Source organism: Bubalus bubalis, chromosome 8, assembly GCF_019923935.1.
Source record: "Bubalus bubalis isolate 160015118507 breed Murrah chromosome 8, NDDB_SH_1, whole genome shotgun sequence".
Taxonomy (NCBI): Eukaryota; Metazoa; Chordata; class Mammalia; order Artiodactyla; family Bovidae; genus Bubalus; species Bubalus bubalis.
The window spans coordinates 68,465,867-68,604,164 of NC_059164.1; the positions used below are offsets into that span (position 1 = coordinate 68,465,867).

At 48.4% G+C, this 138,298-nt stretch overlaps 10 protein-coding genes and 2 long non-coding RNA genes across 19 annotated transcripts; 10 read left to right on the plus strand and 2 right to left on the minus strand.

Annotated features, from left to right (window-relative positions):
* Positions 1-4,355: 4,355 nt before the first annotated feature.
* HOXA11 (homeobox A11) lies at positions 4,356-7,961 on the plus strand. Its single transcript, XM_025291263.3, has 2 exons — positions 4,356-5,073; positions 6,489-7,961. The coding sequence occupies exons 1-2, from the start codon at positions 4,356-4,358 to the stop codon at positions 6,719-6,721; spliced, it is 951 nt and encodes a 316-aa protein (XP_025147048.1). The 3' UTR covers positions 6,722-7,961.
* A 6,301-nt stretch (positions 7,962-14,262) lies between these two features.
* Positions 14,263-18,990, plus strand: HOXA10 (homeobox A10). The gene is made up of 2 exons (XM_025291264.3): positions 14,263-16,251; positions 17,464-18,990. The coding sequence occupies exons 1-2, from the start codon at positions 15,285-15,287 to the stop codon at positions 17,736-17,738; spliced, it is 1,242 nt and encodes a 413-aa protein (XP_025147049.1). The 5' UTR covers positions 14,263-15,284; the 3' UTR covers positions 17,739-18,990.
* A 4,393-nt stretch (positions 18,991-23,383) lies between these two features.
* Positions 23,384-27,186, plus strand: HOXA9 (homeobox A9). Of its 2 annotated transcripts, none has more exons than XM_006066074.3 (2): positions 23,384-24,704; positions 25,780-27,186. In XM_006066074.3, exons 1-2 carry the CDS (start codon positions 24,125-24,127, stop codon positions 26,016-26,018), a joined length of 819 nt encoding a protein of 272 aa, XP_006066136.1. In that variant the 5' UTR covers positions 23,384-24,124; the 3' UTR covers positions 26,019-27,186. The 2 variants fall into 2 exon arrangements, 1 of the variants encoding a protein (XP_006066136.1); XR_006552845.2 differs by having other exon boundaries at positions 23,384-25,364; positions 25,780-25,974.
* Positions 27,187-28,742: 1,556 nt separating this feature from the next.
* HOXA7 (homeobox A7) lies at positions 28,743-35,883 on the plus strand. The gene is made up of 4 exons (XM_006066065.4): positions 28,743-29,112; positions 32,242-32,533; positions 32,779-33,366; positions 34,336-35,883. The coding sequence occupies exons 3-4, from the start codon at positions 32,988-32,990 to the stop codon at positions 34,671-34,673; spliced, it is 717 nt and encodes a 238-aa protein (XP_006066127.1). The 5' UTR covers positions 28,743-29,112; positions 32,242-32,533; positions 32,779-32,987; the 3' UTR covers positions 34,674-35,883.
* A 1,354-nt stretch (positions 35,884-37,237) lies between these two features.
* HOXA3 (homeobox A3) lies at positions 37,238-81,854 on the plus strand. Of its 5 annotated transcripts, XM_044946714.2 has the most exons (5): positions 37,238-37,268; positions 49,420-49,523; positions 66,937-67,019; positions 78,080-78,725; positions 80,154-81,854. In XM_044946714.2, the coding sequence occupies exons 4-5, from the start codon at positions 78,200-78,202 to the stop codon at positions 80,957-80,959; spliced, it is 1,332 nt and encodes a 443-aa protein (XP_044802649.1). In that variant the 5' UTR covers positions 37,238-37,268; positions 49,420-49,523; positions 66,937-67,019; positions 78,080-78,199; the 3' UTR covers positions 80,960-81,854. The 5 variants fall into 5 exon arrangements, with proteins under 5 accessions (XP_044802649.1, XP_044802648.1, XP_044802651.1 ...); XM_044946713.2 differs by lacking the exons at positions 37,238-37,268; positions 49,420-49,523 and adding an exon at positions 64,219-64,269; XM_044946716.2 differs by lacking the exons at positions 37,238-37,268; positions 49,420-49,523; positions 66,937-67,019 and adding an exon at positions 67,661-70,255.
* Positions 39,410-44,107, plus strand: HOXA6 (homeobox A6). Its single transcript, XM_006066068.4, has 2 exons — positions 39,410-42,301; positions 43,658-44,107. The coding sequence occupies exons 1-2, from the start codon at positions 41,863-41,865 to the stop codon at positions 43,915-43,917; spliced, it is 699 nt and encodes a 232-aa protein (XP_006066130.1). The 5' UTR covers positions 39,410-41,862; the 3' UTR covers positions 43,918-44,107.
* HOXA5 (homeobox A5) lies at positions 43,931-48,834 on the plus strand. The gene is made up of 2 exons (XM_025291266.3): positions 43,931-46,511; positions 47,525-48,834. The coding sequence occupies exons 1-2, from the start codon at positions 45,617-45,619 to the stop codon at positions 47,773-47,775; spliced, it is 1,146 nt and encodes a 381-aa protein (XP_025147051.1). The 5' UTR covers positions 43,931-45,616; the 3' UTR covers positions 47,776-48,834.
* On the plus strand, positions 58,774-61,071 carry HOXA4 (homeobox A4). The gene is made up of 2 exons (XM_025291268.2): positions 58,774-59,483; positions 60,036-61,071. The coding sequence occupies exons 1-2, from the start codon at positions 58,871-58,873 to the stop codon at positions 60,380-60,382; spliced, it is 960 nt and encodes a 319-aa protein (XP_025147053.1). The 5' UTR covers positions 58,774-58,870; the 3' UTR covers positions 60,383-61,071.
* LOC112586509 lies at positions 66,692-75,060 on the minus strand. Its single transcript, XR_003110988.3, has 2 exons — positions 74,925-75,060; positions 66,692-67,666 (listed from the first exon to the last, which is right to left on the minus strand). It is a non-coding gene; the product is annotated as an uncharacterized LOC112586509 (long non-coding RNA).
* A 3,649-nt stretch (positions 81,855-85,503) lies between the features above and the next one.
* Positions 85,504-89,400, plus strand: HOXA2 (homeobox A2). The gene is made up of 2 exons (XM_006066064.4): positions 85,504-86,766; positions 87,402-89,400. Exons 1-2 carry the CDS (start codon positions 86,388-86,390, stop codon positions 88,139-88,141), a joined length of 1,119 nt encoding a protein of 372 aa, XP_006066126.1. The 5' UTR covers positions 85,504-86,387; the 3' UTR covers positions 88,142-89,400.
* On the minus strand, positions 88,952-94,205 carry LOC102406736. Of its 2 annotated transcripts, none has more exons than XR_006552846.1 (3): positions 94,073-94,205; positions 92,413-92,636; positions 88,952-89,088 (listed from the first exon to the last, which is right to left on the minus strand). It is a non-coding gene; the product is annotated as an uncharacterized LOC102406736 (long non-coding RNA). The 2 variants fall into 2 exon arrangements; XR_328204.3 differs by having other exon boundaries at positions 94,002-94,099.
* Positions 92,636-95,551, plus strand: HOXA1 (homeobox A1). Of its 2 annotated transcripts, XM_006066063.3 has the most exons (3): positions 92,636-93,235; positions 93,439-93,533; positions 94,024-94,159. In XM_006066063.3, the coding sequence occupies exons 1-2, from the start codon at positions 92,888-92,890 to the stop codon at positions 93,496-93,498; spliced, it is 408 nt and encodes a 135-aa protein (XP_006066125.1). In that variant the 5' UTR covers positions 92,636-92,887; the 3' UTR covers positions 93,499-93,533; positions 94,024-94,159. The 2 variants fall into 2 exon arrangements, with proteins under 2 accessions (XP_006066125.1, XP_006066124.1); XM_006066062.4 differs by having other exon boundaries at positions 92,636-93,533; positions 94,024-95,551.
* Positions 95,552-138,298: the final 42,747 nt, after the last annotated feature.

The window sequence follows — 138,298 nt, forward strand, 5'->3', positions numbered from 1 at the left end:
CAGTTCTATCCTCCCTTGGAGTGAACAGTTAGGCTGCCTATCAAGTGATGGTCCTTTCTGCTCATCTCCCTTGAATGACTATGCTGGAAATGACTCTCTGCCCACCCCGCCAACACACATGCACACACAGGATAACTCCGGTGAAAAGGCTCACTTTGCCCTGGTGCGCACTGACCATGCCAAGGCTACCCAGCCTGGGCACTGCCAGCAGGCACCCTCCGGCTGCTTCCCAGGCCCCTCGGCTGAAAGAAGAAGGGGAGGCGGCAGTGCTGGGTAGATGCACCTGGACACATTTTATTCCCATATCCCGCCTGGGAAGAGGCGTGGAGTGGAGTGCAGAGCTCAAGAATCCCTGGCAAGGCGCGCACTCAGCCCGCCTGCTGAGGAAGGTCTGGGAGGCGTTGCAGAATCCCCCAATCCTTGACTTTTAGGGCCAAATCAAATGAAGTTTGGAAAGACTTGGTCTGCTCTGCTGAGCAAAGCGCCTCGTTAGCCGTTTCCGCCTGACGAGGCAGGCTTGGGCGCCAGCCTTCTCCTGTCCGGGTGGCCATCTCCAAACGCTGCACTGGGAGCGACGGGCCGGCCCTGCTAGGGCTGCCTAGACCTTGAAGTTTGGAAAAACAAGAAGAGATTGAAATGGCTCCCTCCCTTCTCCGCAGACACACACGCACCGTCAGGCCGCCGCCACTTCCTGCCTTTGTTTTTCTTCCTCCAAAACATTTTTGGCCTCTCACATTAGCTGCCATGGGGCTCCGGGTTGACGATAAAAGGAAATACACGCTGAAGAGTGTCCTGCACTGTGGAGCTTCTGAGAAAGAACAGCTTGTGGGATATCAGTCTCCAGGGCCAATGTCACAGCCGTGCCCATCTTGGACTCCTCAAAAAAAAAAAACAACAAACAAACAAAAAAACAACTCGCACTTGGCCTTCCAGGGCGGACTTATACTCATCGGGTGTTCTCTCGAGCCGGGTGGGCTCAACTTGGCTGTTGGGCCTCCTGCAAAGTAGAAGAGTCAATTAGGCTCAGAGCAAAGTTAAAACCAAGGACCCAAAGCTCTGCCTCCCCAAGGTTTGGTCTGATCCTCAGAGCTGTGCCCACCTCCAAACACCTCCCCCCCAAAAAACATTCACAGCATGAGTATATTCCAGGGCAGAGGGGCAGAAGCAGGCAAAGCTGGGAACCGTGGACAGCATTGGGGTTCTGAGCACCCCCTCCTGTCCCTGCTGCAGAACTAAAAAGCATTCACTGCTCCAGGCAATTTCTCTTCTTCTGGCATCAAAAGCTTTAATTCTCAACTATCTTCACAGCAGCGCCCCCACTTGCCCCCGACCAGGCTGCAAGACCCTACCTGCACCCCGTTTCAGTTCTGCCAGCGGCTCCCAGAGCACCTTCCCTACCCCCTGCTTCTCCTCGGGAATTCGCCTTTGTCTCCTGCAGACACCCATGGGATCCAGACTGACCAGCACCCTCTCAGCTCGGCTCTCAAGAAAGTGGGAGGCACTGGTTCTGTGGAAGAGAAGGTCCCTATACCGACTTTTCTGCGGTGACCGCCCCCCCCCCCCTCCCTGGCATCAAGGGGAAAACTGATCTAATTGGGAGAGGGGCTGTGTGCAGCCAGGGTTGATAGCCTGGCGTCCCCCGCTGGCGGGCCACCGCAGCCGGTCTGCTCAGGCACAAGCTGAAGTTGACTGCCAACACTGCTATAAAACCCCAGGTCTGTCTAGAACTGTTTTCGGTTCTCCTAGACGCCCCCGGGCTCAATTATAGTCTTAAAAGCCCTAATACAAGTGCAAGAATTTGTTTGCCTTCACCCAGGGGCGGGGCAAGCCCCTAAGTGGTGGCGCCTTTGTTATGGCAAAGTCACTGCAACCCCTCAAGCATTCCTTTTGTTCGAGGGTCGGGGTGGCGGGGACTGGGTGGGCTGCTGGGAGAGAGTTGGAAAGAGCCAAAATCAGCCTGGGAATGACTTAAATACTGCTGTTTGAAAACCTCTCCTTCTCCCTTTTATATTCAGTCTTCAAGAAAGAAATGCTGTAGAGAAATAAATATTTTGCCTTGTTGGTCGCCGATGGAAATAGAAGTTTTGTTTTTTTTTTTTTTTTTTGCTGCAGGGCAATCCTGCAACTGTGATTCCCGGCTTTAGGAGGTCTCAAGCTACCCTTCCCAAACGACCTTCTTTTCCACCAGACCTTCTCACTCACACCGATACTGCCCTCTGCACAAGCCACTGTGGACAAATATGTCAAGCTGAAGATGCACAAATAATTTTAAGTTCAGCTCTCAGGGATTCAAGGGGCATGGAAGTTCTTGCAGCAAATCCTGAATAAAGAGTTCATTAAACCAATGTGTCCCAGTAGTTTGATTTGTGATACGCAACCCCTGTAAAGAAGAGGGGTAGGAGCCACATAAACATGAATGCTAATAAATTAGTTTACTCCACTACAGAGTAATTACCTGATATTATTGATATTTACAGCGGGTATTCAAATGCAATGGTGGCCATCATTTGAAGAAAATACATAATGAGAAATTTCTTTTCCAGTGCAATACATGATTAGATTTGTTATTGAGTCAGTTACAGTCAGCTCAGCAATAAATAAATAAATCGATGTTGACACTTAAATACCAAAGATCTTAGAATTTATACTCTAAATCTCCCCAAGATATATAAATACCTTCAGCTATTTCCTGGATGGGGAAAGGGAAAAGGTTATCCTTTTTCATTTTTCAACTTTCCTTCAGTGGCATCCAGTTCCTTCCAAGAAGATAGGTGTGGGGAGGCCTCAGAGCTGGGCCCCTCCCAGCTCTTGGCCCTGCCTGGCTGCTCTATGCCCTCCTCTTCTGCTTCTCCCGAATATTGTTCATTCAGTCCTGAAGAATGGCAAGCAGTTTTCACCATCTCAAGTTTCTGTCTTTCCTCTTCCCAAGAAACCTAGACTCATCCTAGCCGCCATGACCTCTGTATCTTTAGTTCAGACCTAGCCTTTTCAAAGCGTTCTTTTCATCCAAGGTGCTGGGAGTTTCGGAAGGACATCTCTTTTCTTTGGCATTGTGTCCCTTCCGTGGGATGAGTTGCAGGAAAGGCCTCGGTCCTTTTGAGTTTCTGCCCTGCACATCCCTGGCCCTCAAGCTTTGCAGAGGAAAGGAGGCCAGTTACCTCTTTCTCAGCCACGGCTCCTGGGCCCTCGCCCCCTGCTCATTGCCCCCCACTCTCCCTGCAGCTCTGGAGCTCAGATGTGGGCTCCGGAAAGGTGCAGCATACCCAGGAGTAGTCTCCTCGGATGTCAGCGCCTGTGAAGCCGCCCAAGGCTCGCCTCAACCGCATGGTTTCCCGAGTCCTCAGCTCCGGAAGACCCGGCGGGCGGATCAGTGCGCAGCGGCGCAGCCCCCGCGTCTCTGGCTCTGTTGAGTCCCTCCGAACCCCGGCAGTCAGCGAGAAGGAGCGGGTTTCTTCAAGGGCAGGCCGTGGGGGTGAGGAGGCCGGCAGGGAGAATGAAAGGGAGGTGGATCCCGGGTGAGACGAAGGCCCTTCCGGGACCTGCGGATCCCTGACAAACCGCGGGGGAAGCCGCCCTGGTTGTTGGCGGTTTAGGGACGGAAGGCACTAAAGCGCTTCGGAAGTGACCATGAATGCGAGCGTGTAATCAAGTCACCGTGCAAATCGGGCAAGCCACGAGGCAGTCACATCCACGGCTGCGAACCCTGGCCCCGAAGGGGGTCCAGCCAGGATCGGAGGCAGAGGTGGTTTCCAGAGCAAGCCTGTGGGAGGGGGACAGCACAGAAGGAGGTGCGAACGCGAGCCTCCTGGCGGATAGATTCCAAGACCACGCACGGGCCACGCAGCGAAGAGCTCCCACCCGGCCACCCCCAGCCTGTGGCATCCCTCACCCGGGGAGAGGTGGGTGGCAGTTGAGCTCTCTCACCGCCCTCGGCGCACTCAAGGGCCAGCACCGTGCAGCTGAGCACAAGCAATTGGCACGGGGTAGCACCCAGCCTCGCCGCGCGCCGGGAGGCCCCCCAGCCAACATGAGTTACACCGGCGATTACGTGCTTTCGGTGAGAACACCGAGTGACGATCTGTTGCTTCCCCTGAGGTGGCTACAAAGAAAGGAAGCCGGGGAGGGAGGGGGGGAAAAAAGGAAAGGGGAAAAAAAAAAAAAAAAACCGGACTCGCTCGCAGCTTGTCAATTTCAACATCGGGTCACATGACCAGCACCTCCCTGCTAAGGATGGGGATAGATTTCCACGTCAGCTTACGTCTCCAAATTTCTACTTCACGGATCCGCTTCAAAGAGGCAGCTGCAGTGGAGAATCATGTTAAGCTCGGCTACTGCGGAGAGCCCAAGGTAGCCCAATGATGGATTTTGATGAGCGTGGTCCCTGCTCCTCTAACATGTATTTGCCAAGTTGTACTTACTACGTCTCGGGTCCAGATTTCTCCAGCCTCCCTTCTTTTCTACCCCAGACCCCGTCTTCGCGCCCAATGACATACTCCTACTCTTCCAACCTGCCCCAGGTCCAACCCGTGCGCGAAGTGACCTTCAGAGAATACGCCATTGAGCCCGCCACTAAATGGCACCCCCGCGGCAATCTGGCCCACTGCTACTCCGCGGAGGAGCTCGTGCACAGAGACTGCCTGCAGGCGCCCAGCGCGGCCGGCGTGCCTGGCGACGTGCTGGCCAAGAGCTCGGCCAACGTCTACCACCACCCCACCCCCGCCGTCTCGTCCAATTTCTATAGCACCGTGGGCAGGAACGGCGTCCTGCCGCAGGCTTTCGACCAGTTTTTCGAGACGGCCTACGGCACCCCGGAAAACCTCGCCTCCTCCGACTACCCCGGGGACAAGAGCGCCGAGAAGGGGCCCCCGGCGGCCGCGGCGACCTCCGCGGCGGCGGCGGCGGCGGCGGCAGCGGCCACGGGCACGCCGGCAACTTCAAGTTCGGACAGCGGCGCCGGCGGCTGCCGGGAGGCGGCGGCGGCGGCGGAGGAAAAGGAGCGGCGGCGGCGCCCCGAGAGCAGCAGCAGCCCCGAGTCGTCTTCCGGCCACACTGAGGACAAGGCCGGCGGCTCCAGTACGTATAAAAGGCAGCGCGCCCTGCGCTTTATGAAAGGGGAGTTGGAAATCTAGCGCAGCACCGCTGTTAAATTTTTATATGCTGTTTTATAAGCATATAAGGTTTATGAAGGGCCTTTAGGTTTCCCCCCAACAAAACTTTGTTATAAAAGGCGGGATCACGTGGCGAGTGCTGAAATTGGCCGTGAAATACCCACCGGCCAAGGCATGCCTGCAAAAAAAACCCAAAAAAACAAAAAACCTCCCTTTTCCCCTTTTTTCCCCTTCTCGGCTCCCAAGCCCAGCAGCTCGACCCCGCTCGGGGCCAGCTCGGGGCTGGGGAGCCGGAGGTGGGCGCCTGTAAATTCTCCCTGCAAGGGTTCGGGAGCCTTTGATAGCGAGGTAATCCGGAGATTTTTATAAAAGCCATGTGTTGCACCGGGACTCCAGTCCCGGCCGGGATTCAAAGGCATTGCTGTTTAACGATGGCTCTAGGAGCATGTTTAACAGATAAAATAGCCCGCTTAGCTCGAGCAATATATTAAAAGAAACAAATTAACCCAAAGTTGGCCTTTTTGTCCAAAGGAAGCCATTTTCCTTGGGAGCAGTGGCAATTACGTGTGCTGCCTTCTGTCCGACTGCATGTTACAATTGTTATTCAATCTGTCAAAAGCGGGTTTTTTCTTTATTTCTGGTGGCGTTTTATTGAAAGGGGTGCAAATCAAGCCTGCCCGCAGCTCTGGGAAACCCCTCTGTCCTCCAGCCTATCGGGGACAGCACCCCAGCCCTGCCAGAGCACCAGGATGGCTGGGTGGCCTTGGTCCTTAGGGAAGGCCCGGGGTAGGGGGCTTCCGCTACCCGCTCCCCACCCCGCGGAAGCCAGGGGGCTGGCTGGGGAGGCAGGAGCTGATGGCCAGGACTTAGGCTGACAAAGACCCGGCAGCTGCCCCCAGATGTTAACGAGGGCCGAGTCCCGCCGAAGCCGGTAAAGTCTGGGGCTGGGGCCGCCTTTACTGCCTCGGGACTCGGCCGCCCAGGTGCTGGAAGGTGAAATGGTCGAGGGCGGCTGTTTGTTTAGTCTGGCCGGGCTGGAGGCAGCCGGCACCCCCCACTCGCTGCTTTGAAAGCGGTTTCCGCGGCACTAACTCGCCTGCTGCAGTGAGGAACCCTCCTTTCTGCTCCGGAGCAGAGTAAGCAGCTTCCCTGGGGGCCTATCTAGGGAGCTGGCTTTTATCTGGAGCTGAGCCTCCTCCCGCAGCCTCTCCCCCAGCCGGCAGTAAGAGCCTGAAGGCAGGGACCTAGTCGGGGGACCTTGCTTGGGCTTGAGGCAGGGCTTCCATTCCCTGAGGCCAGCCCTTTGCCTTCACTTGGAGCTCTGGGATGGATTGCAACCGTCACACCTGGCTTACTCCCTGCCTCTTTCGGCCTTTACAGGTGGCCAACGAACCCGAAAGAAGCGCTGCCCCTACACCAAGTACCAGATCCGGGAGCTAGAGCGCGAGTTCTTCTTCAGTGTGTACATCAACAAAGAGAAACGCCTGCAACTATCCCGCATGCTCAACCTCACCGACCGTCAGGTCAAAATCTGGTTTCAGAACAGAAGAATGAAGGAAAAAAAAATTAACAGAGACCGTTTACAGTACTACTCGGCCAATCCGCTTCTCTAAAGGCTCCAGCCAGCTGGACCTGGGTGGGGGGCTTCATACAAAGGAGATTATATGCAGATTTTGCCCTTGACAAGGTCAAGGCACATGGTGACTTTTCAAGAAAGGAGATGTGCAAGAAAGGAAAGGCAATACACGGAGACAGCCTGGAAGGAGGCCGCCCGGTGGTGGTTAAGATTTCTAATGATTCAGAGTTGTGCATCAACGAGAATGAATGGTTTGGGGCCTCTGGTGGTTCACCTTTGGAGACTGCTAGAGCTATGGGCTGGGTGTGGTCTCCATCAGGGACTGGCCCCCTTCCTGGCCCCCCAGGGAAAATGATCCCAACCCAGGACCCTCCACATGGAGCCTGGTCACCTCTAGGACCCCTGTGTCAACATCACCAAACCCAATTCAGTTTGGGAAAAGGAGCAGAAGGAAAGGGGAGGATTCCTAGATGTCTGGATTGGGGCTGCTTTCCAAAGCTAATGTGAAAAATGACTGGATTAAGAGGTCGATGCAAGGTGGGAGAGAGCTGTTGATCCTTGAGGGGAAAACTAATCTACCATCCCAGGTGGCATCACTGGCTCGCCACTCTTCCTAGCCACTCACCGAACTGTCCTAGGCCCGAGCTTCTAGCAGTCGACTGCCTTCTGCAACCCACCTAGTTTTTCCTACCGACGAGGGTCTTCGTCTGGCCTGCCACTTTGGGCCTAAAGCCTGGTGGCAGAGCAGACCATTCCCTGAGGTGGAAGACATCAAAAAGCCCAGAGGTTGCACCCAGGCCGCTGGCCCCCGGATCCCTGCAGGAAATGCCTGTGGAGTGCGGCAATTTGGCAAAGTCTATGCCACACTTAATTCAAGCTTGGATTTGCTCAGTGAAGCGGTGGGCCTGGCCAGCAGTCCCCAGCTATGAGGGGCTTGAGTCCCCCAAACACCCAGTTTCCACGCCGCACTCTGCCCTTCGCCACCCCAGAACTGAGCTTGGAAGCTTTCGGTGACCTTCCAAGAGCTCAAGAGTGATTTGGAATTATTTTAAAAGATAAATATTATATTATATATATATATTTCCCTGCAAGAACCAAAGTGAATTTTAAAAGATGCAATGTAGAGGGGGGAAAAAAGATGATGAAGAGAATATTTAAAGGCTCTATCTGTTTACAGTGTTCCATGGTTAAACTCACTCACTGCTAAAAATATTTGAATGTACGCTTCATACAGGGATGGTGTTCAAAAGACTTGTAAATAAAGGAACCATAACCTATTTTGTGTGATTTTTTTTTTTTTTTTTTTTTTTTTTTGCCATTAGTTGATTGCCTTTGGGGTATTGGAGGGGATGGGACAGGTGTTGGGAATCGTCCTTTTAATTTTTTTTACAATATTTGAAAAGCATTAGGGAGATACTCTGAGGTAGTTCAGCCAGTCAGGGTCTGGGGACCTCAGCTGAGAAAGGTAGACACCCTCCCATTAAATCTCCTCTGCCTCCCCATGTGAAGAAGCATCTGGTGGCTCTGCGTGTAAAGGGAGTAATGCCCTGTCCTCCGTTTTAGCCCACCGCGTAAGTTGCAGCATGTATATAGGCGACAGGGCACAAGGAAAATAAAAGACTGGAAATTTGAGTATTGGGTCCTGGTGTGACATTCCTCTTCCTACTCGCCTTTTACTGCCAAATGTCACCCCCACCCCCAGCACCACTACCCCCCTTAGGAAAGAGGCAAGTTACTAGGCCCCTGAGGAGGTGGGGAGGTGGCTTATTCAGGGTTTAACTCCATTAGAAGCCAGGCTTAGGAAGTCAAGGTGAATGGCCAGGTCCTTTGGGGAAGTGGGGTCTCCGGAATGGGGTATCCCAGGGCCTGGAATATGGGGCTTCATCCCCTCAGACTGACCCAGCCCTGGGAGAAAGTCTTGGGACTTGAGGTGGCCAATGGGTCTGATCCCAGGCTGGGCTCACTCATCTCCAGACTAGAAGGCCTGAAGTGGAAACACTCTAGGGTGCCCTGGGGAGCCCTTCAGCAAGGGGGGGACTGGTCTGGGTACAAAGAGCAGACTCACAGGAGTATCTAAGGGCACTTTCTCCCCAGCTCCCAGCTGAGGCTGCCTTTTCCCTTTGGGAAAAGAAAGATGTGGTTTTCTTTGTTTCCTGCCTTTGAACTTCTGCCTTAAATTTGGACATCACCCATAACCTTGAGGGGCAGGGTGAAAGGCCAGTGCCTTTTGTTTGTCCACCCCACCCCCACCCCACCCACCCCCACTACCCCCCACCCAACCCCACCCCACCCCATCCCATCCCACCCCACCCCATCCCATTCTCTCTCCCTAGCCACCCAGGCAGGATCAGAGAGAGCAGCAGAGGGGATGGAATTTGGAGAGAGGCCCCATACCCCAGACCCCTACTTTGTTTATTTGTTTGTGTGTTTGTCTAACTGGCGCGACTGGGGAAATCAAGCTCAAAGGGGAATGGGACAGACCCCGAGATGAATGTCTAGGTTGATAGACAGACACACAGAGGTGAACAAGGACTCTCCTGCGGGGCAGGGAGGGAGCGGACAGGGAAGCCCAGGATTTAAGGAAAGACTTCCTTTGGGACGGTTAACGATTAACCAAAGTCTCACAAGTTGCTAGGGAGAGTCTAGCCAGGAGGACTGTTCGAGGGCGGGCGGCGGCGAGCGGGCGCGGGTTTGATTTCTGAGCCCTATAAAAGCCCATCCTCCGATGGCTATGACAATGTGGTCGTAAACCCGTCCGGGGCCGGCCAATTTGCATATTTGGAATGCGCCGCTATAAACCCGGCTGGGGTTTTGCAGCAATTTCTTAGATGTAAAAATGAGATCTCTTTAGCAGCAGGCTGGGCACATTCTCTCCTTCTTGTCTCTGCCTTGAGACTACTCTCCTCTCCCGGCTGCGGGCCGGAGTTCGGGCCGGGTCTAGGCGCTCGGCCGCCACGAGATGGCGCACTTCCGATCAATGTCAAAGCCGCCGGGGAGCGGGGAACCCCAGCGCGATTCTTGGCCTTTGTTCGCTTCTGATACTAAGAGCAGCACGTTACTTTATTTCACTTGTCCCGCTCTCCTCCGTATCAAAAAAAAGGGGGGCTCACCTTCAAGAAGGGGTTGGTGTTGTAATTTAAAGCAACGCGCCTTCTCTAGGCCTCGCAGGCGTCGCGGCGCGGAGAAGCCAGCTGTCCCTTGGCAGTGATTTCGGAAATGTGTCAAGGTAAGAGGCCACAAGTTTAGCAATTTCAATCTGGCTGTGGCGGGAGCGGGGCCAGGCATCTGAGCAAGGCTGGGAAAAGTGGCTGAGTGTGTGAGCTCGGGGGTGACGCTATAGGCGCTCAACTCACCCCACCCCCCTTCTCCCATCGCTCCCTAAGGTTGGAAAGCAGGCGAGGCCCCAGTGGAGAAGTTGACGGTTTTAACTCCCTGCGCCAGCATTTCACTTGATGCGATCTTTAGATTTTGTAGAAATACTCACAACGGGATGAACCAGGGATGGGGAGCATCCTCCTGGCTGTGCTGGCATACCGGCTTATGGTGGTTAAAAAAAGGGGGGGGGGAGGAGATGGCGGGACTAGGGGAAACAGAGTTTCTCCTTCAAACAATGAAGTGGTCAGCGACTGTGGTCACTGGGGCAGGCTTATTCCCTGGGGCAGAAGTCAGGGAAGTAGCTGATTTCCTACTAGGTGCGTTCTCTAGGTTTGCCGAACAGACTGGAGGCAATCTTTGTTTCGAAAAAGGCCAATTCGGAGAAGTCGCATTATATTTTTGAGGCTGCCAGAGAAACCTGTGTTGCTTATTTGGACTGTACTGCTATAAACCTGGCTGGAGGTTTGCAGCAATTTCTTAGATGTAAAAATGAGATATTTTGCATATTCTGCAAATGTGCAAAAATTGTATTGGTAAATACCTATACATTTCCCCAAGGCTGGCAGTGAGGATAAACTCTGATCAAACAATCTCTCCATCAGAATTGTCATAAAACAAGTTTAAAATAATCACGTCACTTACATTTTGGAAGCCAAACTCAAATTCCCTCTTTTTCTATATTTAAAATTTTCATTCCAGTGTGTTTTCATTAGTTTCTTGAAATGGTTATTTTCTTTTTACAAATATACCGTGCATGCGTGAGTGGGGTGGGGAGAATCTCAGAGAAAGTAGATGCTACTGTGTATGAGTGTATAATTTTGCCGATCACAGTCACCAGTCTTTGTTGAGTATGGTCTCTCAAACTCTGCCAGAGTAAAGCAAGGAGTGGGCGCCCAGACAGTGCTCTTTGCAGCCTGAGCCTTTCCTAATATCGTTTCCAGGCCAGAGGCAGTTTATGATGGACAAAACTGAGGATACTGCAATTGAGGGGTGTATGTGAGGTGTGTACAAAAAAAGTCTCCAACACTTCCTCCATCAGGAGAGAAGGGCCAGTTCAGTTGTTGGATTTAGAAAAAACTTTTAAGCAGGTTGCTTAGGGATAGACTGATTCTAAGAAGACACATCAAATACTGTATCCCTGAAAATGTTGACATTCTTAAAGATGAATGGGAGAATCAGGTCTTTGCTCCTTCCAAAATTTAAACTATGCTGTAAATACATGAATTGAAAAAGTCCAGAATTTTTGTTAAAGCCGAATATATCAAAGTAGCATTTATTTCCCTCTCCGGGGCTGCATCTCCACTCCACAGCCGATCAGATAATACTGCGCCCAGAAAACACTGAGAGCAACCTCCAGATATGAATTGTGTACTGGCTATCTCAATCTCAGTACCTGGTATTCTTTGTAAGAATTTTTTTTTGTAATAACAGTTTATTATTTCTCGTAGTTTGCAAGGGCCTACTCAGGACAGGGAATGCACTATTTGGTAAACTGCAGGGTAATTCTCAACAGAGGGCTTATTTCACTAGCCTGGTATTTACTTCAGCTCCATAGCTGAATGGGGTGTAATGAACCAGGTAGAAATGAGCAATATTTACTCCTAAATTAAATGTGGGCCCCGGCAACTGCACAGGCCTGGTTGAAGCAGGCAGACACTAGAGAGTTTTAGGTCAAAGGCATTCTGACCACCAAGAGAGAAATTCGGCAGCTGGGAAAGAGGAGGAAAGAGAGAAAAAGAAGGCAAATGGGGGAGAGGGAGACAGTGTCCAGAAGCCGACCATTGAATTGCTTTTCTTAATTTCTTGGGCGTGGGGAACCCTGGGAAAGCTGAGATGATCAATAAATGGAATATTTTATTGAGGAATCTAACACCTCGGTGTTACAGTCTGGGGAGTGTGGAGCCTTGGGGGCGGTCGGGGATGCTGGGAGCTCCGAGACTAACTGAGAAGGCAGCAGGCATTTGACTTGAGCTTCTGCTGTGTGGATATCTTCTTGTCCAAACCAGCGGGGCAAGCCAATCTGTGTCCCAAGTGGAGCCATGGGCTCTCCATTCACTCTCACTCTCGGCTCAGCAGTGGAGGTAGAGTGGCAGACCTGGGCCAGAGAGAAGATCCCACACAGGCCTATGTATTCTGTTTTTGTTTTTTTTTTTTTTCCCCAAGCAAGAAACAGGACAAACTCAACATCCCATTTGGCTTATTAGAAGGGGGTAAAAGATGCTAGGGAGAAACATCCAACTCTCCCGAAAGGTCTGTGAAGACCCAAGTGCCAATGCCATGGTCTGTGAGCTCACAGCCGGCTTTCACCTTCTCTACTCTTCAGCTGCGGTGGCCTTCTCATAACAGACACGGCACCAAACTGATATTTGTAACCTTGGTTGGGGCGTGCATGCTCTTGGATCCCATTCAGCCTAGAAGGCCATTTGGCCACCCTACAGAGCTCTGACTAGACTGCCCGGAACCCAGCTTGTCTTACCAGTCAAACTGGCAGGGCTACTGAATTCCCAGAGTCTTGGAACATTCTGGAGGGGCCAAGGAAAAGGCTTTGGGGGTGGGGAGGGGGCGGTCTGTGAATTCCCTGAAAATGACTGGGTCAAATTGTGGGACTGTACAGATTTGCATTTTTCACAGGGTAAGTCGGAACATGCCCTTAGATTTACCAAAGGGGGTCCAACTTTCAAAAATATTGAGAAAGACAAGTTTAGATCATTGTCTTTCACTTTATTTTATTTAGCCTCCACTATCTTAAGCATTTTTCTCCTGTGGCCACTGGCCGTTCTGAACCTGTGGCCTGGGAAGATGCTTTCCGCATTAGTTTAACTGAAAAAGCACCCAGTCCTGGCCCACTTGCCTGCTGGGGCTCATTCTTCTCAAGGGACCCTCTCCTATGCTCGGAACCTACTTCCCCCTGCAGAAATTTCCTGATAGGCTTAAAGCCCCCTTCTTAGCCAGTCCTTGGCTTTGTGGCGTTTCCCAGTAGCACTGCTGAGCAAAACAGTCCCAGTCAGTTTCACTCTCCTGACAAGCTGGATAAGGACCAAGCCCATCTGGGGAAAGGTCCTAAGCTACCTTACTTTGAAACTTCTGGTCCTCAAGTTCGTTGACCTCGTGGGCCTAGCCTGATGAAAATTTGCCTTGGCCTTGTGCGTTTGAGGCGTTTAAGCAATATGGAGAGCGAAGGACATTTCCTGATCTCGGCACCGACCCCTCACTTGATTCGGCGGCGATGTTACTGCCGCCTGAAGATCCTGTCGAATTGCAGCGAGTTGGCGCTCTCCTTTTCTACCTCTCTCTCTTTTCTTTCCCTCTGTCTTCTCCTCTTTTCCTTTCTTTCTCTTTCTGTTCCTCTCTTCTCCACCCTAGAGGCCCAGTCCGCGGAGCCGGTCTCCGCGGGGCGCAGAGGTAGAAGTGGCTGGAGCGCAGCGCAAGCGGTGGCGCGGCCTCCGGGTGCTGCGCGCCGAGCCGAGCAGCCGCTGCCGGCAGAGACCGCAATTGCGTGCTTTACATCTCAGAAGCCAGAGCCCGGGCGCTGCCGCCTGCTCTCCCGTACGCTCTCTCTGGGTGCTCTCAGGCTCAGCTTCCTCCTCCGACTGGGTTCATGTTGGGAAGAACAAGGCCAAGTGCCTGGCAAATCACTCGGGATGCAAGGGTCTTTCCCCGCCGCCGCCCGCCGAGGCCTGAGAGGTCTGCTTCTCGGGATGCCGGCGTCAAGCCCGCTGCAGGGGCCGGAGCTGACGGAGCGGGCAGGCCTGGGGCATCCTGGAGAGCTCTAGCCCTAGCCCTCAGGCCCGGGACAAGGCAGCGACCGCCTGGGCTCCCTGGATCCGGCCGGAAAAGGTCGCGTTTCCTGAGACATGTATGAGGCCCACACTTGGGAGGTAGCACCCTAGGCCGGCCGTTTCCAGTTCATCAAGAGCGCGGTCCCTACGACCAGGGAAGGAGAAGGCCTGGGTGTCTGTTGAGCAAAGGGCCTGGCCTCTGAACGCGCCTATAACTGGGCCACAAGCCCAGCCAGGCCCCACAGGGAACGGATTTCCTCACCGCGGGCCTCGTTAAAATGCTCACACCACGGGAGTGAGGGCTGCCCCATCCGTGGGTTTGGAGGGGAGGGGGGAGGAGGGGAGGGGACAGAGGCAGGAGTGTGGTGACACTGGTTCTTGTAGCCTCCGCTGCGAATGCCAAGGCTAAAGGGAGAATTCGAGAATTGGGTGGCAGAGGTGTTCGTTGGCCTACCCCTCCCAAGTTTCCCCCTCCAGGTCTTCCCCTCTGGGTAAGCCAAAGACCCTCAAGATCAACACTTCTTTCACTTCCCCCCAAAGGCGTTTGAGCTTGGAGGCTGCAAGGGTGATGTGGCTGTGGGGTGCCTGGACCTGGCTCTGGCCTTGGAGTAAGGGTGGGGAAGTCTTTCAGCCAAAGCTGTCAGTCGCCTCAATCCCCCCCTCCCCCCCACTGATGCCAGCCCACCAAGGTTCACCAACAGGAGCTGCAGAGAAGGCAAGCCAGGTGAGCACACCATGGGCAAAGATCCTAACTGGATCAACCCACTGGCAGAGGAGGAGTGGAGGGTTTGGGGCTGAGAGGCCAGGGCACTGCATTTTGGGGAAAGTTCGGTGAGGGATGCTAGAAAGAAGTGGTGATTGCCAGCTTCCAATCTCCTCTGGATTTCGGAAACTCTGAAAATCCTGGTGATTTTAGGACTAGGTCCCCACCTTGGGATAGAGCTCCGGGTCTGGGGCTGAATGGGAAGAACTTGAGGCACTGAGGCCTCCCCCGCTTAGTATTTTAAGAGTGCACCCAAGTCTGGTGGCTGATTCGAAAAATTAAAACAGGGAGCCCCCAAAGAGGGCCGGGGTGCGCACCATAAACACCCCACTTGTTAACTGCATGGGGCCCAGGGGCCCTTCAAACAGACCCCAAAGGAGGGCGCGCGACCGGGCATGGGCGGAGCGAGCCCAGGGGCAAGGCCCCCCACCAGCCACGTTGGGGCAGCCCCCGTCGCTTCTGGCCTTTGGGTTGAGGTATCGGGTGTGCGTCTTGCGGCCCATCAATACAGATTACATATTTATATCAATCGCGGGCTCGGAGGGCGCCCTCGGAGAGCGGCCCCGCGCCTACGAAACCAAACTGGGAGTGGTCGCGCGGAAACTCTGGCTCAGGATTGGCTGCGGACGCCCGCCGCGGTGCGGGGGGATTGCTAATCGTATTCAGCATGTTTTGCACAAGAAATGTCAGCCAGAAAGGGCTATCTGCTCCCTTCGCCAAATTATCCCACAACAATGTCATGCTCGGAGAGCCCCGCCGCGAACTCTTTTTTGGTCGACTCGCTCATCAGCTCCGGCAGAGGCGAGGCTGGCGGTGGTGGCAGCGGCGCTGGGGGCGGCGGCGGCGGCGGCAGCTACTACACCCACGGCGGGGTCTACCTGCCGTCCGCCGCCGACCTGCCCTATGGGCTGCAGAGCTGCGGGATCTTCCCGGCTCTGGGAGGCAAGCGCAATGAGGCGGCGTCGCCGGGCGGCGGTGGTGGCAGCGGGGGCCTGGGTCCCGGGGCGCACGGCTACGCGCCGGCGCCTATAGACCTGTGGCTGGAAGCGCCCCGGTCGTGCCGTATGGAGCAGCCCGAAGGGCCGCCGCCGCCGCAGCAGCCCCAGCCGCCGCCCCCACCGCAACCACCCCAGCCCCCGCCGCAGGCCACCTCGTGCTCTTTCGCGCAGAACATCAAAGAGGAGAGCTCCTACTGCCTCTACGACTCGGCTGACAAATGCCCCAAAGGCTCGTCCGCCGCTGCCGAGCTGGCCCCCTTCCCGCGGGGCCCGCCGCCCGACGGCTGCACCCTGGGTACCTCCAGCGGGGTGCCAGTGCCCGGCTACTTCCGCCTCTCTCAGGCCTATGGCACCACCAAGGGCTACGGCGGCGGCGGTGGCGGCGCGCCGCAGCTCGGCGCCGGCCCGTTCCCCGCTCAGCCCCCGGGGCGCGGCTTCGACCCGCCACCCGCGCTCGCCTCCAGTTCGGTGGATGCAGCCCGGAAGGAGCGAGCCCTCGATTCGCCGCCGCCCCCCACGCTGGCTTGCGGTGGCGGCGGCGGCGGGGGCTCGCAGGGCGACGAGGAGGCGCACGCGTCGTCCTCGGCCGCGGAGGAGCTCTCCCCGGCCCCTTCCGAGAGCAGCAAAGCCTCGCCCGAGAAGGACTCCCTGGGTAAGCAGGGCGCGCTGAAGGGCTCCGCAGTCAGGCGGGCTGGCAGACAGGCAGACCCAGAGAAGGGAAGGAGCAGAGAGCCAGGAGTCCGCACAGCAGCCGGCCGGCCTTGGCCCGAGCTGCAGGCAGGCTGACCTTGTGAACTTGCTTTTTTAATATTTGGGCGTGGGGACTCAGTAAAAAATTCATGTCCCGGCTTAGCGCCCCACACCGCGACGTTCTCTGCTCTCGCCTCCCCTCACTCCGACTGGAGCCGAGGACACCGGCGAGCAACTCCCCTCTTGTGCATGCCCTTCTCCGTGCCCCAGAGCACCCAAAACCGAGTCTGGGCCCAGCCTGCGAGGCGCGGCCCACGCGGGGGGGAGGGGGAGGGAGGGAAAGTGGCTCGCCCGCAGATAGCGCGGATGTTTGTAAGGCATCCAAAATAAGCAGCCGCCAGCACCAATAAATAAGCCCATTAACCGGCGAAGTTCGAGTTTACGATCCCCCTTGCTTTTTTCAAACTTGCTTGAGGGGCGGGAATCCTCGTTGCGGGGAGAAGAAAAGGCAGATCCGTCCCGGACGCCTGGGCCCTGATCTGAGAGTCAGAGAGGGGTCATTTCGCTTCCCCTGGAACTCGAAACTGCCCAGACTGCACGTCCCTGGCTCCTCGAGAGACGTGAGGGAGGGCCCTTGACCCCAATCAGTTTTTGTGCCTTTTCTAGCTCCCAGCTATGCCCTTCTCCCTCTCCTCAACAGGCCTTGGGTAACCACGGGGCTGGAGTGAGACACAGCCACGTTGCCTGTCCCCCCCCCCCCCCACCTTCCAAGTGAGCACCCCTGTCCTCCCAGCCTGGGGGTTGCAGGAAATGCTTGTCTGCCTTGGGGCGAGAGGCAAAAAAAAGGCGTTAAGTTCAAGATATACAGCCTGCCCTCCCAGTCCGTTCCTTCTGCAAGCGCATGGCAGCTTTGTGCTAAAACAGGTGTTTGGGGGGAAAAGTGGAGGAAAATGTAAAAGAGTAGGTGTAGATGGGAGGCCCACTCGATTTTACACATGACTTTTGGAGGAACTGCTCTCCCTGGGCAAACTAAAAGGGGCGGAGGGCGGAGGGATAACTCTCTCTGGGTGACTTAGGGCATCCCTCGTACTGTAGAAAGGACCCGAATTCCCGCCTGCGTGCAGCCCACATGGCCTCGATTTAACCTGCCCCTCTTTTTTCTCTCAAATGCCAGGCAATTCCAAAGGCGAAAACGCAGCCAACTGGCTCACTGCAAAGAGCGGCCGGAAGAAGCGCTGCCCCTACACCAAGCACCAGACGCTGGAGCTGGAGAAGGAGTTTCTGTTCAACATGTACCTTACTCGAGAGCGGCGCCTAGAGATCAGCCGCAGCGTCCACCTCACGGACAGACAAGTTAAAATCTGGTTTCAGAACCGCAGAATGAAACTGAAGAAAATGAACCGAGAAAATCGGATCCGGGAGCTCACAGCCAACTTTAATTTTTCCTGATGAAGCTCCAGGCAATGTGGTTCATTTTGCGCCCAGAGAACCGTTCTCCTCCCTCTTGTCTTCGGCTCTGCCCAGGAACTCGCACCTGTGCGGGAGCCCCCCATTCTTCCCTCCCACACTCGCCATCTCGCTGGCCGTTACATCTGTGCAGGGCTGGTTTGTTCTGACTTTTTGTTTCTTTGTCTGTTTGCTTGGTGCTGGTTTATTTGTTGTTTTCTGGGGGAAAAAGCCATATCGCGCTAAAATTCTATAGAGAGATGCTGTCCTAAGTGTCAAGTGGTGACTGGGATGGTTTGCTGCCTCGGGGTTCCACTGCTTGAAATGGCCTCTGTCCTCCGGGTGCAGCTGGTTTCCTGCGGGGCCAGCAACCTAGCCGGAAGGCGGAGGTCCCATTGTAGGCAGCTGAGGTGTCTGGCCTGAGGTCAATGGTGCAAGGAGCCGCCACCGGGCTTGCCTGCCTGGAGTGCAGGGCTGTGTTTAATCAGGGGGCACAGGCCCCTGGGTTTCTTTTCTCTTTTTTCCTTGGCAAAGAGTAGGGCTTGCAGAAATGTACATGCAGGTTGGCAAAAGGGTTGACTTTGGCTGATTGGTAAAATTGAGAAAGTCTGAAAGATTCATTTTTCCTTCCCCTGTAAGATAGCTCAGCTTTAAAAGAAGAAGAAATGACCAGGAGAAGGAAACGTCTCTTCCAGTTTGTGTAAGGTCTTGCATTCTGGGACTAAATTATTTCAGTTACTTTGAATTTCTGGCTGTAGATAAATAATAGAATGTAGTTTTGTTTATACATGCAGATTTAGTGCATTTTTTGTCATTAAATAATTGTTACCACTGGTAACATAAGACAAGCACACCACAATTCTCCCTAGTCTGCAGAGGTTCCCCCCCTTCCCCCCCCCCTTTTCTTTCCAAAATTCACAGAAGCCAAGGAGGGCTGGAGCAAGCGGAATAGACTAGAGAAGGGAGACATTGCTGGGTTTCCTTTATACTGTGAAGTTACATGCATAAAAGGGTCAAACCTGTAGGTGCAGAAAAAGAAAAAACTATAAAATACAAATCTGTATAAATGTCTATTATTATGAAAAATTGCCAATCTTGTTTTATGCAAATGCATTCTATCATTATTATAAATGTTAGTTCTAGTTCTATTTACTTCTAATCTTAAATCAGAATAAATTAATATTGTAATGCTGCTGTGCGTGGAAAAAAAGATGATGTTTATGTTCTTATAGAAGAATAAAAGCTGTGGAATGAAGCTTTTTAATTTTACCTCTTTTTTTTGACTTCTTATCTTCACCTTCCACTTTATCCCGTCCACCGCTTTTACAACAGGAGGACTAGCCCGCGCCCTCTGCAATTACTTTAGGCATCTATTTAAATATTACCTAGACGGTCGTAATTTGTCTGGGCCCTATAGCCCTGGTGCCGTAAGGTTTGTCGGCTTTTGTTCAGTTTTATGACTTGCTAGTATATCTGGATTGTGGCTGTCTTGGACCAGTGGTTTCAGTTGAGAGGGGAGCTGCATAGACAGAGGAAGCCAAACAGGATTTGTTTCGGGAGCCCCCTGGGAGGTTCGCAGAGGCTGGGTCTCTTATTTCGTGGGTCTCTTGGTCCTCGATGACCCCCAGCCTAGGATTCCGGGGAGCAGGATGGGCCCACAGCGGGTCACTAGCGTCCGCGGCAGCAGTTAGGTAGACCGCGGCGGGGCTGCACGGGTCCTCCCGCCCCCAGCACGGCCTCCCCCACCTGGTCGCCCTCGGCGGGGCCACGCGTTTCCTGCTCGCGGGAGGCGGGGTGGGGGGGGGCGCGACAGCAGGGGGGAGGGGGCGCGGGAGCGCGCGCCCCGGCTTGCTGGCTGGCGGGGAGGGAAAGAGGGGGAGAGCGAGTGGCGGGGAGCGAGCGCGGGAGGCCGAGGCCAGACAGGGAGCCGGGCTCCGAGCTGTCCCTGGCGCATGCGAATCGCCCTGGGCTGCCGCCGCTCGGCGCCGCGCTGGCTCGCTGAGCTGCAAGATTTGGGAAACAAGCGCGCACGCTGCTCTTTCCCTCCTCTCTTCTGGCTTTCTCTCCTCCTTGCATTTTCCTCTCTCCTTTACCTTCCTTCTCCCAGGTTTACCTTACCCGGGCCGGTGGCTTCTTCCTCCGCGATGCCTCAGCGGCAGCGGCGGGCGCAGGTTGGCGAGGGGCCAGGCGCGATCGCAGGGTTCTCACTTGGCGGCGGTGGTGGCGGCGGCAGTAACGGCGGCGGCGGCGGCGGGCGAGGCAGCGCCAAGCGGGCAGCAACAGAACTGGTCGGTGATTTAGGTAGTTTCCTGTTGTTGGGATCCACCTTTCTCTCGACAGCACGACACTGCCTTCATTACTTCAGTTGAAATCGTCTCCAGGTACCTGTGCGCGCGGAGGCCGGGCCGGGCCGGGAGGGGCATCCAACCCCTGGTCGTGCCAGGCCTGCGGTGGCAACCTCGGCTTATCCCGCACAGGAGCCTGGACCCTGCCTCCTCAACGCTCTGCCAGGCTGCCGGCCTCATCCCCCCTTCCACCCCCCTACCTGGCCTGGAGCAGGTACAGTCAGGTTACCTGCTCCTTCGCGGATGCCAGGGGCGTGGTAGGAATTCTGAGCCCCGGGCCATTCAAGGTCAGGGGCGCACGCCTCTGTCCTGGGCCTCTCCTGCTCCCGGCCTGCGCCTGGCCAGGAACTCTGCCATTCTCCTGCAAGGCCGGGGCACCTCCAGCCCAATCCGGGGCACCAGATGAGGAAAGATCGTTTTGCCAGTGGAGATTCAGCCTAAACTAGGAAGCGGACAGGGCTGACAGGGGCTGGGACACTGGCCTTGTCACTTACCCTTCTCTCTGTAAACCTCTGTCTACTCCCAAGAGTTGCCTTTGACTCTTTCTTCTTTCTTCCCTTCCCTCCTTCCTTCCTCTTTTTTCTTGTTTACTCCTTCCTTTTTTCTTTCACCTTCAGTCTGTGTCCCGTTTTCTTTCTTTCTGTCTCCTCCCCAACTATTCCTTTGGGAGGAACCCGGGGGAGAGATACAGGGCTTGTTTGGGGAGAGCGGGGTGAGGGGTGTCTTATTTTTCCATGCGCGTTCAAGCAGAGGTGGGAATCTGCTGAGGAAGAGCTGGAGGGGCGCGGCTGTCTAGGGCTGTGGATCTCGGCCTGGTGTGCCGTGGCCCAGGCAAGGCCTCGGTTATGATCACGACCGGATGGCGGCGGCCTGGCGTTCCTACTCCGCGGGTCCTGAACGGCAGCCTAGGCGATCTGATTGGGGGGGAATTCACGTCGTTTTTGTGTGCCCATTCCGAGGGCAAGGAGGCCTCCGCTGACTTCACTGGGGAGATGAGGCTGAGTCCTGGGCTCAGCCAGGCTCGGTGGAACAACACGCAGGGAACTGCCACAAAGCTTCCTCTGCTTTCCCGGCCTGCTGGTCCAGGCTCCGGCTTTAATCGCGATAAGTGAGCCCCGCTAGGGCAAAGATTGGCTGTTTGCTTGCCAGTAGCTTCTATCAGGGTCAGAAGATGTTAGATATGACATCCTTGTGGGGACAGTACTAGAGAAGGGAACCATTCCAGTGCCAGTGTGTTTCAAATAATAGGGGAAAGGAGGCCTAAATTCTAGACACTGAGTCGGCGTTCCAAGTTGTAGGCCACGGTTTGAAGCCAGTGGGGCCATTCTCATTACCGGGCACTGAAAACAATTTCCACCCCTGGGAATCCAACACGCCTACGGGCCTTCAGGCTCAAGCGCACGAAAGGGGCTTCCCTTCCCAGCTCCAGCGGCTCAGAAACTATTTTCACTGCCCAGCTTGCCCTCCTGTTATCGGAGAGGCTGTCACAGGGCATTCTCCTCAATTCCTCTCTGCCTCTCAGGACTTGAGTAGTGGATTCGTTTTGGAGGCCAAGGTTTTTGAACTCTCAGGCTAGAAAAGGCAGTTTGTAATTACACCCATTTAGTGTTTCTTTATGCACCTCTTTCACCTCCAAAATAAAAGCAAACACAAAAGCCTGAATATTCTCTCTCCAAACCTGTGGGCTAAATAGGAATAATATTTAGTTTTGTGATTTCCCCCTTTTCCTGGCACGAGTAAGGACTGCTTAATTCTCAACGCCGGATAATTATTTAGAAGCCATTCTATTTGGAAAGTCTAAGGTTATTTAAAGAAACATAGCCTGTTTTATTTTAAACCTTACTAACAATAATTGGTGTCTTCTCTGGTTACCAAAAAAAAAAAAAAAAAAGGAAAAGGCAACCAGGCGTGTCCAGCCTGTTTGCAGACAATTATAATTAGGAGTGAAGGTTTCCCCCAGAGTTAATTTTTCTTAATGAAAATCTAAGGGGTCGATATTTAGGACACCCTGGGCTGCGGTGGGGGTGGGGATACGGCGGAGGAATTTACAAGGAAAGGAAAATATTAGGGAGGAGGGGGCTGAGGCGGCCTGGACTGGCCACGTCGGAGTTCATTGTGTCGGCCACTTCCCTCTTCCGGCGCGAGCAGAGGAAGGGGCACCCGGTGCCTCTCTGCGCGGCTCCGCAGCCTCTTTCTCTGGGAGAGCCTGGCATTTGCGGGTTTTCTACTGGGACAGGGATGTATCAGGGTTTGGGGTGTTACTGGAACTGTTAGGAGGATGAAGGAAAAACAGAAGATGGAAGCGACCGATGCCGCCCGCCTGCCCTCGCCGCCAGGGAAGAGGGCTAATGAGAAACACACTCTTGCAGGCACAATGTTCACACGTGAATTTAATTACCCCCTTTTAGGAGTCGCCTCTTTCTGTTCGGATTAGGGGTAGGTTTTGTTTTGATTTTTTCCCCAATTAACATACAGGCCGAGGTCTTTTACCTCTGAAAGACTCTAAGGAGTAAGAAATACCTTCCTCAATTTGGCCAAGCTAAGAAACAGGATTAAAAGTCAATGCCCTGTGCCCCTCCCTGTTTTAATTTCTAGCCCTGGACTTGATCTGCAGCCCCGAGTTTTAGGCCTTGTAACTGCCGAGCCGAGGGTCGGGTGGGTAACCTAGGCGGGTCCGGGATAGTGGTCAGAAAGGAAGGAGCCCAGAAGGACTCATACGGGGGGCCCAGAGGCTAACCGCTCCGGTGCCGGCTTCCCAGCTACTAGAGCCAAGGGGTCTCTTAGGCGGAGCTGCTCTTTCGCCAGCAAACTCGCCTTTCATTGATCCTGCCTCGTGTTTTTTCGCAGTTCGGGTTCAGGGAATGTGACGAGGCTTGCCGAGCTCAGCGTTAGGGCCTCCAAGGTCGGAACACACGGCTGGGACGCCTGTTGGGTCCGCCCGGGGTGTGGATAGTGATTCCGGCGGACCGCGAGCTGGGCGCGCTGGTCGTGCGTGTACGCGGAGATGGAGCCGAGCGCGCGGCACAATCAGGTCCTCAAATCCGTGGCCCCAGGGAAGACTGGCCACTCTCTCCCTGGCCGCTCCTCGGTGGGGCCCTCGCTGGAGGCTCAGCGGCGATTTTGGGAGCTGCCCGGGCGCCCTGCGCTCCAGTCCGGCAGATGCCGGAGGGGAGTTCACAATTGGTGCTGCCTTCTCTGTGGCCTGTCTCTGTCCAGCGCGCTCCGGCAGAGGTGGTGGTGGCGGCTCAGTCTGGGACGGATACTGCGTTGAATTTGACTTTTCTCGACCAGCCCCGGGTAAACTCTCATCTCTAGGGATCGCAAGGATTATTTACAGGGAGCTCGCCAACCAAACACAACAGTCTAATTTAACCTTTCCAAGTCCTCGTAAATTTTTACAGCTGCGAGTCACGAGGAGGCAAACGAATCTGTTGGTCGTTCCCAACTTCCCACCAGCCTGTGTGGCTTCTGAACAATAACTCCTTATGAAATATCATAAATATAGATTTAAATACAGTAGAGCGAGAATGCGATTTGGCTGCCTTTTTATGGCTTCAATTATTGTCTAATTTTATGTGAGGGGCTCTGCTGGCCGCACTCGCGCGCGGGACCCGCGTCTTGCTGATGGCGTGATTAATTGTGATATAAAATAGTCCGCTTAAGAAGTGTGTGTCTGGTGGTGGCGGTGGGAGGGGAGGGAGTACAGAGGCCAGGCCAGATTTGATCTTTTAATCTTCGTTGGCCACAATTAAAACAAACCTGATCGCGGAGCGCCACGATCCCTTTGCATAAAAACATATGGCTTTTGCTATAAAAATTATGACTGCAAAACACCGGGCCATTAATAGCGTGCGGAGTGATTTACGCGTTATTGTTCTGCCGGGCGGACACGTGACGCGCGCGGCCAATGGGGGCGCGGGCGCCGGCAACTTATTAGATGACTGTACTTCCCCCCCCCCCCGGTGCCACCAAGTTGTTACATGAAATCTGCAGTTTCATAATTTCCGCGGGTCGGGCCGGGCCGGCCGGGCGCGGGGCACGGCGATGGCCACCACCGGGGCCCTTGGCAACTACTACGTGGACTCATTCCTGCTGGGCGCTGATGCCGCGGATGAGCTGGGCGCGGGCCGCTACGCGCCGGGAGCCTTGGGCCAGCCCCCCAGGCAGGCCGCGGCGCTGGCCGAGCACGCCGACTTCAGCCCTTGCAGCTTCCAGTCCAAGGCGGCGGTGTTTGGCGCCTCGTGGAACCCGGTGCACGCGGCGGGCGCCAACGCGGTGCCCGCGGCCGTGTATCACCACCATCACCACCACCCCTACGTGCACCCCCAGGCGCCCGTGGCGGCGGCGGCGCCGGACGGCAGGTACATGCGCTCCTGGCTGGAGCCCACGCCCGGCGCGCTCTCCTTCGCGGGCTTGCCCTCCAGCCGGCCTTATGGCATTAAACCTGAACCGCTGTCGGCCAGAAGGGGTGACTGTCCCACGCTTGACACTCACACTTTGTCCCTGACTGACTATGCTTGTGGTTCTCCTCCAGTTGATAGAGAAAAACAGCCCAGCGAAGGCGCCTTCTCCGAAAACAATCCTGAGAATGAGAGCGGCGGAGACAAGCCCCCCATCGATCCCAGTAAGTGTCTCCTCCTTCCAGGCCGGCCACCGCCTCCACGCCGGCCACCCGGATCTGCCGGCCCTCCAGCTTTCTCCGGAGCCTGCCTTCGCCTTCGCTGGGAGCCTCCTGAGCAAAGGCCGGGAGCCAGAAGTTGCTGTTTAGGAAGCCTCCTCGGATGGGGCCCCCCAAGTCCAGAAAGCAGTGACAAGCCGGCCTGCCGGGCTTCGGGGGAGGGGAGGCGGCAGCTGCCTGGAGAGGGGGCGGGGCAGGCGCTGCGGGACGACCCGAGACCTGGTGACCCTCTCCTTGGCTTGCCCGGGACCAAGACAGAGATACTCTGGGCGAGATTCTTCGAAAGCGACGCGTCAGAGAAAGCCTTTTGTGCGGCTAGATTGTCCGGGAGCGGCGGTAGCAACTGCAGCCAGGGCAGCCTGACCCGGGACTCTGGGGAAGACGGCCGATTCTCTCCACTTCTTGCTTCAGCCAGTGGCGGCGTAAACCCTGCCCAAGATGCGGCTGCAGGCGACCGGGACGCGAGGGTCCCCGTGCTAGATTATTCAAATAAACTGGAGAAGTGATCTACGGCCTTGGGGTGCCTAGGGGCGCCATACCGGCCTGGCCAGCTCCCACAGCCTTCCAGGGAGGTCAAAATAAGGAATGGGGAGAGTAGATGGAAAGGTGGGAAGGAAGAGTCAGTGAGAAGGAGAATAGAATATTAAGCTTGCTAAGGAACACATGGCAGCGTGGTTTCCTCTGTGTGGCAAGAGATCTGTTTGTAAATTTCACTTCTTACACAACGTGTGGAGAGTGGGAGGAAGCAGAGGAGGGGAAAAGAGGACAGAGGAGGAGAAAGAAGGGTCTGGGGTGGGTGGGGGGAGCCGAGGTTTTCCGGCGTGCAATTGTAAGTGACCGTCCCTGCGTCTGTCTGCCAGGGTTCCATTGTATCCGAGGCTCGGCTGCCTTCCCTAACCAGTTCAGCAGCGTCCTGCACTTTGGCTGAAGACCCCAGGAGTTTTCCTAGCCCCCAGCGGAGGGGGGTGGGTGTGCTTATTCACCTCCTAAATCCGCCCCCCTCTCTGTCCCCCACCTGCAGGTAACCCGGCTGCCAACTGGCTCCATGCTCGCTCCACGCGGAAGAAACGCTGCCCCTATACAAAACACCAAACGCTGGAACTAGAGAAGGAATTTCTGTTCAACATGTATCTCACCCGGGACCGCAGGTACGAGGTGGCCCGACTGCTCAACCTTACGGAGAGGCAGGTCAAGATCTGGTTCCAGAACCGCAGGATGAAAATGAAGAAAATCAACAAGGACCGAGCAAAAGACGAGTGATGCGACTCGAGTTCATTTAGAAAAGAGAGAGTGAGCTAGAGAGAAAGAATTGCCTGTCCTCTTCTCCTATCCCCACCCAACCCCACCCCACCCCAGCCTCCACCACCCTAAACAAGGCGGTTGAAAACTCCAGGCCTCATGTCCTAGGCAAACCCTGTTCAGGCTGGTTCCTTGGCCTGCCACTTTGATGGAGGAGGTATTGTAAGCTTTCCATTTTCTATAAGATTAAAAAAAAAAGAAAAAAAAAAAAAGGCGGGCATTAGCGCTGATGGCTCTATGTGCTAGCTTGTATATATTAAAAAAAAAATCTACCTGTTCCTGACTTCAAACAAACAAACAAAAAAAAAAACTACCTTTTTATAATGCACAACTATTGACGGCGGGCTGTATAGTTTTTAGACTGTGTGTAATTTAATTTGCTCTTTGTGCGGCAGAGCGATCTGCCCAGATACTTGAATACTGTGTTTTATTGTGGTAATTATGTTTTGTGACTCAAACTTCTGTGATGGGTGACGCACCCGTTGTGATTGTGAAAGCTAGAATTCGATTTGAACTCAGGTTGTTTATGAGGGGAGAAAGCAGTTGCATAGAGTATAGCTCTGTAGTGGAATATGTCTTCTGTGTAACTAGGCTGTTAACCTTTGACTGTAAACTAGCTGTAAGGATTTCCCAGTGACATAAAAGTTTAAAACAAAAAAAGAAAGCGTTCTCCGGGATGCATAGATTCATGATTTTCTCCATTCTTGAAAAGCGGACATTTTAGTTTCTACATGCTCTCTAGACCTATCTTGTCCATTGTATGTATATAATCCATATATTAAAGAAAAAGTAAACAGGCTTGAATGTTGTTTTTGCACCAAACAGTGAGGAAATTTGGAGCTATACTACGTATGTGCAGATGGTTACTACCTATGGTTTTCGTTTAATTTTAATTGGGGGAAAAATGAATGCTTATTGTAATGGAGTTAATTTTATTGATAATAAATTATACACTATGAAACCGCCATTGGGCTACTGTAGATTTGTATCCTTGATGAATCTGGGGTTTCCATCAGGCTGAACGCACACTGTATATTTTGCAATAGTTACCTCAAGGCCTACTGACCAAATCGTTGTGTTGAAATGATATTTAACTTTTTGCCAATAAAATATATTGATTCTTTTCTAATTTTTGCGGGTCAGCTCTTTGCACCTTCTTCTCCAGGGCAGGGGAGCCTGGGTAGTCTGAGGGGTGGCAGACCGGCTGAAATGAAGGACAGAGCTCAGTTGTGTCTCTGGCTTGGGAGCATGAACCTGCCGCAGCCAGACCCAGGCGGCCCTCCGCTCTGCCTCCCCCGCCGGCTGCCTGGCGACTGCAGGCAGCGAGCAGAGGAAGGGTGGACAAAAAGGGGCGGAGAGGCCCTGCTCCCGGCTTTGTGTCCGGTTGCGGGACTGCGGGGAGGCTTCAGAGAAGTTGGCCGGTCTGGGAGGTCGCTTACGGCTGTCCAGCGTCTGGGAATGGCCATTCTTTCGTTTTGGCGCCCCAAGAATTCCCCAAAACCCGGGTCCACCGCGACTGGAGGGGGCCCTGGATCTTCCCTGGCGGGGTGGGTAGGGGGAGCTGGGAAGGCGGTGTCAGGACCGAGAGCTGCCTCTTAAGGCCTCTACCAGGAGGGAATCTGGAGCCCGGTCGCCCCAACGTGGCCGCGGGCACGGACAGTTGGCGGCTCCCAGGGGACTGGATTTTGCCTGCGCCCCCGCACCCCGCCCCCCGCATCCTGCCAGGCTCGCCCGCCCCGAACACCTCTCCCAAGCACAAGTCCTGACAGAGGCAGAGCCCAGGCAACCGACCAGCTCCGAGCGCCATAAAAGAAAATGAGGGCTGTTACCGTTTATGGGGTGTAAAGGGCTGCGGGGGGAACGGCCACAACTTCGGAGGCCCGAGCGCCTTCTAGATATGGCGGAGGATTCAGCCTCCTACCCCACTTTTCTTTTCTCGCCTCCCCGCCCCCCGCCCTCGATTTCTGCAAAGTATCTGTGTTTGGGCGCGGAAAAGGGGAACGGGGACAACGGAGAATGGGGCGTCCGCTCACCCCCACCCCCATCCTGCCGCCAGGTTGGGACGCCCTCTGTTGTTGCAGACAGAGGAAACTTCAAAGAATGGGCAGTGAGGGTGTGCCATAAAGGCCGGGTCTGCGAACTGTCTGGAATTCGGCCCTTAATGGGTTTACAACTGTCCAGCCCCAATTAAGATTTTCCACCAAAGCCCTTTCATTTGTTGGCTCTGTCTGCCGCCGATAAACCGGCTGCGGAAACAGCTCTTTTTTTTATGGGCACTGCCCTCTCGGCAGTGTAGATTCCGGGCTCCGTGCAGACCCCCCGGGGATGGGCCCTTGCCCGGCTTGGAAAGTGGTACCCCCGACCCGCGGCGGCTGCTGACGAAGTTCAGGCCGGGGCTGGGCTGCAGTGTCAAGGCACGGCCAGCAGATGGCAGTATGGCTCCACGCAAGAGGCACCGGCGCCGCCATCTCCCGCCGCCGCGACCCCGGGAAGTTCCTAAGATGTCGACTTGATGCAAGCTCTTCTGGAATGGGAGCCCCAGATTTGAGCGAACGGCGGTCGTATATTTTCGGTGCCGCTCACGCATGGCCAGAAGCCTCGCTGGGAAACAAAAAAAGCAAGCGGCGGGGTCTCGCCTGACCGGCACAGGTCGCGCCCTCTTCGCTCCGCTCCCCATCCTGGGCAGGGGGCCTAGGGCTGCGGTGCTGCCGCTGTCCCGAGGCTGCGGGGCGGTCGCGGGGACCGATCTAGGGTGACCGTTCCCACCCTGGGACAAGCCTCGGGGCCTCACGACACTCGGAGAACGCGACCGACCGGCGGACAGACACCAGGACTAAGGCCTACAGCCCGTGGACCTGGTGACCCTCCAGAGGGCGCGCAGAGGGCATACACAGTGGCCAAGGGTCCTGTGGCGACCCGAGAGACCCCCCGAAGGCTGCGTCCCGGTGCAGGGAGAGTCAGCACTCGCAGGCGAGCCAGGACCCCGGGACTCGGCCTCCTTAAAAACGTCACCGTACAATCAGGCGGCTGAGAACTGGGCGTAAAGGCATTCTTGGTAATTGTTTAGTGTGGGTCTGGAAGGATGGGGAATCCTGGGACCCGGACCAGGAACTGCTTTGGTTATTCTAAAATACATGATATTTAAAATAATTCTATTTACATCCCAGCTCCAGGACAGGAGTTCACGTGGTGAAAGCCGCCCTTGCTTTCTCTCGCCTCCGAATTTCCTGGGTAGTGGAGGCACCAAGGCTACTCTGGCGTCCGTCCCCAGCTTAAGAGGCGAGGAGGGGGAGGGAGGGAACCCCAATCCCATTCGAGCCTACCCTCGACCCTGGGCGGGGGTATATGCCTCAGACCCTAACAGGAGGAGGCCGGGTGCGTTCCTGCGTTTTCGAGGATCAGCCCCGGGTGCAGAATAGTTTCAGAAGGAAAATGCAAAAGCAAACAGGGAACCCCACCGAAGCACTCCTGAGCCCTGTGAATACGCCACGCGGTGCGTTTATTTGGGTTGTAATAATCTCCGCCAAGCCCACAAAATGTTTACAACCTACATCTCGGCGCTGTACACGCTGTAAAATCCAGTACTGCGTTTTTTTGGCTGACATCTCCTGGGCGTCACTACCCGTGTGTCTCTCTCCCCTCCCTTTTCTGTTTATATACACACGTTGGTATTATAGACACACGCCTTCATTATATTTCCTTACTTAATACATAAAATTTCACAGCCTTTGGTGAAAGAGGTTTTATAGCTTCCCCAAGAGTCGCCCGTGGCCGTGTCTCCAAGCCGCAGATACAAAGCTCGATTTATGTAACTTTAAATAAACGGCGAAGGAGCAGATCGGTGGTTACCGGTCACGGAGGCCCCAGGTAGGTGCAAGCCTGTCGGGAACTCAGAGGCCTCGTGGACTGCCCGGGGTAAGGCCTCTCTTGCCCTTGGCCGGCGGGTGTCCGGGAGGCGCGCAGACGGGACCCCGCGTCCTCCGGAGCGCCTCTGCACTGTCAGGGATGAGTCGCTGTTCGAGTTGCGATGGAAGACTGAGCATTGGGTGCATAAGAGGCGCGCAACCCGAGCGCGGGGTGCGTGTGGCAACGTTTATAGAAGCAAATCTTCAGCCGCCCGATTCCTGGCAGGCTCCACTCACCGCCCCAGAGCTGGGTTTACCTTCTTAGCTGGATTTCAATATTGAGGACTTTTTGGTAAAGAGAAGCAAGGGAAACACTTTGCTAGGTAGGTAGGACCCCAGCTCCAGGAGAGCCCTAGGAAAAAGTCTTTATCTAAAGACCACTCGGCTGATAAGAAACCCGCCTTCACGTGGCCTGCTTCAGGTTGAGCGTCAACGAGTATTTGTGTGAATATTATCACATTTAATCCAGCGCATGTGTCTGTTTGGACAAATAAATAGAAAACCGGAGGCTCAAGAACACGCGTTTAAAGAGGCCATATTGAAAGCCTGGTGTTGTCTGGCTTTTCCGTTTTAAAACCCCGCTGCAGAAGGCAAGAGAGGAGAGAGAAGCTCAGAAACGAAAGAGAGGTTTCAGCACCCGTGGGGCTCGGCCGGGTTGGCTGACTTAGGCCCAAAAAGACTGAGGCCTTGCTGGCAGTATCTGGATCCTCTTTGGCCCAGGAGGAGGATCAGTGCGTTCTGCCAGGACGGCTTGGACCTGCTCCCGACAAAACTCGGGCAGGGATGAGCTTGTGGCACGGGCTCCCAGACCCCTTGGCTGGGAACGGGCCCTTTCCTGCGCTCCCAGAAATCGCTCCCCCTCGGTCTGTCGGGTTGCCCCACTAGGGCAGGTTCTACTACAAACGCCATAGCTGTTGGCTGCTCCAGCCCCCGGAGTCTAGACAGACGGCGGCGGCGGAGCCGGTCTTTCTCTTTGCATCTTGCTCTGTGTCACCCGAGGAACAATTTATTGGTCTAAAGCTGTCTAATTCCGCTTCTTTGATCTCCTAGCCTTTTTGTTTGTTTGGTCTTTCTTTAATTTTCTTAGGTTTTTATTTCCTGCCAGAAAGTAATGTTATTTGGAATATTTGTTTTTTTTCATTCCTACCAGTCTTACCCCCTCCATTCCCCAACGGGGACACACTGTCACCCTGGTCCTGATAAAGGGCATCCCTGGATATTGCCACACCATGGCCCCTGCGCCCAGGGGGAACCACCCACCCACCTGCTCAGACAGCTCCCACTTCCCCACCTATGCCTCAGGCAGCCCACTAGGCCAGAGCTGGGACTCCGTTTTCATCCAAGCTTGAACCCCCCTGTCACCTTTTGTGCTTCTGAGACCCCCTGAGAGCGTGTGGTGAACGGGACGGCCTGAACCCTCTGAAAGTGATGGGAAGTGCTTTGTACACAAGGAATCAAACTCTATAACTCAGAGGAGAATTTCCGGGGCAATTCCATTGTGAGGTCGGGTTTATGGTGTGCAATCGAGCTGAGCAGTAAAAGGCGTACTGACCCGGCCGCTGGGCTTCCATCGCTGTCTGGGCAGTTTATGAGGCATATAGGGGAAGGGTCGCCCCACCACCCTCTAGGGTGCTCCAACCCTGCGCCGGAGATTGGAGGCTTGGGAAAGTAAGGTCTTAGAGTGGGGGCCCTGGGTGGGAGTAAGTGAGACTACTTTGTGCTTCAGTCTTGGAAAAGTAAAGCCAGTCCTTGGAAAGGTGAAGCTGCCAGAGCTGGGTGGCCTTTTGGAAAAGGTCTGAAAGGGGAGGGGGGGTCTCCTCTTTTGTTTGGGGGTCTCCAAAAGAAATGGAGAAACATAGGGGTTGTGGTCCCCAGGCCCCTGGGGCCTCTCTTCTCTTCAAATTGGCTCTAAAGCATGTTTGGCTCCCAGGCATCTGGGCCCAAAAGAAGGTAGCCGAGGCCCAGGGATGTCCCCAATGAAGGTTACCAGAAACCTTATAGTAACATTGGCACCTGGAAAGGTGTGGGCCTGAGGTCCCAACAAGCTGGGGGAAAGAGATTTGGTTCCGTTTGAGCGAAGAGGAACCAAGAGTTGCAGGGAGGACAAAAGAGTGTCCACGCATGTCTTCGGCTGCTAGAGGCCAGCCAGGTGCCGAGGAGAGAACGCACAGAGCCTGACGGGCCAGCGGTGTTCGGGAGGAGGGAGGGAAACCTCACGTTAATAAATCTACTGGCAAATGAGGCTCATTAATAGATAAATATTTCACTGTTTCCTTTAGGCGGATAAACAGTGCGCCGCCGATTAAGGAAAGGAAGCTGGGAGACCTTGACTTTATTCCAACCACATGGTTCCAGTCAGCGGTGGCCTTCTTGCTGCAGCAGAAAGCGACGCTGCGCCGGCCCCATCTGGATCGGCCCCATCTGGATCGGAGTCTAATTCGGCCTCTGGCCCACTGGACTTGGGACGGGGAACGTAGGCAAAGAGTCGATTTGCCCAGAGCTGAAACTTGTCCGCTTGGCCACCGAGTAGAGGGCCGGTACTTGGGAGCGCAGAGACCCTCCCTGGGTTGGGTGAGTGGGCAGAAACGAGGGGCAGGGAGGACCCGCCAGCTTGGTCTAGCGTCCGGGAATAAGCAAGGAAGGGACTGCGCCCGGCTGGTTCCACGCGGCCTCTGCCGGCCAGGGGTCCGGGCTGGCGGCGAGCGGAGCCTCCACGCGGCGCCTTGGGAGTCCTTTTCCCGCGGGATGCGCCAGGCCAGCCGGGCGCGAACAGATTCGTTGGCCACATATTTGAACCTCTTTCCCTTCCATTCTAGGCTGCCGCGGGCCCAGTCGAGCGAGACCACCTGTGAGGGCGGCTGAGATTGGCGGAGGCGGTCATGTGGGCGGTCACGTGCTGCGGCGAGCTCCGTCCAAAAGAAAATGGGGTTTGGTGTAAATCTGGGGGTGTAATGTTATCATATATCACGCTACCTCGTAAAACCGACACTGAAAGCTGCCGGACAACAAATCACAGGTCAAAATTATGAGTTCTTCGTATTATGTGAACGCGCTTTTTAGCAAATATACGGCGGGGGCTTCTCTGTTCCAAAATGCCGAGCCGACTTCTTGCTCCTTTGCGCCCAACTCGCAGAGAAGCGGCTACGGGGCGGCCGCCGGCGCCTTCCCTTCGACCGTACCGGGCTTGTACAATGTCAACAGCCCCCTCTATCAGAACCCCTTCGCGTCTGGCTACGGCCTGGGTGCCGACGCCTACGGCAACCTGCCCTGTGCCTCTTACGACCAAAACATCCCGGGGCTCTGCAGTGACCTCGCCAAAGGCGCCTGCGACAAGGCAGACGAAGGCGCGCTGCACGGCTCGGCCGAGGCCAATTTCCGCATTTACCCCTGGATGCGGTCTTCAGGTAGGCGCAGCCGCTAGGCGGGCCGGATGGGCGGGCGGACTGGGAGCTGGGAGCGCCGGGCTGGGGGCGCGGAGAGCGGAACGAGGCGGCTGCGAGCCGGCGGCCCCTTGACTCCTGGCGGCGCTGCCTTTCTGGTTTTAATTAGAGCCGAGGCGCCATAGCATGGAGAGCTCCTAGCATTGTATGTAAATGAGGCTCATAAAACTTTTTATGGCCCAATTAATGGGTTCGATCCTCGTAAATTTATTTAACTCTATTTGCCTTGGAATCTCAACATTAAGTTGGTTTGTTCGCTATTCTCGTATCCTCTTTCTCCCTCCCTTTCTTCTCTCTCCCTCCTCCTTTTCCTTTCAGCCTGGCTTTTCTTCTCAAAAGCAGGGAGAGCCAAACCCTTTTGGGTCCCTTATGCGCCCCTGTGCCAGGGGCCATTTAAAGGCAGGGAGGGACGGATGGGTGGGAGTGGAGACAGAGAGCCCAGTGCCCTAGGAAGGTCTGGGGATGGGGGCGCGGGCTGCTGGGGGAGGAAAGGCGCCCTTGGAGTGAGGGCCGCCGGAGAGGGTCTCCCACTTGCCTAGCTAGGCGGGGAAGCGGCTGGCTCGCCTTTGAATGGCAAAAGCGCAGCGTCTCCCACTTGCCCACACTCTATATTTACAATTTGCCTTTGTCAGGGGGAAGCAGGACATTGTGGAAGCCTAGCCGGCTGGAAAGAGCGGTTGTAAAGTTGGGATTCTGCGCCTTCCCCCCTCACAGAGCTGCCTGCGCGTCTGGCACCTCAGTCGGGGTCTTCCGCTAACACTCCCGCTCCTCCCCCAGCTCAGGTTGGGGGCGCAGGGCGGAGGGGGACTCGGACCTGGGTCAGGGCCCGGATTGAGGTGCGCGCTTCTGAATGGCAGCCGGGTTGATGCCCTGGCCTGTGTCCCTGTCGGCTTGTCTGTCCGTGTGTCCATGTGTCCATGTGTCTGCTCGCAGGGCCGGACCGAAAGCGGGGCCGCCAGACCTACACGCGCTACCAGACGCTGGAGCTGGAGAAGGAGTTCCACTTCAACCGCTACCTGACGCGGCGCCGCCGCATCGAGATCGCCCATGCGCTCTGCCTCACCGAGCGCCAGATCAAGATCTGGTTCCAGAACCGCCGCATGAAGTGGAAGAAAGAGCATAAGGAGGAGGGTCCGGCCGCTTCCGGCGCCCCCGAGGGTGCCGCGCCCGCCGCCTCTGCAGCCGCCACCGCCGCCGCTGCCGCGGACAAGGCCGACGACGAGGACGACGACGAGGAGGACGAGGAAGACGACGAGGAGGAGGAGGAATGAGGCCCGGCTGCCCCAGACAGTCTGGAAAGCGTCTTTAGAGACTGATTTTATTTACAAAAGTGAAAAAAAAAAAAATAAAAAGAAAATGTTAAAAAAAAAAAAACCCACTCCCCAACCTGCACCCAATCTACCCCATTACCCACTCCAGCTCCCAATTTTTTTTGGACTGAGCAGTCACCAGACTGGGTCCCGTTGGGGATCCCTTCTGCCTCTGAGGACCCCCAACAGACACCCCCAACCCCAGGCCGACCAGCTCTGCGCTGGCACGGTTAAAATACTACCTAGCACAGGCCTCCTCCGGGAGAGGCACTCCCAAACTACCTATGGGCCCAGCCCCAGAGGGCCTCCACTCCCAGGAAGCCCAGAAGTGTCCCAACACTGTCAGACCCCCAGCACCTCCCCCGGAACCGGCAAGGACCTGATTCTCAGTACTACCTACTCGCCCCAAACTACCTATTTTGTGCTCGCTGGCTCCCCTGCTACCTAGTGCCGAACCCTCCCCCTTCCTCGGCCAGGCCTCTGCTGCTTCCGGCTAGTAGCCTTTGGGGTCCCTGAGGCTGCGCTGAGAAGGCGCTGGGATCCGGGGACCAGGGCATTGGCTTCTATTTAAATGGAAAAATAATATATTTATTCCAAAGCATTCTAAGTGCTACAATCTAGAATCCCTCCTTCTTTGGTCTGGGCACCTCATGTTCAGGCCCATCACCCCCTCCTTCTGGAGCATTCCCAAGCTAGCTGCCTGGGCCTCTGGGTTCGCTCCTGCTTAGTAGGACTGCAGAGATGCTCCCAGCCTCCCTGCCCCTCCCCTGGCCCCTGTGTCCCACTGTCCAGCCATGTTGAATATGTGTATCCTGACTTTTCCTACAATGGCAAATATTGTATATTTGAACACGATTTTTTTTTTTTTTTTTTGGTCATTTATATAGTCTTGGAGCTCATTTGTAAGGCAATGTCCTGACTTGGGAAGGATGTGTTAATGGGGTGGCTTTGTAGCATGGTGTGTTGTCTTGAGCTAACTCTATAGCTGGTGAGGGGACTGATGCCCTCGCCAGTGCTCTTCATCCCCTGTGTTGTCCTGTGTCCCCCTCATCCCTCTCAGCTCTAGCCTGGGCTTCCAGGAACGGGAAGGTACGTTTTCCTACACTTCCCGTCTTGCCCAGTTAACAGTGTTTTATGTAACAGAAAAATAAAGATGCTTGATGACAAAGAACTGTGGACTGCCTTATCTGGGAGTTGCAGTGTGCTGGGGAAGAGAGGGTGAAGCATGTCTGGAGATCAAGCCCTGGCTAGGTCTGTATGGCCAAAGGGGCTTTGGGACAGCAAAAATGGAAGGACAGATAGGGTTCAAGTGCTGGTTGCCATGTATTAGTGTATATGCCTGTTGAATCCCTTTTTGCGTGGATCGCTATGGAGATTTATATAGGTGTGTGTGTACCTCTTTGTGTGTCTATTTTTGTGAGTCCACAATTGTATGTACTTCTGTGTCCATAATTGTATGCATACATTTCTGTGTGTCCATAATTGTACATGTACATTTCTCTGTGTGGAGATTTTTGTCTGGCTTGGGTGTGTATACAAACATCTTCCAGATCCCTTGAAAACGGAAATCTTCGATTGATACATTATAGTCTATTCTATGAACCTCCCCCAAACCCTCCATGGATTCCACCCTTTCCTCTAAGGTTATAGAGTGGGTTCCAAAAGGTATATCATCCTGCGACTGTTTCCGAATTCCCCAGGAGCCCTGAACTCGGCCCGGGAAAGGATGCCCGATTCAGGGCCTCTGATGCCGCCCCCAGCCCCACATTCAGGAAAAGCGAGGTGGCCCCAGAACCCAGCACTGAAGCTAAGGGGTAGAAGGGGCACTGGCCGCAGACCCCGCTGCGAAACCCTGGCAAGGGCGTCTGGATGCGGGAAAATGAGGAGCTGGGGAAGGGGCGAGGGGGCGGTGGGGACAGCGCAGAACAGTGGCAGCTCGGCGGGCGAAGACCTCGACTCCCATCTCCTGCTTGGGTTGGGCCGGCTTCTTATTACTGTTTTAATAAACCCCCGGCACAACTGGGTCTGTAAAACCTGCGGCCCCAAGTAGGGGCCGCCTCGGTGGTAAGATGGCGCCGGTGTAGGAGCTGCCTCCTCTTAGTGATGGGGAAAGGGTCATAAATCCGTTGTTGTTTATGAAAATTTACAACTTTGCAATACAACTTTATGAGTTGTTCGGCCCTTCCATTGGCCGCTGTCGGTCATGTGGATGGGAACCGTGAACATGAACTTTTTTATAATTTCCCTTGCGAGAATAGAGCCGCATTCTTTTGCTCCGCTCCGTCCTGCCTGCTTCGGAGCTCAGCCTTCCAGCCAGGCTCGGCTGTGCTTTGTCCAGCGATGGCGAGCGAGACGAGGCCCCGGCCCGGCCCGGCCCGGCTGCTCCCGCTGGAGGTGGGGTGTGCCCAGTTCCAGGCGCCGCGGCGGCCGCTTTGCAACTCGCAACCTGGCTAATTTCCTGCGTCCTCTAGCACCACGAAGGACAATTCGTCTCCCCGGGCTGCCCAAGCGACAGCTGTCAGAGGGACTGGAGCTTCTGGGAACCGCCATCTGAAGGTGAGACACGTGGGGAGATAGGAGCAAAGGTGGTGAGAAGGCAGCGGGCGCCGGCGGCATTGGGAGAGGGCACCCCAGGGCGGCGCTGAAAGGGAGCAGACCTAACCCTCTCCCACCCACTCACCTGATCACACACGCACCCCCCCCATCTCACTCACACACACACACACACACACACACACACACACACACCCTCCCTCTCCTTTCCTGCGCGTGCTCACCTTGGCAGTCGGTGCCCTCCTTCCTTCCATGCCATAGCTCCCTGGCACGGGGCAGCAGCAGCTGAGGGCTTCTCTCTCCCATTCCCCAGCGACCTCGCAGAGCCCCCAAAAGGAAATGACCCTGCACCCTGCGTTCCCCGACAGCCTCCCGGGTTTGGATTTTTTTCATTCATGACCCAATTGGCCGGATTGAATCCCCCCAATAACTGGAGACAGTTCCCGAGGTGGGAAGATGGTAAGAGAGGAAGGCAAAGTGAATTCATCGACAGGCGTTTTTATCACAGTATCTTCTATTCCTTGGGAAGCGGTTTCTAGAGAGTAAAGGTAGAATAAGCAAAAAACCAAAAACTTACTAATTTAGCCAGAGTCCTCTGCTGAGTGCCTGCTTCGCTTCGCGTGGTTTTCCGATGAGAGAGATGTCTGGAGCGCGCGGGGAGAGGGAACAGGTTCGTGGGTGGAATTCTGTGTTGAAGGAGAGGATGGGGTTAATTGTTGGGTGTTGCTTGGCGGGAAGTTTCGGTGCAGAGGATGTAGTGGTGTTATTGTGAGTGGCAGGGGCCGCAGCTAAGGTTGAAGGAAGGACACAAACCGAGTCTGGGCGATAGGGGGACCCTCCCACCCCCAACCACCTCGGCGCAGCGGGCTGACTGGCGACGGCGCTCCCCATCTCCCGAGAGAGCTGGGAGAGGACTGTGCAGCCGCCTGGGATGAGGCGCGGAGGGTGCGGCGGACGTGGGCTTGAAGGAGCCCCGTGGCGCAGAGCTGACTTGGCCTAGGTGAACCTCGGCCAGATTTGTCCCGGTAGCTTCCTGGGACAGCGAAATGACCCTGCGGTTCTGGGCCTGAGTTCTTTTTGGTTGGTTGTTTGATTTTGGTGGTTATTGTTTTCTCCACCTTAAGATAATGCCTTGGTATGCATTCGATACTTGAGAAGGGTCTGTGGACGTTGGGGACTTCCACTCGCGCCGGGGGTGGGGCGGGACGCGCTGGGGCGGATAAAGCGGCATATTTCCATCGCGGGGCCGTGGGCTGCCCGACTGCGGCTGCCGCGGGCAGATAATTTATTGCGACCGTGCCGGGCGCTCGCTGCTGCCACGCTGTGGCCATCTCCGGAACCGACGCCAATAGCAGTCCCGCGTCGTGCAGCCTGGCGCGACTGCTGCGCGGGCCCCTCAGAGATTTCCAAGCAACCCTAGGAGAGGGGGGCGAGGGAGGACCTGAAGGGCGGCCTCCCAGGGCCTGACTGGCCGGGAACCTCCCCCGCCTTGACCGCCCTTGACGGGAGCTGGACGCCTGACTAGACTCGGGTCCTGCTCCCACCCAGCAACCATGGAGACTGGTCGCACAGGCCGCCTGGCACGTCATGGCTGCTTCTCTCCAAACTGCGCGTTCCAAGGCGCCCCGGGGGTGCACGCTGGTTTCGGGAAACGCGCCCGCTTTGGGATTTAGAAATTTGAGCCATCACTCGTAGTCCTGGGGCCTGCAGGCCTGACTGGCTATGGCAAGGAAGGCGGGCTTTGGCTCCACGCGAGGGCCTGTGACAGGCAGAGGCCGCACCTGTGTGCTATGGGCTCTGGCCTGGGCCAGCGAGTCCAGTGGACGCGGGGCGCCGAAGGAGCCCCCCGCACGACAGCAGGCCTCCCTCCACACCCGCGGAGGTCGAGGAGCTCAGTGGGCAGCCCAGGAAAAGGGCGAAATGTGAGGCTCTGCTCACCATCCCGTCCGCCTTGAAGAGCAGCTGAAAGGTAAGTGGGTTTTCTGTGTGGCTTTGACCGAGGAAAGAGCCCTGGTGGCCATTCTCACCTTTCCAGGAGAGGCTCCCTCCAGCGTCTGGGGCTTCTATTCTTGCCTGAAAGGAGCGCTCTCGGGCACGCGCGCGCTCTCGCTCGCGCGCTCTCTCTCTCTCTCTCTCTCTCTCTCTCTCTATATATATATATATATGCAGCTAATGCTGGTTGGAGAAATAAATTGGGCAGCTGCCAACATGATATGTACTAGCCTTGGCTAACACCTAGAGATTTCAGTGTAATATATTTTTTTCCATCTTAGTGCCTATAGAAGCTAGAAATACGCTGTTTTGCTCTTAGCTGACAGATCAAATATTTTGTTGACCGAGACAATGATTAGATCGAGAATCCAGGTCAAACCGTAACAGATACTAATAATAGTAGTAAATTGCTCCCAGCCCCAACACTATGTGGAACCTAGAGGAATAAAGCAGAAATTATAAATATAAACATTTATCAACATCTCCAAATGATTATTTTCGTCTTAATCACTTGCTTGAAATCACTGTCATCTGATGGTGATGTTTAAAGAACAACTCAAACATTTTCTTCTAACACAGCTTTTTAAAAATCCCTTTAAAAATGTCAACTCTCGAGTTTTAATTTTCACCTATCAGATCCTTTTCCTAAAGAAATTTGAGGGCAAGTTAAAATTATATCCTCTCCTACCAGGCCCTTATTTATATATGCAAAAGAGAAACTTTCCCAGGTTCAGTTGATTGGGGTGCAGGCAGAAGGCATCTGGGTGCAGCCCCCATTCAGTGGGCAGCAGCTGATTTTAAGGATGCACCATAGTCTCTGGGGAGGCCAATCAGAGCCCAGTCTTTTCTCAAATTTTTTTCCTTGGGGGAAGTGAGGGGAAAAAATTGAAAAGCAAGGAAGAGATTAAGGAAGTCGTTGCCAGATTCCTAGGGGGCCCTTACCACCCCCCCAAGTTCTGAACCCCATCAGCCTGCATTCACCAGTTTTACAGATCTTATAAACACCCTCCGGAAATTCAACTAAATCATATAAATAAGTCTTTCTTCAAGCTGCACAGAATTGAGGACTTTAAAGCTAATTCAAGGGTTTTACAAGCCTAACAAATACAGTTGTAAAAATGCCACTGGAATGATACCACATTTTACAAAATGAGATTGATCTATGCACTGTAAAAGTCAACTATCTTGAAGGCACAGCTCTCAGGCAAGAGAGCACAGCCCAGAACAGGCTTTTCATGTCCTGTCTGGGGAAGACCAGGCCTGCGACTGTGGTAAACGCAATTCAGATAATTTCTGGACCTGGGGAGACAACTGTTTCTGGTTCTGGAGCCACAGTGGGTGGCAGGTTCCCCCAAAGTCCCAGAAAAGGCAGGAAAAGGGGATATCCCAGGACAGTACCCTTTGGACAGGTGACCCAGAAACCAATCACATTCGTTATTGCCACCACCTTGGGCCAGCAGAGCTGCCCTCTCTGCTGGGTTGAGCCAGGCACCCTGGGTCACTAGCATCTCTGAAATGAGGGCAGAGATTCCACATCTGGAACTGTCTCATCTCTGCCAACCACCCCGGAGCGCGAGAGGGGAGCAGGTCCTAGGGCTGGCTTTGGAACTCAGTCTCACAGCTATTCCTCTGTAGATTCCTTTCTTGTTGAAACCAGTGGTTTCCAGCCTCTGCGTTCCTGGGTTCAGAGGCACCCAGAGCGGGGCTCACAGCTTGTGTGTGTGTGTGTGTGTGTGTGTGTGTGCGCGCGCGCCCGCGCTTTGAGGCCAGGCAATAGCTGGCCATTGTAAGGAGGCCTCTGGAGACGCAAAGGAGACATGTTGTACGTGGGAGTAGGGGGCCGGCAGGGGAAGAGACTAGCCTGATCCTAGTCCGGGTTGGCTCGAGGTGAGCCTTTCCCTTTGGTGGTGAGGCCCAGGCCCTTGGTGGGAGTGGGGAAAGAGAGAAGGAGATGATGCACCGATTCCTAAGGCATAGGAGAGAAGAACTGGGGCAAAGGCCTGGTTTCTCAGATCCCTTCTCCATCTCGGTAACCCGCACCCACGGGGAGAGAAGTGCAGGGGGAGGGGCAAACTCAGGGCCCTGCCGGTAGGGCAGGCCCGCCGGAGTACAGCCATCCTTGTCACCGCCCCTCCCGGCGCGGGGCTGTCAGGTTTCCTGTTTGGAGAGAAAAACCAGCAAAATCCAACAAGGCAAAAGGGAAGGAGCAAAGAGCGGGCCTGTTTGGGCCTTTGCGGCCGCCGGGACACCGGTGCCCCTACCACGGGCCCATCCGCACGCCCTTGCCCGGGCTGTGCCCGCCGCCGGCGTTGGGGGAGAGAGCCGGGCGGGTTGGTTGTGCGCGCCCATCAATCTGCCGGGCGGGCGGGCGGCGGGCGGGCGGACTGGGGGCTGTTTGTAACTTTGCTGCCTCGGTCGCCGCGGTCCCCGGGGAGCGGGCTCCGGCGCTCGCTCCCATTGGCCGCCGCCGCGTCAGCTGGTGCGATTTGCTGCTGTCGCTTTTGGCGTTCGGCCATCCAGAAACAAACCAGTTCGATGACTACTAATAGTTATAGCCAGATGTACTAATACACAACAAATCACAGTCCTGCAGAGGGGCGCGCAAATGAGTTCCTATTTTGTGAATCCCACTTTCCCCGGGAGCCTGCCCAGCGGCCAGGACTCCTTCTTGGGCCAGCTGCCCCTCTATCCGGCCGGCTATGACGCGCTGAGGCCCTTCCCGGCCTCGTACGGGGCGTCGAGCCTCCCGGACAAGACGTACACCTCACCTTGTTTCTACCAACAGTCCAACTCGGTCCTGGCCTGCAACCGGGCATCCTACGAGTACGGGGCCTCATGTTTCTATTCTGATAAGGACCTCAGTGGCGCCTCGCCCTCGGGCAGTGGCAAACAGAGGGGCCCCGGGGACTACCTGCACTTTTCTCCCGAGCAGCAGTACAAACCCGACAGCAGCGTGCCGGGCAAAGCCCTCCATGACGAAGGCACCGACCGGAAGTACACGAGCCCTGTTTACCCCTGGATGCAGCGGATGAACTCCTGCGCGGGTAAGGTGTTTCCCTGCAGCCCCTCAAAGAGTGTGGAGGGAGAGGGGGAAGGAGGCAGGGAAAGAAGGAAGGAAGGAGGAGACAGTAGAAAGAGGACATAGAAAGAAAGGAGGAAAGAATGAACACAGTTTCTTTGGTTTTTAAAAAAAGAGGTTTAAAAAAAAAAAAAACCCAACCCATTCCCAATGGGACAATCAGGCTGTGAAAGAGTGAAGGCAGGGCCCAAGTGCCCGTGTAAGGTGACACCTTAGGGGAGCGTTGGGGGGGTGTCACTCCACGCTGTGTGAGACCCAGTGACAGGGGCAATCTGAAGAGAGAGCAAGGCTGGATGGGAGAGTGTGCCTGCCCACCCTGCACCCTGGTAATACCCTGCTCAGTCCCCCTAGTCCTGATGGCCTTCTGCACCCGTCCTGAGAACGCCTCTTTCCCTCACTGTCTCCTCACCTTTCTGCCCTTCAGAAACCCATCTAGAAAGAGGCCCTCATTTGGCCCCTTACAGTGTCTCCCCAAAGCCTTGGAGGGCCACATCCCTGGCCTCAGGATTTTTCCGCTCTCTCCTCCCTCCCCTCCTCCCCCCTCCACTCAACTGCTCACTCACAGCCAACTTCTGCCTCCTTCTGAGGCCCTGCCTGAGTCTCTCACACCCAACTTGGGGGGAGCCCCCAACTCATGGGTCTTTTTGGCATCAGAATAGATAGCCCATCACAGCCCTACATTCTAGAAGCCCCAGATGGCCCATATCTCCATCTCTTTGCCCCTGATTTCCAAAACTCCACAGGGAATTCTTGGAGAAGGACGGAGCCTAATGCGGATTTTAAAACTTTTGCTTTAAAATTCATTTGTGTTTTCAAGAGCTCTGCTTTTCTCAGAAGGGCCATACAATGGGAAGGCATTTGCGAAGATCTAAGAGGGCTGACCATTTAAAATTTTCCAAAAAGTATATTGTGTCCTGAAGTGCTGACCACAGTAATAACTCCACAGAGGTCGGTGTGTGAATTCTGAGTGTGTACCCTACTCACAGGGTTCCATACCCATCATTTCCAGACACACACACTGTACCCCCACAAAACAGACTCAGGTGCCCGGATTTAAGAATGCTGTTCTATTCTTTTTTCTTGTAATATTTTTACTGAGCAGATTTTGCAAAAACAATCATTTCCCACCCTAAGTCGTTTTAGGTGGAAAATATCTCGCTTGGTATGAAATAATCTTCTCCCATCCAGTCCGCTTTCGGCCCCAGACATAGTGGGAGAGGCGGGTGGTTTCCAGCCCCGAGGCCAGGGCGCGGGGCTCAGGGCTGACTGGTCAGGGTGCCTGGATCCTGGCTTACTGGCGTCCGGCCACTTCTGCCCGCAGGTGCTGTGTATGGGAGTCACGGGCGCCGAGGCCGCCAGACCTACACGCGCTACCAGACGCTGGAGCTGGAGAAGGAGTTCCACTTCAACCGCTACCTGACGCGGCGCCGCCGCATCGAAATAGCCAACGCGCTCTGCCTCACCGAGCGCCAGATCAAGATCTGGTTCCAGAACCGCCGCATGAAGTGGAAAAAGGAAAATAAACTCATCAATTCCACACAACCCAGCGGGGAGGACGCTGAGGCAAAGGCAGGCGAATAGACGCCTGGGCAGGACCAGGCCCGCGCCGCAACCTCCCTTGGCTTTGCCCCCTTGCCTTCGCCTGCTCCCCAACTTTTCTTCCCGCCTGCTCTCACCCGGGGGGCTTTCGAAGCTTCAGGGGAGCCCGGCGCTTTGCAAACGCCTGAGCATTTATTTCTTACAAGGAAAAAAAAAAAAAAATCCCACACAGCCAATCCCAGCGGTAGAACGAGGCGCACTGCACACACAGTCCGGATCTCCCAGGCTGCCCAAGCCGGATCCGGATCTCCGGGCCCGCCCCGAATCCGTCCCCGGCTCTTGTGTTAGCGCCCCTGCACGCTCCTGAGCTCGGGTCGCGGGGTTGCTGGAGAGGAAAGAACCCGGGGACCGAGCCCGTTTTGGTGTCTGGGCGTTTCCGCCTCAGTTCCTCGCCAAGTCCCAGAGATCTTGATCACTAAATCAACCCCGACCACTGGGAAGAGGGGGCCTAAAATCTGGGGCCCCAGCTCTGCCGTGGCCTTCCAGGCCGTCCCCAGACAGGAAGACGCGCGAGGAACAAAGGGGGACCGAGAGATCCTTGTGTCTCGGCCCCGCGCGCAACCGTCCGTGGAGAAGAAACAGCCTCAGCCCAGCCGAGCCAACCTGGGCACGGATGGAACTTCACAGCCCTGGAAGCGACTGGGCTCCCCGAAGGCTCTGAGCTCCGGATTCCGGCTCCCCACCTCCGATAGCGCCGGCGCTGCCACCACAGCAGCTTTCAGGACCTAAGGAGACGGCCCAGAGCCATGGGAGCAGCGAGAGTCCTGTTTTTCAAACGTGCCAGGGGCGCCTGAGATGCTTGGCCTCCATCGGGGAGACTCCCCTGCCTCGCCTTTAGGCTATATTTGTGATTTACTTTCGTCTTTCAGAACCCAGAAAGATAACCACGGAGGTACTAGGCACTGCCACAAAATGCTTTCATTAGCGCCCTCATTTTACTCCTGGAGGTCTAAGCAAGACCCTAATAATTCGGCCCACGTATCCCCAGCCCCAAACAGCTTCTGTGGCTGTGAGGAGCCTGGGCCCACTCTCTGGGTTCACGGAGAACCCTCCGACTTGGGGCCGGGTTGGCTGGAGGAAAGGGACTGGGTGGTGAAGATTCTCCAAGCTGGATAACTCAAAGCAAATCAAATAGCAAACTAATGACAGGAGAACCATATTTACACGCAAGAAAAATCGACTCTGGTTATAAAAGTGTATGGAATTTGACCTCGCCTCGGAGAAACACTACACAAAAGCTATCTTTAATAGACGCCTGTCATTTAAGAGCGGCAGGGACACTGCCCCTCACGCGCTCGAAAAAACAGAGCCATAATTGTAACTGCTGCTGCGAGTAGGATTTATTTCTCCAATTGGCTAAATGGCCTCCCCCCCTTCCCCGAAGGTGATATCTGTATTTTCAAATTTCAGAGCTGTCGGCACGACGGGCAGAACCGACCCCAATCTCGCCACAAAAATAAGAGTGGCTACACAGCGGGGAAATAAAGTTGTTGTAAATAAAATTCAAGTCACCATCTTCCCCCAGTCCTCTGCATCTTCGCCGGGCACGCGATCGGCAGCTGACGGCCTCACAATTGGTACATCCTAATGGAACTGCGAGGGAAATGCAATAATTTTGCCATAATGGGCTGTAACCTCAATTCGACCCCGGCCCTCGCAGCCCAGGGTCGGAAGCGGAGCGATGCGCTCTGCCTCCAGCGGGTGGCGCTCGAGTCCGACTGAACGACGGCGGCGGGCGGCGGGCACGCGCCTGGGGCGCGCGCGCCACCCCTCTCGCCTCCACCCAACTCCCCCATTAGTGCACGAGTTTACCTCTAGAGGTCATCAGGCAGGATTTACGACTGGACAACAAAAGCACGTGATTCGAAGTCGTACCCCATATTTGGGTGCCTACGTAGGAGGGAACCAAGTACATGTCCCAGTCATTTCCATAATTCATCATAAATTGTGCAAGGGTGCTATAGACGCACAAACGACCGCGAGCCACAAATCAAGCACACATATCAAAAAACAAATGAGCTCTTATTTTGTAAACTCATTTTGCGGTCGCTATCCAAATGGCCCGGACTACCAGTTGCATAATTATGGAGATCATAGTTCCGTGAGCGAGCAATTCAGGGACTCGGCGAGCATGCACTCCGGCAGGTACGGCTACGGCTACAATGGCATGGATCTCAGCGTCGGCCGCTCGGGCTCCGGCCACTTTGGCTCCGGGGAGCGCGCCCGCAGCTACGCGGCCGGCGCCAGCGCGGCGCCCGCCGAGCCCAGGTACAGCCAGCCGGCCACGTCCACGCACTCGCCTCCGCCCGACCCGCTACCCTGCTCCGCCGTGGCCCCTTCGCCCGGCAGCGACAGCCACCACGGCGGGAAAAACTCCCTGGGCAACTCCAGCGGCGCCTCGGCCAACGCCGGCAGCACCCACATCAGCAGCAGAGAGGGGGTTGGCACGGCGTCCGGAGCCGAGGAGGACGCCCCCGCCAGCAGCGAGCAGGCGAGCGCGCAGAGCGAGCCGAGCCCGGCGCCGCCCGCCCAACCCCAGATCTACCCCTGGATGCGCAAGCTGCACATAAGTCATGGTAAAGCCAGCCTTTTCCTAAATCCAGCCGCGGGGGTGCGACTCTCGGTCCCCCTCCCATCTCCTTTACCGCCCTCTCTCTCCCGGTCTCTCTCCTGGTTTCCCCTCTCCCAACCCGGTGGAGCCTCTCCCCGCCGTTCTCCTTCCCCTGCCTTCCTTCTTCCTCCTTCTCTTTGAAGCGCTGGGCGCTCACGAATTGGGGGTTGGGGGAAAAGGGGCCGTTGGCCAGGCAAGTTTAGACGTTGAAAGAGGGGGAAAAGGAAAAACAAAAACATATCGAACCCCAGCGCCTCAGAACGCACTGACGGGTCAGGCCAGTTGAGCAGGGAGCAGAGGAGTAGAGGATGGCAGTAGGAGCCGTGAATCGGGCTTGTCAGGGCGGATAATTTATGAGGAGGGCTACGCTGGGGAAACAGCGTTACTAATTAGAGTCCCCGAAAAGGGGCTTGGGGGGGCGGATCATCGAGGCGAGAGCTGGCGAGATTCTGAAGTTTGGGCGCAGGAGGAAGAGCAGGAAAGGAAAGGGAAGAAGAAGGGGGGTGGGGAAAAAAAAAAGCAGGCGCCCCAAGCGTGCAGGCTGGAACAGGAGGCGCCTCGCGGGGCTGGAACTTTGAGGGTGACCTGGAGGCCACTTGGGCGCTCAGAAAAGGGCCTTGCTTTGGTGGGTGTCTGAGTGTCGGGCAGCCTGAGAGGGCTGTGCCCTGCCTCGGGACGCCAGAGGCAGGTCCAAAGGGCAAGAGAGGGACGGGTGAAAGCCGGGCGATCCTCCGGGGAGCGGCTTCAACCTCGGATGGGCCGATTGTTCCCAAAGTCCAAACCGTATTGTTTTCTCTCTAGGAAGGAAGAGGGAAGGAAATTCGGGAGGGGTGGGTGGCTGGGCGGGCGAGGAGGGAGGACTTGTTGAGCATTTTTCCCTTGTTCCCTGTCCAGGACCTTGGCAGTTCCAGCTGGCAGACTTTTTGGTAGCCAGAGGCTGAGGAGTGGGTGGCTAAACCCCTGACTTTTCTGTTGCAGACAACATAGGCGGCCCGGAAGGCAAAAGGGCCCGAACGGCCTACACGCGCTACCAGACCCTGGAGCTGGAGAAGGAGTTCCACTTCAACCGCTACCTGACCCGCCGAAGAAGGATTGAAATAGCACATGCTCTTTGCCTTTCGGAGAGACAAATTAAAATCTGGTTCCAAAACCGGAGAATGAAGTGGAAAAAAGATAATAAGCTGAAAAGCATGAGCATGGCGGCGGCGGGAGGGGCCTTCCGCCCCTGAGTATTTGAGCGTTTAAAGTACTGAGCAGTATTAGCGGATCCTGCGTAGTGTCAGTACTAAGGTGACTTTCTGAAATTCCCTTGTGTTCCTTCTGTGAAGAAGCCCTGTTCTCGTTGCTCTAATTCATCTTTTAATCATGAGCCTGTTTATTGCCATTATAGCGCCTGTATAAGTAGATATGCTTTCTGTTCATCTCTTTGTCCTGAATGGCTTTGTCTTGAAAAAAAAAAAAATAGATGTTTTAACTTATTTATATGAAGCAAGCTGTGTTACTTGAAGTAACTATAACAAAAAAGAAAAGAGAAAAAAACACACAAAAAGTCCCCTTCGACCTCGTTTAGTGCCAATGTTGTGTGTCACACTCGTTGTTTAACTGTGCATGTGAGTGGAAGTGTCCCTGTCTCAATAGCTCCAAGCTGTTAAAGATATTTTTATTCAAACTACCTATATTCCTTGTGTAATTAATGCTGTTGTAGAGGTGACTTGATGAGACACAACTTGTTTGACGTGTAGTGACTAGTGACTCTGTGACGAAAACTGTGACTCTGAGCGGTGTGTCCCTGCGTGCCTTTGTAGGACCCTTTGCACGAACTCTGGAAGTGGCTCTTATAAGCGCAGCTTCAGTGATGTATGTTTTTGTGAACAAAGTTACAAATATTGTCCAAGTCTGGCTGTTTAAGCAAACTGTGATCAGCTTTTTTTTTTTTTTGGTATTTGTTTTTAAGGAAAAAAATACTGACTGGAAACAAAAAATAAACTTTCTATTGTAAGTTCTCTTGGTCTGGTTTGTGCCAAATAGCAAGCGGCTCTTTCTGCTCTTCTGTCTGTCTGTTTGATGCGGGGAGGCAATGAGTCTGTGGCTACCTGAGCAGCCTGCTTGTGCAAGGGGACCTCAAATCAGCAGCCTGATCCGCGGCCTCCCTAACTCTGACCCAGCAGAGAGTTCAAGGCAGGAGGTAGAAAAGCCTTAGGTGCTTGCAAAGCCTGAGTTTAACCTGCCCATTTCTGAGGAAACCAAGTTAACTGGCTGGGTACAAAAAAAAAAAAAAGAAAAGAAAAAGGAGAAAAAACCCAGGGCTTTGTTAGCGGCCCTCAGGGGCCCACACAGTTGCTGCCTCTCTCTGAAGGCCATCCTAGGCCTCCACTTGCTGAAAAGGCTGCTGTGTCAAGTTGTGGCCCTTTACCCCTTTACCCCTAAACCACCCAGGCACCCTTTCCCACTCCTCACCCTCCTGAACCCAGTTGGCTTCTTTTGCTACAATTAATTTGCTACAAATGGAAGGTACTTACCCCATCCTAGCTTGAGTGGGAAACTCCTCAGAGCAGCTAAAGCAGCAACTAGAGATTTGCACATTTACCGACTGCTTACACTGATGCCGTCTTTCCTTTTAAAAGTTATAAAACAGTAAACTTTATAAGCCCCAGTTCCGGCTATATGACATTTGGGTGCCAAATGAATAGGGTTTTGTCTATGAATTAGATCGTAAAATCATCCATAGCACAGACAGATCGGCTCACTGGCTATAAAACGTCACGTGGGGCCATTAAAGTAAGTTTTATGGTTTTGGGGAGTTGACATCCAACATTATATACCACATAACATATAATCTCACTGACGCTGGACTCCATTTGACTCTTTTGCAGGCTACGTGTGCCGCCTGGTCATTCAAATTGTCAATTTTAGGTCCAGAAGTGTCCAAACCACAAGTTCTCAAAACTCTCTGAAAAATGGCTACCTCCGAGTTAAGGTAAGCTCGTCCCCTGAGCGCTTTCAAGTTTATTTGTACTCTGAAAACTTTCTTTCTCCATCTTTCTTTCTCTCTCTGGTTCAGTTAACTCTGGGGTTGCCTCAGAATTCCGAAGGGGAGAGCAGACTTTCCCTTGGCTCAAATGAGCAGAGCCAGGAGCTAGCTTCGGAGGCACCACGGTGCAAGGCGCCTGTGGCCGCGCCGCATCCCCAGGCCTAACTTTAATTGCTGCACCAGCGCGGATGTTAATGACTTCCGCTGCTCTCGCCGGCGTGCAAAAAGATGATTTTTGTGTGTGAGTGGGCCTGCATGTGCAGACTGGGCGGGGTCGCCCCCATCCCGGGACTGGCGGGCCGGGCTCTACGGGGTCTGCGGAGCCCTGGGTGGGGGCTGGGAGCCCCGGGGGGGGGGGGTGCGGGCCGCGGACGCCGAGGCCGCGCTGCGCCTGGGCGCGCTGGGGAGTTTGAAAGAAAAGGCCGAGCAGGGCCGAGGAGGACTCTGGCGGGATTCCTTACGGAGCTGTGGCAATACGTCTTCGCGGGCCGGGGTCATTTGGCAGCATTGAATCGAGGCGACGGCCTTCGGGGCCGAGTCGCAGGCCGGCTCGATAGAGCCCGAGGGTGGCAGGGGCCGGCGGGGCACACCTCCAGGCTGGGCCCCAGGGTTGCCAGGCCGAGTCCAAGCCGCGGGCACCCGCGGGACGCTGGGGACCAGAGGTCCCCACCTGAGGGGAGGGCTCAGTATCCTCCCCCCCCCCCCCCAACCCGGGATGAGGCCCTGAACCTTGTTTGCCTGCACGTTCTTTTTATTTCGGTGAGATTGTTCTCACCCGCCTGTGAGCCTGAAGCAATAAACTTTATGGCCGGATTTAACTTTAGTCTTTGAATCCCCAGTCTAAATGAAAGGAGTTACAGAGCTTTCTTTTCTTCCGCCGTGCCTTTCTTCGCCCTCTCTTCTTTCCTTTTGCTCTCCTCCTCTGCAGAATTAAACCATCCAGGCACAGGACCCTCAAAAGGCAACTTAGCCATCTCCCTAGATAACACTTAAGATTAGAGAAATGTATTCCCCCTCAATATACAGGCAAACTCTCTGTTGCAAACTGTGCCCTGAAGTTTGGGGGGAAATCGAAGTGTCTTCAAGGCCCAACTTAAAAGCCCCTAGAGCCATTAGGTTGTTTTCCCTCACACATCATAAAGGGTACTTTAGGGGAGAAATTGGTCGTTTGTCAGTAGGAGACTTCCGCCTTTCTTTTGTTAGCTGCTCTTTCTGTTTGATCCCAGGAAATTTACATAATCTATGGTTTCCAAAACAGTTCCCAATATTGCACCAATGGGTGAGATAAATTTTTCCTGGGTACAGTTGCAGCTTGGTCTCAGTCACCCTTTCTGGACCCAACCCCCTACATTCTTCAGTGGCAAAGACATGACTGGGGACTCTGTGGCCTGTCTTGGGTCCTTTCTCTGAATGGGTACCCACAAGGGATTTAGCAGATTTTCCCCATCCTGGATGAAGAACTAAGCCAAATCCCCCAGTCCAGAAATGAAACAGAAATTGGGATCTTCTGTCTCCAAATGCTTTTCTCCTTAGGGAAATTTTCTGCAAGTGCTGACTGTAAAATAAAGTCCTTCAAGTGGAAACATTTAATGTGTAATTTGGAATTTCCACAAATTTTATTGTGCAGAGGCCACTTTCACTCAACCTAAGTCCAACAGATGTCCCCAAACTCAGAGGTCCAGAAAGCAAAACCTCAGAAGTTTTTTGAAAAATGGAAACCCTCCCACAGGTCCCACTCCTTTTAGTGGAGTGGGGAAGTGTAGTGGGAAGGCGAATCTCTGAAGTCCTTTTGTGTAATCTATTAAAGTGAGCATTGATAGTTCAGCACTTAGGAAGATGGGTCTGTATCTTAGTCAGAACCAGAATATTAACTTTATTTGGGTTGTCTTTTATTATATTATGTGTTTGTGAGAATTCTGGAGTCTTTGTTCTGCTGCTCTGAGTTTCAGGTTCTTTAATGGAAAACACTGGGTTAAGGTTTTACTTTAGTTACTCATTGGGTGATCCTGCATGAGTGATTTCTTGGTGACTAAAATTAGTGGCATAAAAAAGAGGGATAGTGCTCCTGACAGGTTCATTTAGGTAACTTGCCTGGAGAAGTGTTCATACCACTTCCGTGATCACATCCCACCCTGGGGTGTGGGAATGGGCAGAAAGGCTCTGGACCAGTATCATACAATATGGGGGAATCTTTCCCATGTATTAAAAAAATATATGGGCTATAAATATTGTCAGCTTGCTTAATTCTGTCTATTGTAATTATCATAAAACTTTAGAGTTTAAGAGAGCAGGCCAACCCACATGGGGTTAAACGACTTTAAAAAATACAGCATCCAGTCAGACCTATGTGAGCGGTATTGGAGGAATTTTTTTCTTCCTATTTTCATAGGAAGCATCATAAAGAGGATGGCTGGTTATCTGCTTGTTTTGTAGATAAAGTTGTTTTTTTCTTGTGCATTCTTTTGGGGTTGTTTTTGCAGAGGAACTTACCTAGGAAAAAAAATCTGTCACACTGAGGGCTTTATGAAGACATCTAGCCTCAGCCGATGGCTGCAGTGTCTGTCTGTGATCCTAGCCTTGTAAAAGGAGAAGGCATCCGAAATGTGCTGGGGTCCATTTGTTTCTACAGGCTGAAGAGACAATATTTCCTGAAGTATAAATATAATAGGAAGCTTCTGGTCACACTTACTTAGGGGTTTGTTAGGGTTTCCATGGTCCAATTTCACAACATTATGCCAAGATTCCTCCCCTCCCCCAACTCTTTCCCCCTGCTTCATTGTTGGCATTCTGAGAGAACAACACAGAAATTTCTACTAGAAACGGAGTCATGTTCAGTTCTTGAGATGTGAAGAGTATTATATCCAAACAATTAATGAGGGGAGAGCAAATTACATCCTGAAAGATAGGCTATTAAAGAGGAAAACAATTCTTTTAGCTTAAAAGATGCCCTTCAAAGCCTCTCTCCCACCTTCACTCTGGAGTCTGTCTGAGGTTTGCCCACCATGGAGAGTGCAGAACGTTGTGGGCGCCATCCCTTTGGCTTCTAAGGCAGAACGTTTTTCAAGACAATGACAAAACTATACACGGGGCTTCCAGACTGGGCTGAGGGGGTCTGCCTAGGCTCCCACCCACATAGGAGAGGGGAGCCACAGTCCTAGCCATTCGAAACCCCAGGACTGGAAGGTCTGCCTAGGTCTGTTTTATTTGGTGTTTTTCCTGCAAAGAAAGCTGCCTTTCCCCCACCAGTTCCCCTCCCCACAAACCGGTCTTTTCAATAATAATATTTGTTATGAAGGTTATTGGGTAATTATTGCGATTTTGTGAAGCAGCCCTTGCTGGAGGTGAAGTCTGTCATCGCCTAACAAATGACGCCCGTGCAGTTCACTGCCGGGTTAAGTAAATGCAGAGAAGATAAATCTGCACACCCTAGGAATCGCCAGCAGAGCACGCTTTAGTACAAGTTCACAGTCAACTCTCCTGCCTGGGCCAGCTCTCCCAACAATTAGGGCTGCGTCTTTATTTTTAAATAAAGGAAAAGTCTCCAGCTTCCATTGCCTGTTTTCTCCCCATCTTCTTTTTTCTTTCACTTTTTGCGAGGGTCCCCTCGAAAAAGTCTTCTGCTCCAAATTTTCCTAGTAAATGAAATGATGAGTGATTTTAAAATAATCTCATTCCTATTTAAGTGATGACAAAAGGAGGCAGGAGGCTGATTTGACAGGAAATACAGTTAAAAACACACAAAAATATCCAATTCGCTCTCTTATTCCAAAAGGCAGTGGCAGAAGCAGGGCGTCCCTGGGCTCCTCCGATTGTGGGGGGCGCTTCCCCTTGAAAGAAGAGGCATAGATTTGTGTATCTTTGTGGTTGTAACTGCAGGTCAAAAAGTTGAGGGTCAAAAGTTTACGTTGTGCAGCACTCTTAGTCATCTGTCCAGACAGAGTTTGATGTCAATGTTAGAGCTGCGATCTTGACTATCAGCACAAAAGATAAAATAGCTCGGAGTGACGCGTGTATCACGGTATGGACTCCAGGTGAACCCTAGTGGTTGAATGACCTCAATTACGAAGGAAAGGATAGAAAATTCCTCTTTTCAAGAGTAATACATGCTGTATTTCATCTTGAATTATCACTCCCATTCTAAGGGAATAGCAGCAGGTAAATAGGCATAGATTATTGAAACACCAGCACTTAGATGCTGGAGAATCCAGGAATCTGTGGGTTTGTCTCAAAATAAAAAAGCTGAAAACTCAGTGGACCTTTAAAAAAATTATGTAGGAAGTTGCCAATGTTCCATCATACCTTCAGAGGGAAAAGAATGGAGAAGGAAACCTCCTCTCTTTGAAAACTGTCATGTTGATGGGCTAATTTTTTTTCCTTTTTAGTACCTATAATGATCCCTAAAAAGTGTGTGAAAACAAGGGCAAACACAGGCACTGATTGCAAAATGTATCCTTTGCCATTTTCAAGCACAGAATGCTTTTTTTCTGAAACTTCCACTCACTAAATGCTAAGGGAAGGGGAGAAAGGAAGTGGAAACCCTCTACCTCCCCGCCAATGAGAAAATGCTTATTGGTACCAGGAAAATATTCCTGTTGTCAAACATTTTTCTTTATGCTTATTGTTAACCCTACACTGAACGGAAGAGAAATGCTACAATTTACGGGTGAATAAACTGTAAATAATATGCCATTTGGAAGGTGGAATCCACAAATGCCAGATCGCTTCATGAGACCACTGTGACAGACTTCTGTTCTCCAGAAAATACTCCTTAAAAATACATTTGGAATAAAAGCTAAGGAGGGGGGAAGCAAGCTAAGGAGGGAGGGCGGGAGAATAGGAAAGAAAGGGAATAGTGTGTGAGGGAAGCCAACTGGAACCATGCCTCGTGTGTGCGTTGCAGCTGGAGAGCTAAACAATATTTTATTTTTCATGCACCTATATTAACCTTAAGTGCTGGTGCCATTAGCATCTATTTTCTGGGGGACATGGTTTCCTTTTCTATGTATTGATCTTCAAGTAATCTATGAAGGGAAACAGAAAAGAAAGATGAAATTTTTTTTCCCTAGGTTTTTCTTTTAACTTTGGAGATAAGCTAATTCAACTACTCAGAATATAGATCTTTGCAGGGACATTTAAGATCATCCCACTATAATCTGGTTGATTGGATTTGCTGGTGCCAGGTAACTTCAGTGGTATAAAGCAAATATTGCCCAAACAGTGCCTTCCTGGAAGTAGTCAGATTGTTTCCACTGTGCAATGTGTAAAGTTTTCACTCTGGCCAAGAGCTTGAAGCCAAATGGGGGTGTGCCAGATGAGAACAGAGGAAAGGGAACAACTGCGGAGACTGCTGTTACAGCAGCGAACACTTCACCACATCTGGGCCAGTGAGATGAAGAAAGCAGAAACCCCCTGTATTCCTCCAAAGACAATTATGTGTCTCTTAGAGAAAACCTTGTTATTGGTTAAAAACGTTCCACACCTTAGGAACATGTCAGCTTCAAAAAATCACAGACACCTCTTAGCTAGTTTTTCAAGTCAAAGAAAAGGTACCTGCAGAAGTTATCGCATTTAGAGTGCTTACTTTTTTTAATTTGGACGATTTTAATCTTTAGGCCTCTGGCACAACCCTGCTTAAAATTTATATCTAATCCAAATATGAGTTTCATATGCCTTACACCTGGGTTGTGTTCATTAGTATAAACAACTGTTAAGGAAATTACCCCCAAAACAATTGATTATCAAATGGCTGATAAAGTATTGCTTCTCCAAAATCCTATCGAGTATAGGTGGGGGGTGGGGGGAGCCCTCAAATGCCACCATCAGGCATTCTGAAATTCAGTACTCCTGAACGCTCCAGAGACGTGCTTCAGATAGCGAACAGTCAGTCTGAGGGACTCTAGCTCTAGAGAACAAAGGACAAATACAGTCAATACATTTCATAACGTTTACATTTCCTTTGCTTCCTCCCCACCCCCGCCCCCGCCTTGATTTTCCCTGAGAAGGAGTGACCTGGGCAAAGCACCCTGCTCTCTAAAAGGCACTGTATAGACCTTTTAGAAGCGCAAAGTCCAAGGCCGAGGTGAACTTCAGGTCAGCGCGTCTAACAAATATGAAAATGTCGGCTGGTGAAGGGCGCGCCTTGTGATTTAACAAAGACTGTCAATGTGTAAGATTAATAAGAAACAAAATGCACACGGTGTCACTGTTCGGTCACTTTGAAACTTGGGACAGGGTTGCATTCAAGAGGGAAGGCTGTTCCAAATATATTCAAAATAATTCAAATCAAATTCAAACTAAGCTGCAAAACACTGACTCCCTCTCACCCTCCCTCTCCCTGGGACTCCCTTTGCTTTCCTTCTCCATTTGGGATTTGAGGACATGATGAAAAGTTATTTCACTTAATGGGATTTTAAGAAAGCTTTCGTTAGGAATATATGTTATCCTTGCACATGGAAATGAGGAAATATGCTTACCAGTTTCCCAAGAAAAGGATAACGCTTTCACCGTGCTTGGGACTGGAGCCAGTTGGTGTGTGAAGATTAGTATGCTCCCACTCTGCTTGATTTCAGGGCATCCCATCTTTTTTGGGCAAGATTCTGCCGGTAAACTTCAGTTTATTTATTAATTGAGTTAGTTTCTTCCTGGCTTTATGTTGGTGTCTTGAATCTCATGTGAAGGCAAGAGATTTTTCTGTTTGTTTGTTTGTTTTTTCAAAAGATTATTTCATTCAGTAGAATGATGCTATGGCTTGCAAAGAGAGATTGTGGAAGGATCAAAAAAGGTACTGAGATTGTTTATTACAGCCATAAATCTTGCAGTAAAATGTCAAAATGTCGGTGTGCGAGATAACACTTGGTGGTCCTGGCTCCGTTTGTGTTTATGATAGGAACCACAGAGACAAGTTACAGGCCTTGGGGGGATTCTGTGTAAGCCCATCTTCCTAAAGGAATAGAGCCACATGAAACACAGGCGCAGTTAACTCGTTTAGGTTAACCATATACAAAACAGTGCCTGAGCCTCCTTAATACTTTTAAATAGAAACTGGGTAGAAGGTTCTGAGGCTAAACAACATGAATTTTGTGTTTTAGTATCTGTAAATAATATTGAACAGACATGGTTAAACCCTAGTCTGATGACGCGAGGAGGGAGGCAACATTTCCTTGTCAGGTTTTTTCTTCCCTGAAGTTTAGTGAGCAGCTTTGCTAATTACTTTATGTATGTATATATTATTCATGTTATATAGTATACATATGTATATATTATTTTTCCTTGCAGTCCAGAGATATTGGTTTAGGCAGTTCTATCACAGGCTAGATATTTCCCTTGAGTCTAAAGAGGATGTCTAAAGATTACACTCAGTGTTGATTTCTGTCTGTGGCTTAGGTTTCATTTGTAAAAATTTTTTAGGATGCCCATGTCGATGGACAACTCTCTTCAAATGTGGAAAACCTCTTTGTACCACTTCAGGATGACTGCAGCTAGAAAGCTAACATGGTCCCCTTTTTAACCTCTTTTCCTAAGTTAGTTTAAAGATTAGTCCCATATAATAGGCTTTATGTGGCTAGGCATTAAAGACTATCCATCAAATGGATATATTTCAGTATTTAGTAACTCATATGAGTAACCCATATAAATGAAAATAGAATTGAGATTCCTTTTTAAGTGTCTCCAGGCTTAGGCTATAACCTTCCTTGTCTGCGTTCCAGACTGTTGTGAGAAGGCTGTTTATATTGCTCTTTGAAAAATCAACTAAGGTGCACCAGCTGAAAAATACTTGCTTTGCATGCCAGTATGAAAGTATTTTTAGAATGGTGACTATGGTACTTTGCACTGCTTTAATCTAGGCTGAAAAGAGGATCTAGGTGTGTCTATTACTCAGAACTATTACTCAGAAAAAGAAAGGGAAAGTATATACTGCGAGTAAGGCATCAGTATTTACTTCAAAGATCAACATTAGGTGGAATTAATAAGTAATTTATTTGTTAATAATGGCGTAATTAGTTTACCCATCAAATTTCAATTACCAAATGGCAGGCAACAGCCCTCTCTCTCCACTTTCCAGAGCTACTGACATCGTTAATATGCTAATTTTCAGCAATTCAGAAATTATAGATTATCTTTAAATATAACTTTAACGTCAGATACAGCCTGGAAAAGCAACACCCGAAGACAAAACAAAATTCTTAGCGGGAAAAAAACCTGTCGGCACAATGCCTATTCTCTCCTTAGCTTGTTTTTGCTTGGAGATTGTTCTGAAGTAGGAAATTGTTGGTCTCAATGGTGGATTTTGTGAAGACATCGTCGCTTCTATCTATCCCCACCCTTGGGCCACTTTCTCTCTCACAATCGCACCTACTACATTCGAGCTTATTTAATTCTGAATCGACACTTCCATCAAATGAGACGCTATTAGGAAATTCTTGTTTTTCTTAGGAAATAACCAAATCAATTCTGCTTCTAAAAGGAAAAAAAAAAAGCTCATCCGGTTGTACTGGAATAGTCTTGTTTCAAATCTAGGGGCCGATTTCCTTCAGCTGCTTACCCACCCACCCTTTTTGGCTCCTGCCTGACTTCTCAAACAAGGTACAACGGGCGCGGATGCGGTGAGCACGATGTGAGGAAGGAATCAGTTGGTGAGAAAACCGGTCTGTTGGCTCCATTCGTTTTATTCCGGGGCCAGGATGAAAAACGGAATACCACCCCTCTCGCCTTGGTCCCCACGCCATTCCTTCCCCTAGGCGGCCTCGAACTCTGGAGGACTCCAAACCAAGCTAGGCTGGGGCCCGAAGTCAGCGCTGGGCCGCGGCCGCATGCCTGCCCCGAGGCCTAGACCAGGGCAGGCGTAGGGCTCGGTCCCGGCATGCGAGAGAACCAGAAGCCTGTGGGCCCCGAATTGCCAGCGGGACTCAAAGTTGGGGGGTTGGAGGACCAAAGCACCAGCTCCCTCCCTTCGGCTGAAATGGGACAGCAGCATCCATCACCCGTCCGCGCGCGCTTCCTGATCCGGGTCCGCGCGCGCGGCGCGCACATTGGCCGGGGCGGGTCACGTGGAGGTACGGGGCGGGATGCGCGCCGGCCGGGACGCGCGCGCGCGCGCGCGGGGGGGAGGAGCGGCGCGAACTTCGGTGGCGTCGGCGGCGGAGGGAGGGGGAGGGGTGGGTGCTTGACAGCGGGGGAGGGGAAGGGAGAGGAGGAAGGGGGGATGGGAAACGAGGCAGGAGGGGGAGGGGCCTCGGCGAGCCCAGAAAAACGACAACGCGAGAAAAATTAGTATTTTTGCACTTCACAAATTAATGACCATGAGCTCGTTTTTGATAAACTCCAACTACATCGAGCCCAAGTTCCCTCCCTTCGAGGAGTACGCGCAGCACAGCGGCCCGGGCGGCGGAGACGGCGGCCCGGGCGGGGGCCCCGGCTATCAGCAGCCCCCAGCGCCCGCGGCCCAGCACCTGCCGCCGCCGCAGCAGCAGCCCCAGCTCTCCCACGCGGGCGGCAGTCGCGAGCCCCCAGCCTCCTACTACGCGCCGCGGGCCGCCCACGAGTCCTCCTATCCCGCGGCCGCGCTCTACCCCGCGCATGGGGCGGCCGACACCGCCTACCCCTATGGCTACCGCGGTGGCGCCAGCCCCGGGCAGCCGCCGCAGCCCGAGCAGCCCCCGGCGCACGCCAAGGCTCCTGCGCACGGCCTGCACGCGAGCCACGTCCTGCCGCCTCCTCCCCCGCAGCATCGTGCGGCGGCCCCTGCGCCCCCGCGGCGCTGCGAGGCGGCTCCAGCCACCCCAGGCGTCCCGTCAGGGGGTAGCGTCCCCGCGTGCCCGCTGCTCCTGGCTGACAAGAGCCCGCCGGGCCTGAAGGGCAAGGAGCCCGTGGTGTACCCCTGGATGAAGAAGATCCATGTCAGCGCCGGTACGTGGCGCCGCTGGGGAGGCGCGGAAGGGTGGGCTGGGGCTGAGCCGGGTTCCAGGGTCGGGGCGGGGGTCGGAGGAGAGGCCCCTAGGGGAAGAGGGCCTCGGGAGGGGAGCACCCAACTGGCCCAAGCTACAGTGGGATGTGGATGTGTGAGCGCCAGCCAGCCGCCTGATTCCAGTGTGAGAACCCTTTTGTACCCGGGGTCCCTTTATCTGGAGATTTACGAGACGACAAACTGTTAGGGCAGTAATTATAGCCCCCATAAATTTAATTGCCCTGGCAGAGGCTTCAGGCCATGTGTCTTTGAAGCTTTTCTTCAGCCCCAATGCCCAGCACTATTCTTTATGGCTCTCGGGTGTTTCCCGTTGTCAATAGCCTGTGAAACATTTTCTTTGCCGTTTTATGTATCTTGCGTGAACTTGGTGTCAGGTTATTATATAATGATGATGTTCGATTGCTCTTCCCCACCCCACCTTCTCTTTCCTCCTCCTTTCCCTCTCCTCCACTCCCTCCTCCTTGGCTTTCTCCTTCGGGGTTATGGGCTTTCAGTCAACCCCAGTTATAATGGAGGGGAGCCCAAGCGCTCCCGAACCGCCTACACCCGGCAGCAGGTCTTGGAGCTGGAGAAAGAGTTCCACTTTAACCGCTACCTGACCCGGCGTCGCCGCATCGAGATCGCCCACACGCTGTGCTTGTCTGAGCGCCAGGTCAAGATCTGGTTTCAGAACCGAAGGATGAAGTGGAAGAAAGATCATAAACTGCCCAACACTAAGATGCGATCCTCCAACTCCGGCTCGGCTTCAGCAGGCCCGCCAGGAAAACTACAAACTCAGAGCCCGCATCTGCATCCTCACCCCCACCAGGGCGCCTCCGCACTCACTCCTTCCTCTATGTAATGTTCCAGAGCTCCAGACCAGTTCTGTCCCTCACCTGCTTTTCTCCTCTCTTCTGCCCCTTTTCCCATCCACCCGTCCCCATCTGGTCTACAACAGACCCCCCCAAACAAAACTCAACTTGGAGAAGAGGATGATAAAACGAAGATGTTTTGCGGGTAAGAAAGTGTGTGAACTGCTTGCCACTGAAGAGAAGACAATGACCAGGATGCTGGCTGGTGGAACAACCTGCTGGCCTGGACAAGGCTGCCAGGTTTGGGTACCTGAGAAGGACCACTTGGCATTAAATACTTTTGAGATGGCTGAAGCCAGTCACACAACTCATGTTGACTGGGAACATGTACATTTGTTGCAAGCAGAAGAAAACAGACCCTTTTCCTACATTCCTTCCCTTCCCCTCCCTCCTTAAGGCAGCTCATAAAAGCTTGTACTGAACTGAATAAATGAGTAGCCACTGTGGACCTCACAAGATTATTTAATTCTCAAAAATGTATAGACCTTGATGGTAGATGTGACACATGTTAGTTTCCCTTCCTTTCATTTATTTAAAATATTGTTATGGAGATATTGTCTAATTCTGAGGCACAATCTTGGAAGGGAGAGTGCATTTAGTCCCATGTGCAGCTGTATAAATTGTGGTGTGGCTCTGTAGAAAGCCATGTGCTAAGAATAAACTCTGTTTAAAAAACAAATTTCTAAGACGTATTTGTGTGTTTCCTACTTTTAATTAAAGTTCTCTGAATTGAAATGGTTGACCTTTCGTGTAAAAATCCTGTAGATGGTTTGGGTTGCATTCACTTGGACTGACTGCTCACATAATTTGTTCAACTTGAGCTGAACTCTTGTCAAGTTTGACCCACTGTGGGAAAAGTTCCAAAGAGCAGGAAAGCTCTTGAGCTCTGAGAGGGCTCCTCTTCTTCCCAAACTTGGCCAGGCTTTTAAGCTTCAAGTCTCTGTAAGGCATAGAAACGTGTCCTTCTCTACAATGAAAGGTGAAACCATGCAGTGCTGCGGGCCCACGAGTTTCTGCAGCTGTTCTACATGCTGAACTCTGAGCACACTTGGAAAGAAGTGGTCCCTTTGGTATTTATTGCACCTTCACACTTAATCTGCCTGTTTCCCTGGAGATAAAAAATAGTTTGTGCAAAGAGTTGAGATTGCTTTTTGTCGCTTGGCTGTTTTTAAGGTTCTCTTCACTAACTGCAACTTGGGATTTTTGTTTGTTTTTTCATTTCTTCTTCTTTTTTTTTCCAAGCAAGACCTTTAAAAATAAACTGAATTTTTCTGGTATACCCTCCAAAGTTTCTTCGGAGGAAAGAATAATGACACCTTAAGCATAATGACACCATAACCAAGGTAGATCTGGGAGTATTAAGTGTTGGAAGAAAGCCAAACTCTGAACTAGGGACATCTTCCTTAAATATCACCAGATCGCACTGTGCAACCTAGAGATCTAGATTCAAAAGGCTGAAATCAAACCCCACTTCTCAATCTTCATAGCCCTAGTGTCTGCTTACTCATTTACAAATTAGCAAAGAGGATTTAACTTGATTGTCACTGAAGGGAGTACTCTCCAACAAGATTGAGAAAACCAACAGCCCCTAGTCCCAGAATGTAAGAACTATCACCTGACCTTGAATGAGTATGGTTTTTAGTTCATGTAATAATTTTAGCAGAGATGGGAAAGGGGTCTCACCCACCTCTGCAGTATCAAAGGAGCTTTAACGGCATTTCCCCATCAGAGGCTAACTACCCGTAGCCAGTGGTCAGTGCTGTTAGACCTTCCTCCTCAACTGGTCTGTGTGCCAGAGGCAAGGGTGATCCGTTTTCTACCTGGGAACAAACCAGATCTTAGAGGAAAGTGGACACCAGTCTCTGAGGGGCCTCCTCCTCTCCCTAAGAAAATTCAGGAGCAAACAAATACATTCCTTCCCAAGTCAGGCCAAACCTGGCATAAAGTGCATTTTATAAGGTGTGAACAGTGAACGGGTGCCAGGGAGCTCTGGAAGCCCTGCAACTGCCGCAAAAACTTATTAGCCCTCCCCCTACTACATGCACTTGTAAAACGAAATTAAATCATGCTGAAAATAGCAATTTTCCCAGGAATCATTAATCACCTCATACAATAAATACTTCTTTGTAATTCAACAGCAATTCTGAAAGGCATTCTCTGGGAAAAGTCTGTGGAGAAGCAAGGGATCTTCTTGCAAATAATGTGGTCTCGGGCAAAGACTCAGCATCTTGGCTGTCTGCTCAAAAAATGCCTAGACTCTTGGTGGAAATTGAGTGTCGAGCTGCAAAACCTCAATTGGCAGATTATCATCATTTAAGGTAAATTCTTATATTTCTCCTTGGTAGGAAAGGAGGGATATGGGGGCATTCATTAACTTCATATGGAGGCACTTGTTTGGGGGTGGAAGGAGATTTTCTTAATCTATCTGAGAAAAGAGAGAAGATCAAGATTGTTTTTCTAATATTCCCTGACGGAATGTCACTTTTTGCCCAAGCTGTCTTGATTATTAAGGTATTGGTAAGGTTTACAAAGCCAAAATTACCCACAATGATCCAAATGATTATTTCATTTCTTCAAGTGATTTACCTGCTTCAGATTTGGTCTTTAAGGGAGCTTGTTATAACAGCTTAGAAAATCTCACTTTGTGTTTTAAAATCCTGCATTGTCTGCCCCTTGCTAGGGCAACCATAAGAGTTCACCCAGAGGACAAATTTTCTATCTCATTAATTGTTTTTTTTTTTTTTTTACGTGAACCCTATGGGCCCCACAAACCCTTGACCTTTAAAGACAGTATTTTGTGTAAGCTCTGTAAGTTTCCTACCAAAATGACCCTTAAACATGTTCCCTTCTTCGTTTTCTCTTTCCCCCTTCTTCCCGCTAACACACACTCATCAGTTTTAGTCACAGAGCCACACTGTGCATGACTCCTAAGATAAAAGTTTTGTCAACATCTGAAATCAACCTAAATCGGATTGGAGACACTTTAATGGTCACAGTTTGAATTAAGTACTTAACACTATCCCCCCTCTGAAGAAAAATGGCACTTTGCAGGCTCTCTTTCCTAGTTTTGCTGAAATCTACAATATACCCGGTGTTTTATTACAGCAGGAATTCAACTGTGACAGGCATAGTAGAGTACTTAATACCCAGGATGGAGCTCCTGGGAAGATTACCTAGATATATGGTGAGTGGGCCCTCCAGACAGCATCTCTGACTTTATATTCAGCTGTCCCAGGATGCCCACATTCCCCCCACCTCTCAGCCTCCTTGCCTTGGAGTGGGTATCACTCTCTCTCCCTCTATCCCTTTCCATACCTTGAGCTTCCAAACTGTGCTGCTTTTCTCACCACTGCCTGTCCTACCACCCTTTCAACATCGAAACAGATCAATGGTTCTTTGAAATGGAAAGAAAGAAAACCCCAAAGAATCTATGTAGCAAACAGAAACCTGGGACTTCCGGTGTGGATGAGTTGGTTCTTTGTACTTCCTTAGTCTCTGCATCCCTAGCTGCGGTCTGGTATGGAAGAACTCAGTCTCACCTTTCCCAACAGCTGCTCCTGTTGCCCCTTCTCTGTACTATACACCAGCCTGAGAATAATTCTGCTTCCTCTCTCAAAGAGTATGGGCTGGGAAGGAGGAGGAAGAGAGTGTGTTCTGACTCCTTGACAGTAGCAGGGAGGCTGCAGGGGCTGCTGTGAAGCGTTTTAGCCTGAAACTTCAGTCTTGGAACTCTGGCATCTCTTCTTCCTGAGGTCCCAAACTCCAGGAGTAACCACTCTCCCCTATCCCCACTTTCAGGCCAGCCCTACTCGCTCTGTGATTGATTCCTGGGGCTAAAAGAGATTCCTTGATTGAAAGAATGTCCAAGGCGAAAGAGGTATGGATGCCATTTTGGTTCAGTCTTCTCAGTTTACCAACAAGGAAACTGAGGCAGCTGAATGCTTCCCTTTTATGTTCTTTATGTTAATCAGTATGTAGCTTGAATAGAGTCTTTGGTCTCATCTTGGATGGGGTGAGTGTACAGACATCTTTTCTCTGCAGAAGCCTCTTCTGCCTGGAATGGACATGTGCTTCTGGGCTTCACTTGAAACTGAGGGGAGGGCCTCAGGTGTCCAGGGGCCAGGGAACAAGGGTGGCTTCTTGCCTGATGAGCCACCAAAGCAGTTAGGGAAATTATATAACCAAACTGCTGTAGCCAGTGTGCTAAGACAGGTGGGTTGACCTCTGGACTCAGGAGGTAACGGATGTCAGGGCATCTGACTGTCCACAATTCTCCTAGTCCTGGAATGACTATTTCTAATATGCTAGCCCTGAGATTTCTGTAGGTGATTGCTGCCTCGGAGCCTGTCAAGGGCGTCTGGGTTCTGGAGGCCTGGGAACTAAAAAAGCCAAACAAGGACCCTGGTTGCAGCAGATAAAGGTGTAGCGCCTGTTCCAGGGAGATATTGAAATTGTAATCTTTGTGGTCACGTGACTCATTAAATAATTAATGTGGATCGTCAGGAATGGATCGGAGTCGTCAGGGCCTCACTAGGAATGAATCTCAGAAGTGAGTCCCCCAACTTCCTATTTGATTTTTAAAAACACACACCCTCAGATTTATATCCAAAAGCTTTTTAACTGCTTCAGGAGGGGTGGAGAGAGGCTGTCAGCGGGCAGGACCCGGAGCTGGCCGACCCACGATGGGTCGTGGGATTTTTCCGTAGGGTTTCTGCGAGTTTGGGGAGCGCGGCGCGACCGGGGAAACGTGAGTTCGGGTTCAGGATTTCTGCGGTCACATCTTGGCTTTCGTGATGAAGTGGGACTGATGCTCAGACAGTTGGTAATGTTCTGATTCACACTGGGGAAGGCTGCAGAGATACCACAGGACGGGCGCGCGGCTTTGTTCAATTTTCCCGGTGTTCATAAATCACCCGCGCCCGGCGAGCGAGGGAGCAAGCGAGCGCCAGAAACGCCGGAGAGAGAGGCCGCAGCGGCAGCGGCAGCGGCAGCCATTGCAGGGGAGAGACCTGGGCAGCGTCTCTTTGTGACTCATTAGTCTGAACGATTTATGGTGGAACGGCAGCCATGAATATTTGACTTGGGGATAAGGAAACAGCAACAATAATAATAACCATAACAATTACAATGCTCCTAAGAGTCATGGGGTGGGTGGGTGGCGGTGGATGGCGGCATAGTGGATCTTTCTGGGACTGTGTTGAGTGGCAACTGCAGGGTAGCTAAGCCCCACCTTGCTTAGGGTCAGGCCACTGTCCCCAAGGCCAGGGGGCACTCCCTTTGGGGACACAGAGGACAAGTTTGAATAGAGGAAGGGGGCCCAGCATGGATTCAGAGTTCCAAGTGCTTGATGGATACTGGGGGCTGCAGGTCGAGGTGGTGGCAGAGAGCAGTTAGGGGCTGGTGTGCATCCACTTGTTCAGTGTGTTAGGGGTCCATGAAGCCTGAGGGTCAGGGGACTTGTGGGCTATTTGGTAGCCCCTTTTGGCACTCTTAGCAGGATTGCATGGATGCAGGACAGCCACTGGGGCTGATTTGGGCAGGCTAGAGTGCAAGGAGGCTGCCATGACCTGGGTGAAGGGATAGTGGGACAGGAACAGGGCTGTGGAAGCAACTGGACCTCAGAGTCCCAGCCCAGCAGAGAACTTCTCTAAGCCAGGGACCCAGCGCCCAGGAGGATTCTTTGCCCCTCCTCAGTGTCTTCCCCCTATCCCCCAAAAGCTGGCTGACCATTTGCCAGTTAGAGAGCAAGAGAGGGCTGCAAATATCTGGAGGGAGGCGGCAGCAGCAGAATTAGGGCCTGGAGGGACTGGCCGCTGCTGTGTAAAGGGAGGCTGGATAGGGTCCCCAGATGGGGTATTGTCTAATACCTGCGTCCTCCCCAACTTCCCCCACTTCCAGCAACCATAGCTAGCCTACTCAGAGGGACTGGGTGCTGTGGTGATCCCGCCAGCCCACTGGGGCCGAGAGAGAGGACGCCCCAGGGCTTGAATGAACCAGAAGACAAAACCTTCCAACACTGCCCCTGGCCCATGGACTGAGCCGGAGTCTGATTTCGCGCCAAACAGAAATGAACACTATTAGTGAGGTTTCAGGAGAGCCGGTGATTGAATGCTCCCAGGCAAGGCTTCCCTTTGTTAGCAGAAGAAAATAAAGCGTGCATTCACACTCCCAAGTTGAGGTGCGAGAGCAGCTCTTGCAGCAGAGGGAGGGCCACCAACAGAAAGCCTCTTCCACCTTCCCGTCTTCCTCCGCCTGCACCCCCGCCCCCCCCCCCGCCATAAAAAGAAAGAAAAAAAAAGTGTGGGTGCGGAGATGGAGTATGTATTTATTTTACAAAAATAAATCATCACCTTCAGGCCATTTGTAGACCGGAACCTTTCGAGCAATGAGTGCGCCACATGGGCGAGTGTCCTGGCGACTCTTCCGTGTCCGCGTCACCCCGGGGGCCACCCGGGCACCCGCATCGCCGGCGCCTCCAACTCTGCTCCTCCAAGTCCCTTCTTCCGCGGCCGCCCTTCACCCTCTGCTGTTTGTTTGTCCGCAGAGCCGCCGGATGCCGGAAACGGGGAGTCCCTGAGCGCCCGGAGCTAGAGACACTCTCGGCTTCAGCCTTGGACATCTTTCGAGGTAAGCGCTGCGTCCCAACTCTTCACCGCGCCGGCCCTCGCACCGGTGAAGGAGTTTACTTTCCCTGGCAGCTGCCACCCCTTGCAGCTGGTCAGTATTGAAAGAGGTGCTGGTCAATATATAACTTCGGAGGAGTTCCCCTCAGCTGCGCGCCCTGCCAGTGAGGGCTTCGGCGACAAAGCTCTGCCCCAGACCGGCTTCGTGCAGGAGGGACGGTTGCAGAAACCAAAGATGTGTGTTCGTCGGGGGCGGGGGCGGGTGGGGGGCTCAGAAGGGTATGTGTGTTTCTTCGGGCATGCCTCAGACGAACCGAACCGCTCCACGGAACAGCAGGGCCAAAGCCAGTAGAGGCCACGGGTGCGGCGGTAGCCGCGTGGGCCGCTCTCCTTGTGGACTGTTCACGGCGCCTGCGGAGCCTGGGAGTTCAGCCGTTGTGGTCAGCCTCAGCTCTGCGCGCAGAAAACGTGCCTCGACGCCTTGTAGTTTCTCCTATCGTCTTGCCTTTCCTTGGCAAGAGGGAAGTTGCTGTATTTCAAATGTGTAGACCATCGTTGGCAGCTGGGCTTCTCGGTTTCTTTAGCCGGACTGATCCACTGATCTTCCTGTGGGAGAAGCACGGGTTTTCTGTGTCTCGTCGTTTTCTTTTCCTATTTAGAACAAGAGAAAACTCTTTAAAATTCTTTCCAAGTTCTGGCTTAATTTGTTCTCTTAGTTTGGGATGCAGGGAGGTAATTACTGTGGTTTATTACCTTGTAAAAGATCCATAAATTTCGTGCCTATTTGGGGGAGGGGCCGCTGGAATAGCTTTCAAAAGCGTGGGATGAAGGAATGAATTTGCTTTGTTCTTTTAGGAATTATTTATTTTTAAAAGTTTGCTGAGATTTTTTTAAAATCTTCTATTCCCTAGGCCTCAGTCTTCCCTAAAATCTGCTCCTACAATAGATATCAGGTTGTTAATTAATTGAAACACTATTCTCTGATGCTCTAGGGCTGATAAGGTGTTCTGGATACAATTATTACTTTATCAGATAGGAAGTAAACAGAGTAATAGTAAAGCTGGTACTTTCTCAGCTACTGTATGTTTATTTATCCCAAGTATAGATAGAGCATTTCAGGAATTTGTAACTCAGATGTACTTAGGATTTGCATTTCAGAACATAACAGAACCGCCGCATGTGTAAACAGTTGCAGAGGTCTGTGGCCATGTGTATAAAATGATAATACACATCCAAGAGAACTTGGAGCCCATTTGTACTGTAGTTGCACACACGGGAAATATTTCATGTTAAATAATGATCGATAACCTACCCCCCCCCCCCCACCAAACACACACAGTGGGCTAAGGGCCTTACCTGACACTGAATAGAAAAAACCACTACAGTTAAGTAAAGGGAGAAAATGTTAAGTGTATTTTTGACGGAGAAATCAGATTACAGTGTTTGAATACAGATATAGCTAATCTGCCAACAGCCTTGCAAATATTGACTAAAGCTCTGTATCCTTGGTCACTTGCTCCTTCTAAGACAACTTTGTGCTATTTTGGCTCCATTGCATGGATCTAGGGCTTGTGTCCGAGCCCTGGCCAGGTTGAGTGGAGGAGTCAGTAAAGGGGGAATTGGCAGCTGGGTTTCCCAACCTGGGCCTAGATACTTGAGCATCTCTATTCTTGTTCTCTGGAACAAAACGGAACCATAAAAGGCCCATAGCCTTGCTTCAGGAAAGTGGGTTTCAGAGTGGTGAAGGAGGACTCTCAGCTGCTGGTTCCCTAGGGGCTTGGCCAGACCAAGATCTCTCTTAGGGAAGCCATTTTCACTTCAAAAGTTAAACTTCCTTTGACTTGTTCAGATTTTTCCCTTCACATCCCACCCAATCACCCCATCCCACTCCAAGTCGTTAATGTTAATTGTTAAACAGCAGTTGAAGCATTAACTGGGCTGTTAATAGAGGTATAGAGGCTCCTAGCTGAAGCTGAGATGCTGCTGGGCCTTGCTGGCGTTAAGGCATTTCTCTGAAGCAGGACCAAAGACTTCTCTCATTGATTTATCGCCTCGGAATTTCGGTTTGCTCCAGACTGCTCTGAGAGTTCTAAAGGGGGCCTCTTCTCATTTTTGAGTTGAAGCCTATGCAGAAACTTTAGTTGGCAAGGAAGGGAGTTTGCCAGGCTATCTGGAGAGCTCAGGGTGAAATTATACGGATGGATGGGGTAAGGGGAGCAGAGGCCAGTGTATTAGTTGTCTGAGTCCTTGGGAAACCAGAGAGTGCTTTTGAAAAGAGCCTTTGGGCCTGACCCCTACCCCCCAAACCTGAGAGAAGCTGGTTTTGGATTTGGGTTCTCACTTTGCAGCCTGTGACTTAGGTCAGAGCTGGGAAGGTTCACATAGGGGTTCTCTCCTAGCTATCCCATAGACAGAACCTTATCCAGCTTAGGCCAGGACTTACTTCCAAGGAATTAGGCCTCCTCCTCTTTTATTGCCCTTCTCATTTGGACACCCCCATGACCAGGCCTCTGCTGAGGGCCTTATTTTCTCACCAGGCCCCTTCTGTCCCTCTGCAGGGGAGAAGGGGAGGGAAGGAACCATGCACAGCTTTCTGCAGCTGCTACAAGTGAGCCCTCATGCTTAGAGAGTCATAGCCAGCTGAAGACCCACTCTCAAGTAACAAAAGAATATGGCATGAGGATCTTACCACCTCAGAGCATTCCCCAAGTTAGAAACAAAGACCTGAAAAGAGGGAGTTTTTAGATGGCTTCTGAGAACGTGAACTGTTGAAGTCAGTGGACAGAGCCCCCAAGCAGAAGGCAGGAGTTGGAGTGGGATGAGGAGGGGGAATGCCAGGTTCCTCATGAGCAGAGTTGGTCCCGTTCAGTTTCTGATGGTGGACACAGAGTTGTCTTTGAGGAGAGTAGACACACTTGTCTGCAGAAAGGGTCTTAGATTGTCTTGTAGGTTAATTCAAGGGATGCCAGCAAACATTGGTTTTTTTTTTTTTCCCCTCTCTTGCAGAGACAATTAGATCATTTCCCCTTACATTTTTCATCATTAGAAGCCTATAATTTCATGTATCACTCAGCTATGCACTAAGGAAATGTGTAAGTGCAGATTTGGCCTGGACACTTGGTCCCTCCAGATTTTGCAAACCCTGACCCACCACTCTAGAGCCAAGCATCTCTTCTTGTAGGGGGCTCCTATCAAACAAAACCAGCTGGACTTGGAGGAGGTGCTTCGGCCTTTTGTCAGGTAATTATGGGCCTTTTGGGTTTCTCCAGTGGCTGTGGTGTATGGTGTGGGTGTTAGCAAACTCCATACAATGGCAGGCCATTAGGGAGTCCACTGAAGAGGCCAGTTAGTACTGGGTTTTCTTCTGGAAACAGGGCCAGCACCTTTTGCCTTTTGATGTACTAACCAGTTGGCCAGGGGAGACTGGAGTGCTTGGGTGTTTTGGGTTCAGCTTGTGTGTGAGTGGGAGACTGTAAGGAAAGTTCTTCAGACTGTGAGAATGGGGACAGAATTGCTCTTCCCTTGTGCTGACTCATGTGTACAGAAATGTAAGTGGAGCTAAGTGGCCTTGTGTGACGCGTGTTGGGATGGGGGGAGATGCCCCAGTGTCCTACTGTCCTGGATAAAACTTCCCCATTGCTGATCAAGGTCCCCCAGTTCACCTCCCTGAAAGCTAAATGTTCTGATTGGAAACATAGTCCCTTCAGTGATTCCCTATTTCAAATGAAAGGATTTAAGTTGACGTATGACCACGTGAGCACATAATACAGCGCATTATTGTGGCATTTGGAGCGGAGACCCAGACAGGCTTTGCCTGTGATTACGTTTTCTAGATTCTCTACAGAGCGAGAGCTTTCCCCCACCCCCACGCACCCACCTCCTCCTTCTTCCCCTTCTCCGGAGAGCGCTCTCCTAGCGGGTTGCAGTTTTCAGCGCTCATGGAGCGGTTCTGGGCGAGCTAGCCGATGGGACTCCAGGCCACACCGGGAGAATGGAATTTATTTTAAGGTATTTCTGTTGATTGTTCATATCTGGAGTGAGTTATGGCTGTGAGAGAGACAAAGGTCAGGCGAGGAGACCCTGGTTCATGGACAGGACCCTCAGCGCCTCTCTTCCTTTGTTTCTCCCTTAGAATCGAAAGCATTTGAAAGATCCCCAGTGGCGCCTCAGACTGCATTTAATTCCCTGGCAAGTGTTGGGGGGTGTAAAGGAAAGAGCATTTGGGGGCTACTAGGTGGGCCTGGTGGCCTCCAACACTAAAGTGGCTTTGTCCACTGCAGCGGGAATTGAGTCCCAGAAGCTGATCCCCTGGCGGACTCGAGTGTTGGAGCACTGCCGGCTCCAGCCAGGGTGGCCCGAGCGCAGCTCACAGCTCGCTGGATGGAACTGCCTGGAGAGGGTGGGGGCTGAGTAAAGGAGAAGGGGAATTGCTCCCTTTAGCCGTGTTTGCTGGCTAGGATGGAGGGTGAAGGCTGACTTGGACAGCCAGAGCAGCTGGGGGAGAGAAATCAATGAGTGTCCAGATGCACTGCCATTTTATTGATGATGCTTCGGGCCACTTTGTTCAGTGCTAGGTGGTTGCACGCGCTTTCCCACTTGCCAGACTGAAGGAGCCAGACCCTGAGGACTAGCCATTGTTTGCCCGAATACCCTCTGCCTGAACAGGGGTGGAGAAGGACAGCTCAAATCTAGGAGAGGCTTGGGCTGGGGGCAAGCATGCTGAATGCCCAGAAGCTCTGTTGTTCTAACATTCAGGAGACAGAGAAAGGAAGGAGCTGGAGCTAGCTGAGCTTCGTAAGACACAAGGCTGGGGCGCCCCCTGTTTCACCCCCAGCCGGCTAGGAGAGTTGGAGAACTGGCCGGTGTGCCCTGGGCTGGAGGGAAGTCTGAAAGCAAAGTCTGCAGAAAGCAGAGGCAGACATCTTCAGAGTCCCAGGAGCGGTGCTGTAGTCAGAATGGGGGCAGATGAGAGTTAAATAGTGTGCTTCCAAATTACTGGGAAAGCCCGAGCTAATTGGGCTTTAGGGACCCCATAGGAAGGATGGAAACTCCCTAAAAAGGTGAGGGAAATTTCACTTTCCTCTGCTGAAGTTCTTGGAGCAGAGAAAAGGGATGCCTACAAAGGAGCTGGGAATCGGATCTGTGTCCTGACTTAAAAACAAACAAACAAACAAACAAAAAACCCCAAAACTTTCCGCACCGGGGGAAAAAAAAAAAAGAAATCAAATCAGATTTCCCCTACTTGAGTGAGGTTTACTTCCCCAGACAGAAGGGCTGCTTCAGCCCTCCCCGCTACTGGCCCAGGCACTAACCGTGTTTAACTGAGGCCGTTTCAAGTGCTCTAAAACACCCCTTGGAAATAAAATGTAAGCTTTAATTGCTGTTCAATTACTTGTCAGCATTTCATATGATTTATGACCCAGTTCTGGCGCATTTTTGACCCAGTTAAAGACTCATAAATAATATAGTTTCACTAGAAAGAATGAGAGAAGGAATAGAGGTTTGTTAAACGCATCTTTTTATTGTCGCTTCAGTGCCAGCAAGTGGAATAAATATCTAAGGATGGACTACCAAGCTGGTTCTGTATAAAAGTGTACACAGACAGAAGCCAGTAGAGGTGTTTATAGAGAACTGGTTGGTTTTTCCCACATGGAAAAAGCCAAAGCCACTCCATCATAGCTGAACTATAGCCATTAAAAAAATAAAGGCTAGTCTCCCCCTTTACCCTCAAAATGCCAACCTCACCCTCAGAAGCAAGCTCATTTCCTCATTGATTTTCTTCCCCAATCTGGGATTTCTGTGCCTTTTGTAGCCAACAGTTATTCCCCACCTTCCTCCCTGGCTGCACAGCCACCCAAAGGCTCTCACAGATAAGTTCATAAAGATACTTCTGTAAAGGATAGAAAGGCACCAGGGCACTTCTGATGTTCCAGACACTCTTCTAGTGCTGAAAATACGTTTTCTTCTAGTCTTCATGGGTGAGAGATGGGGGCAGGGAACAGGACTTAAGAGTACTGGGGGAGCCAAGGGGTCCTCTCCCCAGAGAGAACCTCAGTGGTTTTGGTGGAGCCGGGTGAATGGCTGCGGGATTTACTTAGGGCGCTTGGGTAGGGGCTGAAATCGACAGGCAATATTTTCCTTTTAAAAAAGCAGTAACAAACAAAAATCCTTCAGCTATTATACATTATTATTTTTAATCAATTCACCCGTCTGGCTCCAAAGGTCAGTCCTTTGGATTTTAGCAGAGAGGCCTGGGCCCCAGCAATCTGCGTGCCAGGTCGCTAGACCGTAGTCTTGAGGTCCGAGCCCCACTTCTGCCCGCTGCCCAGAGGAGGTCCTGGCCCAAGCTCCCGCCCTATCTTTCCCTGGGCTCCCTGCTCGGCGGCTCCCGGTATCTCTGGGCGCCTGCGGAAAGGTTTGCGTCCCGGGTCCCCCAGCCCTCACCTCGGCGCCCCGGGCCGTCCCCTCCCCTGGCAGGTTCTCACGGAGAGCGGGCCTTCCCGGCAGCTGGCTTAGCTGAGAAGGCGGTGAGTTGCGTCAGCAGTTTGGAGGAGAAAGTGCGGGTTGATTATTGACCCACGCCTTCTTTCTTCAAATGCTACATCCGACCCAGCCGGTTTGAAGAGAAAATGCCGCCGAGCGGATTTTTGCGGCAGGCTCTTGCCTCCTACGCTGCCTCGCTCCCCCTTTCAAGTCGCGCTGCAGCAGTATGCCATAAGGAGCAAGTGTTTGCTGTTTTGTGCTCTGTTTACAGCTTTGGGGCGCCGAGTCATAAATCTTGCCCAGCCATAAATGACAAAAACCATTGGTATGCATGAGGCCACCCTGGCCCGGAGTGCTTTTTGATTTCTCCCTTTTCCCTTGGCTTTGTTTTTGCTCTAAGGTGACACTTTGGCTCCCTGACAGTTTAAACATACTACTTATATTTTTAACACCTTCCTTTGAGAAGGACCGGCCGTTGACACCTTGGAATTGCACGAATGCTCCATTTCTCTTTTGCCACACACATATCCTGACAGAGTTCACTTCCGAATCTGGAAAGTTGAGGGAGGCATTAGGAGGGAGAAAGACTATCCTCCTTAAAGTTTTGGCAAAATTGCTGGGCATATTGGGCCTTTCCTCTGCTCAGCGTCCCTATCTGCCACTAATTAGGGCAGAAAATATAGACGCGGTTTCCTATTGGGGTCAGAGCTGTCTTAGCCCGAGAGTGAGCCGCGTGTTTGTACTGTGAAATGGGTACAGAAGGGTTGGACACCTAGAATTCTAACACCTTTGTGTGTACCTGAGCCCAGAGCGGCCCGTTTTACTGCCTGGACAAACCGTATCTCCCCCAGGCTACCTCCCTCCCGGCCGCCAGGATTTCAAGGATTTCCACCTGAAAAAATATAACCAGAGAGCCCAGTTGGCTCTGGGGGAGGACTCCCAAGAAAGGAGGCCCTGTCCCAGCCCCTAGAGACTGGCTTTGAGGTTCTCAGCTTGGGGGTGGCAGGTGAGGTAAACTGCCCAAAGTCTGGGGAACTCTCTTCTCCTGGTTCTCTTCCCTTTGCCCCGCAACTGGAAATGTTCAGAGCATGGGGTAAGGTAGTTTCTCAAACGGATTCCAAAGAAATAGAGCCCAGGAAGAGAGCCCCTTTGTGAGAGCTGTTTGTCCTCATTAGCATAATTTTCCTGGACTTTAGTGACGCTTAGGAGCGGGGAGAGGGAGGGCGTTGGGGGTTGGGGGGAGACTGCCCTCCCCCCCGCTGCCGCCGGGCTCCCCCTCTCGCTCGCCTCCGCCCCATCCCCCACGCCCGCGGCGTCCTCCCCCCCAACCCGGCCGCCTCGGCCTCCCTTCCCGCCCGCCCTCAGCACCCCCACCGCACCCCCCGACCAGACGCTGCTCCGCGTGTAATATTCATAAGAAACATACCCAAGTCGGTGCCACTAGCCCAGGCAGAGCCCCGCGCCGCGCTAGCGCTTATCTCCGGGCCGCGGCTGCTGCCCTCGGGAAGGGCAGGGGGCGGGGGTGTGGGGGAGGGGAGGGTGGGTGGGGTGGGTGGGAGGGGGGGTCCGAGCCGCCCCAGTCCGCCCTGGGCTAGCCGTGCCGGAGCAGCGAGGCGGCCACGCTCTGCACCGCGACGTCCGGGCCTCGGGGTCTCCCTCCCGCCCGCCGTCTCGGCCGATGCTGAGGGTCGGTGCCCATCCCGCGCCGAGGGGACCCGGCCGGGCCGCCGAGCCGGGCCGGGGGCCGGAGCCCGAGCCTGCGCCCGAGCCCGAGCTCGTCAGAAGTTAAGGTAAGCAGGGCTCCAACCGGCCGCTCTCAGCGCTGAATGGTGGAGTTTACGTCTCGGTGATTTATGGCTGCAGACTTAAATCTCGGTTCAAGAAGAGTTCACAAGCCGGAGCTTCCTTCCCGGCAGTGACTGATACCCTTACACTTCGAGTTCAGGCCGCTTTCCCATCCCCGCCCCCACCCTTTCCCTCTCCCAAGCCCAGCCTGAACTTTTCGGGGTTAGGAAGGAGAGGAAGGGGTGGGCGAGGGGACGCGGGGTCTCTTACCCGCCGTTCCCGTTTGAACTCGGGGTGAGGGCAGGCCGAGGAAGGGGCGGGAGTGGAAAAAGAGAGCGGTGTCTGAAGGAAGGAGGTTGAATTTGGGCAGATCTTCCAGAGAGACAATAGGGCTTGCTTCCTGCAGTCAGTTTAGCCTCCTCAACTCTCTTTCAGTTCTTGCACCTGGGGGGTTATTCTCCAGAAACGGAGCTTTTCAGAGGAATCTCCTCCCATCCCCAACCTTTGCTTGGGGGTGCCAAGCAAAGTTTCCTGGCTGGCAAATCTCCAACTTCTTTACCAGGTTGCAAACTTTGGGGGCTGGGTTGGGGTAGAGAGGAGGTTTGTGGATTGTGTGGGCCCCAAGGTGGGCCTCAAACAATAGGAAGGGCTTTGGTGGGTGAGTTCACATTTTGAGATTATGGAGTTTGTTGTTTGCTCTTAGAGGTTTAAAGGTATTTTAAATTATTTTACAAGGCAATGCATAACTTGATGAAAAGATTTAAGTAAGCCGCAGGCGGGTGTAGCCTCTGATAATGGATTAGCAAGTCACTTGAAATATTGCATGTTCAAGATCAGCTTAATTTTGTTTTATCTAATATCTTTCTGTTCAAGTGTCTGGAGTAATTTTCTTAACCTGACGTTTTATTTTACAAAGATACAAGCCCAGTATCTTAAAAATTTATAATGGCAGACATTAACACTGCCAAATGTAATTGGAACTATTTTCATTGAAAGAACAGGAAACAGAGACAGTAAATTGCTATTCTGTTTTAAATTTTATTTTATCCTTTATTTACTTTTGATCATGGGATCTGTAGCTTCCTATCTATTTCCAAAAGAGAAACCGTACAGGCTCAAGATCACATACAATAACTCCGGATAAGGGATGCTGTAATTTTTAATTGTGGTTCTGGAAAATTAATTGTTCCTGTTTTCCAGATGGTGGTCAGATTGTTGGTTTAATAATGAAATCCAAAAGAGTCTATTATTAAAACCAAAATTATAATCATTCACTGGTAGATGCTTATTACACTAGTTTTTTTCTAGTTAACAAAGGGTCTGCTATTTCTGGAAATCTTGAATAACTCCAGGGCACAAATACACATAGTTGAGGTATGAAGTGTAAACCCTTTTCTTCATGAATTTGTTACTGTAATTTTCTTAAATGGTCAGAGACTAACATTCTGATTGCGTGGTGGTGGTGGTGGGGGGGTGACTATATGAACTCACATGAAAGTTTTCTGAGCTGAGACCTAGAGGTTGACCATGCAAAGGTGAAAACATAAAACATCGATTTCACTTTTACAACATGCTTTCTAAATGAAAAGGGATTGAGAAGGCTTTCAGTTGCTTTTTAGCTTTCCAGGTTTGTCCTTTGTATTTCTGAAGCAGGTAAATAGGCCAAGTAGCACATAACAACAATAACAGCACACAAAGATCAGAGAACTCTGGCAGGATTTTATGGCTTGTGCTTCCATCCCTCGTCCGGAGCCAAATGACCCCCATACATCAAATTACATAGCAGTTTCTAAGACAGAACCTATTATTGTTAAGTTGGAAGGAGAGTTCAAGCGGTGGTCATGGAGATGACGCTGGTTTTTCAGGTTCCTGATTTTTTTTTTTTTCTCTAATCCATCATGTTTTAACAGGTAGAATTTGATAGTTGTCCTGAATAACAGGACCTCAGAAAGTCCAAGGCAGGAGGGTCTGGGGACTTCTGTAACAGGGGGAAAGAGGTGGGAGTGGCTTGCTGGGACCTGCCTGAGAAATAGGGAGAGGGAGGAGTAAAGAACTCTTCAAGATTTGAGTTTTACTTTTTGGAGAGGGTCTTGTTGTCTGTCTTTTCCCACCCGGAATGTTCCATCCACCGTTTTCTCTCCCCTTCTTGACCACAGAGGTCTCATTAGGAGGAGGTGGGTCATATCCTTACACAAGGGTAGATTAACTGTCTAACAAGCTCAGCTTCTGAAATCAACAAGGGTCCAGTTGGGCTATTGCCTGAAAAGATATTGTGCGTACCTCTCTTGGGTGCTGAAAGGTCCAAGAAGGGCCTGGATGAGAAGTCACCCCGCGTCATGGTTCTTTTGGCAAATATTAGTCTTAAAGAAAATACTGGAGGAAACATTGGTGACCCAAACTCTCCTTTGCCCCTCCCCATGATCTCCAGAAGGGAGGAATGCAAGGAGCGGAGACCCCAAGTTTCTTCTTCCCTGGAAAATAAGGGATTCGAATCCTGTTACTTTCTAGCCCATCAGGCCTTTCTCCTTTTGAACTCCAGCCCCGGCTTCCCGACCTCTCTCTCTCCTCCTCTCTCCCTGGAAAACCCCCCAACTCCAGACGCAAGTTAAGCAAATATTTGTAGCTGCCAGTAAATTCCAGCGGCTTTTTATAGCGCGGCTCTCTGCGCCCGGGGCCAAGTCGTGCTGCTAAATATTGCTGACCACTTTTTCTTTTATGGCTTTCATGTCACTTAGCTATTGAGAGTAAGATGGATTTGCGCGGAGCCCTCACGGCGCTGCGATTCTCGCCCCCCAGGTCTGCGCGGGGCGGCCATTGGCTGCGGAGCGTCACGTGACCGCAGGGGCGTGCCAATGTGCGCCCTCACGGGTGTCAAGCCCCTGTCAGAGTGTGCGATCAAGATCGTGAAACAACGCGATGCAAAAAGCGACCTACTACGACAGTTCGGCGATCTACGGTGGCTACCCTTACCAGGCAGCCAACGGGTTCGGTTATAATGCCAATCAGCAGCCGTACCCGGCATCCACAGCGTTGGGCGCCGATGGCGAGTACCACCGACCCGCCTGTTCACTCCAGTCGCCTGCAAATGCCGGGAGCCACCCCAAGGCGCACGAGCTGAGCGAGGCCTGTCTGCGCACCCTGAGCGGTCCGCCCAGCCAGCCTCCGGTTCTCGGCGAGCCGCCCCTGGCCCCACCGCCACCTCAGGCTGCGCCCCCTGCCCCACCGCAGCCTCCAGCCCCGCCGCAGCCCCCTGCACCCACCCCTGCCGCGCCCCTGCCCCCCTCTTCAGTCTCCCCACCTCAGAATGGCAGCAGCAACCCCACCCCCGCCAGTGCAGCCAAGAGCCCCCTACTCAACTCGCCCACCGTGGCCAAACAAATCTTCCCCTGGATGAAAGAGTCTCGGCAAAACACAAAGCAGAAAACCAGCGGCTCCAGCTCAGGTAAAGAGGTGCCTTGCGCAAGAGGGCCCTCCGTCCTGGCTTCCAGCCCCCCAAACCACCTCCAGCCACAGCCAGCAGGGTCTGGGAGCGCTGGAATATTTCCAGAATTCACTGCTCCTCCTTCCCCCAACCCTCAAAGGTTTCCAGAGTCTTTGCAACTAGGGAAATGATTGGACTCGGTGTGCCTGGGAAACCCTAGAGGGAGACTTGATGGGAATCTTTCTGGATCTAAGAACAAGTGGGCCCTAGTGACTTTGGAATACCTCCTTGTAGAGTTAGGACCTTTGGGCAGAACAGACATGGGTGCCACTGTTTCTCTTTTTAGCACAGCTCCTTATTTCTAATGAAACAGTGGTACCTACCCCACAAGGAAATGTGGCAGAATAAAAGCAGGCCTCCAAGTCAGAATCAATGGTCTGCCTGTAATCAGAACCTATTTTTAATTTTTGCTCCAGCAGATGGAGTGGCTGCCTTACCTCTGGGAAGGCCCTGCTCAGACTTAGTACAATGAAGGTCGCCAGGGATTTCCTGGGGGAGGGGATTCAGCCTTGTCATCCTAATGGGAACCACATGGTCCTCCTGGAACCAGATTCCAGGACAGGCTCTGGGTCTTGTGCTTCCCAGCATCTTGGTTTCCTATGCCACTGCCTTCTCCAGTTGCTAGTGCTCTGTTCTGAACCTGAGCATCTGGAGCCATCCGGAGCCAGGAATGGGGCAGGGCAGGGGGAGGGGGGGGGCGGGTGGGGAGCAGGAAGAAAAGGAGGGTCAGGATTAGTGGGCATAGCTGGGGCATGCTGCTTGGTGACATGAAGAACCCTAATTAATGGCATCCAGCACCAGATGCCTGGGCCTCCCCACCAGAAACGGGATCTCTTTTCAATGGAATCTTCTTCTTTGGCCAGAGAAAGCCTTCCAGATTGGAGCTTCCACTCCAGTCCTCTTTACTGGACAGATTAAATAAGAGGCCAGTGGAGGCAACTGTCCAATCCTTCAGTGCGATAGTGATGGAGGGAAGGTTTATTGAGTGTATATTAGGTGCCCCACATTCCAGTTACTGTGAAGGGAATAAACAGAATGAGACCTGCCCACGCAGAGCTTGTAGTCTGATAGGGCAAAGGATCAGGAAATGAACCAGAAACTGAATAGCTCCAGAAGGGAAACACAGAGTGGGAATGCAAACAGGGCGTTCTGCTTTTCTGTGCCTTGCCCCCTTGGAGAGGCTTATGGCTTGCAGCTTTAGTCAGTGAGAAACTGCTGACACTGTTTCCCTACCAGGACAGAAAATAGTACCTACGTCCTTCTTCCTCTTTTTGGGCCCTGATAGATGGAGGGATCTTTGGGGCCTGGAGGAAGGAGGGGCCTGGCTAGGTCAGGGGCTGGGCGGGGCAGCCCCTGATGCCACTCTTCCTCTCTCCTCTGATCTCGCAGGGGAGAGCTGCGCAGGTGACAAGAGCCCACCTGGGCAGGCATCATCCAAGAGGGCGCGCACGGCCTACACAAGCGCGCAGCTGGTGGAACTAGAGAAGGAATTTCACTTCAACCGCTACCTGTGCCGGCCGCGCAGGGTGGAGATGGCCAACCTGCTGAACCTCACTGAACGCCAGATCAAGATCTGGTTCCAGAATCGACGCATGAAATACAAGAAGGATCAGAAGGGCAAGGGCATGCTGACGTCATCAGGGGGTCAGTCCCCAAGTCGCAGTCCCGTGCCCCCCGGCCCTGGCGGTTATCTGAACTCTATGCATTCGCTGGTTAACAGCGTCCCATACGAGCCCCAGTCGCCCCCGCCTTTCTCCAAGCCCCCTCAGGGCGCCTATGGGTTACCCCCCGCCTCCTACCCTGCGCCCCTGCCCAGCTGCGCACCGCCGCCACCTCCACAGAAACGCTACACGGCGGCAGGGGCGGGCGCGGGGGGCACACCCGACTATGATCCACACGCGCATGGCCTGCAGGGCAACGGCAGCTATGGGACTCCACACTTACAGGGAAGCCCCGTCTTTGTAGGGGGCAGCTATGTGGAGCCCATGAGCAACTCTGGCCCGCCTCTCTTTGGCCTAACTCACCTGCCCCACACAGCCTCGGCTGCCATGGACTATGGGGGCGCTGGGCCACTGGGTAGCGGTCACCATCACGGGCCCGGGCCAGGGGAACCGCATCCAACCTACACGGACCTTACCGCCCACCATCCTTCTCAGGGAAGAATTCAGGAAGCCCCCAAGCTCACCCATCTGTGATGGTGGGCTTGGGGCTGCGCTCCAGGAGAGTCCCCCCCCACCCCATCTTTCTTCATTTGCTTTTTTTTGTTTTAAGGTTCTTTATGCACCTCCCTTTCCTCTCTTCTCCACCCGCCCCGCTGTCCCCCTACCCGTTTTGTTTTCTTTGGTAACACGTTTTTATGGTTTATGTGACGTAGCAATCTTGGTTGCTGGAATGGCTGTCGGTATCAGTAGAGATATGTATCTGCTCCCGCCCCTCGCTGGGCCGTTGGCCTCGCACCCTTTACCTTCTCTACTCTTTGATCAGAAACAGGGTATATGAACAAATTTTCTAGCCGAGTTGTTCAATGTGAATTTGTTCGTACATTATGGCTCCCGAGGGGAAGCAATTAATTTTTAGGTTTTTTTTTTTAATTGCACTTCTTGTAAAGAGCGAGAAAAAATCAAAGGCGCTTTGAGACAGGGGCTCCCTGTACAAGGATGACTAAGTGTACGTCTTTCCGTGTGTGTATGCTGGTGAAGTCAGATTTATTTATATTTTTTTTGCAAGCATTGAATAAGTTTTAAATATTATTTATCCCCATCCGTCTGTATTTATATTAAAGAAATTCTGTACCCTGATTGTTCAGAAGGTTTCTTGGGCCTTTTGTTCAATGGTGTATTGGCATACATAGAAAAAAATTTTATTCGAAAGGGAAATATAATTCCTTTATAAAGATGGTAATGATGCAATAATACCAGAGAGGATCCAGCTTTTGAAAACAGTGATTTAGGTTTGTAACATCCGGCGAAACTGAAAAAAAAAAAAAAATGTAAACGCGAAAAATGCTAGATTTGTTTTGAAAGTTCTACATTCCTTGCTGCTCACATTCTGAGAAACAAAACAAAAAAAAATAAAGTTTATTCTGAATAATATCCGTGTTCAGAAGAGATTCTTTGGCCAGAGAAGGGTCTGCATGGAGTCCAGGCGGAGGCGAATTGGAGGAGCAGGCGGAGGCGAATTGGAGGAGCAGGCCGCGGCAGCCCTCCAGCTTCGGCGTGAGGCCTGGCCAAGCTGCTCGCCCGGGAGCGCGGCGAATTCTCGGGGAAGGCAGCCGGAGCTTCTGGCGGCGGCCGCTCTGGAAACGCCGAGCTGCCAGCCCGCTGGGCTGCCCGGTTCCCAGCTGCCACCGTGGCCAGCCGCGGGCGCAGAGGCGGCGGAGTGCTGAGTGCGGAAGGAACAAAGGCGACCCGGCTGAGACGCGGAGGAGGGGCGCACAGGTGACCCGGCAGCCCCGCCAGGGAGTAAGGTAGGGCTGTTTTCTCCACGATCTTTCTCGGATCAAAGCGGACCAGCCAATGCCTTAACTCGGGGAATCACCGGCTGCGCTGAGGATGCATTTTCTAGGAGCAACCCAATGCTCCGCGGATGCTTCGCTGTTCCTTACCGCTCCAAGAGGAAAGAATCACAGCTAAAATCGCCCCTGGGAGTGGGGGCGGTTCGAAAGAGACTATGGTTCACCCACGACTCCAGCAGAAGAACGGCTGAACTCCGAGGAGCCTCCTCAAGTCCTTCCATAGACTGAGTCCTAGCATTGGCTTCTTCCCGGAATATAGGATTTGGCATTCTCTGGATTTATTTCCTCTCCTTCTTCCCTCCCTGTTTTCCTTTTATGGCCCAGGGGGAGAGGGAGAGAGAGAGGAGATTGGTATCTTTCTAATAAAAATGCAGTTTTACAAGTACTTATTTTATTTGATGCTACAGGAGCTAAACATTATATTTCTACTGCTGGATTTAAGGAGGGCTGCCTACTGACTGGCTGGCAGAGGCAAAGGCAGGCACAGGAAAGGGAAATATTTTCATCTTCAGATTAAAGAATTGCTCAGAGAAGAAACCAAAATCAGAAAATGCAAACCTCCGAACTGCATCCCCATCAGCAACTGCCCCCTCCAAAGCAGGAAGTGAGGAACCACCTGTGTCTGGGTATCAGGAGCATCTGATGTGAGAAATATAGCCCCCATCTCCCTGGATTGTATCTTTCAGAGGCAGAGATGGGAAATGTCGCCATTTTGTTTGCAATCCAAAATATACATCATCATGGCCTCTATCTTTACCCTGAGAAACTCCTGAAGATGAGCTTTAAAAACAGGCAATGCAGCCATTTTAGGGGTACCTAGTGGGCCTGGAGGAGCTGCTTTTAGGGAACCTCCTGAAGTCTAAAAAAAAAAGAAAAAGACTGGGAAGATGCAAAGCCAGGCAGTTGTAAAGCGCTGGATGTTTCACTGCTAGAGGTGCTTCCCCCAAATCTGTCCTGGAGCTCCTGCTATATTTATTTTATTTTATTTTATTTTCAAAAGAGTTTAGGATGTGGAAGAAGTAGATTTTGCTCTCTACCCAACTCCAACATCCCTGCTGAAATATGGTGCAACTCAGAAATGCAAAGTTGGAAAACCAGTCTTTTCCCCAGTGAGGACTGTAGCTTCCACCCTTTTGCTTGTTCAGATATGAATACAGTAGGCTGAGCAGACAAGGGAGTCTTCTGTTAAGTAATAATTTTAGAGAAGTGTGTAAAATTACCTGGGAGAATACAGGACAGTGGGGGGGAGGGGAGAAAGAGAAGGAAGAGAGAGAGAGAGAGAAAGCTACCCATCCAGAAAGAAAAAAATCTTTCAGGGATACTACTATTTATAGTTTCTAAAATCTACCCTTTAGCTGAGGAAGAACTGGTTTGGAGGTGTCCACCTTCCCTCAGGGCAGATTTTTAAAATGAGATTCCAATATGATTTCCCATATCTTGCCAGTCAAGACATTCATTTTGACTTTCAGAGAAAAAATATCAATCTCAACCCCCGTTTTCTAGATATTAAAAAGAAATACGTATTAAAATACCTCCTGAGTTACAGTAATAGATTTGGGGAAGATTTCAATGTTGAGTGGTTAAAAAAAGCGGGGGGGGGGGGGTTCTTCCAGATGGTATTTGAATTAAGGCCGCTGAGGCGAGCAGAAAGCTCTCACCCACGCAGCCCCTGACAAAGCCTCAGCGATATGGGGGCAGCGTTGCTTCCTCTCCGCACTCCCCCTCCCCTTAACTCCTCAATATTTTCTGGTAAAAGCAAATGCCAAAAGTCACCATCCCAGAGTCCGCAAAGCACCTTTCCTAAAAGCAGGCCTCTAACTCTGCTGCCAAAAATATCTTTAAAAAGACTAGTTTTCCTTGTTTACTTGCGTTTCCTGCTCTCCTCTTTGCTCGGCCACATTTGATCTTGGAAAGAGCTCGAAGCTGAAATGTGTTCTTAAGGGCCAGAAGCTGTCAAGGCTTTTGGTGAGCAAGATTGATCGCACCCAGACTTCCTTCAGAGCTTTGTTTGGAATAAAAGCAAGAAAACTGAAAAAAACCTCACATTTTCCAAAATAGCATCTCTATCTGTAAGGCATTGCTCTGGGCTAGTCAATGACGGAGGCCACTTTCTATCTAATTTCCAACCCAAGCCCTCTTTGATGCCAGCCTCAGAGATGGAGTCCAGTCCTTGTGGCTTGGTTAGCCTTTCTTGTTTTCTACGTAGATTTTTCTCCCCCAACAATCTCCCTCCCTGGCCATCAGAATGATTTATTTTCCTGCCACTGATGCCTGCCGGCCAGGGGAGTCTGATCACTCGGTCCATTTCAAAGAAGCAAAAGCGAATCATCATCCTCGGTGAGGGGGAAAAGAGATACCTTCAGATAGCTCTCTCAGCCTCCTTCCCTTTTTCTGCCTTGGTGGATTTTTGCAGTTATTGTTTGGTATCTAAAGGTGTTATCTTTTGAACCCTCCAGCACAGTCCAAGATGCGCTCGGTCTCAAGTCTCCGAGTTGGAAAAAAAGACAGTGAACAGAGAAACAGAACCTTTATAATTCCTCCTTGGGTCGCCCTCTCTCACCCGCGGTGCTGTTTCCAACAGACCCCGAGTGCAAACATTCCTGGTGGCCAAGAAGCAGGACAGTTCAGGAGACGATTCTGGCTGCCAAGGAGCACTCACTGCATCTGAATCAACAAGCCCCATCAGAGCGACAAGGATGAGAAGGGAAGGAGAAGAAAAAGAAAAAAAGAACAAGCGAGCTCCTTCTCCCTCCGTGCTGCTAACTTCCAACAGACTTCCTCGAAATCAGAAATACTTACCGCACCCGAGCCCTACGGGTATGAAACCCAGAATGCCAGGAGCCGCACGCGCCTGCTCGGGGCGGCATTTCTTTGGCTGGCCGCCGCCCTGGCTACAGGGATTTGGGCACATGGATCTGGGGTTGTTGTCTCGCTTGGCACATGCTTCTATCTTTCTCGAGCCACTCCTGAAAAGTTGATGGCGCAGGAGGGTCGGGAAGCCAGGAGAGCCGCCTCCCGTTTTCCGCTTCCCGCTGGAGCCAGATGCAAAGCTGTCGTGGAAAAGCCGGCTAACAATGGGCCGGGGTCCGGGGTCCGGGGGGCGCGGACTACGAGCTGGGCTTTGGGAGGGGGGGTGAGAGCCTGAGGGAAGTGGGGGGAGGAGAGGTGTACAGAGGGGAGAGGGAGGAGGAAGACGGAAGAGGGAAAAAAGAAGAAAAGAGGGAAAGACGGGAAGGAAAACAGAGGCAGATCAGTTCTGAGATCCAGTAACTGGTTTTAGAAAAAGCGGAGGAGGAAAAGAGAAATAAAAGGGGGGAACCCTCTAAATAATCCTTCTCTCTTTTTCTGTCCCCGACGCCCCTTACTCAGTCTCATCTCCCCTCTCCCTTTGCTTCTTCCTCTTGCCTTAGCAGAACATGTGTGGCTGGGATGCGTGGCCCTCGGGTGTCAAAACTTTGAAGATTAATGGATTACTTTGTTAATGACTGCAGGCGTCAGACTGAGGTGCTTAAATGATTTGTGAGGTGCGAGGCGTCTTCCCGACAGTCCCAAACAATGCGCGGAGTGTGCGGGGGAGGCAGAGGGCGGCCGCCGGCGGGACCTGCAGCGGGGCTCAGCACTCGCACACTCACACACACTCCCAGGCGCACACACCACCTCCGTGTGGATCAGGAGGCAGGCAGGCACCTTCGCCCTCACGCACTGCCACGCATCCCCAACCCACACCCACATATATGTATTTTTGCCCTGAAAAAAGTGTAAATAAAGCCTCTCTGGCCCCCAATGAGGCGTTCCTTCCCGACTTTTTTGGATCAATCAAACAGACAGTGGCTTCTTTTGATTAAAGCCCAAATTGTCATTGGGCAGAAGCAATCATGTGACAGCCAATTCGGTCCAATTTCAACCTTGTCTCCATGAATTCAATAGTTTAATAGTAGCGCGGTCCCCATACGGCTGTAATCAGTGAATTAGAAAAAAAACACCCCAGCAGCGATCTTCTATGATAGATTTTTTTCCCCCTCTGCGCTCGCCTTTTTCCTGGGCCTTGCCCCCCCAAACCCCTCCAGAAGAGGGAACTTTTTCTCCGAGGGGGCTCCAAGGAGAAGGCCATGAATTACGAATTTGAGCGAGAGATTGGTTTTATCAATAGCCAGCCGTCGCTCGCTGAGTGCCTGACATCTTTTCCCCCTGTCGCTGATACATTTCAAAGTTCATCAATCAAGACCTCGACGCTTTCACACTCGACACTGATTCCTCCTCCTTTTGAGCAGACCATTCCCAGCCTGAACCCGGGCAGTCACCCTCGCCACGGCGCTGGCGGCCGCCCCAAGCCGAGCCCCGCGGGCAGCCGCGGCAGCCCAGTGCCCGCCGGCGCCCTGCAGCCGCCCGAGTACCCCTGGATGAAGGAGAAGAAGGCGGCCAAGAAAACCTTGCTGCCGCCCGCCTCGGCCGCCGCCGCCACCGGCCCTGCCTGCCTCAGCCACAAAGGTCAGTCCAAAGACTTGGCCCCAGGTCCTGGGACCCTCTTCCCCTTCTGGGTTGCTCTGATAGCGGTTATGGGGGAGGGGAGCGTGGGCTGGGAGAGAAGGGGGAGAGGGAGAGATGCTTGGCTGCTTTCCCTTCCCCTGTGGGCTCAGGAGTGGGTTTGATGTGGAGACAAGGGATCCACAATGAGACATATATATATTTTTAAGAAGGGGGTGGGGGAACTTTCCCTAACTTGTGTAATGTGGGATGATTTATTTGAGTTGGAACTGACCTCCTCTTGTCTAGTTGTCCTAGAGTTTGGCTTTTTGACAGTAATGAAGAGTGATAGATCGCTCTTGCTCAGCTAAGCAGCTGATGCATTAATTATAAATTGTGGTGTGGCTAATATAAAGTTTGCTCCCGGATGGAGAGGTTGGGGGGAGCTACAGGCAGGAATCTGATGGAGGTGGAAGAGATGGGGTCTCCCCAGGCTAGGCTCCCAGGAAGGGCAGCACAATAGCTTTACTGCATCCAGGGGCGGCCATTTTGTTGCAGTTGATCTTTTCTGCTATATTTATTCTCCAGTGGAATAACCCCGCTCGGACCCCTCCACCTCCAACTGTGCGTGTGTCTCTTGTTGGTTTCCCTTTCCTCAGAATCCCTGGAAATCGCCGATGGCAGCGGCGGGGGCTCTCGGCGCCTGAGAACTGCTTACACCAACACGCAGCTTTTAGAGCTGGAAAAAGAATTTCATTTCAACAAGTACCTTTGCAGACCCCGAAGGGTGGAAATTGCAGCGCTGCTGGACTTGACTGAGAGACAAGTGAAAGTGTGGTTTCAGAACCGGAGGATGAAGCACAAGAGGCAGACCCAGTGCAAGGAGAACCAAAACAGCGAAGGAAAATTTAAAAGCCTCGAAGACTCTGAAAAAGTGGACGAGGACGAGGAAGAGAAGTCGCTCTTTGAGCAAGCCCTCAGCGTCTCCGGGGCCCTTCTGGAGAGGGAAGGTTACACTTTTCAGCAAAATGCCCTCTCTCAGCAGCAGGCTTCCAATGGACACAATGGCGACTCCCAAAGTTTCCCAGTTTCGCCTTTAACCAGCAATGAGAAAAATCTGAAACATTTTCAGCACCAGTCACCCACTGTTCCTAACTGCTTGTCAACAATGGGCCAGAACTGTGGCTCTGGCCTAAACAATGACAGTCCCGAGGCCCTCGAGGTCCCCTCTTTGCAGGACTTTAATGTTTTTTCCACAGATTCCTGCCTGCAGCTTTCAGATGCAGTCTCGCCCAGTTTGCCGGGTTCCCTCGACAGTCCAGTAGATATTTCAGCTGACAGCTTTGACTTTTTTACAGACACACTCACCACAATTGACTTGCAGCATCTGAATTACTAAAAACATTAAAGCAAAACAAAGCATCACAAAAAAAAAAAAAAGACCCCTTTTACCAGGTGGTTTTGCCTTCCTTTATTTTAATTTTTATTTTATTTTCTTCTTGACTTACCCTCTCCCTCTTTTAAATGTTGGAAGATTTTTCTGTTGAGTGATTCCCTTGATCCAGTTTCAGAATCATCTTTTCTCCAGACTATTTTGGAGTTTTAGTTGTTTTAAATCTAATCCAACAACCCTCTATGTGATTTCCTGAAAGCAATATATGAGGCCTGCAAGAAAGTGATCATATAATTGTATCTTCACTTTCTTTTTATTTTTGTATTACGTTAGGGTGCATTGTCATGCGTATTTTTGGTAGAATAAATTCTCCTTTGCTATAAGTAGCTTTCTTATTCCCCCCCCCCCTTTCTCAAGGCTCATAACAGTTTCTTTTTCCTCTTTTAGTCTAACTTGGTAAATAAAATTCTGCTCACAATCCACTTTCTTTTCCAATTTTAATATATTTATTGAATGGGCATGTTCAAAGTCTTCAACAGACAGAAACAGCAACAATAAGGAAAGCCAGAAAAGGGTTAGGGCTTCTGAGAAGTGTGTTTTGCTTTTTGTTTTTTTTTAAGGGAATGGATTAGGTTTTCAACGTAGAGGTTCAAGCCATAGATTTAAATAGGCAATAGAAACAGGATTGGGCAGCCTGAGTTGGGCCAAGCCCAAGCTTTTGAAAGTGGAGAAATAAAGTGCCTACAGAAACCTCCAACTCCAGGAAGGAGGAACATGGAGTTTCTTTAACAAGCTACCAGTCTCCAGGTCAATAACTAAGTTATCAACAATTCATTTATTTATACATGTTTGTTTCAAATATCTACATCCCAACCCCCTCCCCCACAAATTCCAAAACATTTTCAGTGTGGTTGATTAGTCTCCCAGCTGTTGATGGGTCCAGGCAAACAGGTCTAAAACAGAAAAACAAAAATAAAACAAAACAATGGTTACTAGCTGGAAAATGCACTTCAGAAAGGCTTCTTTCCAATCCTCTGGTTCAGTCATTCTAGGATTCTTTTTTTTCCCCAGGGTCAGAAAAATCAATATTTCATTCTTAAATCTGTTTACATGGCAAATAATGGATCATTAAAGCTTTGAAGTCAAGTTAGCAAGATGAGATTTAAAGTGGAGTGTTTCTACACCCCAGGTTATAGATTAACCCAGTTTCTAGAGAAAGAGAAAAAGCACTTTAAATGAAATATCAATAAAATGTGATCTAGGGATGTTGCTGGGTTGTCCTGTTTTTTTTTTTTTTTTCTCCCTTCTTATGTCTCCCCATGTTTATTTTTCCCTTACTGAACTCTGTTCTGATGGCTACTTACCGTGAGAAAACGCAGAGTGTAAGCAACATGTGTGGGGGGTGGGTTGATTTAAGAACCCGGCTCTTAACAGCAAAGGATTGGAAGTTATGAGGAAATCGCGATCTTTCTCCACGGATTTACTGCCTACCTCCCCCACCTTTTGCCCCCTAAATCCTGGCAGCGGCGGAGGCGAGTGAGGACCCGGGTAGGTCTCCTGCCCTCGGCGCGGAGCGGAGCGGAGCAGGCGGCCGGGCCGTGGCCAGGGCTAAGCCGCTGCTGTTTGCGATTCATCCTCCACTCATAAATCAAACGCTTTCTATGAATGAGAATGTCATCAAAGAGATCAATTGCAGGAACACATGCACAAATAAAAATCCTCTTACGTATTTGCCGGGGATCCCCGTCCGAAAGCATTAAGTTAGAAGGCGTTTAGTCATAATTCATTTTTATTGCTCTTTTAAAACAACAGCAGCTTGGCTGAGCTGCGGATGCCATGAACAGCTCCGGGCCTCGGCGGCGTTTTGTCTCTTCCTCCTTCCCTTTCTAGTACAGCCATGAAAGGCGCTTTGAGCCCAACAGGCGGCTTGCAAGGGACCGGGCTCGCCTTTCATCCAGTCTTCACGGGCGGTTTAAGAGATTTTGGCTCGAGTCGTGGGGTGCTGGCCTACTTGCCCCACGGACCTCGGGTCTCCTACCTGGCGGAATGAGCCCTGGGATTTCGTTGGGGTGGGGAAGGAACCGCGCTACGGAAGCCCCCGGGCTCGAGGCCAGAGGAGGCTGCCTTTGTGAGCCGCACGGGGAGAGCGGCGCTCTGGGCGACCAGCTTGGGCGGAGTCGGCTCAGCCGCGGGAGCCTGCCTGCCCGGAGCGGTGCGCGGAGGCGGGTCGGTAGCCCGCCGCTGTGCCGCGGGCTTGTGTGCGAGCGAAAGCTTATGTGTGATCCCAAGAAAAACATTCCACCCACGAAGGCCGGGAAAAGAAGCCCGGAGGGAGGAAGAGAGGTGGAGAGAGAGGAGCTCAGAGGCCCAGAACTAGCAGAGGAAGGAGAGAGGTTGCAGACTGGGGTTACTTTGTGGTGTGAGCCCTGCGGCGGAGGGGGTCGTGCAGACCCGGGCCGAGGAAGCCAACAAAGGGACAGGAGTGAGGCAAGGGCCAGAACCTACCGACGAGCTTTGGCTGGAAGAGCAGGTCGTCCGCAAAGCCAGCCTGGACCCCCTAATGTCCTGTCTCCTTCCCCCCAAGAGCCCCTTCTCTCCCCCCTGGCTGGACGCCTGGCACTCCCAAGGAAGCCACCTCCAGGAGGGCCTCCTTGCCTTTTCCCTTCTCCAGGATGAGGTTCTCCAGGTGCTGAAATGGGGGGGGGGCAGGAGTGACCTTTTCGGGCCACCCTCTTAACTATGATTGGGGATAGGTCACAGGTCACAGGAAAATACCTTTCAAAAGGAAATGTTTAGGAAAAAATGCGCCTTTGCTTCTGAAGGAATCCACAGTCAAATGTCTGTCCGTTTTCCCTCTTGAAGAGACAGATTAGGAGGGAACTTGTATAGGTGGAGAACAGAACACAGAAACCTGAAAGGCTAACGCCTCTGAAATGTGCCTGCCTCAAGCAAAATTTCCTTCTTTTAACCGGGGAGGGAAAGCTGGAGGGGAGTGGGAACCCCAAAGCCACACACGATCAGATAAATTTGATCCGTTGGATCCCCATGTGGTGAACATGGTCAGAGTAATATTTGTATAGCATTGGCTGCAAAATTCTTGTATGATGTCTGGACTTCTTTTACCTAAGAATGCATCAATTCTTCGCCTCTTTTCGGCCTTTTCTCTCTATAAGCCAAAGGCTGACACGAGGCCTAATAGTAAAGAGCAATTAACGACCCCGTGGGCATCGGGGTAAGAGGAAGGTGGTGGAGAACAGGAACGCTGTCCTGGGATGACGCTCAGATTTGCACGTGTCTCTCTAGGGGTAGACTTGCAGGTTTACACAAGGAACTACACAGTCAGTTACAAAAGGGAGGAGGTGTTGCTGAGGAAGAAGAGAATGTCCCGTCCACCATCAGCCATCTGTCCCCCGCCCCTCCCACCTGCCAGCTCCCACCCCCACTTGAATGGGGGGGGTGTAGATAAAAGAAGCTCTACCACTTCTAACGTCCCCCTCCAGAAAACAAGAAACTTTGCGGGGGTGGGGAAGAGGAGTTCATCGTACTTCGCCAGAGCTGTGGTCTCACCCTTTGAGGCCCGGGTGGGAGCCTGCAGGCTCCTGGTTCGTAGGGAGCCGGCAGATGGCCTGCAGCGCAGGGCCCGGCCCCCACGCTGGCCACGTCCGCTATCGTCATCTCTCTTCCCCCTCCTCCTACCCCTCAAAATCCAGCGGCGGAGTTGCTCCCCGTAGGGCTCCCGGAGCAAAGCTAAGTGGGGAGGAGAAAGGGGCGGAGAGCGAGGAGAGAGGGAGGGCGAAGAGCCGGGCCACCCCCAGCCTTGGCCAGCAAGCCTAGCTCCCAAGGCTCACCCCCTCTCCCGGGCGTCGAATTACAGAAGCTCCCGGTTGCCACACTAATAGCCAAAGGATGGGGAGGTGTGGGCGGGGGGAAAGGGGGGGCGGGAGGAAAGGAGGCTTCAGGACTCTCCTTGAGGAAGGGAAGTTTTCTTTCTTGCCCTCATTCCCTCCACGCCCACTCGGGTTCCTCCGAACCAGCCCTCTGCGTACTTCCCTCTCCATCCCGACTTTAGAGACCTGGTGGCCTAACCATGTCCTATGCCACCGTTCTCGGCCCTTCTCAAGGCACCATAGAAGGGACGGAAGGGAAAGAGCCCGGAAAGCGACCCTTTCAGTTCCTGGCTTTCCGGGCTCGGCCAGTGTGCTAGTGGCGGCCCAGCGAGCTCCTCCTCCCCACTGATTCCCAGCCCGAGAGATCGCGGAGCCCTTCGTGCTTCTCACCTTTTGCCAATTCATCTTTCTGGGCGCGGTGGAGAGGGGGGCGGTGACGGGGGATGCCTTCCAGCCCCCGCCTCCCGGGGAGGTGGGGAGGGCGATCGGAGTCGGCGCGCGCAGAAAGCAGCCTCTGCTCCCCTTCGCCTTAGCGCTCCGCTTCTGCCCCTGCGGCCGCTGCAGCTGCTGCTGCCGCCCAGGCTGCCTGGGGGGGCGACTGCGCGTCACCTAGACTGAGGAGCGCCGGGGATTTAAATGCCACTGAAACGGTGATCCATCACTGCAGGAGCCAACAAACTTTCTCAGGAGGCTCCGCCATTGGCTGATAGAATCACGTGCCCCTCCCGTAGCGCCCTCCGCCCTCCCGCCCCCCCCTCTTGCGCACTGTACATTCATATCATTTTTCTTCTCGGGCCCCATGGAGGAAGTGAGAAAGTTGGCACGGTCACCCAGGACTTCGCAGGACCCGGTCACTCAGTGACAGATGGACAATGCAAGAATGAGCTCCTTCCTGGAATACCCCATCCTCAGCGGTGGCGACTCGGGGACCTGCTCAGCGCGAGCCTACCCCTCCGACCACGGAATTACAACTTTCCAGTCGTGCGCGGTCAGTGCTAACAGCTGTGGCAGCGACGACCGCTTCCTAGTGGGCAGGGGGGTGCAGATCAGCCCGCCCCACCACCACCACCACCATCACCACCCCCAGCCGACCACCTATCAGACTTCTGGGAACCTGGGAGTGTCCTACTCCCACTCGAGTTGTGGTCCAAGCTACGGCGCGCAGAACTTCGGCGCGCCTTACAGCCCCTACGCGTTAAATCAGGAAGCAGAAGTAAGTGGTGGGTACCCCTCGTGCGCTCCCGCTGTTTACTCTGGAAACCTCTCATCTCCCATGGTCCAGCATCACCACCACCACCAGGGTTATGCCGGGGGCGCGGTGGGCTCGCCTCAGTACATTCACCACTCATATGGACAAGAGCACCAGAGCCTGGCCCTGGCCACGTATAATAACTCCTTGTCCCCTCTCCACGCCAGCCACCAAGAAGCCTGTCGCTCCCCTGCGTCAGAGACCTCTTCTCCAGCACAGACCTTTGACTGGATGAAAGTCAAAAGAAATCCTCCCAAAACAGGTCAGTCTTGCCATTCCATGAATGCTCCTTTATGATTCTGGAAGGAGCTGGTATGCTTAGTTTCCAAGGAAAATTAATCATTTTTTTTTTTTCTTAAGAAAAGTTCTGGCCTCCCACTTCTGTTATAGGGTGTGGAGAGATTGTCCAGGTGCTTTGGGGGCAGAGGAGCATCTGGGACTGTTGTGTTTCCAAAGGGGCTGAATTTTAGAGGTTTAGGAAGTAGGAAGTGGGTAGGTTGTGTGTGTGTGTGTGTGTGTGTGTGTGTGTGTGGAGGGCATTCTGTTAATATCTCCAGGCTCCATTAATCACGGTCTGACCATGCTAATGGTTGACTTCAGATCAACACTTTACACCTCATCACTCACCCTCCCAAGCCCGGATTAGGTTGAGAAAGTCTTGATTCCCCCCTTTACCTGAAGGTTGCTCTGAAGCATGTAGGGAATCTGATATGATTATAAACATTTTTACCTTTTCCTCTCATTGCCCCCAGGGAAAATTGGAGAGTATGGCTACGTGGGTCAGCCCAATGCGGTACGCACCAACTTCACCACTAAGCAGCTGACGGAGCTGGAGAAGGAGTTTCACTTTAACAAGTACTTGACACGCGCCCGAAGGGTGGAAATTGCCGCCTCCCTGCAGCTCAATGAGACCCAGGTGAAGATCTGGTTCCAGAACCGCCGAATGAAGCAGAAGAAGCGAGAGAAGGAGGGTCTCTTGCCCATCTCTCCAGCCACTCCGACGGGAAGTGAGGAGAAGGCTGAGGAATCCTCAGAGAAGTCCAGCTCCTCGCCCTGTGTTCCTTCCCCGGGTTCTTCTACCTCAGACACTCTACCTACCTCCCACTGAGGCTGCCCCAGCCCCACTCAGCAGCCAGGGCTACTCCTCAGGCTGGGACTTCTTACCCAAAGCACATTCTTAGCTTATCTTCCTTTCCATTTACAATCTCTCTCTTCCTTTCTGATCCTATCTGGGGAACTCCTGGCTGGGGATAATGTGTTTCCAGAGAATTCTAGATGAGAGACTTGATGGGGGTTGGGGGGAGGGGGAAAAGGGTGTTAGCTCCCTAATGCAGCTTGAGTGCCAGCATTAATTTTCTGATGGCCCCTAACACCCCTACTTTAAGGAGATTTCGACTGAACCTACTGCTCCTTTCAGATGCCCTTTGGAAAATAGTCTCCTTTGCCAGCAGAAATATATCAGAGGGAGGCCTCTCATCTTTTATCTATCTGTATATTTACAGTTCTCTCCTACTTTGCCCTGAAAGTAGGCTGGAGAGAGAGGAGAGTCCAAGAGCTCATGAAGAAGAGATTCTCTATGAGCGTGTTTACACAATTAATTCATCCCTTAATTTAATTTAATTCCATGTGTGTGAGTTTGCTGGTTGTAAATACTTTGTCCTGAAAGATTTATCTTTATACAGATTTTCTAGAAATGTTTAGATTAATGTTTAGATTAAAACAGGGTGGGCAAACTCTCAAAGCTGGTACAACTTTGTATGTGATTATAGGTTAAAGAATAAAAGTTCTCACTTAAAATCAATCAGATGCCTCAGAGGGTAGTCTTAGTTTCTTTCAGTGAGTTAAGAAGGCCTGCAAAATACAAGGGTCAGAAACCTTGCTTCCTGGGCTAAATCTCTCCCCATCCCCACCCCTTTCTTGTTTCTCTGGCCACACTCTATTTAAAATTTGTGCTGGATTATCTGGGACCTAAAAGTATTATTCAAACCAGCTGCTTCCTTCCACAGTTATCTTAGCTGGATATGATGTATTTTCAGCTCAATTGTTAATGTGATGGATGGCACAATGAATGTGTATTTTGTGTGATTCGTGAATAGTCTTTTGCATGTCGCACAATGTTTTGGTGTTCCTGAAGTACCACACTGAGTTCTATCAGTTATTCTTTTGTGATATTTCCCATTTCCTGTACAATCATGAGCAGCTCTGGGATCCCGGGGTGGTGTGATCCAGAGCAGAGTTTACGGGTCTTAAGATGTCTGTAATAAATATATTCAAGTTTCAGATATGCTTCAGCATGGCTACAATTTGCTGGTTTCTCCAAAGTTGGCTCATTTCATGTGGGGAAGGGGAGAAGCGTGGTGTGTATTTTCAAAGAGGTGGGCCTTTTCTTGAGGAAAAAAAAGTAAAAGCTTTTCATCATGTAGCTGAAGCTTCCCCTATGAGTGTAATTGCACCTAACACTGTCTATGGAATAGGTTGGTTTTCTCTAAAAGAGCAGCAGTTGCTGTATTATAATCAAAGTTCATCATGGAAAAAAAAATGGTGAAGAAATTTATGAAGCAGATCTATTTTTGAAACAAACATGGATACTTCCAGCAGTTGCTATATTATAATCAAAGTTCATCATGGAAAAAAAAATGAATGGTGAAGAAATTTATGAAGCAGATCTATTTTTGAAACAAACATGGATACTTCCTGGGTCAAGTGCTAACCTTTTCACCTCCAACTCAATGTTGACATATATATAAACAGAATCTCCTTCAAAAGCTGAAACTCTTCAGTCAGTCTTTCCTCACATCAGTGAACCAAGAGATTCACATTTAATTAGCTCCAGTATAAAGCTGTTTGTGGATGAGGTCCCCACCCCACCCCTCTTCCTTCTTTTTGGGTTGTCAGTGTGCCAAAATATTCCACTGTTTAAACTCAGTGTGGTCTGTACTGAGCAAAACCCCCATCCCTCTTCCAGTTCCTCCTGTCAATATCCACTCCTTCCTGTCACTTTTTAAACCCCAGCTCCCAATTCCTTCTGGGTTACACATCTCATTCCCATCAGATTCAGCTTTGATTTCACAGCCTTTAAAGGGTCTACTGCTCTAATTTCATGCCATATAACCCAGAAAAAAAAATTTTTTTCTCTAGGTTCAACAGGTTCTTCCAGGTGAATTTGTGGAAGCTGCCCTGAAGTTGATCAATATTCAAGTTGCTTCTGACCAACACTTGTATCTGCTGCTCTCAAATAGAGGAAGCCAGCAAAGAGTTCTAAGTGACCCTGCTCCCAGACCTGTTACCACGTTCCCTTTACTTTCACACAGTTTTGGAGGCTGTAATTTAGCCCGAAGAGCAGAGCAGAAATTTTACAGCATCACAAACAAATACAGACATATGACTTCCTTCCTTTCCGAAGGGTGTTTTACAAAGGATGGGTTGGGGTTCAGGGTGGGAGGGGAGAACTCCTACAAAAGCTTATAATTTGCAGGCCTCCTAGAGCATCCTTGAGATTTCCTGTAGTTCCCTGTCAAAGGGAGCAAGCCTGGACTCTGCAGGCGTGGTTGCCGCGGCCATATCAAGAGCACCCGATACCCGGCGCCCCCCCAGCCCCACCCCCGCCCCCGCCCCCACCCCACTCCTGGGTTTTGGGCTTGCTTCTAAAAGACTCAAGTGGATGGAAGAGAACTTCAAAGTCAGTCAACTGTTTCTTTCATTTCCCGCCTGGCCATATACAGTATCTTTTGTTTATTAGTATAAGACCACACAGCAAAACAGATGGCTGGTTTTGAAATACTTTAATGTGTTAAAGTGTCATTTGCATGCCACTGCCGAGATTTCAATATCTAAAAGCAGAGCCGACCCACTGGAATCCCAGAGATTCCAATCTTCAAGGTGCTGGGTTGTTTTAATGTAGCTGAGAGGAGAACAATGAATTATGGCAAAACATCCCAAGCTTTCTCTAGGTCATGGAATAAATCAGTTAACAAGCAATGCATTTAGGAAGCATTAATATACCTTTCAACGAGGAAAACATTTGTATCTTTTTAGTTGTACCTATCGATTAAATCAAAGGCGCTTAACACATCTTATTTCAAGGTCTCTCTTTTTCTGTTTAGGTCTCTGAAGAGCACAGTTAGCTCCTTGAAAAAATGACAGCCATGGTAACTGAAATGACAGAGGATAGAACATAGAAAATAACATTTTACTGATAAATTGTAAAAGGACAAGAGTCTCAATTAGGGACTTGGGCTAATCGCAGTATAAAATTCCACTTCTCAAATGCTTTTCCTCTCTTCTCTCACCTTCATTCAAAGTACTCCAGAAATTCAGGGTGTTCTCAAATGGGACTGAGTTGAAATTGGGCTGTGACTCTGAAGTCTGTTCTCGGTTTCACCTTTGAAAGTTTACTTTTGGAGGCTATTCAGATGCCCTGGTGTTTTCCTCTGGGGCAATCAGATTCAAACCGATCAATATTTACTCAGTCTGAAAGGGTTGTTGAAAAGGCTGCTAACAACAAACTGCTTAGCTGCTCACCCCTGTTTAATCTCAGGTTCACTGAAAGTTCAAGAAGAGATGAATGCAATGATGGGTCACTTTAGAATGAGTCCCAGCGGTTTATCTGAGCTCTCCGCTAAAGGCAACAATTATAGTTCCATCCCTCTTTGAGAAAGGGATAACTTTCCTATTATTCTTTTGCTAAACGGTGTTTACTAGAAACTTAAAACACTTTCCTCTGCCTTCCTGGCTTTTTTTTTGGCAGGGGGTGAGGGTGCAGTGCATGGAGACGGGCTTTTCAGCGGCCCTCCTGCCACCTCCTCTAGCTTTCTGCCAAGCCACTAGCTTTCATTTCACTTAAAATAAATTACATTGAATATTTAAAAAATGTTAAATTAGCCTGACAGAAGAGATCCGATTTATTTCAGATGCCACGAGCTATGAAATGAAACTCTTTGGGCCATTAGAGTTTATCTTCTTTGCGAAAGTACAGGGCAAGATTGAATTGAAATCCATTTGCGTTTGAGTAATATCAACGATCAGAGCCCCAATATCCATCTGAGATGGCTGTTTAGACAGGAGTAGGGGGAGCAGAGGGGGAAGTGACTTGAGCAGAAGCAAATACCTCAGGTGGAAAGTCAACTTTAAAACTGTATGTTTCCTAGCACACAAACTGCTGAGATGAGAAGGAAGACCCAAGGAAGCCAGTGGGGAATGGTGGGAGAAGATGCTGGACACTGAAGCTAATTGCTACAGCTCTTCAGAGGTCGAAGTTCATGTAATCACTGCATAAATGCATACTAAATAGGGATTTATTAAGCTTTTCTAATGGCTGATCACGTCTGTGAAGAAAAACGGTCACTGCAGATTGTGTTTCTTCCTGAAGAATAATCATCCTTGCAGCTGAAGTCTGAGTAGGAGTCTGAGTCTTTAATTTACTATTTTGAATGACAGACAACACTTCTGTTTTGAAATTTTTAAATTGGTACATGAACAGTATCTTTGTTTATATTGGTTGGGACTGAACAATACCTCTCTCAGAAATGCTATGGTTTTTCAATACACACAAGAACATGAGTTAGCATGCCCCTATCAGATAAGCTACTCACTAGACAGCTAACTTTGGTGACCCTCTGCTGTAAATAATCACCTTTTTGCCTGAGTTTCTGAGTACACCTAGAAGTTCTGTCTTAGGAATTCTTGTACCTAGGTGATCAGAACAGAAAGAAATCCATCTACCCAAACTCCCATTTTATGAATCAGAGAGATAAATCACCCAAAGGTGTATTGATTTGCCACAGAGCCCATAATATCAATATTCTTACTTCTTAAATGAAAACCAGAGTGGCTTAGCACCTGAGGTCAGTGCTCTGAATTCTAAATTCCTAATTTTGTTTCTTCCTATTTTATTCAATATGATTAGTTTCAGGCTGGATATTGTTTAAATTTTTTTACTTCTGGCTTACTAACCACACACTCAGTCAAGTTTTTTATTTTGAGGCCATCAGGATAACAGAATCTTTGAAACAAATCTCCCAGTATGGCAGATGGAATGTTTTTGCCATCTTGTTTGAACAACAAAATGTTGGGCTACTTGCTGTTAAACACACGTGTTCTTAAAATATAAAAAATAGAGGTAGAGCAGGCAATGTTCAACATACGTATATTTTTGTTGTTTTTAAATCTATACTAGGGAAGAGTAAATGAAAGAGGAGTTGCCTGAACCCAAGTTCAACCTCCCTTAAATTGCAAGAGGTATCACTCGAAAGGGCTTAGAGATGCAGGAACATTCCAGGGGGTGTCTTAACCCTGACTCTTTGTGTATGTGTGTGTGTGTGCTTGTTTGTTTCTGTTTGTTTTGTGGCACAGCATATCCTCCTAAACGGTTCTGGTCCAAATTTCTTAATTTTCTCCAGGACTCACTCATGAACCTAAAACTCAGACACAGATACACACACACAAGCACACACTCTAAGACCAGTTAACATCAGGTTTCCTTGCATCACAACATGCCTCGCTTTCCTTCCTCAGTGGGGGCCTTCTGATCTCAGCAGAACTTGCTGCCCAAAGAGACATCTATGCCTGTCAGTGTTTGAAGGACTGAACTGGAATCCCTAGCGTTTTAGAGCCTTATTTTAAATAAAGCCAATTATCCAATATAGCTGCCTTTCGGGCTGCAGAACTGAAAACAAGTATCAATCAAGCAAAGCTACTCAGTAGACTCTAGCCTATGGTCCGTTATATCATGCAAAATAGTCGAGAAAGACTGTTTTTAGCTTATTTCAAATGAATGAAAAGACCAGTTTTTTTCAACATTTCCAGACACATCTAAAATGTCTCCATTTTAAAACATCCCATTATATTTTTCTTGTTAAAAATGTGTTCGTAAAACGTCTAGTCACAGGGCTAATCAATAGAAATCAGATTGTTTTACGTTTTCCTTTTAGGTTTGGGTGGTTATTTGGTTTTTAAGTGTTTTTTGTTTTTTTTTTCTAAGCACTAACTAACTGTTTGCAACAGAAAATAAAGGAAAAATTATTGAATGGCTTTTTTCTTTTTAAGTCGGGAAACATTTTAGCCGCGCTTGACATTTCACAAATTACGACCTGCTGCCTTTTAAAAGAGAAATCGCCCAGACCCATAACGTAAAGGCAGAAAGCAATGACTTAAGATGGTAGGGACCCTTTCCTTGCCCCCACCCAATGTCAGCAATGTTCTTGGACAGGAATTTTCCATTCTGAGGAGCAAATGGGGTCCTTGCTTCAGGGCTCACAGGGAGCAGCTGCCTGAACCTCTGGGAGAGCATCGCGGGCGCAGAGACCTGTCCTCCGGGGACCGGGTTGGCAGAGGCCGGGGAGGTGGGGGTTGCCGTCTGGTCTCCGCGGGCCCTCGGGGGGTGGAGAGAGCCCATACATCACGGCTACTACTACTTTCCGCCCTCGGCTTCCCTGCCTTCTCGCTCTGAGATCCGGAGCGAACGCCGCGGCTGCCTTTCGCGTCCTCGCGGGACCCACGCGGATCAGGAGGCAGCAGCAGCCGGGTCTCGGGGTGTGCGGGCGCTGCCGATCCCGGCCGAGCGCCCGCGGGGTTGACAGTGAACGCCGCGGGGAGTCGGGGCGCGTCCCCTGCGGCGGCCGAGAGCCCCGCAGTGCCTCTAGGGACCATCTCGCCTCCAGTCTCCTTCTTTCCCAGTCTGGGCTCCTGGGAGCGAGTCCCAAGGGCTGAGCTGCGGCCTACGATGCCGCAGGCGGCCGCCTAACTCCTCGCGGCCTAGGTGAGGCCCTTGTGTCCCGCCCGCGAGCGAACCCACCTGGGATGCTGGACAGGACGTTCTCCCCGAGGAGAAGAAACCCAGGTCGGAAGCCTAGGCTTCACCTTTTTGATTTGAAAGCGGAGGGAGACTTTACTCCCGGCCTGTCTCCTCTTTCTAGATTTTCAAAGTGTATTTAATTGAGTAATATATTAATTCCCCTTCTGGTTCAATTCAGATGCTTTGAGGGTAGAGGTGGGGGTTTGCAGGTGTGGTGAGTTTCTAAACAGTTCCCCAGTAGTGAATGTTCCTAGAGAGACAAGTACTTCTCTGCTCAGGGAAACATCCTTGGTTCTCAAATGTCGTCTTCTCATTAAGTTGTAGAGTCAAACCCTGCCTTGCTTCTAGAAGGTTCCCTGAACCACTTCCCACTCTTTCAGCTGAGTACCTCAGTACACCATCTTTTGTTATAGAACAACTAACCAGAGTTGTATGTTAGTCTTGACTCCCCCTAAGAGATCTTAAGCTTCCTGAGGGCAGCGCTCTTGACGTTTAATAATGATGAAATAGTCTCTTCAGAAAGTGCTCTGGACTGGAATTCAAGACACCTGTGTTTACTCTTTTCTCTTTCACAGTATAGGGTTAGATAGGATATTTAATGTTTCTGTGCTTTGAGATTCTTAAATTAGAAAATAAGATGTACATTTTTGTTGACTTGTAAGTTATTCTGTAAAATTTATGTGATTTTTCAGATTTTTGTAAATCTGGTGTTTATTTGTGGTTACCCTGAGCCAGGTCCTATGTCAGATACTTTACAGACAGTAATTCATTTAATCAGCCCTGAGAAGGAAGTATTTTATTATTTTGATTTTCAGATAAGGAAATGGAGAATTCTAAGATGCTAAGTGACTTGTCCACTGAATCCAGAGCCTAAATTCTTATCCATTTTGTTGTATTGTTTCTCCAGATAGCTAACCACATACGTCCTCTACAAAGAGTTATCAGATTATCAATGTTTGATAGAGGTACTAGCATGGATGATTGCTCACTGGTAAAGAATTAGAGAGTTGGGAAACTTTAATATCAGATGTATATGCAAACTGTGGCTGTACATGCTTGGGAAAATTACCAAATGGCAAATATTTAAATGAAAGCAAAGCTAAAAAGAGGTCAAAATTAACAATTCAGTCAGTGGGAGGATTGATTTAAGAATAAAAGATGTTTTTTTTTTCATATCTTACAGTAATTGGTTAAGGGAATTATTTGCAAGGAAAGATACCACTTATATTCACAAATTATGTCTGTGGCATGCCTAACATGTGGACAAAATTCAAAATATTTAATATAAATTATAGATGTACTGTCTTTATGAAAGCTAACATCCATACAGCTGGAAACATTTGAATGCATGATGTCCCACACCCCAGTTTGCATTTGTTTATCTTATATACCGAAAATCCAGTCACAATTTGCATTAAAGAAAAAAGGAAAAGAATAATTCATCCTCACCCATAGGGGTTACTCCTCCTGTTATCTTACCACTTAACACTTGCTGACTGAGAATAACAAGAGGAACCAGATTCAACAAGAACTTAGAGGCATGAATTATGAAGCCTAAAGAGAGCCAATCTTGAGAAGACAGTTATTCTCAGAACTCAATTTGCATGAAGTTGGGCTGAGTTGTATGTAGAAAAGTGCTACATTTGCTACAATTTACTTCCTCTTACTTTTCTAACTTCAGTAACTGAGCAAGGGCTTGGCATAATTACAAACATTACAATGTTACTGATGTTATTTAGTTTTGAATCATAGAATATAAGGTAAGAAGAGACATTGCTGCTGCTGCTGCTGCTGCTAAGTCGCTTCAGTCATGTCCGACTCTGTGCGACCCCATAGACGGCAGCCCACCAGGCTCCCCCGTCCCTGGGATTCTCCAGGCAAGAACACTGGAGTGGGCTGCCATTTCCTTCTCCAATGCATGAAAGTGAAAAGTGAAAGTGAGGTCGCTCAGTCATGTCCGACCCTTTAGACATCTAACTTGGTTTTTCCACTTTCAGGTGAAGAACGCAAGGCCTAGAAAGGTGCTAGCAGTGCTATGGTAAGAAAAAATATTTACATATATCTTTAATATGTACTTAAGTGGGTATTAAAACTGGCAGGCAAAAGTTAATCTCAAGCTAGATATATTTAATAACATTAATGATTACTATGTTAAGTATTGTAATTATAATAATTAATCTCAATAATAATTAATTGCTGAAGATCCCAAAGTTATTAAGAAGTAGGTTTGGATAACTAGATATATAGCCAGAGGGTTTCTTCCTTCCTACTTACTTCCTAGAATCCTACAGAAAAGGTGACTGCTCAGATCCTTCCTATCCCACGGATAAAGAACTGGCGGATCCATTTTATTTTTTCCATTTCAGAAATTTTTTATTGAAACAGAGACAAAATCAAGAAAATATCAGGCTTCTTAATTGCCCTGCCCAAGCCACTCAGATGGTTCGTTAACTCCTTGGTTGTTCCCTGATTCAGGCACCATGAAAGTTGAGAGCATTCTGGTTCCTATGAACCATAAGGACTTCATTTTCAATTCATTATCTTATTAATATATATACACTCCTTCTATGAGAGAGATCCAGACTTTAGCAAGTTGTGACAACTTATTCTTTTTATGTTAATATTTATTATTCATTTTCTTAGTACCAGATGCTAAGAATTTTATTTGTATTATATCTAAGTTAGTCTTCATAACAGCCTTGTGATGTGGGTTTTTAAAATTTCTTTTTAATTGGAGAAAAATTGCTTTACAATGTTGTGTTGGTTTCTGCTGTACAACAATGTAAATCAGCAGTAATTATACATATATTCCCTCCCTCTTGAGCCTCCCTCCTCTCCCTCTCCTCCCTCCATCTCACCCCTCTAGGTCATCATGGGGTGCCAGGCTGGGCTCCCTGTGTTATATAGCAACTTCTCACCAGCTATCTATTTTACACATGGTATATATGTCAGTGCTACTTTCTTCATTCACCCCACTCTTTCCTTCCCTCTTTGTGTCCACAAATCCATTGTCTGTACCTGCATCTCCATTCCTTCCCTATAAATATGTTCATCAATACACACATCAATACAAGCTTTTCTAGATTCTATATATATGCATTAATATACTGTATTTGTTTTTCCCTTTCTGACTTCACTCTGTATAACAGGCTCTACCTCACTAGGACTGACAAATTTTTGTTCTTTTTTATAGCTGAGTAATATTCTACTGTATATATGTACCATATCTTCTTTATACATTTATCTGTTGATGAATATCTAGGTTGCTTCCATGTCTTAGCTATTGTAAATAGTGCTGCTATAAACACTGGGGTATATGTTCCTTTTTCAATTATGCTTTTTTCAGGGTATATGCCCAGTAGTGGGATTGCTGGGTCATGTGGTAGTTTTATTGCTAGTTTTTAAAGGAATCCCCATACTGTACTCCATAGTGGCTGTTATCAATTTACATTCTCACCATTAGTGCAAGAGGGTTACCTTTTGTACACGTCCTCTTCAGCATTTATTGTTTGTAGGTATATATATACCTACTGACTGGTGTGAGGAGATACTTCTTTGTAGTTTTTCTACAAAGATACTTCTTTGTAGATAATCATTTTTCTATGATTATCATCTTTCTCTTTGTTGAGCATCTTTTCATGTCTTTATTGGCCATCATGATATCAGTTTTATTATCCCCATTTACAGATAGAGAACAGGCTTTCCTGGTTGCTCAGATGGTAAAGAATTTGTCTACAATGCAGGAGACCAGGGTTCAATCCCTGGGTTGGAAAGATCCGCTGGAGAAGGCAATGGCAACCAACTCCCATATTCTTGCCTGGAGAATTCCATGGACAAAGGAGCCTGTCAGGCTACAGTCATGACATTGCAATGAGTGGGACTGAGTGACTAACACACACACAGATCAAGAAACTGAAGCTTAGAGAAGTTCTCTAAGTTTCTCACCATTACATAGTGAGTGGTCAGTAAAGTAGAAATTTACAGCCCATGTATTTAATTCTCCTGTGTTGAAGCCTCATATTACTCTCACACGCGACAGTAATAATGTAATGGTGGCGCAGAGGCTAAAGCATCTGCTGCAATGTGGGAGACCTGGGTTCCATCCCTGGGTCAGGAAGATCCCCTGGAGAAGGAAATGGCAACCCACTCCAGTATTCTTGCCTGCTGAATCCCATAATGGAGGAGTTTGGTGGGCTACAGTCCATGGGTCTCAAAGAGTCGGACACAACTGAGTGACTTCACTTTGACTTCCTCAGCGATCAGTGCAAAGAAATAGAGGAAAACAACAGAATGGGGAAGACTAGAGATCTCTTCAAGAAAATTAGAGATACCAAGGGAACATTTCATGCAAAGATGGGCTTGATAAAGGACAGAAATGGTATGGACTTAACAGAAGCAGAAGACATTAAGAAGAGGTGGCAGGAATACACAGAAGAACTGTACAAAAAAGATCTTCACGCCCAAGATAATCACGATGATGTGATCACTCACCTAGAGCCAGACATCCTGGAATGTGAAGTCAAGTGGGCCTTAGAAAGCAGCACTACGAACAAAGCTAGTGGAGGTGATGGCATTCCAGTTGAGCTGTTCCAGGTCCTGAAAGATGATGCTGTGAAAGTGCTGCACTCAATATGCCAGCAAATTTGGAACACTCAGCAGTGGCCACAGGACTGGAAAAGGTCAGTTTTCATTCCAATCCCAAAGAAAGGCAATGCCAAAGAATGCTCAAACTACTGCACAATTGCACTCAACTCACACGCTAGTAAAGTAATGCTCAAAATTCTCCAAGGCAGGCTTCAGCAATACGTGAACCGTGAACTTCCAGATGTTCAAGCTAGTTTTAGAAAAGGCAGAGGAATCAGAGATCAAATTGCCAACATCCGCTGGATCATGGAAAAAGCAAGAGAGTTCCAGAAAAAAATCTATTTCTGCTTTATTGACTATGCCAAAGCCTTTGACTGTGTGGATCACAATAAACTGGAAAATTCTGAAAGAGATGGGAATACCAGACCACCTGACCTGCCCCTTGAGAAACCTATATGCAGGTCAGGAAGCAACAGTTAGAACTGGACATGGAAGAACAGACTGGTTCCAAATAGGAAAAGGAGTACGTCAAGGCTGTATATTGTCACCCTGTTTATTTAACTTATATGGAGAGTACATCATGAGAAACGCTGGGTTGAAGGAAGCACAAGCTGGAATCAAGATTGCCTGGGAAATAAATATCAATAACCTCAGATATGCAGATGACACCACCCTTATGGCAGAAAGTGAAGACAAACTAAAAAGCCTCTTGATGAAAGTGAAAGTGGAGAGTGAAAAAGTTGGCTTAAAGCTCAACATTCAGAAGACGAAGATCACGGCATCCGGTCCCACCACTTCATGGGAAATAGATGGGGAAACAGTGGAAACAGTGTCAGACGTTATTTTTGGGGGCTCCAAAATCACTGCAGATGGTGACTGTAGCCATGAAATTAAAAGATGCTTACTCCTTGGAAGGAAAGTTATGACCAACCTAGATAGCATGTTCAAAAGCAGAGACATTACTTTGCCAACAAAGGTTCGTCTAGTCAAGGCTATGGTTTTTCCTGTGGTCATGTATGGATGTGAGAGTTGGACTGTGAAGAAAGCTGAGGGCCAAAGAATTGATGCTTTTGAACTGAGGTGTTGGAGAAGACCCTTGAGAGTCCCTTGGAATGCAAGGAGATCCAACCAGTCCATTCTAAAGGAGATCAGCCCTGGATGTTCTTTGGAAGGAATGATGCTAAAGCTGAAACTCCAGTACTTTGGCCACCTCATGCAAAGAGTTGACTCATTGGAAAAGACTCTGATGCTGGGAGGGATTGGGGGCAGGAGGAAAAGGGGATGATGGAGGATGAGATGGCTGGATGGCATCACTGACTCGATGGACATGAGTCTGAGTGAACTCCGGGAGTTGGTGATGGACAGAGAGGCCTGGCGTGCTGCGATTCATGGGGTCGCAAAGAGTCGGACACGACTGAGTGACTGAACTGAACTGAACTGAAATTAATTTCAGATTTAAGATGTTTATATTTTAGAAGCCTAGTGTCAGATTGTTATAAGCCTGTATGTACACTATGAATGATCTTAGTTCTGTTAAAATATATATAATTATGCACATGCATAGAAAAAAGTTAATTTTATATTTGGGGTTTTATTCCTGATAGAATTAAAGCTCTCAGAAAAACAATGATTTGCTTGTAATACTCATAGCCTAGTAAAGAAATAGCATGGTTCTATAATAGCATACAGATACACTTGTTAATAAAGAAAATAACCCAGTTACCATCACATTCCTCCAAATACAGCTTTTTTCTATAGTTCAGTGTTTGACCTCATCCATACTTTACTTGTGTTTCTTCCAGTCCACCGTTTCTCATGATGTACTCTCCATATAAGTTAAATAAACAGGGTGACAATATACAGCCTTGACGTACTCCCTTTCCTATTTGGAACCAGTCTGTTGTTCCATGTCCAGTTCTAACTGTTGCTTCCTGACCTGCATACAGATTTCTCAAGAGGCAGGTCAGGTGGTCTGGTATTCCCATCTCTTTCCGAATTTTCCACAGTTTATTGTGATCCACACAGACAAAGGCTTTGGCATAGTCAATAAAGCAGAAATAGATTTTTTCTGGAACTCTCTTGCTTTTTCCATGATCCAGCAGATGTTGGCAATTTGATCTCTGGTTCCTCTGCCTTTTCTAAAACCAGCTTGACCATCTGGAAGTTCACGGTTCACATATTGCTGAAGTCTGCCTTGGAGAATTTTGAGCATTACTTTACTAGCGTGTGAGATGAGTGCAATTGTGCCGTAGTTTGAGCATTCTTTGGCATTGCCTTTCTTTGGGATTGGAATGAAAACTGACCTTTTCCAGTCCTGTGGCCACTGCTGAGTTTTCCAAATTTGCTGGCATATTGAGTGCAGCACCTTCACAGCATCATCTTTCAGGACCTGGAACAGCTCAACTGGAATGCCATCACCTCCACTAGCTTTGTTCGTAGTGCTGCTTTCTAAGGCCCACTTGACTTCGCATTCCAGGATGTCTGGGTCTAGGTCAGTGATCACACCATTGTGATTATCTGGCTCGTGAAGATCTTTTTTGTACAGTTCTTCTGTGTATTCTTGCCATCTCTTCTTAATATCTTGTGCTTCTGTTAGGTCCATGCCATTTCTGTCCTTTATCAAGCCCATCTTTGCATGAAATGTTCCCTTGGTATCTCTAATTTTCTTGAAGAGATCTCTAGTCTTCCCCATTCTGTTGTTTTCCTCTATTTCTTTGCATTGATCACCGAAGAAGGCTTTCTTATCTCTTCTTGCTATTCTTTGGAACTCTGCACTCAGATGTTTATATCTTTCCTTTTCTCCTTTGCTTTTCGCTTCTCTTCTTTTCACAGTTATTTGTAAGGCCTCCCTAGACAGCCCTTTTGCTTTTTTGCATTTCTTTTCCATGGGAATGGTCTTGATCCCTGTCTCCTGTACAATGTCACGAACCTCATTCCATAGCTCATCAGGCACTCTATCTATCAGATCTAGGCTCTTAAATCTATTTCTCACTTCCACTGTATAATCATAAGGGATTTGATTTAGGTAACTTATATGCAGAATACATCATGAGAAACGCTGGACTGGAAGAAACACAAGCTGGAATCAAGATTGCCAGGAGAAATATCAATAACCTCAGATATGCAGATGACACCACCCTTATGGCAGAAAGTGAAGACAAACTAAAAAGCCTCTTGATGAAGGTGAAAGTGGAGAGTAAAATAGTTAGCTTAAAGCTCAACATTCAGAAAACGAAGATCATGGCATCCTGTCCCATCACTTCATGGGAAATAGATGGGGAAACAGTGGAAACAGTGTCAGACTTTATTTTTCTGGGCTCCAAAATCACTACAGATGGTGACTGCAGACATGAAATTAAAAGACGCTTACACCTTGGAAGGAAAGTTATGACCAACCTAGATAGCATATTGAAAAGCAGAGACATTACTTTGCTAACAAAGGTTCGTCTAGTCAAGGCTATGGTTTTTCCTGCGGTCATGTATGGATGTGAGAGTTGGACTGTGAAGAAGGCTGAGCGCCGAAGAATTGATGCTTTTGAACTGTGGTGTTGGAGAAGACTCTTGAGAGTCCCTTGGACTGCAAGGAGATCCAACCAGTCCATTCTAAAGGAGATCAGCCCTGGGATTCCTTTGGAAGGAATGATGCTAAAGCTGAAACTCCAGTACTTTGGCCACCTCATGCGAAGAGTTGACTCATTGGAAAAGACTCTGATGCTGGGAGGGATTGGGGGCAAGAGGAAAAGGGGACGACAGAGGATGAGATGGCTGGATGGCATCACTGACTCGATGGACGTGAGTCTGAGTGAACTCTGGGAGTTGGTGATGGACAGGGAGGCCTGGCGTGCTGCGATTCATGGGGTCGCAAAGAGTCGGACACGACTGAGCTACTGATCTGACCTGATTTGATACTTTACTTGGGCTACCCTGGTGACTCAGACAGTAAAGGATCCACCTGTAATGCAGGAGACCTGGGTTCGATCCCTGGGTTGGGAAGATCCCCTGGAGGAGGGCATGGCAACCCGCTCCAGTATTCTTGCCTGGAGAATCCCCATGGACAGCGGAGCCTGGTGGTCCAAAGGACCGCAAAGAGTTGGACATGACTGAGTGACTGAGCATACCACATACATTACTTAAAGACAATTATTGTGTATCACAATTTTGAATTCTCCTTTTTCCCCTCTTGAAGTGAAGTGAAGTGAAAGTCACTCAGTTGTGTCCGACTCTGCAAACCCATGGGATTCTCCAGGCCAGAATATTGGAGTGGGTATTCCCTTCTCCAGGGGAGCTTCCCAACCCAGGGATCAAACCTAGGTCTCCTGTATTGCAGGTGGATTCTTTACCAACTGAGCTATCAGGGAAGCCCACTTCTCCCCTCTTATGTTATATCATAAACATCTGTGTTTACGTGGTATACTTTTTATTTGATGTTTAGGTAAAACAATGAAAGTATCATTACTTATTATATAAGATATTTTTCTTCCTTTTCCTTCCTCCCCCTCCTCCTTTTTTCTTTGAGTAGGATTGGCCAGCATGTGAACCTTTTATGTTTAGGGAATTTTTCACTATGACCCAGAAAAGGCCATATCCTTACTTTCTCCATTTCCTCTCCTATTTCCAACATAGCCATGGTGAAGGTAGGGGAGACTGTATCCAGCAGCAGTCAGGCCTAGTGGCTTGGTGGCATCAGGGCTTGTGGTGAGGGTAGTTGTCTCACCAGACTGGCTCTGTGGATGTTTAGCTCTGGCTCTGGCTGCCAAATATTCCATTTTTCAAGTTTGATTTCCAGTCTTCCTAGCAATTTTCTGAGCTATCCATGTGTCCCTTTTCCAATTAAATAACCAATAGTTAGTTTCTGTTGCTTATAAAGAAGCCGTGTGATAATGTGCCATGTGACATAGCAAATAATGGTGCTTTGAATTTTTTTAGAGATTGTGACTTATGGCCTGGGATTGTGGAAGGGAAGTTGGACTATATGGTTTAGAGAGTATCTATGTAAGATGGCCAGATGGCAACTTCTTTTAATCCCATTTTCTCTCCTTCCCCAGCTTTGGACTCTTTTAACACACCCCTTTCACCTTGTGAAATCTGAACAAGTACATGAAAAGAGCCAAAGTTGGCCCTTTGTTTGTCCACCAAGAAAACAGAAATTTACCTGAGTTTTAGAACAGAACTTATTTTCTATTTTATTTTACAGCTTTCCTATCTTATCACCTGGAGGAGTTATTCCGAGGCTGAGCCAATATGTAGCTATATGTAGGAGAGTAACTGAGACGTATTGATGGCTCATGTTTTGCTAGGCACTAGGCTAATCACTTTACTTGGATTGTCTCCCTAAACTCCTCTCCACAACATTATGGGGTATGGATATACCCCATCCTGTTTTAAAGAAGGAAAAACTGAGAGGAGGGGTAACCCAAATAGAAAATCGAATAACATTTATTTTTCAACTTTGCAGTCTGATTCCTGAGGATTCATTCTTAGTAACATTGTATATACTCTTTTTCCTGACTTGCTTGACTCATCCCATTGTTCTTTTCCTTACGTTTCCTCTTTCTTATCGTCTAATTTTTTCTTTCCTATTTGAGAATGACACAAAGGCACCCCTTGCAGTCTCTAACTGAGCATCTATAACTGTGGGAGGTGAGGGATTCAGAACCTATTGGTTGCAGGTGCCCTTGACAATACCTCTAGTTTTGCTTTCCTGGCTCCAGGAATTCCTCTGGCTTCACCTCTCCCTCACCTCCATCCCTCCTCCCACATGGAACTTCTGCTCTCTTGTCATCTGGTTTCTTTCTTGCTGCCTTCTATTGAATCCTGTCTTATGACTCTGCTCCTTCATTAATTAAAATGTTTATTCAGAGATGATGCAAAATTTTAGAGAGACGATGCCATCTCCTTTCAAGGAGTTTACAGATCATAATGAAGTATATAACCTGATTTATGTTGTATAACATTTTAAATTAATATTTTTATTAGAATTTAGTTGTACATTTAAACTTTTAGGATTTTATTGTAAAAGTCTTATAGAGTAATTGCAGGTGACATTCTTTTCTCCCCAAAATGTGTAACTTGAGAGTAAGCCTTTAATTCTGGTTGGGACTGTGATCAACATGTCATTTGAGTTAAATGCTAAGGTTTTATGATGTCCTTTGCCGGAGAAGACAAGATGTTGGGGAAATGTCAACATAAGCTTCATGCCCCCTATTTGTTTGTGACAACCAAGAGAATGGAAAGAGGAGAGGGTCAGAATTGTATAAACTTGGGGCTTTTAGGGTTTTGTGAGTTAGAAAGGATGAAAATGAAGGATGAGATAGATGGAACAGATCCTGGTGAAATTGTGTGCTTAGGAAAAAGAGGATTTAATTTGGGGAAAATTCTATAGATAGAATCTAGGGATGCTACCAAGTAAGACAGGATTCTTATGGTTTCAAGGTGATCCAGTGCTGGAATATGTGAGTGACTAGAGGAAGTTAAAAAAAAAAAAACCTGCTTTAAAAAAAGAACATAGAGTTAGGAACAACTCTAAAAGCAAGATAATTTAATATATCTATGCAGCAATACATATATGTGGGTATCTCTTTAGGAAAACCTTTCCTTCTCATGCCACACTACTCACATTGTTCACTTGCCTTGAATTCTGTACAAAGAGCCAATCTCTTTCTTGTCTCAGGGACTTGCAACCTGGAATCAAGGTTGTCCCATTTTTTCCTAAGATCTTGAGGCCTTAGCTAAAAATATATATTAAAAATAGATATATAAATAAAAATATGTTTAATAAATATGAAAGTGAAAGTGTTAGGCACTCAGTTGTGTCTGACTCTTTGCAATCCCATGGACTGTAGCCTGCCAGGCTCCTCTGCCCACTGGAATGGGTTGCCATTCTCTTCTCCAGAGGATCTTCCTGATCCAGGGATTGAACCCAGGTCTTCTGCATTGCAGGCAGATTCTTTACTGTCTGAGCCGCCAGGGAAGCCCATCTAAATAAAATAAAAATATATTTATATATATAACTAAATATATATATTTAGTTAGTGTTAGTCTCAGTCATATCTTTTTGCAACCCCATGGATACACACACACACATACACACATATATATGTCTCTTCTTCTAGACCATGGTGACCTATGCCCAGAGAGCTTTTCTGTCCATTCATTACTTTATGTTTCCTCAGCATACTGTTCTTGTCATATAGTAAATGCTCAATGGACATTGAATAAATGTTTATATTAACTATGGTCGAGCTAAGTTGCTGTTACAAAGAAATCTAAAAATACAGTGGTTTAAATGTGGCTAAATCTAATTCTCTTGCATGTAAATTTTCAGAAAAATGTAAGAGCTCAGACTGCTGGTGTGCTTTAGTTTCATGAAGCCATTCACAAGCTGGGTTTCCTCCACTGTGCTGTTCCTACATTCCTTAGGTCTTTCCTGCATAGTTGAAGCTGTGTTACCTTCACATTTCAGTTTTTAGGAAGAGTAATAGAGGGAAAGTGAAAGACAAGCAATTTCCTACAAAGTAAGTGACTTGTAAGTGGCATACATAATTTCAAGTCACTTACAAGTGACTTGTAAGTGGCACATTTTATTGTGATGAACTTAGTCACATGGCCACACCTAGCTGCAAAGAATACTGGAAAATGCTGTCTTTGGGTGGTGCCCATAGCCATCTAAAATGGAAGAAAAAGAGAATGGGTATTTGGGGGATAAGTAATCATTTGCATCACTGTTGGCTAAATGTTGAAAGAATGAATATTCATTCTTACATTATCAGAGTTGGAATAACATAAGGGTTTGAGGGCTATGTTTTAGAACTCTAGAAAAATATTTGTGATACAAAAATATTAGATACAGACTAAGATAACATCAAATATATTTCATGACACAACCTATTCACATGCAAGTTTTGGAACAAGGGAGTTTAAAGGTCTAAGAAATTTGTTCAGGCCAAGAAATTGAGCAAAGAGAGCATGGGCAGCTTTGGGTCTTGTGGGTGTGCACCTGGCTTTGTTCGAATTGGGGGATGAATTCTCTGTCTTCAGCAAGCGCCCAGAAATAAACTTTTAGCTGCTATAGTTAGGGACCAGAAGGGAGCTTCCCTGGTGGCTCAGACAGTAAAATAATCCTCCTGCAATGTAGGAGACCTGGGTTCAGTCTCTGGATTGGGAAGATCCCCTGGAGAAGGGAATGGCAACCTACTCTGGTATTCTTGCCTGGAGAATTCCATGGACGGAGGAGCCTGGTGGGCTACAGTCCGTGGGGTCACAAAAGGTCAAACACAAGTGAATGACTAACACTCCCTAATCAGAAAGGAACTAGTCTGAAGCAAGGGCATTACTTGATTACCAACTTTTTTTCTTTGTTAACTTAGATTTGATTCTAACAAAAGTTTTGAATTTCTAAGGACCAAAATAGAGCAAAACAAAATAGTACCTATTTTTTAAAATAATTTTATTTATTTTTGACTGTTTGGGTCTGCCTTAGCGGTGGCTGCTCTCGATTGTAGTGTGCAGGCTTCTCACTGCAGCGGCTTCTGTTGTTGGGGAGCATGAGTTGCAGGCCCGTGGGCTCAGTAGTTGGGGCTTCCAGGCTCTGGAGCACAGGCTCAATAGTTGTGGTGTGTAGGCTTAGTTGCTCTGTTAGTTTCATGTGGGATCTTCCTGGATCAGGGATCAAACCTGCATCTCCTGCATTGGCAGGTGCATTCTTTACCACTGAGCCAACAGGGAAGCCCCCAAATAGTAATTATTTTAAAGAATGTGGATAAAATTTATGTTTCAGTGATGTGTCCTGATAGAGAAATCACATTTTTATAAGTGTGGCTTGAGTGTGGAGCTGCATGACAGTCCTTGTACCTGTCCTTCTCTTTGAGTGACTCAGGGCATCTTGGCTTATCATCAACTGGCCTGGTCAGGTGACTAGAGATGAAAGGAAGGGGCCCAGCTGCTGCCACAGCCCAAGTCCTCTTTGTTTGTGGCCGCAGGAGACCCTTCCTGCCTTCAATGCTCCTTGCACAAAAAAGATTACCATTCCCCTCCCATCTCCCCAATATATTTGGCTAAAAGATTCAGGGAACCCATTTTGCCCCCTTTCTGCGTTGTGACCTGTCAAACTCCTTCCAGCTGAGCTCATGGGTCTGTCCTCTGTGAAACCTGCCCCAGGAAGAGTGAATCATCCTCCTTCAGCATTTTATTTGTTAGAGCAGTTCCTACTTTGGGGCATTAAATTCTTTTAACCAGTCTGTTACTCTTCTTTGTAAATTACTCCAAGATAAAGACCATATCTTATTAATCATTCTCTGTGCCTTGTACAATCCGTGGTACACGGTAGACACTTGATAAATGTTTGCTGAATGCATGAATGGGTGAATGAGTGAGTGGGTGAGGGAAAATTCTTTGGGTTCTTTCTATAGCCTCTCAGCTGTTCTAATGTGGCTCATGGCTTACCAAGGCTGAGTCCACAGAGTGTGATCTCAAGTTCTTCCACGTTTCCAAAATATTTTCTTACTTGCTTACTAAAGTTAAATAGAAGTTCAAAATACTTTCATGCTTCATTATACAATGGAATGTAAAATGGTTTAAGTGTAAATGCTGCTTGAATTAGCATACCCACCAAAGCTTATTGAAGCTAAAGTGTAACCAATCAGTCAAAAAGTGTAAATAACTGATACTAGAGCCTTTTCTGTTTTGACAGGGATTGGGGGGTGAGCAAGGTGGGGGCGTGGAGTAGAAGTTAGAGAGAAGTTGGTGCTCTGGCCTTAGAGGTGGCAGGAAAGGGTGGGAGGTCAAAGGGTCATCTAGGTAGAAGCAGAGCACAGAAAGGGGAACTAGGGGTCACTGATTGAGCACTTCCTTAATGTCTCAGTTTTAGAGAGGAGCATGGCATGGCCATTCAGGTTCGTACTTTTGTTAGGACAGTGTTGGACACTATGGGGTATGTGAACACTGCTTTGTAAGATTTGTTAAGATCTGTATGTGTATGTATGTGTGTGTGTAAACAAGCTGACTTTGTTGCAGAGGAATTACATTTTCGTAGGAGTTGATTAAGGGTCATACAACCTAGATTATACCTAAAATAACTCTCTGAGGAGTAGAGCAGTTTGTGTACTTTGCGTGACTGGCTAAGTGGTTTTGGAGATGGCCCTGGACACGTAGGGGATATGCCAAGACTGGATTTTGAGTTGGAGCTCCCTAAATGGGGACTGCCATCCTCTACATTTTATGGTAAATTGCTGTTATCAAAGGATCTCTGATACCTCAGATTATTCAGGTAGAGCTGCTTAAATAGCTCAAGGCACTTTGCAAACTTCTGATTCCTTCTCTTAGTATCTTTGGAAGTGGAGTGCAAATATGTACCAACAGAGACACAGTGCTGTACAATTGGTTGAAAATGTGCAGCTTATGCAGTGCCAGATGATCAGTTTGACTTTTCTTTCTTTTCTTTTTAAAATATCCTTTTAACTGGAATTGAACTTGAGAGTCAGATGTCTAGCTGTGTGGCACACCACAGATCACGTCTTCTCTCTGGGGTGATGTGAGCCTGTGTGAATCTCAGGGCTCATTTCAGACATAATACTGTTTCTACTCAGTTGCAACAACTTGAGTATTTGACACAGCAAACTGGTATCAGAGTTTGGACTGGAACACAGGTGTTAGGACCCACTTAACCTCTACTTAGAATTTTTAAATTTTTCTATTTTTTATTGAAATATAAAATATACTTAGTATAGTTAAGTGTATAAGTTGCACTAATCTGAAGTGTACAGATTGTTCAATATTTTTAAAGTAGGTATTGAGTTATAATTTAGTTATGTTAGAAAATAATTTAAAAAGACAACTCAAGTTATACAAATAAACTTATTTAACAGTTCAAGAAGTGAATATTCTCCTTTTGGAGAACTGCAAAATGGATGCTTTAACAGGGTAAAGAACTAAGGACAAGGAAGAGACAAATAGAAAATGTATGACTGGCTGGGGCCACATAGTCAACCTTGTTTGGGATGAGAAGGCCAAGAGTTGGCTTGGCCCTTGGGCGCTGGCTGACTGGGTGCACTAAGCTTCTGGCCAAGTGGAGCAGTAGCAGGGACACAAAAGTTATCTAAGTTCTGGTTTGCTGACACAGCATTCCAGGCAGGAGTGGCTCCTGGAATCTTGGGCCTAGAAAGTTATTTCAGCAGCTATAAGAAGATTCAACCTCTTTAAAATATATAGTTTGATGAAATTTGGTAGCTTTATTCTGTCATGAGCACCACCATTGTCAAGATATAGGCTATTTCCCTCGACCCCAGAAGTTCCTTTGTGTTCCTTTGCAAGTCAGTCACCTCCTTCCACCTTAAGTTCCTGGAAACCACTGATCTGTTTTGTATCCCTATAGTTTCACCCTTTCCAAAATGTATAAGTGAAATCATAGCCTATGCAGACTTATCTGTCTGACTTTTTTCCATAATGCTTCTAAGATTCATCACACACTTGTATAGTTGCCACCTAGATCAAGATCTAATACTGTCTCAGCACCCCAAAAGCTTCTCTCCTGTGCTTTTCCAGTCAGTACCCTCCTCTCACTATTCTGACTTCTACCAATGTATTGATTTTATCTGTCTCATATTTAATATAAATGGAATTATACAGTAGTATAATGGCTTTCTTGGCCTAATGTAATACTTATAAGATTCACTCATGTTACAACTAATAATAATAGTTTTTTATTTAAAAAATCACTGTATCGTATTCCATTGTATGAATATACCACATTTCATTTATCCATCCTACTGTGAAGGCATTTGGGCTGTTTCTAACATTTGGCTATTTTGAGGAAAGTTGAACATTCTTGCTGATGTCTTTTGTGAAAATATACACTCATATCGCTTTGCTATTTCTTAAGAGTGTAATTGCTGGATCATGGGCTAGGCATGTACTTAGTTTTAATGTATGTTGCCAAATACTTTTCTAAAGTGGTTGTACCAATTTGCACTCTCATCATCAATGTATGAGAGTTCTAATTACTCCACATTCTTGCCAACACTTGGAATTGTCAGTTATGCTTTAGCCTTTATAGAGAGTTGTAAATTAGAGTACCACTACCCATTTTTTCCCCCCAATTTTTATATTGTGTCAAAATACACTTAACATAGAATTTACTGTCCTAACAAGTTTTGAGTATATAGTTCTGTGGTTTTAATACATTCATAATGTTGTGCTACCATGACCACCATCCATCTCTAGAACTCTTCATCTTATAAAACTGAAACTGTATGCCCACTGAATAGTAACTCCAATTCCTCTCTTCTCTCCAGCTCCTGGCAACCACCATGCTCCTTTCTGTCCCTATAATTTTGACTGCTCTCATATAAATGAGATGATACAGTCTTTGTTTTTTTCTGATTGGCTTATTTTACTTGCATAATGTCCTCAAGTTTCACCCATGTACCTTCTTTTTTAAGGCTAAGTGGTATTTATTATATATATTTAGCATATTTTGCTTATTAATTCACTTATCATTGGACACTTGTGTTACTTCTATGTTTTAGCTTTTATGAGCAATACTGCTATAAATAAACATGGACATACAAATATCGCTTTGATATCTGTCCCATTTTACATCCCATTTTACATTCCCACCAACAGTGCACAAGATTTCTAATTTTCCATATCCTTGTCAATACTTGTTTTCTGGGACTTTTAAATAGTAGTCATCCTAATGAGTGTGAAGTGGTATCTTATTGTAGTTTTTTTTTTAATTAATTATTTTAATTGGAGGCTAATTACTTTACAATATTGTGGTGGTTTTTGCCATACATTGACATGAATCAGCCATGGGTGTACACATGTCCCCCATCATGAAACTTCTTCTCACCTCCCTCCCCATCCCATCCATCAGGAGTGTCCCAGTGCACCGGCTTTGCGTACCCTGTTTCATGCATCAAACTTGGACTGGTGATCTATTTCACATATGGTAATATACATGTTTCAATGCTATTCTCTTAAATCATCCCACCCTTGCCTTCTCCCACAGAGTCCAAAAGTCTGTTCTTTATATCTGTGTCTCTTTTGCTGTCTTGTATATAGGGTCATCATTACCATCTTTCTAAATTCTATATATATGCATTAATATACTGTATTGGTGCTTTTCTTTCTGGCTTACTTCACTTTGCATAATAGGCTCCAGTTTCATCCACCTCATTAGAACTGATTTAAATGTGTTCTTTTTAATAGCTGGGTAGTAGTCCATTATGTATATGTACCACAGCTTTCTTATCCATTCAACTGTTGATGGACATCTAGGTTGCTTCCATCATTGTAATTTTGATTTGAATTTCCCTGATGATTAGTGATATTGAGCATCTTGTCACGTACTTTTTGGTAATTTGTATATCTTCTTTGTAGAAATGTGTGCCAAGTCCTTTGCTCATTTTTGAATTGTCTTTCATTGTTGAGTTTTAACAATTCTCTATAGTCTGGATATTAGTTATCATTGCTTTTAAATAGAGTTAAATTGCATGTGCAACACCAGTAGGGCAATTCAGACACGTGGAGAATCTGGAGTGATCAGTAGTAAGACAACCAGCAAGGGTAAGCAGTGGTGGAGCTACCATGTGTGCTAAGAAGACCCGAGGGGTTTTTTTAAATCATTTTTGTGTCACTAAAAAGTAAAAGTGGTGGTAGTGAGCCTTGCCTCCCTGATTCAATCATACTTCACCCCTTTTAATATTTATTTAATCCCATTTTCCCTGGGAGAAAATATCTGGGCAGTTGGTTGCTAGGGATTCCCCTCTTTCAGCCTTATTGAAAGAAATAGATGAGTTTATTCCTCCTTCATTTGAGATGGCCTTTAGAAGCCTGTATCAAACCTCCACTGAAATCAGAGTAATAATTATTCAAGAATGGTAAAGCAAATGTAGAGAATCCACAAATGGAATATGGGTCCATATGCATGTCTGCAGCAAAAATTTGCTTTATATTGTCAATAGTTTTCCAGGAAACATAGTGAAGCTGAAGGGTCCTTTTAGGATTCAGCAGTTACTCTTTTTTAAAAAAGTTTTTGATTTATTTGTTTATTTTTGGCTGCACTGGGTCTTCGTTGTGGGTGTGCAGTCTTCTCTCTAGTTGTGACATATAGCCTCTGTACTTGCAGCATGCTGACTTAGTTGCCCTGCTGCATGTGGGATCTTAGTTCCCTGAGCAGGGATTTAACCCACATCCCCTGCATTGGAATGCAGATTCTTAACCACTAGACCACCAGGGAAGTCCCCATCAGGTATTATTCTTGATGTTGCTAGCACAGCAGATTTGAGCTTGTGGGCTGTGGGTGGGCTTTGCAATGTGATTGTTCATCTAATAACACACCTATGAAAGTACACCCAAAACTGCCTGATTTTTTGTACTCTAAACCTAATATAACTGATATAATGGAGTTTTTATGTGTACCTAAGAATCACTATGCATTTTAGTATATTTCTGGCTACTCTACAAATACATGAATCAGATTAAGGAATAGTCAGTCAGATGTGAATTAAATATATATTCCCATAATGGTGATTATCTTTTTTTTTCATGGCTTGACATTATTATAGCAAGCTAAAATAATAGGAGATAAGTAGTTATTATAAATGAACCATTAAAAGCAACAGTAAGCTAAAGTTATCATTGATCTCTCCCTGTCTCTTACTTTATAAGAACTAATGTAGTGAATTGCCATGGAGTTGCCTACTTTAATAATAAATCTGTTGTGTCAGGGAAATGACCTGATGTTTTCTTTTACATATAATTTATAGTCTATTGATTTAATTCTCTGAATATCTCATTCTATGGGTGTAGCATAAAACCATTTCTTAACTGAAAGACAAAGGAAGCTTGGGATAAAACCAAATGGCAGAATATTTTTATTGAAGATTTCTACTTGATCAATAGCCAAATAAATATGAGCTTATTTTCAATGACAGTTTCAAGTTTAAAAGACCAAAAAAAAAAAAAGCTTTGATTCATCATCTATTTGAGTAATCGATTTATAGATTTACTTAGAAACTTAGATTTTCTCCATGGGCTGGGAAAGGAGGCTTATGGAGACATTATAAGAAGATACTAGCTCCTATTTTCAGTGAGTCATAAACTAGAACGTGGAAAATGAACTCAAGTAGCAGACAGTTTAATGTGGCCTAATAAAACATTGATATTGTGCTGTTAAAGCCCTTCCCTCAACTTGTGGAAGGGAAAGCCAGCTCTTTACGTTCTTCCAGCCAGTATCTGGCAACTTTCCACTTGGCTACATGTGCCAAGATGCCAGGCACCTCACCACCACTCTCTCTTGAATAGAGCTGCTGATTTCCTCTTGTTGTCAGTTTTGAATTTATGACGATGACTGTTACCATAGCCATGTCATACCTCCTGTACATCTGCACACATCTTAAGCTTAGTGCCTAGTTCCCGAGATATTTATTCACTTGTTTCAGGCAAAAGTATAATGAGTATCATTAAATATTGCTGAGAAAAAGCTGAGGAATAGCAAATATGTCAGAAATTAAACATAGGATTCATTTGGCAGAAAACTTTTCTAGTTTTGTCCACTGACCCATTATTTATTTCTTTTTCTATGACTGTCACAGATCTTACCCAGGCAAGCTTAAAAAAATGACCATGCATCACTGTCATGTCACAGTCATATCTCAGTTTGGAAGGAAGAAGTTTGAGGATGGGTATCCTATTACCATGCTTTATTTTCCCTTTGCCTAATGCAGATAGCTGTAGAGAATATGGAAGAACACCTTAATACTCACCCCTTGAGGAGAAAGCAGTGATTTTTTTATAGTGCTCATAACCCATGCCATCAATTTTATCTGTGGTAGGTCCATGTCAAAATTGGAGTAATTAAATGGAATGACAATCCTATTAAATGTGTTCCTGCCATTGCATTGGCAATAAAGCATGTGCAAATTTACAATTAAGGCTCATCTTTCTCCTTAGTCATAGAGAATTGTGACAGCCATTAAGTTGTGCAGGCCTAAGGATCCAAAAGGGTATTCATCAAAATAAAAACACAAGGTGGATACTTTCAGGATCATATTGTCCTCTTATGCAATTATTCTTTTCACTGCATATTTTTTGACTGAATAATAATTACTTTTCTACTGAGAAAAGGCAAAATCAGCTAGTTTCAACTTGTTTTATTACAACCCCTCCTTTAAAAACTTTGCAAGGCAGCATAGAACCATAGAACCATTCAGACAAAAGTGTGTATTTGTTCCAGTTCTTAGCTTTCAAAGGGTAACAGACTCAAATACAGCACACTGAGCTTTAAATACAGTCACTTTGGTGCTACAAAACACACCATTAAGATGCATATTGATGGTGTGGTTAAGTTCCCAAGATATCACTAAGAATCATTAATATGACAGAGATAAAGGAGACTTGAAACACAGCCCATGCAGTGAATTGACAGCCATCTTTAACCACTGTGACCTAAGAATGACCCTGAGCTCTGCTGGATGCAGGAGTTAGATATGTCGCAGAGCACAGGAATCAGATATCTAACAGACTTGGAGGGCCTCATTGTGAGGCAACTGCAGAATCACTTGCAAGGGCTGATATACACATAGGTGACAAAGATGCCACCTCCATGCCAACTCCATGAAATAAATTTCTGAGGGTTTAATGTTGACTTTAGATGCTCCCTGCTTTGTAAAGTTAAGATTCATAGAGGAACAATTAATAAGTTTTTATTGTATTTAAAATATTTTAATTTAACCATGTCTTCAAATACTTGTACTTGAGTGTATATACGTTTTACACATACATACATCAAGAGTTAATTTTACAGTGGTGGAACAACATATTCTAAAGTGCTTAAAATTACAAATGGCATTTTATGGTAAAATTTAGCCTTTGTTTTGTTTTTGGTAGCTCTTTATCCCTAAAAGTTGCTTGCATTTAAAATTTCTTGCTTAAATCTTTATAGCCTGGTTAAAAATGATAGTTTAGGGGAAGCACACCAAGTATACCAAGGGCTGCAGAATATGGATTTAGGCTTGACTGTCATGCTCCCTTGCTGTAAAAATGCCACGTGAAACAGTTATTTTCATAAAGCAGAATTGTTAGTAAGAGGATAGACATTTGGAGGAGCTAAGCAACAGGAATGTAAGTTACTGCATTAGCTTTCAATGACTAAAGTGGAGAGTTTTCTGTTGTTTTCTCTTGTAACACTTTTCCCCTCAGATTCTCATGCATGAAAAATAGATATACTCACCTTAGAAAATGAGAAGATTGGATGGCATTGCCAACTCAATGGACATGCATTTGAGCAAATTCCGTGAGATAGTGAAGGATAGGGAAGCCTGGTGTGCTGCAATCCGTGGGGTTACACAGAGTGGGACACGACTTAGCAACTGAAGAGCAACAACACCTTAAAAAAGATAAATTATTAGCACATGCATAATTACTAAAATGTTTACAATCAACTGGTAAAAATACAAATATCACATAATGTACAATCTCTTCCAGGTGTAAAATGCACTTAACAATTATTCACAAAAAAATTGTGGTAATGGTTTAGTCATTAAGTCGTGTCCAATTCTTGTGACCCTGTGGACTGCAGCCTGCGAGGATCCTCTGTCCATGGGATTCTCCAGGCAAGAATACTGGAGTGGGTTACTGTTTCCTTCTCCAGGGGATCTTCCTGACCCAGGAATTGAAACTGGGTCTCCTGCATTACAGGCAGATTCTTTACCAACTGAGCTGTGAGGGAAGCCCTAGTCACAAAAAATAAATAATTATAAAAATCCTCTGTTTCTCTGAATTTTTTCCTCATTTTTAGCTTTTCAAAGACCACTGCAGCTCACAAACTGACCCTGCTTTTAGAATTTTCCAGAGTCGCTTTGAAAGTCTCACTGCAGCAGCGCTGTAGGGACTGGACCCCAGGTCTTTTAGAGGCCTGTGAGGCAGGGCTAAACACAGGGCAGAGCTGGCGCTCCCATCTGATTCCACTGGAAAAAGAAAAAAGCCCTCTGTGTCCTACTTGCAGTGCTGAAAAATGGTACAGGTTTTGAGTCAGATCTTCACAAATACCAAGTTTTAGCTGAATTACCTTCCCTTGAGGGCCATGACAGGACTCCAAATTCAACTGCTATATTTACTTTCGAGCCTGTGCTTTCCCCAGGATATTTCATGGTTATTATTCCTTGCTGTGCTCTTAATGAGAGAAACAGGTAGTGATCTGCATACTCCAATTGGCAATGTTTTCTAATAATATTGTAATCTGGGTTTATAGAATTAGTTTTCTGAAAAGTGTGGAGGGATCTGTGGCTAAGGGAAGAGTATTACCTCCCTGGCTCTCTGACAAATGAGGATTTTAATCTGATTCATAACCTCTTATAAACAGTTCCATCTTGATGAGACCACTGTATTTGGTAACCTATTCAATTTATTAATATTTCACATTGTGTCTAAGTGCCTACAATGGGGAAATGATAAGTGAGGACCAGTAGCCTCATTAACTTGGCTAACACTTCTAAATGGATGGCTAGGCATTAGGGAAGTTTGCCTCATGGAAACCCTTCTATCTGAGGACAAAGATGGAAGAGTAAGACCCTATCAGCTGCTGCAGAGATATGTATGTTTTGCTGCTTTGCTCATTTGCACACACCCCAGGGCTTTTTATTTTATGGGTATTATCATTTGTGTCCAAATGACCCCTCCCTATAAATGGAATTCATGTTTGGCTTGACTTGTTTATCATCACAAACCTGTAATGCTTTAAGAAGTAGGCTATTTCATGGTTCAATTTCAGGAAACAGAAACCATTTCGCTCTTTTAAGGAGAGATTTAAATATAGAGTATTCTGTTTTTTTAAGTTTGGAGTTGTGAGCACATTGCTGGGCCTGCAGGAGTGACTCCCAGAACTGCTGAACTGGCGTGAAATTTTAGCTCCTGTTTGATCAGGAAGATGGGGAATCAGTATGGAACTGTGGAATTCAAGAACACCCCACAACAGCCTCACAGATCTTGTGACTGCACACTGGGATTATGCTGCAGAAAAACCCAACATGTCCCCCCTCTGACCCCTCCCCCCACAATCCTACTTTTCAGCAGCTAGCAAAGCAAGAGCAGAGTGATTGCTCTCATCTCCCTCCACCTTCCAAATCTCATGCAGTTGCATCTGTTTGGTGGGTCCTGATTCCAGAACTCTTGCTACAAGGGAATGTAGGGAAATACGCTTTTGAGTTTTCCAGTCTCTGCACAACTGGAAGGCCCACTGGAGGGGCGCTGGGGTAGATGTTGATTGCTAATCCACCCTTTTCACCTCATGGTCTAAAGAAGCAAAAAAGGTGTAACAGGATAGAAAATCCACGTGATCTTTTTCTCTTTCTGATGTCAATTGATTTTCATTTTGACAAATGAATTTTTTTTCACTAGCATAGTTAAAATAATGATGATTCTACAATATTTTTCTTACTGTTCATCTGAGACAGCTTAGTACCTTCATAGCCCTTCTCCAGGTGTGAAAACCTGGGTCTCAGAGGCTTTCTTCCATCTTCTGTTCCAACCAGTTGCTCTTGATTTCTCCATCAGTTCCTATTTGTTTTTGTCTCTCTCTGTGCCCATCCCCCTCAATTTATTGCTTTGGTGGGATTGTGTTGCTTGGTCTCAGCTTTCTTTCTGGAAATTATCTTCCTTGTTCTAGGGTCACAAGCCAGAGGAAATCTTAAGCAAATGTCTACTCCTGTTCTTCTAGCCCCATCTTGGATGTCACAGAGACTCCCAGTTATCTAGGGGGAGATATGAAGTCAAGAACCATCCTGAAATTTTGGCTATGTTTCAGTGTTCTGGGCCACAGGTCCAGTTGGCTCTCTGAAAGCACTTTATTTTTCTTTTTTTCCCCATGAAACAAATGATATCAAAGCTGAGAGCCAGCTGTCAAGACATGAGTCTAGAATCAAATTGAGGTGACTCATAATGCAACACACCCTGCAGTTCTCAAGGATGATTCAGGACTCTGGGCACAATTTGTCTGGATTTTAATTTTTAATTTAAAATTGTTTTTACAATAATGTAATATTTAAAAATTCAAACATACACAAATGTAGAAAGGTGGTGTAATGAACCCCTGTAAACTCACTACCCAAATTAAATCACCATCTAGATTTTGTCATTTTCTTTACCTATTATCTCCTTTTCTCCTTTGCTGAAATATTTTAAAGGAGATCCTGAATTCATGCCATTTTATCCCTAAATACTTCAGTATCAAATGCCCCCTTTTTAATAACCTTGTTTTGCTATTGTTATTTAATACAAATAGAAATGATTCAGCTATACATCCAAGTATTCTGGGGTTTAAGGATTTTAAACTCCTTTCTCCTAAAACCACAGAAGCCAATCTCTAACTCAGTACCAGGCCTACAGAATATTCCTAATACTGAAAGATTGCAGCATTCCATACAGTAAGAAAGGAATTTAAAAAATAGTTACGTTCTAGGCCTACATGAGCAGGACTTTGGCTAGCTTTCTGTTGAAGCAGGCTAGACATCTGAAAGATACCATAGCTGCCACATGTGTGGGTCTGATCATCTTCAGTCTTTTTATCATGGGATTGAAGTTTTCTTTTTTGACGTTTTTATGTGATTGTTTTCTTTTCTAGAAATTGCTTTCTTTAGAAACCACTTATAAAGTGAATGTGAAGCTCAAAGTTTATTTTAATGTTAATAGTCACTTGGGTTTCAATACAGGAACCCCAATCTGGTTATCTTGAGCCATTTTCTATGTATAGTTTGATATGTGGGGATTGAAAGAAAGTAGAAAGTATTAGTCACTCAGTTCAGTTCAGCTCAGTTCAGTCGCTCAGTCATGTCCGATTCTTTGTGACTGCATAATTTCACGGCTCAACCACCATCTGCAGTGATTTTGGAGCCCAGAAAAATAAAGTCTGACACTGTTTCCACTGTTTCCCCATCTATTTCCCATGAAGTGATGGGACCGGATGCCATGATCTTAGTTTTCTGAATGTTGAGCTTTAAGCCAACTTCTTCACTCTCCTCTTTCACTTTCATCCAAATGCTCTTTAGTTCTTCTTCACTTTCTGCCATAAGTGTGGTATCATCTGCATATCTGCATATCATTATTGATATTTATTTCCCAGGCAATCTTGATTCCAGCTTGTGCTTCCTTCAGCCCAGTGTTTCTCATGATGTATTCTGCATATAAGTTAAATAAGCAGGGTGATAATATACAGCCTTGATGTATTCCTTTTCCTATTTGGAACCAGTCTGTTGTTCCATGTCCAGTTCTAACTGTTGCTTCCTGACCTGCATACAGGTTTCTCAAGAGGCAGGTCAGGTGGTCTGGTATTCCCATCTCTTTCAGAATTTTTCACAGTTTATTGTGATCCACACAGTCAAAGGCTTTGGCATAGTCAATAAAGCAGAAATAGATGTTTTTCTGGAACTCTTGCTTTTTTGATGATCCAGCGGATGTTGGCAATTTGATCTCTGGTTCCTCTGCCTTTTCTAAAACCAGCTTGAACATCTGGAAGTTCACAGTTCATGTATTGCTGAAGCCTGCCTTGGAGAATTTTGAGAATTACTTTACTAGCGTGTGAGATGAGTGAAATTGTGTGGTAGTTTGAGCATTCTTTGGCATTGCCTTTGTTTGGGATAGGAATGAAGACACCTTTTCCAGTCCTGTGGCCACTGCTGAGTTTTCCAAATTTGCTGACATATTGAGTGCGGCACTTTCACAGCATCATCTTTCAGGATTTGAAATAGCTCAACTGGATTCCATTACCTCCACTAGCTTTGTTTGTAGTGATGCTTTCTAAGGCCCACTTGACTTCACATTCCAGGATGTCTGGCTCCAGGTGAGTGATCACACCATCGTGATTATCTGAGTCATGAAGATCCTTTTGTACAGTTCTTCTGTGTATTCTTGGCACCTCTTCTTAATATCTTCTGCTTCTGTTAGGTCCCTACCATTTCTGTCCTTTATTGAGCCCATCTTTGCATGAAATGTTCCCTTGGTATCTCTAATTTTCTTGAAGAGCTCTCTAGTGTTTCCCATTCTGATGTTTTCCTCTATTTCTTTGCATTGATCACTGAGGAAGGCTTTCTTATCTCTCCTTGATATTCTTTGGAACTCTGCATTCAAATTGGTATATCTTTCCTTTTCTCCTTTGCTTTTCACTTCCCTTCTTTTCACAGCTATTTGTAAGGCCTCCTCAGACAGCCATTTTGCTTTTTTGCATTTCTTTTTCTTGGGGATGGTCTTGATTCCTGTCTCCTGTACAATGTCAGGTACCTCCATTCATAGTTCATCAGGCACTCTGTCTATCAGATCTAGTCCTTTAAATCTATTTCTCACTTCCTCAGTTGTGCCCAACTCTTTGCAATCCTATGGACTGTAGCTCGCCAGGCTCCTCTGTCCATGGGATTCTCCAGGCAAGAATACTGGAGAGGTTGCCATTTCCTTCTCCAGGGGGTCTTCCCAATCAAGGGATTGAACCCCGGTCTCCTGCATTGCAGGCAGATTCGTTACCATCTGAGCCACCAGGGAAGAGAAACTTGTGGTTAGAATTTTTATGCTAAAATATTCGATTGGTATTGTTGTCTGAGAGACTATAATTAAAAGTTTAGAAGTGGTTTAGCAGTATCTCTTTAAGTGAAATAGCCGATATAGTTTGTACAAAGTTGCCAGTGAACCTTGTTCGCTGAACCTATAATTCAGAAGATCCCCATGAGGCTTTGATCTTTGGCAGCATTTCCATTGCTATTGATCTAGGTGAAACAAGGCAGAGGTGGAAAGAGCAGCTGGAAATAGCTATTGATTTATTCATTTGACAAATATGTATGGAGATTCTGTTACATGCCAGGCACTATGCTAAGTCCCTGGCATAGGAGGGATGATAAAGACCTTGGTTACAAGTAGCTTATAGTCTACCTTAGATAAGAGCTTTACACAAAGTAGTACATGAAGTGTCATAAAAGAAATATAGGAATTCTGTTGGAGAAAAGATTTGTTACTTACAGATTCTGGGATCTGAGACAGCTGCAGGGCAGAGAGGTGGCAGTTAAAATGAGCTGGGGGTATATTTTGGATTTGGTCAGGCAGTCTTGGGCAGGAAAGAAAATAAAGGGCCTGAAGACCATTATGAACCATTTTATCTTTTACAGAGGAGCCTAGGGAGGCTCCTGCCATGGTCATTTGGTTGTACAGACAAACAAGGGTATTGCTGTTTGTCAACTTGTATCTTATATGTTACTTGTGTATTCAAGTTCAGTTCAGTTCAGTTCAGTCGCTCAGTCATGTCTGACTCTTTGCGACCCCATGAATTGCAGCATGCCAGGCCTCCCTGTCCATCACCAACTCCCGGAGTTAGATACAACTTATACCATAGCTGCCACATGTATGGGTCTGATCATCTTCAGTCTTTTTATTATGGGAATGAAGTTTTCTTTTTCAAGGTTTTGATGTGATTGTTTTCTTTTCTAGAAATTCCTAGAAAAATAACTTATGTAAAATTTGTAACAAGGACATTGTAAAAAGAACAAAAGAAATTACATGTCAAATATTCTGATGCTTTATCTGATCAATATTCTGTGAATCGGTTATAGCTTTGCTTCTGTAATTCTTCCAAGATTTGGGGATGAACAGGGAGCAAGATAAGATATTGCTTCCATTAGTCTTTAATGTGAAACTTTAATTCACAAACTTTGAACACCCTCCTCTTATGTAAAATACACAAAAAGCATAAATAAAAGGGGATAGGATATAGTAAACGGCAATGATTAAGTTCTGTTTTATCCCCTTAGGTAAGGTAAGGTAAGTCACTTCAGTCGTGTCCGACTCTGTGAGACCCCATAGACGGCAGCCCACCAGGCTCCCCCGTCCCTGGGATTCTCCAGGCAAGAACACTGGAGTGGGTTGCCATTTCCTTCTCCAATGCATGAAAGTGAAAAGTGAAAGTGAAGTCGCTCAGTCGTGTCCGACTCTTAGCGACCCCATGGACCACAGCCTACCAGGCTCCTCCGTTCATGGGATTTTCCAGGCAAGAGTACTGGAGTGGGGTGCCCTTAAGTCTGTCTTAAATCTGTTTGTTTTTCTTCATGTTTATTGTCACTATTGGACTTTCCTTGTGGCTCAGCTGGTAGAGAATCTGCCTGCAGTGTGGGAGACCTGGGTTTGATCCCTGGGTTGGGAAGATACCCTGGAGAAGAGAAAGGGTACTTATTCCAGTATTATAGACTAGAGAATTCCATGGACTATATGGTCCATGGGGGACGCAAAGAGTTGGACATGGCTGAGCAACTTTCACACACACATATGTTGTCACTATCAAATTCTAGATCAATAGTTTTCCCTGCCTTTAGTTCTGATCTCTTCTATTCCATTCAGCATCCAGTGGAGTGAAATTTCTAAGACACAACCTGATAATATTCTCCTTGCTTAAGAACCAACCCTCAATGGCGCTGCATGGCTCTTAAGATAAAATTTGAATTTTGTTACCATTGTTTACAAGGTGGCTCAGAGGTTAAAGTGTCTGCCTGCAATGCGGGAGACCTGGGTTCTATCCCTGGGTCGGGAAGATCCACTGGAGAAGGAAATGGCAACCCACTCCAGTATTCTTGCCTGGAGAATCCCATGGGCGGAGGAGCCTGGTGGGCTACACTCCACGGGGTCGCAAAGAGTCGGACACAATTGAGCGACTTCACTTTCACTTTCCATGATCATTTGATCAGGGTTGATGTGTGTGATCAAAAATATAAGCAAGTGAAAAAAAATAGTTGTTTATGTTACAGAATAGTAGATAGTAATAGATACCACAAAATAGATACATTGACTATAGTTTGTTAATATTTTTTCCTATCTTGTTTCTTACATGAACTATTTAGCTAAAGTTTGCTTTATGGAAGAGATGAATTCTTTCCTCTATAAAGTGAACATCTATATTTTAAGTGCTTTCCATACCAGGTCTCACTATAGAATTAGAAATTGATCCTTCTGAAAGCACTGTTGACTTTAAGATTTGAAATTTTAACTTTATTTTTTTATTTTTAAACTTTACATAATTGTATTAGTTTTGCCAAATATCAAAATGAATCCGCCACAGGTATACATGTGTTCCCCATCCTGAACCCTCCTCCTCCTCCCTCCCCATACCATCCCTCTGGGTCGTCCCAGTGCACCAGCCCCAAGCATGCAGTATCGTGCATCGAACCTGGACTGGCAACTCGTTTCATACATGATATTTTACATGTTTCAATGCCATTCTCCCAAATCTTCCCACCCTCTCCCTCTCTCACAGAGTCCATAAGACTGTTCTATACATCAGTGTCTCTTTTGCTGTCTCGTACACAGGGTTATTGTTACCACCTTTCTAAATTCCATATATATGCATTAGTATACTGTATTGGTGAAATTTTAACTTTTAAACATTATCTGTTGAAGGGAAATGAAAATATAGTAATTTAATTCAAGTTTACTGTATACATTTATGTATATTTAATGTATAAATTTAAATAAGTTAGGATTATTTCTATTTTTAAAACAATGAAATAAAGGTAATTCTAGAAAGATGCCAATGACATGATTGACTATAGTACTGCAGAATGAATAATCTTAATAATTAATCAGCCTCCAGATCTCAATAATCTACAGCAGGATGGCATGTGGTTTTCCATATTCTGTTTCTTGATGACTTTAGGAAACAGAAGTTAATCTGGGCAAAAAAGGGAGGAAATTACAGAAAAATCTAATGCAACGATTTAAAATAAAGAATGAATCTTATAAAAGAAATAATACATTTATTGACACGTTTTTGAAGGGAAACAAAGTGATAAGAAAGTAACATCAAAAAGATGTTACTAAAACATAGGCCAAGAAGTCCTGACTTTTGAACAGTCTGCTGAGTTGATGCTTTCATTCATTCAAGTGCTTATTCAGTTCAGTTGAGTTCAGTAGCCCAGTCGTGTCCGACTCTTTGCGACACAATGGGCACAGCATGCCAGACCTCCCTGTCCATCACCAACTCCCAGAGTCTACTCAAACTCATGTCCGTTGAGTCAGTGATGCCATCCAACCATCTTATCCTCTGTCGTCCCCTTCTCCTCCTGCCTTGAATCTTTCCCAGCATCAGGGTCTTTTCAAATGAGTCAGTTCTTCACATCAGGTGACCAAAGTGTTGGAGTTTCAGCTTCAGCATCAGTCCTTCCAATGAATATTCAGGACTGATTTCCTTTAGGATGGACTGGTTGGATCTCCTTGCCATCCAAGGGACTCTCAAGAGTCTTCTCTAACACCACAGTTCTTCAGCGCTCAGATATCTTTTTGTCCAACTCTCACATCCATACGTGACTAATGGAAAAACCATAGCTTTGACTAGACAGACCTTTGTTGGTGAAGTAATGTCTGCTTTTTAATATGCTGTCTAAGTTGGCCATAACTTTTCTTCCAAGGAGTAAACGTTTAAATTTCATGGCTGCAGTCACCATCTGTAGTGATTTTGGAGCCCCCCAAAATAAAATCTCTGACTGTTTCCACTGTTTCCCCAACTATTGGCCATGAAGGGATGGGACTGGATGCCATGATCTTAGTTTTCTGAATGTTGAGTTTTAAGACAACTTACTCACTCTCCTCTTTCACTTTCATCAAGAGGCTCTTTAGTTCTTTTTCACTTTCTGCCATAAGGGTAGTATCATCTGCATATCTGAGTTTATTGATATTTCTCCCAGCAATCTTGATTCCAGCTTGTGCTTCCTCCAGCCCAGCGTTTCTCATGATGTACTCTGTATAAAGTTAAATAAGCAGGGTGACACTATATGGCCTTGATGTACTTCTTTCCCAATTTGGAACCAGTCTGTTGTTCCATGTCCAGTTTTAACTGTTGCTTCTTGACCTGCATACAAATTTCTCAGGAGGCAGGTCAGGTGGTCTGGTTTCCCATATCTTGAAGAATTTTCCACAGTTTGTTGTGATTGACATTGTCAAAGGCTTTGGCATAGTCAATAAAGCAGAAGTAGATGTTTTTCTGGAACTCTCTTGCTTTTTTGATGATCCAATGGATGTTGGCAATTTGATCTCTGGTTCCTCTGCCTTTTCTAAAACCAGCTTGAACATCTGGAAGTTCATGGTTCACGTACTCTTGAAGCCTGGCTTGGAGAATTTTGAACATTACTTTGCTAGTGTGTGAGATGAGTGCAATTGTGCAGTAGTTTGAACATTCTTTGGCATTGCTTTTCTTCAGGATTGGAATGAAAACTGAGCTTTTCCTGTCCTGTGGCCCTGCTGAGTTTTCCAAATTTACTGGCATATTGAGCGCAACACCTTCACAGCATCATCTTTTAGGATTTGAAATAGCTCAACTGGAATTCCATCACCTCCACTAGCTTTGTTTGTAGTGATGCTTCCTAAGGCCCACTTGACCTCACATTCCAGGATGTCTGGCTCTAGGTGAGTGATTGCACCCTCATGGTCATCTGGGTCATGAAGATCCCTTTTGTATAGTTCTTCTGTGGATTCTTGCCACCTCTTCTTAATGTCTTCTGCTTCTGCTAGGTCCATACCATTTCTGTCCTTTATTGAGCCCATCTTTGCATGAAATGCTCCCTTGGTATCTCTAATTTTCTTGAAGAGATCTCTAGTCTTTCCCATTCTATTGTTTTCCTCTATTTCTTTGCATTGATCACCGAGGAAGGCTTTCTTATCTCTCCTTGCTATTCTTTGGAACTCTGCATTCAAATGGGTATATCTTTCCTTTTTTCCTTTGCCTTTCACTTCCCTTCTTTTCACAGCTATTTGTAAGCCCTCCTCAGACAACCATTTTGCCTTTTTGTATTTGTTTTTCTTAGGGATGGTCTTGATCACAGCCTCCTGTAAAATGTCACGAACTCCCGTGCATAGTTCTTCAGACACTCTATCAGATCTCATCCCTTGAATCTATTTGTCATTTCCACTAAGTAATCATAAGGGATTTGACTTAGGTCATACCTGAATGGTCTAGTGGTTTCCCTACTGTCTTCAATTTAAGTCTGAATTTGGCAATAAGGAGTTCATGATCTGAACCACAGTCAGCTCCTGATCTTGTTTTTGCTGACTGTAGAGAGCTTCTCCATCTTTGGCTGCAAAGAATATAATCAGTCTGATTTCGGTGTTGACCATCTGGTGATGTCCATGTGTAGAGTCTTCTCTTGTGTTGTTGGAAGAGGACATTTGCTATGACCAGTGCATTTTCTTGGCAAAACTCTGTTAGCTTTTGCCCTGCTTCATTCTGTACTCCAATGCCAAATTTGCCTGTTACTCCAGGTGTTTCTTGACTTCCTACTTTTGCATTCCAGTCACCTATAATGAAAAGGACATCTGTTTTGGGTGTTAATTCTAGAAGGTCTTGTAGGTCTTCATAGAACCATTCAACTTCCACTTCTTCAGCATTACTGGTTGGGGCATAGACTTGGATTACTGTGATATTGAATGGTTTGCTTTGGAAACGAATAGAGATCATTCTGTCGTTTTTGAGATTGCATCCAAGTACTGCATTTCAGACTCTTTTGTTGACTATGATGGCTACTCCATTTCTTCTAAGGGATTCTTGCCCACAGTAGTAGATATAATGGTCATCTGAGTTAAATTCACCCATTCCAGTCCATTTTAGTTTGCTGATGCCTAAAATGTCAATGTTCACCCTTGCCATCTCCTGTTTGACCACTTCCAATTTGCCTTGATTCATGGACCTAACATTCTAGATTCCTATGCAATATTGCTTTTTATAGTATCGGACTTTACTTCCATCACCAGTCACATTCACAACTGGGTGTTATTTTTGCTTTGGCTCTGTCTCTTCTTTCTGGAATTAGTTCTCCACTGATCTCCATTAGCATATTGGGCACCTACTGACCTGGGGAGTTCATCTTTCAGTGTCCTATCTTTTTACCTTTTCGTACTGTTCATGGGGTTCTCAAGGTAAGAATACCAAAGTGGTTTGCCAGTCCCTTCTCCAGTGGACCATGTTTTATCAGAACTCTCCACCATGACCCATCTGTCTTGGGTGGCCCTACACACTTATATGCTTATTCAGCGTTCATTCAAAAATATTTATTATTTTATTATCCAATCCTAGCACAGTAAGTAAGCTCTGGGGTTGTAATGGCAAAGAAGTCAAAGGTCTGACTCTTTTAGAAAATTTGGAATCCAGTATGGGGTGAGTGGAATGGGTGTGTGGAAATAGTAAGTAAGAACATAATAAATAAGAATGTTGATTTTTTTAGAGGTGAGTAGCATGAAGGAAATAAGGGTGAGAGATGATAGAAACTGTGGGGAGAGTGGTTATTTTGTATAGGTTGGTCAGGAAAGGACTTTCTATGGACAAATCAGAGAACTTTATGATGAAATAGAGCCATATAAATAAAGGACTGGGAGAAGAGTGTTTCTGGTTGGGGGGTGGGCAGTGGGTAATAAATGCAAAGGCCAGGAAATAAGAATAAATTTGGAATGTTTGCAAGAAACTCAAGGGTGAGGGGGGCGGTTATGAGTTGGACAGGAAGGAAACAGGTCACATCAGGCCCTGTAGACCATGGTAAAGAGTTAGGATTTTTTTTTAATGAAATTATTGAAAATCTGCTATTTGAGATACTATCTTCAAGGGATTCAAACTCTAACAGAGGAGACAGACATACAAAGAAATAATGACAAGTTAATAAGATAACTTTGGAATAGTAGTTAATTTCTACCTCTTTTTTCAGTGTTTCTCAGTTCAGGCAAAGTAGAGAAAGTTAGAAACTGTCAATCCGTATGCCTGGGTGCCATCGCCAGAATTTCTCATGTTAATTGAATTGGGTTGAAGTTGGGGTCCATGTGTTTAAGAAGCCATAAATGCTCAGTCACTCAGTTATGTTCAACTCTTTGTGACTCCATGGACTGCAGACCTCCAGGCTCCTCTGTCCATGGAATTCTCCGGGCAAGAATACTGTACTGGAGTAAGCTGCCATTTCCTCCTCCAAAGTAGCCCCATGGGTGATTCTAATGCCATCAAGTTTATGAACTACTGCTGAGGACAAAGGCTTGGCTCCAGTGGGCAAATGTTGGTAGTTTCCAGGCAGGTTCACACAAGAAATCACAAGCCCTGGAAAGTTTCCTTGAAGATCAAGGCTGGAATCAAATAGTTTATATTAATATAATATCCAGAAGTTCATGTTTATAAACAAATGTGTTCAGGGTATAATCAGAAAGCCCAGAGGAGATAGCTTGATGAGTCTTGTGTAAAGAGAAAAAATTAAAAGAGCAGCTTTTCAATAGAGAAATGATACAAGAAGAAAATCAAAGGTAACGTACATATTTTAGAAGAGAAATAAAAATGAAGCTGTCAATTTGACAGTCAAATTATTGAGTCCTGATGTTCAGCCACAATTTGATGTTCCAAATAGTGTGAGACATCTGCCCTACAGCAAAGGAAGAACAAAGGGAGCTATAGAAATGTTAGCTTTTTAAAATGGAACTTTGGCAGATGCTGTCTTCTGCAATTCAGTGATTCATCCCATTATTTGTAGGACTGCTCCTGGCACATTCATCCAAAATAAGTAAGAGTTTATCAGTCTTCCTTTTTTCTCTTACTGCCTACTCTGAGAAAGCCAAGGCAGTGACAAATTATATTTGGGTCAGTGCCATCATCAAAAATTAAAATTGGGGCACTACTAACTCAATTTACAAAAATATTAAACAAATAATATCTCACTGACTTGAAAAAATTAGAAGCAACACCTCAAGACTTACTGTTTTCCTTAGGCTTAGTGAACAGCACTGTTGAACAGGGTATACGTAATGTATTGAGTTAATTTTGAAATGTCAATATTGCCACTGAATATGAGTATGTGTGTGCATGTGGGTGTGTTTGGAAATGATTTGAACCATTGAAACATATCCTAGTCATTCTATTTGTCTTTCATATTTTCTGTATTAAATTATTCTATGCAATAGGTTCTCCTTTTTATACATTTTTAGCTTTTTACATTTCACTAAATTGCCTTTGCTAAAATCTAGTAAGGAGTTGTTAACAAATAATGAGCCTCTAATCTGGCACAATTATACTGCTCCAATATTACCATTCTGTTACTTACAGACCATTCCAGTTGCTTATGGAATTAAATATATACTTTTCTCTAGATGACATTTAGGGCAATTATTTCTAAACTTTTGGATTTCATGCACTTGTAAAAGTTTAAAATAAGAGAACTCACATGGTTTCAAATGTGTTATTTTCCCAACTAAGGCTTTAAGGAAAATAAATACCATCTAATAGAATCATCAGTTCATTAAAAATTGTTGTAGCTTAGCTGGTAAAGAATCCACCTGCAATGCAGGAGATGCCAGTTCGCTTCCTGGGTCCAGAAGATCCCCTGGAGAAGGAATACTGGATTATTCTTGGGCTTCCCTGGTTGCTCAGTCAGTAAAGAATCTCTCAACACACAGAAATCCCTTGCATTCCTATACACTAATAATGAGAAAATAGAAAGAGAAATTAAGGAAACAATTCCATTCACCATTGCAACGAAAAGAATAAAATACTTAGGAATATATCTACCTAAAGAAACTAAAGACCTATATATAGAAAACTATAAAACACTGGTGAAAGAAATCAAAGAGGACACTAATAGATGGAGAAATATACCATGTTCATGGATCGGAAGAATCAATATAGTGAAAATGAGTACACTACTCAAAGCAATCTATAGATTCAATGCAATCCCTATCAAGCTACCCAACGGTATTCTTCACAGAGCTAGAAGAAATAATTTCACAATTTGTATGGAAATACAAAAAACCTCGAATAGCCAAAGCAATCTTGAGAAAGAAGAATGGAACTGGAGGAATCAACCTGCCTGACTTAAGGCTCTACTACAAAGCCACAGTCATCAAGACAGTATGGTACTGGCTCAAAGACAGAAATATAGATCAATGGAACAAAATAGAAAGCCCAGAGATAAATCCACGCACATATGGACACCTTATCTTTGACAAAGGAGGCAAGAATATACAATGGATTAAAGACAATCTCTTTAACAAGTGGTGCTGGGAAAACTGATCAACCACTTGTAAAAGAATGAAACTAGAACACTTTCTAACACCATACACAAAAATAAACTCAAAATGGATTAAAGATCTAAACGTAAGACCAGAAACTATAAAACTCCTAGAGGAGAACATAGGCAAAACACTCTCCGACATACATCACAGCAGGATCCTCTATGACCCACCTCCCAGAATATTGGAAATAAAAGCAAAAATAAGCTTAATTAAACTTAAAAGCTTCTGCACAACAAAGGAAATTATAAGCAAGATGAAAAGACAGCCTTCAGAATGGGAGAAGATAATAGCAAATGAAGCAACTTACAAACAACTAATCTCAAAAATATACAAGCAAATCCTACAGCTCAATTCCAGAAAAATAAATGACCCAATCAAAAAATGGGCCAAAGAACTAAATAGACATTTCTCCAAAGAAGACATACAGATGGCTAACAAACACATGAAAAGATGCTCAACATCACTCATTATCAGAGAAAGGCAAATCAAAACTACAATGAGGTACCATTTCACACCAGTCAGAATGGCTGCAATCCAAAAGTCTACAAGCAATAAATGCTGGAGAGGGTGTGGAGAAAAGGGAACCCTCTTACACTGTTGGTGGGAATGCA

Bases quoted from the DNA above. Each gene is read 5' to 3' on its own strand.
- HOXA4 (XM_025291268.2), top strand. From the start codon at position 58,871: ATGACCATGAGCTCGTTTTTGATAAACTCCAACTACATCGAGCCCAAG. The intron at 59,484-60,035 runs GTACGTGGCGCC...ATGGGCTTTCAG, and splicing joins GAAGATCCATGTCAGCGCCG to TCAACCCCAGTTATAATGGA.
- HOXA2 (XM_006066064.4), top strand. From the start codon at position 86,388: ATGAATTACGAATTTGAGCGAGAGATTGGTTTTATCAATAGCCAGCCG. The intron at 86,767-87,401 runs GTCAGTCCAAAG...CCCTTTCCTCAG, and splicing joins TGCCTGCCTCAGCCACAAAG to AATCCCTGGAAATCGCCGAT.
- HOXA7 (XM_006066065.4), top strand. From the start codon at position 32,988: ATGAGTTCTTCGTATTATGTGAACGCGCTTTTTAGCAAATATACGGCG. The intron at 33,367-34,335 runs GTAGGCGCAGCC...GTCTGCTCGCAG, and splicing joins CCCCTGGATGCGGTCTTCAG to GGCCGGACCGAAAGCGGGGC.
- HOXA10 (XM_025291264.3), top strand. From the start codon at position 15,285: ATGTCAGCCAGAAAGGGCTATCTGCTCCCTTCGCCAAATTATCCCACA. The intron at 16,252-17,463 runs GTAAGCAGGGCG...CTCAAATGCCAG, and splicing joins GCCCGAGAAGGACTCCCTGG to GCAATTCCAAAGGCGAAAAC.
- HOXA11 (XM_025291263.3), top strand. From the start codon at position 4,356: ATGATGGATTTTGATGAGCGTGGTCCCTGCTCCTCTAACATGTATTTG. The intron at 5,074-6,488 runs GTACGTATAAAA...CGGCCTTTACAG, and splicing joins GGACAAGGCCGGCGGCTCCA to GTGGCCAACGAACCCGAAAG.
- HOXA9 (XM_006066074.3), top strand. From the start codon at position 24,125: ATGGCCACCACCGGGGCCCTTGGCAACTACTACGTGGACTCATTCCTG. The intron at 24,705-25,779 runs GTAAGTGTCTCC...CCCCACCTGCAG, and splicing joins CAAGCCCCCCATCGATCCCA to GTAACCCGGCTGCCAACTGG.
- HOXA1 (XM_006066062.4), top strand. From the start codon at position 92,888: ATGGACAATGCAAGAATGAGCTCCTTCCTGGAATACCCCATCCTCAGC. The intron at 93,534-94,023 runs GTCAGTCTTGCC...CATTGCCCCCAG, and splicing joins AAGAAATCCTCCCAAAACAG to GGAAAATTGGAGAGTATGGC.
- HOXA6 (XM_006066068.4), top strand. From the start codon at position 41,863: ATGAGTTCCTATTTTGTGAATCCCACTTTCCCCGGGAGCCTGCCCAGC. The intron at 42,302-43,657 runs GTAAGGTGTTTC...TTCTGCCCGCAG, and splicing joins GCGGATGAACTCCTGCGCGG to GTGCTGTGTATGGGAGTCAC.
- HOXA3 (XM_044946714.2), top strand. From the start codon at position 78,200: ATGCAAAAAGCGACCTACTACGACAGTTCGGCGATCTACGGTGGCTAC. The intron at 78,726-80,153 runs GTAAAGAGGTGC...CTGATCTCGCAG, and splicing joins AACCAGCGGCTCCAGCTCAG to GGGAGAGCTGCGCAGGTGAC.
- HOXA5 (XM_025291266.3), top strand. From the start codon at position 45,617: ATGCGCTCTGCCTCCAGCGGGTGGCGCTCGAGTCCGACTGAACGACGG. The intron at 46,512-47,524 runs GTAAAGCCAGCC...TTTCTGTTGCAG, and splicing joins CAAGCTGCACATAAGTCATG to ACAACATAGGCGGCCCGGAA.